The following is a 144,179-nucleotide window of genomic DNA, read 5'->3' as shown; positions in this document are numbered from 1 at the left end:
TGATGCAACGCCCTTAGAAACAGGTGATAGCAATGATTCAGCCACCCTCTTCGAGCTCTTCGCTATGAAATGTAGAAAGCGCCCCGTTGGTCATGGTCTCAAGCTGCAAGCCTGCAAAAATTAGCTAATGTTACAGCATTTTGTACTTGCTTCTGGACTAATTTGAAATACCAGCCCATTTTGCTTTTGTCGATGCGTTTTGTGTCATGCCGCTCTACTCTTGAAAGGTGTCAATGTGTTTGTAAACTGTCATGTCCTACTGTCACTGTTTTGTAACCTTTTATTGGTGCCCAATGTCTAACTTTGCTTTTGCGAAAAGACTGTGTTCTTCTACTCATATAGTTTAGTGGTACTACAACAGGGGACCATTGGTGGCTAGATGAACAACCACCGGATACATCAATGCCGATAGATGTAATGGCAAGCAATAGGTGCCTTGTTGTTTTGGATGTCAATGGAGTGCTACTGAAGGATTATGTTGAAGCACCCAAGGATTTGTGGCAGCTCCCGTTCCCAGATGGAATTAGGCCCCGAGGTGTGCAAGTGTCTCAATACAAATATTGTGTCATCAGACTGATGCGGAGGACTTCATCATCAACTTGAGGAAGCGATGCGATGTGATGCTCTGGTCATGTAGCCAAAGGAAGAACTTGATGGCCATAATGAATGCTTGCTTCCCTCAGTTGATGAAGATGAAAGACCTCTTTTTAGGTATTTATCCCTTAACTTTCACAACTGGTTTTATTGATTTTGATACTGTTTGGCTAGCTTTGCTACTGTTCTGTACACAATCTGATACTATTTGGTAGTTTGGTACTTTTGGCACTGCTAACACAATTTGGTACTTTTTGGAACTTTGGTACTCTGGTGCTATGTTGCTTTGGACTATGTTTGTTCATGTGTACACAATTTGGCACTGTTTTGTACATAATTTGGTACTCTTTGGTTATCTTTGGTACTTTGGTACTCTGATGCTATGGTAGTTTGAAACTGTGTTTTTTACTTTGTATACAATTTGGTACTGTTTGGTGCTTTGATACTATGGTACTTGGTTCTGTGCTTGGTAACATTTGTGTACACAATTTTATAATGTTTGGTACTTTGGTTATTTGGTACTTTGGTAGTGTGTTGTACCAAGTTTGGTACCTTTTCACTGTTATGTACTGTTTGTTAGCTTTGGTACTCTTATTTGTGCTACTATTCTAATTGCTTGGTTTACCTGTTAGATATTTTTGACCAGTCTCATTGTGAGAGGTGGGCTACCAAACTCAGAGATGTGCCAGTCCTTGCGAAGGAGTTCGGTGTAACAAGCCTATTTTTCTGAAGCTCCTAAGAAAAGTGTGGCGCAAGTATCCGCAATTCAATGAAACGAACACCCTCCTTGTGGGACGACACGAGATACAAGTCCTTGAAGAATGATTACGACTCGTGCTGCTGCATCCGGTCATATGAGCCTAAGTATTATGACCCCGACAAGCCGAAGTATCTTATGGATGTCATTTTCCCGTGGATCTCCGGGTGGCTACCTAATAAGTTCCCCACTGCTTACAGCCATCGAAATCCCTTGTTTGATGTTGAGGTTTCCTCATTCGTTGCCAACTACTTTGTATCTATGGAGGGGTATTCGTACCGCTTTGACCCCCCTGATGTGTAAAAGATTCTGTATGCTTGTACATTGCCTTTGGCATTTAATGATAATTATCTTTTTGTACATGTACTTTTTTGGCTACTGCTTTTGTACTTTTCTGTTACTACTTGGTGACAAGCGTGACTTTGGAGTTAGTGACAAGTGGGAGTTGCCAGGTGAGTAGTCCCTGTTCATGGCTGGATGAGAGGAAGGCAGAGGATGACAGGAAGCAAGGGAGAGAGATGATGAGAGCAAGGGAGGGGAGGATAAGTGAGAGAAAGTGGATAGTTATTGCATAGTACCAGAAAGGCTACTTATTACCACCGTATTGTTGGGCTTTATAACTCCGGCTGCAAAAAAACTGTACACAACTAAAACTATTAGCACGGTACTTACCATATTTTGGTTCTACAAATTTGCTGGCATATTACCACCAAAGACTGGTACTGTATAAGACAACAGTAACTGAATGATTGTACATGTAGCAGATAGCACCAAATTTTGGTACTGCAGTACTATAGAGTATCAAATTTGGTGCCACAACAATCAGGTGAAAACAAAGGAACAGTACCAAAATTTGGTACTGCAAAAACATAGCAGAGCTAAAAACAATAAAGCACAGTACCAAATTGATAACACAGCAATAGCATTAGACAGTACTGTCACAAGTAAGATTCTAATCAAGAGAATTAGACAGTACTGATCACAAGCAAGATTCTATTCAAGAGAATTACAACTGTTGCCAGTGGTTAGAATTGTAGTTGGGGTAAACACTGTATGGCTCCCGTCCTGGTCACTTCCGTCTTCATATGGCATACTGTTGTAGATATTTTCATATATCTCTGAGGATAGTTTAAAGTGATGATGGAGGCCAGGGATAGCCTCCATGGGGAACCGTATGGCTCTAACAAGATGCGAGTGATCATCACCGGTGGTGTCTGATCTAATAGGGTATAGGTATCAACTTTGCCCTCAACCTGGGCATAGTACAAGCCCTCAACTAGCAACCCACCTCTTACGATCTTGTTATGCCAAAGGTCCTTCAATACTCTTGGTGCTACATAAACGGTTTTTGTGCACTTAAGAAGGTAGAAGTCCTCCTTCTCCTCGGCTGCGTTCACTGCAAAGTTATCCCCAATGGACAATAATTGGCTCAACACCTCAGGGTCTCCTTCATACATAGGCATGCTTAAATCCTCACTCACATGGGAGGAAAACAAATCATTGTAGTTCTCCTCATCATCGTCGTCCTCATCACTATTTGTAGGTTGTACTGACTCTGTCAATGGCTCGATGGAGACATATTTCCATTCTTCAATGTGCTGTTTATTATTGCATCTCCTCCACTGCCCATTCACACATGGATCACAGAAGCATGACAGCGTACGAAAACGCACATCACATGGATTGTGCATTGAGTAGCCGTCAACACAATGGAATGAGCGAGAGCCTGCAATTGGTTTACAGTCCCACAACGGAAAACACAGCACATCATTCGGTGAAACCAACCAGAACACCCTCCTTGTGCTGGCACTTCCACCTTCCGTTGTCGGCTGAAACCTCGCGTTCAAAAAATTGACCACATCAGCCGCACACTTCATGGGCCAGCCATCGGGTTTTAGTCTCTTCGTGCGTCAGGGTTCTCTTGATAATAGCACTTGCACCATCATGCTCTCCTTTTCCATGCCCTGAAGCAAAGAAGTTGTGCATCATAAGCAATCCTGTCAACTGATAATACCTGGCTATGAAATAGTGTGGTCTTCGTGCCTTGAACTGTGAAGCGGCACCATCTGACCATACCCAATGATAACGCAAACGGTGTCCTTGCTGTTTCATCCAGTTGTCATGCAGCATAAAACAATGCTGAACAAAGAGAGTGTCATGGAGCTTATCATCTAATATGTAAAAATGCACAGTCTTCTCAATAGCTCCTATTGAATTTCTAATATAAGAGATGTGTACCAGTATTGTTACCTGTGTTGACCACCAATGCATGGACTGGATCTCATTTTGCACTTTAAAGCTGTAATTCTCTGCAAAATCAACAACAGATACCACAACATCTCTGGGAAACTTAAGCAAGCAGTCTTTAATTTGTTGGGTCTGCCACCTAAACATAAAGTTGTGCTTAACGAAGCTTTTCAGATGATCTCAAAAGAGATGAATGAAAGTTGCACTTTTCATCCTTTCCACGACCAAGTCCTTTCGCTTCTTCTCTTTTCCATCACCATTAACCTGTCCAGTGCCCACATCCTGGAATATCTTAACAGTCACCTCCTTGCTATCTGTTGCAATCTCGGCTGGGCAGAATGACAACTTTCGTACACCGCATTTGGGGCACTCTCCAGGCAAGCATCTCTTTGCATGATATTCACGATCCTTAGGGCGAGGGCACAATATAAAATCCAGCAAGTTACTTATGTGTTGAAAAATAGCCTGGTTTGCAGAACATTGGCCTGCCTCACTATGTGTACCACAAATGGAGCATGTACATGGATGTTCTTTGCCGTGATGCCCAAACTTGTTCTGGCGCATTTGATTGAAAGCATCCTTGAAGTATACCATCTGGATATGGTAAATATCGCAGCAAGTATAGCGCTCTTTCAATCTTCGAACAAAAAATGGCTTGAGTGTCTCAAAGGACCTAAGTGACAACTTCACCGCATGATACATGCTCTTGAATCTTTTGTAGAGCTCCACCTTTAAACGAAAAATGATCCACGTTAGAGCTCAGAATACTATCAAACAAGAGTAAAGCACCAAAGCTGTTTACAGTACAAAATTTGGTACTGTAAACCACCAACTCATTCTAAAGTACCAAATTTGGCACTGTAGTGCCAGATATCAGACTATAGTGCCAAATTTGATGCAGAAAAGCACCATATTAGGCTCTATTTATTACCAGGCGGACCATAGTACCCAATTGGATACTTTTCTACATTAAGCATGGTACCAAATTGGATCATAGTAACAAATTGGGTGCTTTTGTGAATACAAAAAAGCACCAAATTTGGTTCTATGTACCAAGCTGGAACCATAGTACCCAATTTGGTACTGTTTTACATACTGCATATTACCAAAATGGATCCATAGTGGCAAATTGGGTACTTTTTTGGATACAGAAAAGCGTCAAAATTGGTACTATGCATCCAGTTTGGTACTTTTCTGTATTCACTAAAAGCACCCAATCTGTTTCCAAAACCCAATTTGGTATAATGCTACCAAGTGTGAGTGGTGCCCAAAAACACCAAATTGGATTTGTGGAACCCCTTAGGTACTATGCAGGCACACTTTTTAAAGCACCCTGCATAGTACCAAACTTGATCCATAGTACCAAATTGGCTATTTCTCTGTATACTTCACAGTACCATAATTGGAAGCTTAGTACAAAATTGGATACTTTTTTGGATACAAAGAGTGCCATAATTGGTTCTATGCATCTAGTTTGGTACTTTTCAGTATCCTCTAAAAGCACCAAATCTGTTTCCAAAACCCATTTTGGTATTATGCTACCAAGTGTAAGTGGTGCCCAAAAAAACCAAATTGGAGCTGTGGAACACCTTAGGTACTAACCAGGCACACTTAAAGCACCCTGCATAGTACCGAACTTGATCCATAGTACCAAATTGGCTATTTCTCTGTATACTTTACAGTACCATAATTGGATGCTTAGTACAAAATTGGATACTTTTCTGGATATAAAACGCTCCAAAATTGGTACTATGCATCCATTTGGTACTTTGCAAGATACATTGAAAGCACCAAATCTGTCTCCAAAACCTAATTTGGTATTACACTACCAAGTGTGAGTGCTTCTCAAAAGTGCCAAATTGAGACTGTGCTTCCTTACTCTTGGACATTGCAACCAAAAGTTGTACCGTGAATCCTGTTGGGTACAATGCAAAATTCAGAGAAGTGCCAAATTTGGTCCTATGGAGGTGGAATTGGTACCTACAATGATACTATTATGGAGCTGGGAATTCAAACAATGGTAAGTACTTGGATCTGGGAATTGGTACCTACAATGATTGCAGTACCAAATTGGTACTTATGGCCTAGAGTGATTGCTGGTAAAAAACTACCAGTTTGGTACTGAACAGCCAAGCTTTCAGTGCTGCCCAAAGACTACAAATTTTGAACTATTCCAACAGAAATCAAGGCCACCATGGATTGCATTGTAGCAAAAACATATTACCTGAGAGTCATCTAGAAGATGAATTGGATGTTTGATGACACATTTTGCCTCGATCCTCTGCTTATCCTTTTTGTTTGGTGAAACTCTCGTCTCAGATTTCCAAAAAGCGGTCACCAAATCTCTAGTTTCACTTGTGATACTTGTATACAAAGGCAATTGTCTGTGACAAGCACTAAGTGGCAACACTTCATTCTCATCTTTCGTTTCCAGTCGACTGCTTGCTGTCGCTATATTCCGTCGATGAACACCCAAGACAGCAGCAATTTTGGACTGGTTCACTAACATTGTTCTCTGATCACCATTGTTCAGTATCATCATCAAAGAGGCTCTCTTTACAAACAGCTCACTTGCAGAGTGAGGTACTTTCAATTGAGTCAATGTGTTGCGAATGTTGGAAAGAAGACTCGATTGCACATCCGAACTCCTCAACTTGGAAAACGGCTGATGATGCATGAGCTGCTCTAGAATTTCCTGTTGTTCTACTGTTGTTAGTCCTTGGGTCTGTCGACGCCAACATCTAGCCATGGCTTTGCATATATTGTTCCTTGACACCTGGTTCTTGAAAGGCTACCTTCCCTAGCAGGGTTGTGCTCCTTGCATCATTGCTCACGCTTCTTTTGCGCCCAATAGCCCCGGAGAAATTCTTGGTTGCCGACAGGTTCGTGAGCAGCTTGGGTTTCATTGATAGTATCCTCTGTAAATGCAGGTATCCCTGACTCAAGGTTAGTGAAGGGATCACACTCAACCTCCAGCATCGTCTCTGTAAATATGGTGACGGCCTGAGCTGCCATGTTTATACAGAGAGAGAGAGGGCTATGGTGTTCCGCAGGGAATAGAGGATGTGCAGGAGAGAGGTCTGACAGAGAGAGAGAGAGAGAGAGAGAGAGAGAGAGAGAGAGAGAGAGAGAGAGAGAGGGGAGGTCTGAGAGAGAGAGAGAGGGAGAGAGAGAAATCTGCTTCCTTGCATTCCACCCGCGTCTGCACCCACGTCTCCACCCACGTCTATCTGTTATGGGACGTTTCAAAAAAAGACTAAAGTATAACACCTCAGGGAATTTTCACAGCTTAATATTTCTCCTTTATTTCCTTTTTGCCCTCTTTTTCTTTACTCTTGTTCTACCAAGCCTAGGTGGTGTCAAGGACAACCAATTTTGTACCACCATCCCTTGCTTTCACCCATAGGCGGAAGCGCTGAAAGAGAGGACACTGAGATGAACAAGGGTGCTTCATAAATGAACAAGAATGTTGAAGTTATAGCTGATGGAAATATTACAAGTGAAGAAACAATCAAGGGTGCTAAAGTTACGACTAAATGTACAGTTATTTACAGGTGTGGAAGCACTAATGATACGGAGATGAAAGTTACAAGTGGAAGCATTGATGACACTGAGATAATAGTTTACAAGTGCTAATGTTACAGTTACAGTCCAGATGACAGTTACAAGTGCTGAAGTTATAACTGAAGGTACAGTTATATGTGGATGCACTAATGATGTCGAGATGATAGTTACAGGTGTGCTGAAGTTACAACTAAAAGGTACAGTTATAGGTGGATGCACTAACAATGCCGAGATGACAATTACGTGTTGAAGTTACAACTAAAAGTATAGTTATAGGTGAGATGGCACAGTGTACTGAAGAGAAGAACAAGGGTGGTGAAGACACTATAGTGGGCTGAGGAAAAGGAGGCAACAGAGGAAAAGGGAACCTATCATATAGTGGCTGGAGAGGAGGCTAAGATGGCACAGGATGTTGAAGAGAAGAACAAAGCTAAAGAGTGGTGAAGACACTGTAGTGGGCTGAGGAAAAGGAGGCAACAGAGGAAAAGGGAACCTATCATATAGTGGCCAGAGAGGAGGCAACAGAGGAAAAGGGAACCTATCATATAGTGGCTAGAGAGGAGGCAAGTTGGCATAGGATGTTGAAGCGAAGAACAAGGGTGGCTAGGGAAAAGGAGGCAATAGACGAAAAGGGAACTTGTCATATAGTGGCCTGGAGAGGAGGCTGAGATAGCACAAGATGTTGAAGAGAAGAACAAGGTTAAAGAGAAGAACAAGGCTGAAGAGAAGAACAAGGGTGGTGAAGACACTATGGTGGTGGCTGAGGAAAAGGAGGCAACAATAGAGGAAAAGGGAACTTGTCATACAGTGGGTCTAGAGAGGAGGCAACAATAGAGGAAAAGGATGCAACAATAGAGGAAAAGGGAACTTGTCATACAGTGGGTCTAGAGAGGAGGCTGAGATGAAACAGGATGCTGAAGAGAAGAAGAAGGGTGCTAAAGACACTAGAGAGGAGGAAATAGCAAGTGAGAGCAGTCTGTAAAATGATGGCAGTTATAACGAAGAGAGAGATGGAGATAACAATGACAACCTACCCAAAGTAGTTTTTCTCCCTTCTAAGAAAAGAAAATTTATCACCCCAATAGTTTCTCGTCTCGCAGACTTTGTAATCCTAGTAAAATCCTCACCCCTACTCATCTCATAGGACAAGATTTACCACAAATAAGATAGGAATCCTTTATATCGATTCATATGTAACTTTTAATGTCCGAGGCTGGCATCTATTATGAACTAAAATTTTTATGTGTACACATGTCTATGATTTAATTTTCATTTTTCTAGTGCATTTTTTTAAGTCTACAAGTGTCAGCAGGTCTTCGTTGGCCAAACGGAGAGTGTTCAGAAAAAGGTGAGGACACTGCCAACACACTTCGAGTTAGTGCATCGAGTAGCATCACCAAGAGGAATCTCTAGCCTCTGGTCCAATTGATTGAGAACCAACTTGCTTGGGATGGTGGACCACCTGTGACATTTAAATTTTATTTTTCTCGATCAGAGTGCACAATGAGGTATGAGTACCGCCACCCACAAGGAAGATCATCTGTTTTTGAAGCCATTTGATTCGTTGGCCAAGAGAGGGATCGACTTCGCTCCATGAAACAAATTGCTTATTGACGACACGCCATTGAAGGTAGCATTGAATCCAAAGTATAATTATATATCACCTTCCAGCTGTAATGGTGATATAAGTGACAATGAGTTGGAAGATGTATTGTTGCCTTACCTCATGGCATCCCCAGTTCGTATCATCACACACCTATGAGGGCACATTTTCAAACTCTATGCTCGAGAGGCTAGTGTGCCTCCAATTGAATTTTTTAGATCTCTTATCACAAGCTTACCAGATTGCCAGGCTGAGGATCTGAAACATACTTTTCAAGAATTCTTTGTAGATCCAATGCCAGCTAGCTAGATGGAGTTGAGTTAAATAATATAAGCACTCCCAAAAGAAACCAAGGATCGTATCATCTCCTATCATTTCATCTCCTCCTCCAACCCTCTCACACAACCCCATTCCCAATGGCATAGGCTTTGAAAACAGCAATTCAATCAGCTTCGTTATATGATGTAATAATTCAAGTTACAATACTTTAGTGTTTAAAGCCACGAAAATTGTCTCCATGTAGTCTCTATTACATGGTACATGATAGCTTGATAATGAATAAAGTCCAGTTACTTTTTTGACTCATTGATGATCCTGTCTCTCTCTCCGTCTTTAATGTTATGCATGCTCCTAAATATGATGTCAATTCAAGCTGGTCTAACAAGTTGATTTATTAATGTGATGGTGCTAGTAACACACTTATTGGTAGAGAGTCTTGTTATCTTACTAGTTACTCACTTGTTGATTTATTAATAGGATAATTATTGATTTATTGTCTTACTAGTAATTTAATGAGACAAGTTAATTTATTAATATTGTCCTACTAGTGATCACTTGCTTTCAAAGTCTTGTTGTCTTAATGACAACTTATTAGTAATCACTGTTGATTTATTAACTAAATAATTGTTAGGATTTTCTTAGTAATCACTTGTTATTATTAACTAAATAATTGTTAGAATTTTCTTGGTAATCACGTATTATTTCTAGAGTCTCGGTCTAGGGAAAGTAAGAGATAAAAATACACATTTTTTATTGATAAAAAAGGTAACAAATACTACTCTCATTCCATCATCAATGTGTTTACAATAAACGGGGAAATTCCATCATCAATGTGTTTACAATAAACGGGGAAATTCCATCATCAATGTGTTTACAATAAACGGGGAAATTCCATCATCAATGTGTTTACATAAATGCGGCAATTAACCTTGAACCACAATACTTTAGAAGGAAATGTTATCTAGGATCCTGTTGTGCACCTCCGAGGGGACACAATACACAGTTTTGTGGCCCTTCACCTTGTGCTTTTCTTGGATCATTGGAGAATTTACGACCACCACCACCAGTGTATCAGCATGCACTATAACAGTTGGTGCATCCTTTAGAAGGACATAACTGCTTCTGCCATATGGGAGTTTTGCATAATAGATATCATAGAGCACTTCATCACCAATGTTGAAAACAGTACCCCAACCATCCTTCACTTGCTCTGAGAGGACTGTTTTGGGTTGCTTACACAATACCACATATAATAGTCCTCATTGTTTATATTTGTAGGTGCACTAATAGCTGTAAAATGGTCACCCATCTCTACCATGTCAGCCAATTTCTCATTCTTATCTGACTATAGCATATCATCTCGCTCAAGGGTGTTATCATTTTTCCTGTTGATGGGTTCCAACTTCTTCAAAGTCCATAAACCTGCATGAGAAAATGTGGTGTACTTGTCCCATTGTTGCACTTAGTAGCAGCCACCTTCCTCGTTAGAAAGAAGTACCGGTCCAGAGAGATTAGCCGAGGCTTTTGCAGGAAGATGAGTGAGTGCTAGTCCAAAGCGACTAGACGAGTCTCTTGGGTTATGTACTGAGATGGAGAGCTTGGGGTTGGACCCTTCACAATCATTTAATACTAGTTCACTTGGGGGTGATAAACTTTGTCGGAGGAAAGTATAGACACTATTCCAAAGTAAAACCCCCCTAATCCACCTAAAGGCGGTGAGCTTCATCAAGGGAAAAAGTATAGACCCCCCCCATATGCTTGTAAAGTTTTGTTACCATTGGGGATAATATTCACAAACGGTCAAGTAGCGTCCCAGTGTACATTTTTTAAGTCTCTTAGTGCTCTTTCAGGAGGCCATGGAAAATCTCGCTCTTCCCCATGCCAACGTACCCAAACATCATCCGATGGTGACCAAACTTTACGAGCACGCCGAGGGTCCCCGTCCATATGTTCGCGAAGTTTCCTCACCATCGAATGATGTTTGCAAAGTCAAGTAGCACCCAGTGTGCATTTTTTATTGGAATCAAGGTATTGCCTATGTTCATGTATGTGTGTCCCAACTCACAAGGTGTTGGAATATGTGCAATTGTGTGTTTGTGTATCCATGTATGTGTGAGTGTGAATACATCCCTAAAAAGAGTGTGAACACTTTATGTGTATAGTGGTGTGTGAACCCACTCTTAGGTGGAGTGGATAAGTGTGCATTCAATGTTAGTCTATGCGGTAGATGGACCTCTAGTCCTATATATTGTACCCATAACATCAATATAAAAAAATATTGAGTGGTGCAAAATATCTCTCTCTTTACTCTCAAGCAAAATATCATATGATTTTGAGTCTTGTTCTTTCACTCTCTCTCTAGCTCTCAATCTCTTCTCTACCTATCTCAGTGTCACTCTCTCCAATGCAATAACCATGGCTTTCATCTTTGAGCCTCCATAGTTGGTGTAAACCCTAACCCTAATTAGGCTTGAACCAAAAATGGTATCAGAGCTTGAGCGCAAGCAGCAAAAGCATCGATTCCTCTGGCTCTGAGGTCCCCTTTTTGATTTTGATTTTCACCACTTGCTGCTTGACGATTTTACAAAGTCATCTGCTACTGCCGAAGCGCTACCGCCATATGTCAGAGTAAACATCGCCTGCTGCTGCTGCCGAAGCGCTACCGCCATATGTCGGAGTAAACGTTGCCTGTGCTGCCAATGTTGCCTTCTAGCTCCAGCCGAATCTCCAACAAAGGAGCGGCAATTACACCAGATCAGAGGAGATGCAGCCTGGACGGTGAACTGCTTGGAGACGCAACACCTGCTGCTTCTCCCACAAGCTGTCGACCATAGAGATCTGTTGGTTGCTCGTCAACCATCTCCTACTGCACGACGCCTACCTCGACGACCTGCCAATGCACACCTCTATAGTCCTCGACTGCTCTCCAGTTGCCCAATAAAGTCGACTGCGCACCATGCTTTCCATAGCGTTTTGCCTCACGACTCAGCATTCACACAATCATTGTAGTCGTTGTCCATCTACATCATTGCAGAGCTACGTCCATCCTCAGCAGGCTCGTTCAACAGATCTCCAGGGTAGTTTATTAATCTCACTTGACCGCCTCTTAACCACGCTGAGCGGCTGTGCTGAGCAGGTCGAAGCTGCGGTGAGCCACGACCTTCACGTTACCAGGCACCACCTTGTGGCGAAGGTTATTTGGAAGTCTTCTTAAGTGTTGTTCACATGGGGAACAAAAGGAATGTTGTTTTGGGCTTCGTGAACTTTTATTGTGCTTCCACAACATCAGCACAAGCCTCTACAATAATTATTTCATCATTGTCATTATATAAGCACGAGTCCCAAGACATTGTACCATGGAAACGTTGCCGGCTACATCTTCATCGACATTGGCATAATTTCTATCACTTTGATTTTGTGGGATCATTTATAATCAAGGAGGAGAAACTCTCCCAAGATTTATATGTGTTTGTTTGTTATATTTTATGTACCGCCTTGATTTATAGAAGGCAATGTCGGGTTTTTTTTGTGTGTGTTGTTCTTATTATTGTTGTGATGTGGTTGTGACCTAATTCTCATGTTGTGACTCTACCCAAGTAGCACCTCTGCAGGCATGAGAAACTGGGACATGAGCCCATGATTTATCCTTGCAATAGCAAGAGAGATAACCCTTGAGGGGGGTTTGTTGGGAACAAGGTCTTGTCTATGTGTGCTGTGTTATGATTGTGTACCCTATTCCTTGTTTGTTCCTACCCTTGGGAACCACCTACTAGCATGAGAAACTAGGCTATAGGCCTAAGATTAATCCTTGACTAGAGTGTGGCGATACCTTGAGGGGAATCTTGGAATCAAGGTATTGCCTATGTTCATGTATGTGTGCCCCAACTCAGAATTGAGGGGGGGTGTTGGAATATGTGCAATTGTGTGTTTGTGTATCCATATGTGTGTATGTTTGTGTGAAAACATCCCTAAAAAGGGTGTGAACACTTTATGTGTGTAGTGGTGTGTGAACCCACTCTTAGGTGGAGTGGACAAGTGTGCATTCAATGTTGGTCTATGAGGTAGATGGACCTCTAGTCCTATATATTGTACCCATAACATCAATAAAAAATTATTGAGTGGCGCAAGCTATCTCTCTCTCGACTCTTAAGCAAAATATCATATGATTTTGAGTCTTGTTCTTTCACTCTATCTCTAGCTCTCACTCTCTTCTCTCCCTAACTCACTATCACTCTCTCCAATGCAATAACCGTGGCTTTCATCTTTGAGCCTCCATAGTCTTGTCTATGTGTGTTGTGTTATGAGTGTGTACCCTATTCCTTGTTTGTTTCTACCCTTGGGAACCACCTACTAGCATGAGAAACTAGGCTATGGGCCTAAGATTAATCCTTGACTAGAGTGTGGAAATCCATTGAGGGGGAGTGTTGGAATAAAGGTATTTCCTATGTTCATGTATGTGTGCCCCAACTCACAATTGAGGGGGGGGGGGGTGTTGGAATATGTGCAATTGTGTGTTTGTGTATCCATGTATGTGTGCGTGTGAATACATCCCTAAAAAGGAGGTGAACACTTTATGTGTGTAGCAGTGTGTGAACCCAATCTTTAGGTGGAGTGGATAAGTGTGTATTCAATGTTGGTCTATGAGGTAGATGGACCTCTAGTCCTATAGATTGTACTCATAACATCAATAAAAAATTATTGAGTGGTGCAAATTATCTCTCTCATGACTCTCAAGCAAAATATCATATGATTTTGAGTCTTGTTCTTCCACTCTCTCTCTAGCTCTCAATCTCTTCTCTACCTATCTCACTGTCACTCTCTCTAATGCAATAACCATGGCTTTCATCTTTGAGCCTCCATAGTTGTTGTTAACCCTAACCCTAATTAGGCATGAACCAACATTTTTTAAGTCTCTTAGTTCTTGCTCCCCTCGACATTCTCACAAAGTTTGGTCACCATCAGATGATGTTTGCAAAGTTAATTAGCAACTAGTGTGCATTTTTCAAGTCTCTTAGTGCTCGAGGAGCCATGGAAAATCCTGCTTTTTTCCATGTCATCATGCCCAAACATTGTACAATGGTGAACAAACTTTGTGAGCATGTGGGGGGGACCCAAACGGAGCTACGTACTCTTTTTGTGGCTACATTCTGCCACATTAGGATTGGGAAATGATCATTTGAGGCATATGATGTTCAATATATCAAGTAGCACCTTGTGTGCATTTTTCATGTCTCTTAGTGCTCGAGAGGCCATGGGAAATCGCACTCTTCCCTAGACCATCGTTACCCAAATATTTTCCAATACATGCTCACAAAGTTTTGTCACATCGGACGATGTTTGAAAAGTCAAGTAGCGTCCCAAATGTGATTTTTTCAAGTCTCTTTTAGTGGTCAAGAGGTCATTGGGAAATCTTGCTCTTCCCCATGCCATCGTACCCAAACATCATTCGATGGTGACCAAACTTTGTGAGTATGTGGGGGGGGCACCCACATCCCTCCCACATGCTTGCAAATTTTGGTCACCATTGGATGATGTTCACAAAGTCAAGTAACACCCAGTGTGCATTTTTCAAATTTCTTAGTGCTCAAAAGGCCATGGAAAATCCTGCTCTTCTCCATGCCATCGTACCCAAACATTGAACAATGGTGACCAAACTTTGCACGCATGTGGGGGGGGGACTCCCCCACATGCTCACAAAGTTTGGTCACCATCGGCCGATGTTCTCAAAGTCAAGTAGCACCCAATGTGCATTTTTCAATTTAAATAAAATCTTAAAACAAAGTTAGTATACAAAAAAAAGAGACACTTATTTGGAGCCATGATCAATAGAACATAATTAATCATCAAGATCAACTGCAATGATAAAGTACAAAGATAGTCAACTGCATTGATAAAGTACAAAGATAGAATTAAGATCAACTGCATTGATAAAGTACAAAGACATTGTCGAAGTAGAAGAAATGTGAATATGAGAAAATATGAAATGCCTCTAAAAGTACAACCATGAAATGAACAAAAGTACTATGATGAAAGTAGAATCCCTATTAAGATAGGTATTCTACTATCAAGATATGATGAAAGTAGAATCCCTATCAAGCTCTCATGGTCATCCACTCAAAGTCGAAAATGCGGGTGAGATCCGTGTTTATGACTTTGTACTCGATCAAGAGTGAGCCTGACAGCAAGCGCACTAGATGAGAGTACTGCTGAAACTCAACACTCCCCTGATGATGTCCAATCTACTAGTAGAATCAGCTTGCCCATAATCATGCTATGGGCATCAAAAGAAAACCCATGATCATGCTATGGGCATCAAAAGAAAACCCATGATCATCCATCGTATCTTGGTCGAGGATGCACTTCGGCCTAGTCCAACTCATAAGCTAGTAGTCTACTCCCTCGCTATTTCCCTTGTTGACAATAACATCAAATATGTCACCCTCCTATAGCAAATCTGTCAACTCATCATAGTTGGCCATGAACACAAGACCAATGTGCTCATCGGACAACACTCGATATGTAAAGGATGCTTAGGAGAGAGAAATGTCTCTGTATCCATTCCTCTCTCGAGGTTCAATATGACCAATCACCATCCATACATGCTCCATGAAAGCATGCGAACCGTCGTGTGTGAATCATGAGGGCCACCATGCACATGCTCCTGATGGAATGTAAACCTAAGGCCTCTATAGCCAATAAGGGCACCATCCACACACCCAAAAAATCTCCTTACAATCTAAGCATCACGTGAGGGATAGGATGATGCTATGCTCCCACACAAATGCTAGGAACACCACTTGACCACATGCGCATAGTATCTTGTCCTAATTGATGATGTCATTTCACATAGGTGCTTGCACCATCATGCTCACCCTTCTCGTGTGACCCATCTCAAAGAAGCTCTAAATCACTGGGATACTAGATTACACATGCCACCTATAAACCCATAAAAACAAGTCTTAGTTATTGTTTTCTTTAAGATGTACTAGTGAATTTAGTTTATTTATAGATCCTTGAGAACTATAACTACTACCTATAGAGCCAATAGACCTGTCATGCTGACTTGAATTGTGCACCACAACCATCCGACCAAACCCATCACTGATGCCATGTGACCCCATAATCTTGTAAAAAATCATCATGGAGACGGAAACAATGTTGCACAAAATGTGCATCATGTGAGCGATCATTCACACTGATGTAAAAATGATACTCTCGAACAATGGCATGGGTCTTGATGATACTTACGCTATCCCATCTGCATGTTGATAGCTAATGTGGATCATAATAGCAACTTGGTGAGATTTGGGGGGAGAGATGATTAGGTCACAAAAATAATTTAAATAATTTAGCTCAAATATGAAATAAATAATATGAAATATGAAATAAATAATATGAAATATAACCATTACCTACTCTGAGAAGTAATACTCAGATTATATCTCTTGAAAAGGTGTGAAGGTGTAGTTCTTTGTAAAATTGACCACAGAGAGACAATCACACCAATAGGGAACTCAGCCAGGCATACTCGTCGGAATTGATGATCCTACCGCTTGGCACAATGAGTGTGCCGTATATAGGGGTAGAATTGCTCCCTAAATGTCATTGTGAAGTGATAACATCGTGTATGTTTGTCCACAAGTTGTAAATTCTTGGACTACTCACACAACTCTTTGCCATGTCACTCTCTTGGTCACTTGCATCAAGATCTACCATCTGTAGCTGTGTAAGTGAACCACATGATGTGTAACTGCTCTCCACACAAGGCATCATATGGTAATGGGCATCCTCTGTGGGTGCACCTAAAAGAGAGTGGATGAAATCACGAGGACTGCGAGGCAACTCTCTATGCCCACTAAGAGAATGGAACACATCATAAAAAAGTCGAAACTCAACATGGTAGTGCAACAACACGTGTTACGTTGTAAGAGTACCTCATAAACCAAGGCTTATACCCGTCATGAGTACCTCATAAACCAAGGCTTACCTTTGCCCAATTTTAATGTCTAGAAATGATGCCATAAACTAAGAATACAACTTGCTTTGGGTCATTTCAAGAAAGCAAGCACCGTGCTCCTCTTGTGACTCTCTTGTTTTTTCTATATAAGATTTTTGTATATTCTTGATGTTTAGCACAAATAAGAAAAGACCCAAAGCATCTAGTCTTCCAATGATGGTGGCTTGAAGCTGCTTTCCTATATTGCTGCTGCAAGCACCTCAAAAAAAAAATTCTAGCTTTTCTACCACTCAGATCAAATTACTTGGAGTTATTGACACTGGTCTACTTACAAACAAAGAGCGAAACTTGACTTTTTGGAAATGAACTCAAGGTAGGGTGATAAATGTTTCTTCCATTATTTGAGTGAAAGATAAGCTATTTATTTGTATATTTCTCTTTCAGTTAAAAAATATAGTTCATCTTCTTATTTTTCTTAAAATTTCTCTATCATGGGGAAAAAACCACAACTTCCATCTATTCAAGAGAAAATTAACACTTTGCATTATTTAATAGCTTCTGCTAATAAGAGGGAGTTGAGAGGAAGCTAGAACATAGATTATTCTAAAGAAAGAGGAGTAAAAGCATAGATTTCTCAGATTTTAAAGACTCTAGAATTCATAAAATTGATTAGGCCACATTACATGGCCAGGATTTTAGGAAATAGTAGTAAGATTAGCCATAAAGCTTTTGCTTTTCAAAATCATGATGACAAGAAAAATGCACGTGTTGTCTTTTCTTAGCTTAGCCATCTCGATGATTCCTATTCAGGAGAGAGAGAAATTATTTAAACATGATAAAATCAAGCGTGTTACTAACCATCTAGTGGAGAGTGTTTCTTTAGGTTGGAATGTCACCAAGAATAGTCATCACAAACCCCAAACTTGGAAATCTTTTAAGAAATTGATCAAAAAGAGTTTCCTTCCGCACCACAATAATATAAGGCTAGGGGTCATCTTACACCAACTTGTCAATATATATATATGTGCACACACACACACACACACACAAGCTTCATACTATCCAAGCCTCTTTGTGTCCAATTTCTACACCCTCTTTTTTATGTTCACATCCTCTTTGTGTGGACTTCTTTCTTGAATACTTTTCACTCATGAATGATTGTGTATGCCCAAAGGACATATGGATTATGCAATCTTGGAATGCTACCTACATTGAAAATAGTGTTAAGCATGTTGCAAATTTAGAATTCAAACTTCAATCCAAATAATATTAAGCTGGGATAAACAAAACTTTAATCAAAAAATGTAAGTTGGGACAAACAAAACTCAAGTTTAGGCATCATTATTTGATCAGTTGGTATACAAATTGATCCGGTGGTGGTTGTTCAAAGTTTTTCAACCCCATCCTTGCTCTTGAAATAATTGCAAACATATATAAGTTTAATACTATTTTCAACTCTTAGATTTGTCTTTGAATTGGCTACAAGGTGGAATCATTTAGAGTGCTATGGTTTTGTTGTTTTTAGGAGTAGTAGCATTAAAAAATGGGCATGCAGTAAATTGTTTGCAAAACAAATCATAAGTTGTCAAAGATTATACAACAAGATTCTCTTCGTCAAGAGCTTTCCAATGATATATAGCATGATAGGAAATTTTACATTGTGGGTCATTTTTGGACCTGAAATTCATCCTAAAAATCTTGTTAATTAGCATTGTCCTAGACACAAAAAAGCGTAGCACATTTATATGCTTCCACCCTACAATAATGTTTCATTTAAGATAACTATTACATAAGAATACAAAGTTTGTGTCAGCTTTAGTGTGCCAATCTGCTTTTGATCAATTGAGGACAATGGTAGCAAAATCTATAATTTTATTATATCCTAATTTTTTAACAGCCATTCCTCTTGAGAAAAAATACCTCCAATTCTAGTCTAGGAGCTGTGTTGTAAGCACAGAGGGAATTATCTAATGCTTGGTGGTCAATTAGTTACATTAATTGGAGTCACACCAAAGCTGAACTCAACTATTCCATAAAAGAAAAGGAATTAATGATAATAATATGGCCAGTGGTCATTCACAAAATTATAGCACTACTTTACAGGGCATTAATGTTATCGTAGAAATTGATCACTAATCTTTGCTAGCATTATTACATATACCTCATCCTTCAAGTCGGCTTTTAAGGTGGTCTTAGCCTTACAAGAATAAACTTTTGAGCTAAACTATTGTAAGGGTGTTAACCCATTTCTAGGATTAACAAGAGCTACTGCCATTATCTTATATAAAGAAGTCAAGGTAGACACACACCAAAAGGTCATACATTCACTTGATATGAGGTAATGGTGTGCAAATCCATAACTTGGATGGGCACCCGTAATGGTCCAATGGAATATTTATGGCGATTTATGTTTCAAGAGCGTGTGGTAGGAAGCTAGGATGAAGTCCCAAGTGATCTACTTCATGGATATATCATGAGAATAGTCATTGTCATAGCATTAGGCCTCTTATGAGCCTAAAGTGCCCGGCCGACCACAGTTAAAGTGAACACTTATGGCCATATGTATACGAGAATATCTCTCATAATACAAAGAACTCTCCCATTGTGCAATAGAGTCTTTCTCTTGCTAATCTTCTTGATAATCTCTCTCTAATCCATTCTAGTGAGTGTGTGTGAGTGAACTCTCCCATTGTGCAATAGAGTCTTTCTCTTGCTAATCTTCTTGATAATCTCTCTCTAATCCATTCTAGTGAGTGTGTGTGAGTGAAGAGAGGAGGGACGAGTACACATAGTGCAATGCGGTGGTGTGACAACTCTCGTGGGAGCCATTGTAGAATTACTTCTCAAGGAGTTGTGGAGCTTGGAGACCTCAAGGGTTACGAGCTTGACCAATGGAGAGATCCTCACAACAACGGTTCACCAGGTAGTCTTCTTGTTGGATGTGTTTTAAAGAGGGTTTGGGTGAGCCATAACATTTTTGGTGCCGCTGCCAAGGAGCCATCCCTTGGCTTTTTTCACTATTTGCTCTCTAATCTATGCATATCCATTGCCCATTGTCTTGATTAGTGGTTTACCATGAAAAAGATGTGTTTTGATGGAGATTTTTGTGTGATTTGTTGAGAAATAGCTCTCTTTTTTCTTTTTTGAAAGAATGATTTTTTTTAGCTTAAATGTGTTGTTTTATTAGTTTTAATCTCATTTTTAGTGTTTGTTAAGTGTGCACATAGAGTTTGTTAGGGTCAGTTTACATCCATTGCATCAAATAGAAGGAATGCGGGAGCAACTGAGCCATCTACTTTCAGCCCAAATGTAGTAAAATGGCCAACTTCTACCTCTTCAACACCACATGTACCTCGTGCAAGTTTCACTCCAACTTCTACTCCCATACAACGATACCCTAGTGTGTATGGACAGCTAAGGAATGTGAAATGGAAAGGTTCTATTGCTAAACCGCCTCTCAAGAGTGATGCCAAATGTTCTTCCCTTCAAGGCAAGGTGATTAAGCAATTGTCACAAGTGGACATGGAGGAGAAGAGAAAGAAAGGGGTTTGCTTCCTTTGCAATGAGAAATGGAATCCCAAGCATAAAAGTTTTGAAACGCAAAGGAGGTGAGAGCCAACATGATTCTCAAGGTGGTGGAAGATGAAGAGGTACCATTGGATTATGTGGATGAGACTGAATTTCAAGATTGTGGGTAGAAGTTGAAACAAAAAAAAAAGACAGCCATGCTTTGTACCATTTCACAAGATGCTAAAGTGGGATGCAAAGGTTCCAATACTTTGAGGCTTTTGGGAAAGATTGGGGGCATATCCGTTCATATGCTTGTTGATTCGGGGAGCACACATAGTTTTGTGAACTCCAAATCAATAAATTCTTTGAAGCTATGCCCAATAGAGATGATGAAGGATCTTAAAGTGGAGGTTGCAAATGGATAGCATGAGCTGAGCAATAGTAAGGATTTCTTTGTCTTCCGAATATACCTTTGATGCCCATTTGATTGTGATTGATATGGGCCCCATTGATGTGGTACTTGGGTGTGATTGGTTGCACACTTTGGGCAGATTCTCAATGGATTTGAAGCACATGAAAATGTGGTTTACGCCACATGAGGGCAAAGAGCTATGCTTGGATGGAATTTGCAGCCATGCTTTAACCTTGATGTCCATGAAGCAAATGAAGAGGGAGTTGAAGAGTTTGTGCCTTGTTTACATGCTACAACTCACTCGTCTCAAGAAGAGGACAATGGGATGCAAATACATGATAATTGCAAGAGTACAAAGATGTGTTTGAAGCACCCAAATGCTTGCCACCTATTAGAGAAGTTGATCATGCCATAGAGCTTGAGAAGGATGCAAAACCAGTCAATAAGCCTCCTTATAGGCTTTTGTTGAAGGTTGAGCAAGACGAGGTGGCAAAGCAAGTGGAGGAGCTTTTGGAAATGGGATTCACACAACCAAGCCAACCACCTTTTGCCTCACTGGTTTTGTTGGTGAAGAAGAAGGATGGATCTTATAAAATGTGCATTGATTATAGGGATCTCAACAAGATCACTATAAAGAATCGATATCCCATTCCAAGGATTGATGATTTGCTTAATGAATGAACAGAGCAAAATACTTCTCCACGATAGATCTCAAGTCCAAGTATCATCAAATAAGGATGAAAGATGGTGATGAGTTTAAGACGGCATTTTGGACTAAACGGGGTCTATTTCAATTCATGGTTTAACCTTTTGGATTATCAAATGCCCCGGCCACATTTCAAGCTCTCATGAACAAAGTCTTGAAGCCATACAAATCAATTTTGGTCTTCTTTGATGACATACATGTGTATAGCAAGTCAAGGGAAGAGCACTTGATGTATGTGGAGCAAGTGTTGAAGGTATTGAGGGAGCACAAGTTGTTTGCCAAGCAAAGCAAGTGCACTTTTATGTCACAAGAAGTGGAATATTTGGGTCACAGATGGTATTAAGATGGATCCCAAGAAGGTGCAATGTGTGAAAGAGTGGCCTACACCATCCAACACTACTTAATTGAGGGGATCAATGGGAACATCCCCAATCCCTCGTGAGCCCGAAGGAAATCGTGTCTTCTCAGTCTGGCGCGAGTGATCATTGATTGACGATGGTCATGTTCAGCCCAGTACAAGCTGAACACGAAGGCTAACATATGAGAAAACCCCCCTAATCCACCTAACGGCGGTGAACTGCCCCTGCTGGCCATGTTGGGATCGGATTTTTCAAGTCTTGCTCTTTTTATTTATTTTATAGATAAATAACAAAATGTGATATATAAAATAAATAAATAAATGATAGGGCGAGAATTAGAACTAGCTACCCAAGTCCCATAGAGTGTGCCGACCGCCGCTGGAGATGTAGTCTCCTCGATGTCAGTGTCGATGTGCTGATATTCCATGCACTACAACGTCGGTGGAAAACTCCTACACACTACAGCGACGCTACTTGAAGGGACAACCACAGTGCACTACGGTGTGGTCATTGCGATGTTGAGGGGGGGGAGAGAGAGAGAGAGAGAGAGAGAGAGAGAGAGAGAGAAATATGGCCTTTCTCCCCTACTATGCGCTAAAAATGAGGGTCAGCTCTCGTAGGCGTGTGTGACTATGCCTGACCCGACTTGTTGTGTCAGCAATGCACTATCGAATGTGGTGGCCAAGCCAGCTATGTGAATATGCCATATGTTGTTAAACTTCATGTTGCTGCATTTTTTGCCATGGGAGCTTCTCCTCTCTCCTTGTAGTCGACTTTGTTGCTGCCCAAGAATGGGAGAGAGAAAGAGAAACCTCAAGCTTCTATGCACCAATTTTGTCCTCCCCCACGCAATCGAATGGCAGCTCCTTCCTCCTCTACCCACACACTCTCGTGCACCATGCAAGCCAAAAAAAAGAAAGATGAAGAGCATTTGTCTTAGGTGCACCTTCTATACACTCTGCCTCTCGCGTCCTCATGTTGTTGGCTGACCAATATCTTAATAGACTATTGGTGGGCGACCCCGGCTGGCTGCACTTATGGGCTGCTACAATAGCTAGCGGCCCTCGATGATGGCCTCGGCCACCTTTGCTGGTGGTTGGGGCTGCCCCTTGAACCAAGGAAGAGAGAGAAGAAACCTTTGCTCTGCTACGCCCCCCCTTGGTGGTCTCCTTTTGCTGTTGACGTGTGTGATTGCACCCACAGAGAGAGAGAGAGAGAGAGAGAGAGAGAGAGAGAGAGAGAGAGAGAGAGAGAGAGAGAGAGAGAGAGAGAGAGAGAGAGGTAGCTCTCACATTCTTCTCCCCCCACACACCCACACACATACCCTCTCTCCTAGTGGCTATGACGCTTTTTCTCCACACAATTGAGTAGGTCTATAGATAAGATTAGATAGGATTTTTTAAATTTTGAATGGTTGGGAAAAACCTTTGAGTGGGCCTAGCCCCTGGTCATGCATGGTTGGGAAAAACCTTTGAGTGGGCCTAGCCCCATTCATGGATCTCGAGACGAACGAACTATTGGCAATTTTACCAATGTGACGGACAGAGGAGAACTCTCACCACCCAACCATAGAGAGAATGAGGATAGACATAGTCTCACCATCGGACATATATAGTGGCCTAACTGTGCCCACATGTCCAGCTGCCCGCGGGATTATGCCCGGGTGCCTGAGCACCCTCTCCCCTCAATCGTGGCTTACTCTTCACTGGCCATGCTCCATCTAGTCTCACGGGCTAGTCAAGCTCCCCGTAGCTGCTACGAGCTACGTAACATTTGGTCACCAATTGGATGATGTTTGGGTACAATCGTATAGAGAAAAGTAGGATTTTCCATGGCCTCGCAAGCACTAAGAGACTTGAAAAATGCACATGCAGTGCTACTTGATATATCAAACATCGTCCGATAGTGACCAAACTTTGTGAGCATGTGGGAGGGAGGGGTCAATGGTGACGAAACTTTGCACGCATGTGGAGGGTGTCCCCCCCACAAGCCCGCAAAGTTTGGTCACCATTGGACGATGTTTGGGTAAAATGGCATGGGGAAGAGCGAGATTTTCCATGGCCTTTCGAGCACTAAGAGACTTGAAAAATGCACATTGGGCACTAATTGACTTTGCGAACATTATCCAATGGTGACGAAACTTTGTGAGCATGTGGGGAGGTGACCAAACTTTGCGAACATGTGGGGGAGGGGAACCCTCCCACATGCTTGTGCAAAGTTTCCTCACCATCAGACGATGTTTGCAAAGTCAAGTAGCGCCCTCTATGCATTTTTCAAGTCTCTTAGTACTCAAGAGGCCCTGGGAAGTCTCTTAGTACTCAAGAGGCCCTGGGAAGTCCCACTCTTCCCCATGCCATGGTACCCAAACATCATCCGATGGTGACGAAACTTCGCGAGCATGTGGGGGGTCCCTCCCACATGCTGGTAAAGTTTCGTCACCTTCATACAATGATGGCATGGGAAAGAGAGGGATTTTTCAATGCAAAAAACTGGGCACTACTTGACTTTGCGAACATCATCAAATGGAGATGAAACTTTGTGAGCATGTGGGTAGGTCCCCCCCACATGCTTGTGCAAAGTTTTGCCACCACATCGGACAATGTTTGGGTACAATGGCATGGGAAAGAGCGAGATTTTCCATGGCCTCTTGAGCACTAAGAGACTCAAAAAATGTACACAGTGCACTGCTTGATATATCAAACATCATAATGGTCACCAAACTTTGCGAGCATGTGGGAAAAAATCCCATTCTTCCCTATGCCATCATACTCAAACATTGTCCAAACGTGACGAAACTTTGCGAGCATGTGGGGGAGGACCCCCATGCCATCATACTCAAACATCGTCCACCAATGGTGACCAAATTTTGGGAGCATGTGGGGGAGGACTCCCCCACATTCTCACAAAGTTTGGTCACCACATTGGACGATGTTTGAGTCCGATGACATGGGGAGGAATGGGATTTTCCATGGCCTCTTGAGCATTAAGAGACTTGAAAAATGCACACTAGGTGCTACTTGACTTTATGAACATTGTCCGGTGGTTACAAAAATTTACAGGCATGTGGAGGAGTCCCACCCACATGCTCTCAAGTTTCGTTACCATATCAAGACAATGATTGGGTATGATGGCATGGGGAAGAGCAAGATTTTCCATGGCCTCTCGAGCACCAAGAGACTTGAAAAATGCACACTGGTTGGGTGCTATGGAATTTGCAAACATCGTTTGATGGTGACCAAACTTTACAAGCATGCTCACCAAGCACCATCGAACAATGTTTGGTTATGATGGCATGGGGAAGAGCGAGATTTTCCATGGCCCCTCGAGCACTAAAAGACTTAAAAAATGCACACTGGGTACTACTGACTTTGTGAAAATTGTCCGATGATGGTAACCAAACTTTGCGAGCATATTAGGAGGACCCCTCCACCTGCTCGTGCAAAGTTTTTTTACCATCGGATGATGTTTGGGTACGATGGCATGAGGAAAAGCGAGTTTTTCCATGGCCTCTCAAACACTAAGAGACTTGAAAAATGCACATTGGGCGCTACTTAACTTGGCAAACATTCTCCAATGGTGACAAAACTTTGCAAGGTTGTGGGGGGGACCCCCCCACATGCTTACAAAGTTTTGTCACCACCATCGGACGATGTTTGGGTATATGATGGCATGGGGAAGAGCAGGATTTTCCATGGTCTCTCGAGCACTAATAAGAGACTTGAAAAATGCACACTGGGCACTACTTGACTTTGTGAGCATCCTCCGATGGAGACAAAACTTTGTAAGCATATGGGGGGTCCCACACCACATGTTTGTAAAGTTTGTTCACCATCGAACAATGTTTGGCTATATGATGGCATGGAAACAGCAAGATTTTTCATGAACTCTCGAGCACTAAGAGACTTGAAAAATGTGCACGACATGCTACTTGATATATCAAACATCGTCCGATGGGGTGAAGAAACTTTGCAAGCATGTGAGCCCCCCCCCCCCAACATGCTCACAAAGTTTTGCCACCATTGGACCCCACAAATGCTTGCAAAGCTTCTTTACCACATCAGACGATGTTTAGGTACGATGGCATGGGGAAGAGTGGGATTTTACATGACCTCTCAAGTACTAAGAGACTTGAAAAATGCACATTGGTCTCACTACTTTACTTTGCAAACATCATTCAATGTGGTAACAAAACTTTGAGAACATGTGGGGGGGTCTCCCACCAGCTGCTTACAAAGTTTAGTAACATTGGGTATGATGGCATGGGGAAGAGCGGGATTTTCCATGGCCTTTGGAGCACTAAATAGACTTGAAAAATGCACACTGTGCGCTACTTGACTTTGCAAAATGGTGACCAAAATTTGCGAGCATGTGGGGGGGAGACTCCCCCACATGCTCGCAAAGTTTGGTCGCCATCGAACATTGTTTGGGTACAATGGCATGGGAAAGACCGAGATTTTCCATGGCCTTTCTAGCACTAAGAGACTTGAAAAATACACACTAGATGCTACTTGACTTTGTAAACATCGTCTGATGGTAATCAAACTTTGCAAGCATGCCACCATCGAATGATGTTTGTGTACGATGGCACAGGCTCAGCATGGGAAAGAGCGGGATTTTTCAATGGATAATACGATAGCCAAAGTACCAAAAAATTCCATAAACCATGAACATCAACTAAAATGTAATGGTGCTCAATAAATACATAACTCATAAGTAACTAAGTACATCAAAATATAAGCTAACCCAGCTACTTTAGGTTTAGCCACTATCTGTTAACCTAAACATACTACCTTGCACAAGCGATGGAGAGAAGAAGAGAATGAATCCATGCAAGGGTCAATTCGGAGAATAGCATTTAACCAACCCTAATGAGGGTTAACTCCCCTATGTGAGGCAGTTAGGGGCTCACTCCACCACCACTTGTGAGGAGAAGAGAAGTTGGATTAACACCATCCCCTCCATGCATACACAACAATCAAGCAAGCAAGCATTCGTAACACAAGCATGCAACCATAAGCTCAAGAGAGTGTGTGAGAGAGAGAAAGAGAGAGAGAGAGAGAGAGAGAGAGAGAGAGAGAGAGAGAGAGAGAGCAAGACTCAATTGAGACAAATGGGATTGTCCCCTTTCATATTCCATTAAATGACTTATATACATGAGCTCACTTTTTACAATTGTTGGCTGCCCATTTACAATTGGGGGCCCAAAATTGGCTTTCTAGTTCTATGTACATCTAGCTCATTCCTACGACCGGCATTACACAAGCTGTAAGCTCGATCATCCCATATATCTTTTATCAATAAGCGCTTTGCACGGTTATAAAATGATAGGTTAAAAGAAACATAACCACACTTGAAAAATGATGTTAACTGGAGTGGTTAACATACCCACGTCCCTAATTCAAGTCCGTCCCTAGAGCTAGCAAAGGATCTAATGGTAGTAGTAGATCGAGTGTACGCCTAGACAAAGTCGCCTCACGAGGTAGGATGTGGGGGGCTTGATGGAAGATGTGGTAACTTGTCTAGAAGGTTGTCTCCATCATATCCTCGAAGGTTTGGATGTGCAAGGCAGGCATCCACTGGATGCGCTCGTAGTAGCAGCCAAATAAATTCTTAGTGTTGGGCCTTTGTTGATGTCGAAGGTCAAAAAGCCTTGATTGCCAATAGTGTGATGATCAGATTGAAGAATCTGATTGTGGCAACCACAATGGGATTTGGCACTTGCTTGTATCGGCTAATGAAGTCATGTAGGTCCTTGAGCATGTTGGCTTCGATACACGGGTTCGATACACGGGTTCTATGGCATCGAGGAGGGGAACATGGGAAATTGTAATGGAGTTTTGGGTTCTTGGCCTGCTCCGCATGGAAGAGATTCCATGACCATCGACGAGTAGATCGGTAGATACTTGAGGTTGATCCTTAGTTGGCACGGAGCCTTACATGTTGGCTTCGATACACGGGTTCTATGGCATCGAGGAGGGGAACATGGGAAATTGTAATGGAGTTTTGGGTTCTTGGCCTGCTCCGCATGGAAGAGATTCCATGACCATCGACGGGTAGATCGGTAGATACTTGAGGTTGATCCTTAGTTGGCACGGAGCCTTACAGTATTGGTCCCAGATATAAGGTTTGAGAAGGAATGGACGTCGCCAGGCCGGGTGTTGCTCGCCCATGAGATCAAACGTAATGGGACAGGTAGCAACCAACGGGTGGCCTGTGGGACAGGTAGCCTCCACGTTGTCGAGGTGGGTGCTCGCACTTCCAGCCACGATGCTTGGCGTCGAGGTAGGGTTGTAAGACATGGAGGTCCATGTGATCAGTGACTCTGGTGATGGGCACTATCTGGAGTTATCGGAACGAGCACAATTCATATGGCTTGCTTGAACTCCATACGATCAAGTGGATCACACCAATCAAGGGGTTGAGCGGAGGGTCAATTTCCTCCTTCTCTCGTGGTGGTGGCGGTGGGATTTCTCCTTCTTCCAAGGGTGGGGGGAGGGTATTTCGGGTGGCAATTGTGACGAGGGTGGAGGGGTGGCTAATGTTGAGGCGATGGTAGTGAGGCTTGCAGTAAGTAATGGTTTCCACATGGAATTGACACAGAAGTCATCCATAAAGACCTCAAGGAATTTCCAAAGATACTCCTTGTAGGTCGTGCACATCAGACACTGGAAGGTGCAGGAGGAATTAGTCAACCCAAAAGGCATGACGTGGTATGCATAAGTTCCTCATTCATTAGCAAAGGTAGTTTTATGTTGATCCTTGGGGTCGATCAATACTTGATCGTAGCCAGAGAATCCATCCAAGAAGCTGTAGGCTTCATTTCCAGTGACTCATTTGAGCACGTGCTCTATCAAGGGTAAGGGATAGTAATCCTGTATAGTGGCGGCATTGACCTTTTTGAGGTCCACGCACACTCGTACCTTCCCATTCTTTTTGGGCACTATCACTATGGGTGATACCCATTCTGTGTGCTCAATTTTGTAGATGAATCTGGCATCAACCAATGAGTCGATTGATTTCTTCCTGGACCATCTTGGAGTACTTTGGATTCATAGGATAAGCTCTTTTCTTGACTAGTCTCACTCCATCGACCATAGGAATGGTGTGTTTGACTACTTTGGGAGAAACACCCTTCATATCCGTGTACTTCTAGGTGAAACAATCCTAAAATTCAGTGAGTAGAGTGATGAGTTTAGTCTCTTCCTCAGCCGAGAGGTCATCCCCAATGTATATTGGCCTTGGGTCTTCGCCCGAGCCTACGAGGTTAATTTCCTTCACCTTGGCTGGACCGTCATATGAGGTCCCTGGCTCTCCATTGTGGGACCTTTGGGGGTCGAGTCATATTGTTCAAATCTATCAACCATTTGGAAGGTTTTAAAGTGTTTGGGCACTTGTTTAGTCTCTTCTACCCTAGCACGTTCCTCTTCTATCCTGTTTTGGGCTTCTTTTTCCACGAGCACTAACTTCTTGTTACATGCTTTGGGCGCAGAGAGGCAAAGCTTTTGGGGTTCGGGTTGGGGGTGAATGGGTACCATTAGCTTGGGGGTGGTCATGTGGACCGAGAGGGAGTTATTGGTGAAGTCCTTTTGCCATATTTGGTTAAAGTGTTCATGTGCTTCAACCGCCCCTACGTATTAAGCTAATGGGTGTCTGAATCAGTATGGAAAACATAGCATTCTTGTCCAGGGAATCCATCGGGTCTGCGAGTTCTATGTGAGCGTGTTCCTTGTGATGGTTTTGCTTATCGGCCTTTTTAGGTTCATGAGGGGCGACATCAGGCAAGTATGCAATGCTAAGCATGTAGAGAGATGTAATCTCCTACCCATCGGCTGTCGCAAACCTAGTTCTTGTGTGTATGTCCAAGGTAGCAAGGATATGCATCCTATTCTCAGAGTCTTCTGGCTCCGAAAGAGGTGCACATTCCTCACTATCCTTTTCCTCATCTATTGTTTTATGGCATGTTTGACACAGGTGGACTGCAATGGATCGGGTAGTTGTTACTGAGTCCTCTATAAAGGGTCGGCCACTCATGGGATGAACCTTCCACATGCATAGATTGATCTTAACTATTTGATCTTTCCTCCGAATGTACATGTGGTCGGTATCCTAGTCATGGATCATTTTTGTTTCCCTCATGAAGGGTCATCCAAGAAGGATGCAATCATATGTAACCGACTTCATCACCACAAAGGTGTGGCGGAAGGTGGTTCCAAGGATCTTTATTTTTAAATCTTTCAAAAGACCAATGGGTCTAGCGGTGGCTCCATCAGCAAGTTTTTCCAATAATGTCGTGTCATCCATGGTTGGTACCCCCCATTTTTCCTAGCATTGTTTAGTGACAATGCTCACCTCCTGCCCCCTATCTAGAATTGTAGTGACCTGGAGGCCGTCGAAGGTTATTGGCAATGCAGCATTGAGTTCATCGCCTTCAAAATATTGTCCAAGTTTATTGACTCGAATCGTGGGGGTGCTAGTGATCTCATGGGGTTCAATGAGATCATCTTCCTCAGTATCATTAGAGCTATCTATCTCCACGGATTCCTGCATGCCTGCCCTGAGACATCCCTCCATCTAATCTTTTAAATCCTTCCATAAGCTTGGGTTACCTTGAAGCAAGGTTCTAATGGGGATCTGGATTTGAGAAGAGAGGAAGGAAGAGAGACCTGCTATGTCTCTAGGAGTAGAGGTTGTCCCTTGAGGAAGGTTCAATGTGGCTTGTCCTCAATCTCTTATCCGTATAGGGTATTTGGATTGGGACCTCTGTGTCTGTTCTTTTGAGATGGTCATCCCCCCCCAGGTTTTTGAGATATTCAGCTACCCAGTTTCCCTGATGGGGGGTAACTATCGCAATGGTGGGTGCTGCTGCTTGTGTTGGCCTATTAGGGGGTGACTACTCTAGGTGCTCTCTATTATATACCTTAGCCTCTTCAGTAGATCGCATGTTAGAGACCGAGGGGCATGGCTCTAGGTAAGCTGTTGGAGGCTCATCTTCTATCTGAGCTTAGCAGTCCCTAATCAAGTCTTGGGCTGCCAAGAGCCTTTTCTTTTCCTCGATGGGATTAGGGTATTCGGCTAGGATTTTAGGGAGATGGTTAGGGTCAATTGGCTCCTTGGCATGGGTGGCTAAAGGTAGCAGATGTTCCTCTTTTGATGAAGAGGTTGATGCATGGGTGGTTGTGCCATCTTCTAAACCACTTTTAATAACTACTCGGCTATTCCCTTTGTTGATTTTTGGGGCTTTCTTTTGCAAGCATCTAGTTGCACGTGCTTGTCCGGGACATTCTATGAAGATAAAACCTTTGCATATCCCTAGTTTTGCGAGGTCGATGCCTCTGCTGCTGCAGTATGGATGAAGTCGTCTCTTACACTCAGTAAATTAATGTTGGTGCTGGGATTAGCTTCACGAGCTTTTTCTATTGTCCCTGCTCAAAGCAGACAATCCTTATATATGTGGTCTATCCCACACCCAACGCATAAAGCGGTTAATGCAGAAGAGCTTACGGAGGTACTTGCCATCCCTTTTTTAATTGGACACTAAGCTACTTTGGTGAGGTCTTGCGCAATGGTAACATTGCATGGGTGGTCATTTAGCAATAGTATTCATGTCCCGGCCCCGTGGAATTTAGAAGGCTAAGTATACAGGGAACATTTGGTTTCCCTCCATCACGTAGTGGCTTAAAATCTGGGAGGGTGGAATGTTTGGCTCCAGAGGCTCATAAGTGGGACCTTCAGCAACTTCCCCCTCGTCCCCTTCTTCAAAAATTTTTGTCAGGGCTAATTGACAAACAAGTGTGACTCGTGGCAATAGGGGTTAAGGTGGGAGTACTGGGGGTGGTAAGGGCATCTCTGGTACCCTAAGGATTCCTCTTTAGGCCACTTTTCCTGGTTGAGGTGCGTTGTGTAGCGCAGGTGCTGGCAAGGCTAGTGGTTGCCTTGGGTTTACTAGAAGGGCTTGAGGCAAGGCGCGGGTTTGAGTGGCCCTTTGCTGATAGTAGTTTGTGATCTCATAATTGCCCCATCTTTGGCAGTATGTGCAAAAAAGGGTGGGATAGGGTCATAGATGTAGATATTCCGTGCTAGTATGGTTAGCTTGACAAATCAGGCACCATACTAGCTCCCTCTTAGGGTAGACATGGGGTTGACTAACCCAATCATGGCCTTGGCTGGTTCTCCAATGTTGGGTCATTTTCTGCATTACTATGCAGCGGCGGCCAACCAAGGTGGACTCCTTGCTTTTTCCCTCAAATTTGGTGCTGGTGGTTTTGAATGAGGCTTCGGTCATGGCGTTCTTGGGAACGCGTTCCCTTGAAGTTATCCAGTCCATGGCACTCCTACAGCATTGCTCGAAGGAGGTATGGTCCAAGGCATACAAAGAATTGTGTAGGGGCACGTCATCTAAGCCTTCTAGAAATCTCCCAATTAGCCTTTCATCAGAGAACTTGTCTCTGGCACTACAACAAGGGTGGAGATATTTTACCCTGTTGATGTAATCCCGGATGGTTTCACCATCTTTTTGTTTGATATTGTGTAACTGCTTTTAATAGGACTCCATCTAGTTCCTTGATGGGAATATCCAACCTTGAAGGCCTCTTTCAAGGCTTCGAAGGTGGCCTTATCTTCTATCTTCAAAGACCTAAACCATTGGCCGGATTTGCCATCTAGGGTGAGGACAAGGCACTCACCTCCTTAACTTGGTCATCCACATGGCCGAAGGCTTCGCTCGCAGATCTGATTAAACATCTCTAAGTGCATTATGGGGTCTCTAGTCCCATCAAACTTGGTGATTAGTTTAGAGATGTTAGCAGATTTGTTTAGATCTTGTCTGGTCCCTTATATAGGTTGAGTTTGTGCAGGGGCCGTGATGCTGGTTACTACCCCCCTCCCTATTTCCATGGCTATCCTTAACATTTCAAGGGTTAGCTCTGCCATGGCTAAAGCGGGTGCTAATTAGGGAACAATTGGTGGAGGAGCTGAGCCAGGTGGATAGTAGACGATCGGGGGTCCTTGTCTCATGGGAGGATTGGGCTGTGCCTCATATGGCCCCATATGGTACCCTGGATATTCTCCTCGAGATGGGTATTGTTGGTATATTGGTGCCCCAGGCTGATATGACGAGGCCGGCTAGGCCCTTTCTCTCTCACAGGATGTCTCAGGCCCTTGGAGAGCTGGTTCTTGTCCTGGGTTTAGTATTGATCTCTGGGCTTGGTATGAATCGACTGATAGAATGTGCAGCGAAAGAAGGGAAAGTGGAAACATAGGAGAGAGAGAGAGAGAGAGAGAGAGAGAGAGAGAGAGAGAGAGAGAGAGAGAGAGAGAGAGAGAGAGAGAGAGAGAGAGAGAGAGATGGAGAGGAAACATAGGTGAGAACCTACTCTCAATATCATCATCCAAGGAATAGATGTCCAGAGCAAGAGGGGAGAAAACCTCGTATCTAAGGGACTGCAACACACAATGCAAGCAAGCAGAGAACAATGAGGGAGGCAAGCTAGCTATATATATGCCCAAAAGTAGGTAGCCGACTAGGGAAAAAGGGGTGACCAGTCCCTCTAGCTAGCATGGTTAGCCCTAGAGGCTAAAATAGGACACCAAACAGGAAGCCAGCAACAAGGGGATGATGTAGAGTCAATCTGCTCCAACTCTGTACCAAGAGTAGCCAAATGTTGTACAAAAGCATCCTCTGAAAAGGTCGGCATCACAAGATGTAAAGACTCTGTATAAAAGATGGGGTCTATCTGCTCAAACTCTCTACCATGAGTTGCCCAATGCTGTACATAAGCACACTCCACTGAGGTGGGCATCACAAGATAAAAGGACTCCACATCCCCCTCTTAAAAAAAATGTCGTCGAACTGGTACAAGCCCAACCTGATTCTGATCCAAATCCAAAAAACTCTGGAAGTACACTATGCCCCAGGCACACGGTTAGCAACCATAGATACAAACATCCCACTGGGTCCAAAAATCCATCCTCCTGCACACTACTGTAGCAAACCAAATGCAGAATTGGCAGATGAAGGGGCATCCTCAAAATCATCACAAAGAGAGGCAGAGGAGACTCCTCATAATGAGGAAGGGAAGCAAGAATATAAACTGTAGTGGTAACAAAGTCCTCACGAGCATCACTAAGAGCAGAAGACTGTTCCATAAGTAGAAAGTAGAATCACATCCCAAGAATTAGCACAACAAATAAGTGATCCATGTGAAAGGATCACACCTCACAAGCAAAACACCCTCCTTATTCTGCAAACACTGCAAAGAACACAAGCTCAGACAAAATAAACTCTGCTCAGGATCTCTGAAAGATCACTGCTCTCCTCCAAAATCTATAAACTCCTATCACAGAAGAAAGTCTCCACAGAAATAAAACAACAGCTCCCCAAAATGATCCTCAAGTGAAGTAGCTGGAGATGGGTCCCCTCTGAGTATAGAAAACTCCTTTAAGAAGCAAAACACAGCCAAAACACCGCTGTCCAACAAAAAACAGCACTCCACCGCCAACAGAAGGCAAGGAACATGAAGAAAGCGGGAAACCGTGTAGACCAGGAACAAAACACAGGTATAGATGCTCCAAAATTAGCAAAACGCTAACTGAAATCAGAAATTCAGTATCCTCCTCAAGTACCAAACTACCTCCAAAGCTACAATCCAAACAAGAAACCGCCTCTACTACAAGTGATCTGTGTCCCCACTGGAGAAGAAAACGCAGCCAAACAAGAGGCTACAAACCTGAAAATTCAGGCCAACTAGTGTCCACACCTCCTATGAGGAAAAATGCTGAAGAGAAGATACCTTCGGGTCCGACAGGAGGAGCCCAAGTGAAGGTAGAGCTATGAGCAAGATCAGTTCAGAAAAACGTAGCAAACATGGCTGTAAATCTGAAAATGTGGAGGTATTCGAGGGTAGTAGAAAGGGAAAACTTTGGAAACATAGAAGAAATAGGTACACCCAAGCCTCAGATCAACAAATTGGCATTAGAAAACTTGTAAGAGAAAAAACGCAGCATGTAGGCTACCGCTATCCTGCACATAATAGTGCTGGGGGGGGTAGATGTTGCTAAATACTGAAGACTTGCTGCAAAACTATTGTAGATAACCACCTGTAAACATAACACTCTAGGTGCTGCTGCCCTGAAAACAAAGCAATCGATAGGTGAAGAAGGGTCTCAGAGGTCAAACCTATAAAGGATGACCTCAGGCTGCAATAGAGACCAGCAGCAAACCTGAGAAGAAAAAATGCAGATCTGTCCATCTGCAAAAAAAAACGCAGAAACACAGGAGGTAAAGGAGGGAGCATCCAACACTGAAGATCACCAACGCTCTGAAACGATGATAGAATGTGCAGCGGAAGAAGGGAAAGTGGAAACACAAGAGAGAGAGTGAGAGAGAGATGGAGAGGAAACACAGGTGAGAACCTGCTCTCAATATCATCATCCAAAGGAATACATGTCCTGAGTAAGAGGGGAGAAAACCTCGTATGTGAGGGACCGCAGCAAGCAATGAAGATTGAGGGAGGCAAGCCAGCTATATATATGCCCAAAAGTAGGCAGCCGACTAGGGAAAAAGGGGTGACCAGCCCCTTTAGCTAACATGGTCAGCCCTAGAGGCTAAAATAGGACACCAAACAGGAAGCTAGCAATAAGGGGATGCTGTGAGGTGGCATGGCCCTCCAGACAACCGGTGGATTGCACGGTTACAAAATGATAGGTTACAAGAAGTATGACCACGATTGAAAAATGATGTTAATCGGAGTGGTTAACACTATCTCATTATATCAGAGTACAATGTAAATGAGATACCCCAGCTAGTTTGAGGTTAGACATTGCCAATAAATTTAAGTATAACATAAGTGAGCTAACCTAGCTAGTCTAAGTTTAGTCACTATCAACGGGCACCCAATTAATATCCTCATCTCTGACTGGTGGTCATCGATGTGCACATCAAGGAGGCTATGCTGGGTGTTGCGGGGGGGTCATCTTATCTCTGTGGAGAAATCTACCTCAAAGGTAGGATCGTAAGCTGTTGCTAGTGTACTCAAGAGCTCATGAGAAAGAAGCAATGAATATAACTATGTAAATAGATAACTATGTAAGTAGATATAAAGATGTAAGTAGAAAACTATGAAAAGCCTAAAGAAGCAATGAATATATATAAATACCTCAATATCTTTCGGCATTGATCGTAAAAAAAGACGCACCACATGACGGATGCTATCAATGGTACTACACACGTCCATCCCTAAATGAGTGCCTAGTGCCTCAATAGTAAACAAAGGTACAAATGGTGGATCTACAGCAACAATTGCACGTAGGGATGGTCGAGGCCGCCTCCCCAGATGACCTCCACACCAGCACCGTCATTCAGGGCGATGGTGGATGGTGTAGTCAACCTGCTCCCCCAAGACAAACTCTGCATATAATTGCTTCCCAAAGTAGATAGGGATCTAAAGGTTGTTCGACATCCTCCCATATGCGGCAACATATCAACTATAGATAAGTGCTGCCATGCAAGGATGCGAACACTGTGAAATAATAAGGGGCTTCCTTGATCCAAGCCACATCCATGGCTATCAAGAAAAATGTCTAAGTATGCTCCATCTCTAATAGGTCCAAGCTCACACACCTAACGATATGTCAATCCATGTGATATTGGAGCAATATGGTGATGTGCTATAACTCATCTACATAAACAACATCGTGAAGGTTACAAAGGGATGAAAGCATCGCCTCCAAGTCCAACACGATATGTTAGGTAGATGTTGTGTCTATAGCACTCCTACAGTAGATAGCCGCTAACTCACATCCTATCTCTGTGATGAGGTCCACAATAGAAGAGCAAGCCTCCTCGTGTGACTTCATGCTAGACCCTAAGCCTTACACATATGGGCAGGTCAATGTGAAAGGCTAATGTGAAAGTACTAGTGCTAAGAAAATACTAATCTAGCACTAATGAAGCTCTAAAACACCACTAATGTTGGATTCAAAGCCCCCCTAATTGCGCTTCAATCTAAGAAAGAAACACAAAGGAAGAGCTTGTGAGAAACAATAAAAACGATGTGAGAGAATGTCATTTGAGAGGGAGGGGGGAACTTAGGGCTTTTATAATCTCGTTTGAGGTCACGTGGCTTAAATTTTAGGGTTTGCAAAATGAACAGCCCTGATGTATGCATGGTTTAGGGTTTGTAAAATGAACGGACCCAATGTATGCATGGTTTTAGGGTTGGTATCTCAATCGAGATACATGGATGGCTTCGATTCTAACTACGTATCTTGATCAAGATACATTTACAATTGGGATCGCATCTTAGTATTGAGGTAAATGGATGGCTCAGATTATTAACATGTATCTTGATTGAGATACATTTACAGCTAAGATTGCATCTTAGTATCCTGATCAAGATATATGAACGGGTGAGATCGCATCTCACTATCTCAATCAAGATATGTCAACGGTCAAGGTCACATTTTCATATCTCATTCGAGATACACGGGCAGTTGAGATGGCATCACTATGCATGTTGAATGTACATCCAAGTGGGCATGTCGATCAAGATCCCTTGTGGCATTGATCAAGATATATGAATGGGTGAGATCGCATCTCTTTATCTCGATCAAGATATGTCAACGGTCGAGATCACATTTTCATATCTCGTTCGAGATACGCGGGCAGTTGAGATGGCATCACTATGCATGTTGAATGTACATCGTTCGAGATACGCGTGCAGTTGAGATGGCATCACTATGCATGTTGAATGTACATCCACCAAGTGGGCATGTCGATCAAGATCCCTTGTGGCATTGACGTGGATCCCAATGGCCTATGTATCTCAATTGAGATATCAAGGTGGTGGTGACGTGTCCATGTCATTACAAAGCCATATCCCAGGATCAACATTATCCTACAAGTCACCATTGCTCACATCCTAAATTTTTCATTCTTATGGATAACCCAACCTCATTCATACGCGCCTTATAGACTATCCTCGCTACACATCAACACTCGATTCCCTATCTCAAACCATGATCAAAGAAAGCATAAAATAAGTGTCTCAGAAAGCGGTGTGTATGGGCCCACCTTTCTCCCAATGACCATGCATGTCACCTGCAATATACACATGAGCTTGCATCTAGTAAACATATCAACAAGCATTGATATTTCAAACACATACATCTAGCATCATCATCTCGACAACTATCCATGTATGTTTCAGGATGGGGGAACCATGGCAAGTGCATGGTCCAAGTAAGTTTCTAGATGGGGGGACCATGGCAAACGCATGGTCTGGGTACATTTCTAGATGGGGGGACCATCTACAATATACACACGGGATTTGCATCTAGTAGACACATCAATAGGAATTGATATTTCAAGCACCTACATTAAGTGTCATCATCGACAACTATCCACGTACATTTATGGATGGGGGGACCATGGCAAGTGCAAGCCTCGCCCTGGTATGGATCAAATGATGACACAATGCCCAACACCTTACTCAATGCCCCTAAAAATCACATTCAAAAACCCAATACAGCACCCAAAGCAAAGGACAAGACTAAGAACTTGTGAGGAAATCTCGTAGATGGGCTTCTTGGTTTCATGGACAAGCTCAGAGATTGATGCTTTAACATCATGTGTAGCCTTTTCCTCCCTTAGGGCTAATTCTGCTTCATGCTTCTTTCCCCTGTCCTCGGTTTTAGCTTTTCTTCCCTAGTTTTCATTCTTTTTGTTTCCTTGGGTTTAGGAGCTCACGAGTCATTTTTTGGGTTTTGTTTCTAGAAATTCTCTTCCATCCATTGTGAAGAGTCATCTTTTACATGCGTTTTGGCTTTTTGCATCACAACAGCCATCCAAGTACATCTTTGGATAGAGAGGCTAAAGCCTAGTCTATGGTATAACCCATTACCTAAATCCTCTTTGATATTAGAGGAACCTCAAAAATCTTCAAAAATATTGCTCCTTGTTTCCCTCTCCATTATCCTCTCCTTTAATGATCTCACCACCACAACAACCTCACCTTGAAAATGCAACAAGCAATAAAGAATCCCAATCTCTAGTACCACTAAGAGAATTGGAAACCATATATTGTGTTACGAAAGAATTTTGGACCACCAACCAATAGTCAATCAAATGTAAGTAGTCTGGCATAAGAACCCACAGAGCAGTTACAACCCTTAAGATGAGGCCCAACAGTATCCTACATGCAGCCTAGACTACCTAATGGGCTAAGCACTCACAACCTAGGAGATGAGGCCTTGCATCACTACTTTTATGCCCACATGTAGTCTTGACCTCAAGGGCCACCAACCCAGATTATCTCAATAAGTCATGAAGCATGTGGATTGGTCTCTTGCCTACCACTAACTTTGTGATAGCTTTAATAAATACCTCTTAGACTATTAACACCTATCCAAAATGGGCAGTATCTTTATCACTAAAGTCTGGTGATGTAATCAACCATTAAGAAGGGTGATATGTTAACCATAGTCTACTACCATGACCTTTAGTGCGGGTCTGCCATCATAAGGAACACCTTCCTGACCTTTCTTAGAGTGTTGTGCTTTGAAAGTGAACAATTGTTCGATCTTCACTATATATAATTTGTAGTGTTCAAGGACTAGTCTGAACGCGAACAACTATTCTGTATATAATTTTTAGTGTTCAGGGGACTAGACTGAAGGCGACGATCTCCTTTGAATGTGACGGTCTCCTTTAAAAACAATTTGTAGTGTTCATGGACCGGTATGAATTTGATGGTCTCCATTGTGTATATAATTTGTAGGGTTATGGGACTAGTCTCAAGGTGACAGTATGAATTTGATGGTCTCCATTGTGTATATAATTTGTAGGGTTATTGGACTAGTCTCAAGGTGACAGTATCTCCACTATATATACAATTTCTAGTGTTAATGGAATGGTCTTAGGTCTGATCCATCATCTTCTTCTACCTCTATTTTTTGGGCCATGATCCCCTTGGCTCTCATTCATCTTCTTCTGCCAAGACTTTATTTCTCCTACGCCTTTCCAATCTAGGAAGTTACAACTCGATCTTCTCCTAAGTCTTACCATGGGTAATGACTTTCTCTAATTCCTCACTCCAATTGTTAGAGAACTCTTCATGCACTTTAGTAGCTTCAATGTATCTTAGCCATTGGGCATTTGTTGTTTTACTTCATAACATGTTGTTGTGTATGGCATGATAGCGCTTCCACCTTACCCATCTTCAAAGGTGTTTTCCTTTCGGTAATACCTCATCCTCTAAACATGTTGTGCTTTTGACAAATTTGATTCTAAATTCTTAGTAATAGTCCCAACCCTCATCACATAAAGGCATAGGTTGAAGGACTTTGCTCTGTTAAGTCCAACTCAATATATCTTGTACCATGACGTATACATCATGTCCTCTTCTTCCCTAGCATTTAGAATGATCTCTAATTCACACACTTGTTCCAAAGTGGTTTGATCAGTCATCCTTACTCACAAATTCATTCCTAAAGAGGTTACCCCCTCTATTGGATGATTCTTCCATGTTTGTAATTCTACCTTTAGAACTTGGGTCTTTTTTGTAAATAGACTTGGTTTAGGGCCTAATCACGCACCAACCTAACCTCCCTCATGAAAGGTCTGCCAAGTATGACATCATACGAATATGGTTGGTGCAAAAAGTTCATCCTATGAACCTGTGATAATATAAAAAGATTCTGTCATTTTGCAAGACTCCCATAGATCTTGCTGATGTTCCATTGTCCATCTTCATGATAAGATCAATTTGTTCTAAGGCAGGTTTTCTCAAATTTTCCCAGCACTTTTTTGTGATGATGCTCTTTCCTAATTCCCAGCACTTTTTTGTGATGATGCTCTTTCCTAATTCCCCATCCAAGATCGCAGTTGCCTATGTTACAGTGGATAGGAATGGCAGCATTTGTATCATCATTTTTGTAGTAATGTCCCAATTGATTTACTAGAATTTGTATGAATCTAGGAGCAATACTATCTTCTCTTGGTGGTGGACATCAACCTCTGGTTGCTTTACCTTGTTTCTCGAGTTAGCACGTGGTGCTGAAGTCCCTTCTACCCATTCTTTTACTTCCTTCCAAAGGGTAGGGTTGTTGCAAAAAGCAAGGACCCTATTGGCATTTTCACTTTTGATGACAAAAACAACATTAAAATGGCCACATATTAAGGTCTTCTTGTGGTGTTCATGTAGTCTCATTTTCCTCAACCAATTGTTTTATATAGTTTTGTGATCTGGGAGTATAAACCTCATCCCTTATTTCAAATATTGTGTTTATGACATCATCCCCTACTAACTCATAAGTAGAGCCAAGCTTCTCCTCCTCTTTTTCTTGAATTGGCTGTGGAATGTCTAATTTTTTGTCTCATATAACCTCCTCCTATGGATGCACAGTTTTAGTGGCCTTACTGCTTCTCAATCTTGGCTCAAATTTTCCCTCAGGTGCTCTAACTAAGGCCTTTGCAATTTCCAATTTTTTGATTTCCTTTTGATACTCTCCAACTCCCTTTGGGGTTAAGCCTTTCCAAGGCTTTTGGTAATGGGATTTATGTATCAAAGGGTTGTCCTTGTTAGACCCAGTTGACCTTGTCTCTATAGTTCCTTCATCCAAGTCATCTTGGATAAAGACCAGTGATTCACACTTGCCTACCCTCTTTGTCTAGGTGGTATTGGACATAGGTTGCCTTTATGACATTAGGCATACAAGGTTAGGAATCTAGGTGTGGTTACATTGAGATTTAAAACAATTTCTCAGTGGAGTTAGAGGCTGATACAAAGTTAGCCTCTGACTCTTTGTTAGGACATTTAGAAGTGATATGTCCCGTTTGTTTACACTTGTTACATTTCATTTTGTTGGATCACTTGATGTGACAAGGCTTATTCGATATTCGATGAAGTTGTTGCATTTGAAGATTCAGCTCCTCCCTTTGGCCTCTTTTCTTCATCAAGACAAGATTGAATGACTCCTTCAAGGGTGGGATTAGGTATGTTCTTCAGGGTGGTGACTAAGGTGGGGTACACCTTCTTGACTGCTTTTAGCAAAACAGCCACTGCATCATCTTCATCCATTCTCGCATTCACTGATGCAAGTTGAGCCATAAGGCCCTTCAAGAGAGATGAAGGCTCCAATGCCGTCTCCCTCTTTGAGTTCCAAGCTGAAAAATTCAATTTTAAGTGAGATCTTGGAATTCTTACCACGAGCTCCATAGAGCTTATCAAGCTCATCCCATTTCTCCTTTTTGCAGAGTCGGAAGCTGGTCCACATGGTGAATGAGAGCCTCATCAAGATGAAGCATGATGATGGCTTATGCCCTCTCATCATCTTCAATATCTTTAGCCTTAGTTCGATCAATAACCTTAGTGCCGGAGATGAATGGCCAAAAACCTTTGGACATCATCTTGTACTTGACAAGGACTTGCGAAGTGTGGAAGCCCTCTCCTGAGAACTTCTTAATTTGGGTGTTGTCCTTTGACATTGGCTATTGAAGGAGATTACTAGAGAGTAATAGGCTGATGTATGAAGAAGAAAAAAAACCAAAAATTGGTGATGTTTTGGCTTAAGTAGAAAGAGAAAGGCTTATGAGAGTGCAACAACCCTTAATCAAGCCAAGGATGTTGCATAAAAAAGGAGATTAAGATGGTGAAGCTTATGGTTTAGCACTTAGGGTTTGTGCCCAACCACTAATTCTGATAGGGAGAGCTTCATTAGTGTTAAAGAACACTTTGTTTGGTGATTAAGATCACCATTAGTGTTTAGAAATATGATTAGTGCTTAAGAGCACATTTCTAACATCTAATGACACTTGCATTGGTGATTAGATTTACCATTAGTGTTTAGGAACATTCTTAGTGTTTAGAAACACTTTGGAATGGCTCCCCTCTACTAGATTAGTAGCCTCATTAATGTTAATCAACACTATTAGTGTTTATGAACACTATTAACAAGCTTGAGCAAGCTTTCATGGGGAGAAGAGAAATAGTAGGCGCCTGGTTTTTTCACTCCCACAGTTGATTTAGCCAGCCATTAGGGCTAAGATTTGAGCTGTAGGATCTTGAGACCATGGGCTTCAAAAGCCCTATGCTCTCTAGGTCTGCAATCGCCTACACACGGCGAATGGTCGTATGGCATCAGCTGCGCAGAAAAACGATGCCAGCTTACTCATAGGTCAATGTCACGGCGTCCTGAGAGTGAACCTCGCAATTGATTGTACGAGGCTGAGCGCCCAGGAGTCTCCTTCATCTTCCTAGCACATTGAGATCTTGCCTCCACGTGTTGCTAGAGCTCCTCCACACTGGCAGGAGGTTTAGCTCCACAACTACTATGGGTGGGATTTTCTTTGCAATATATGGCTTCTTTTCATCACCTATGATTAACTCCTTGTATCATTTTCTCATAAGGAAATTGGTCACCTGGAACATCCATGCTTTGACGTTATTCTTGTCTAGCTTCTTGCTTACAATCTAAGATAGACTGTCAGACATGATTATATGTAGCAACTTACCAAATAGTTGCTTTGATGGGGGAATGTTGAGAAAAAACAAGCTCAAGATAGGCAAGTCCAACGGATCAAACAACATCAAAATCAAAGCACTCAAGCATGTTCCACGTGCATATGTATGAATAGTCTTTGTTTGGTACGTATGTGAAAGTGGGTTTTTTAGGCTATAAGCTTTTTCTCACTAAGGTTTTAGCAAAGTGCTTTTAGTTGTTTTTAGAGTTCCCGCTTTTTATAACTTGTATATAAAGGGTTGAACCCTCTCATAATAAACATCAAGCTATTTGGAGTCTCACCACATCTCTTTTTTTAAAACAATTAAGCCTTAATCACTTTAGTAATCCAATTTGTTAATCTTCTATCTATTCACTCAAATCTTCTCAAACCAAGTGATTAGATGGCTTCTATTAAAGTTATGGTCAACTTGTAAGCCCATAAGAGCAAGGAGATCATCTATATCAACTCACATCAAGCATTCATAGAGCGGATCAAAGATTTCTATGTTGATTGGAAATGAGCTCATGAATTGGTACAAATCAATGATTTCTATGTTGACTGGAAATGAGCTCAAGAACTAGTACAAATCATGTTTTGGATGCAATTGAAGTGATAATAATCTTTAGCTATCCATTTTCCATGCTCTCATAAAGTCTTCTAGCCTAATTTGCTCTCTAACCCACTCAAATCATCATCTACTCTTTGTTTTCATTTACTCTCTATTTTCATGAAGCAAAAATTTACCTACAAATAGAGAGTAATTAATTCTTAATTAAAGTGTTAATCTCGACCATGAAGGGTTTAAATCTTGAATTTGGGTGTTTCTATTCCTTCATTTTGCATCATATTAGCACTCCATCATTGTGAAGCAACTTAAATCACTATTCTAAAACATGATATTTTTGCTTAAATGGTATTAGTGCATAATTAGTGGAACTTGGGCTTGTGTTGGCCATATTTATAGTCATAATGATTATACAAGGGTAGACAATGTCCTTGACATCATTCACTACTAAGACCCCCTTCATTTACATAATCATGGGCACTGGATTAATAGAAGAGAAGTTCATGAGAGTGACGACTTCCACACATGGCAAGTAAAAATTAAGTATCTTATGAGAGAGTTTACGGGGCATTGTAAATGGGAGGAATGAGTGTTTGCAATCTAGAGGTGAGTTGAATCAATAGAATAGTTGAGATGAAAAAGATATATCGAACATTGTATTGGGACTAAGTGATGCATTCACACACTACATAACATCAGATGAGAACTCCGAAGGAGCATGGGATGAACTAGAGAAGTTCATGACTTCCACACATGGCAAGTAAACATTAATTATCTTATGAGAGAGAGTTTATGAGGCATGGTAAATGGGAGAAATGAGTGTTCAAAGCTCATAGGTGAGTTGAATCAATAGAATAGTTAAGATAAAAAAGATCGATCAAACATTGCATTAGGACTAAGTAATGCATTCACACACTAGAGGAGAACTCCAAAGGAGCATGGGATGAATTAGAAAACTTATTTGGGGAAAATGGGAAGAACTTTAAAAAAAATCAACCTTAAAATTTATTTTTTTGGTTTGGACATGAAAGTAAATGATTCTTTTCCTACACACATCGCTAAAATAAAGAGCATCATGTAATAATTACCTTTAGTATTAGCTCCCCAATGGTGAGGAAGATGCCATTACTATCCTCCTATTGAAGAGCATGCAAGTGAAGAGTTTGGGCCATTGGAGGACACCTTGAAGAATCTTTCTGACCCAAAGCTTGAAGGTATGGAAGCTATACTCATGGGGAAAGATCAACAAATCAAACTAGCATTGCACCTACAAAGGGAGAACAAGTATTCTTCCATGCAAAGGACCAAGGTGAGAGGCAAAACCAAGATGAAGATTTGCCATTGTGGTAAGATAGGACTTATAGGACTGTTGGCATTGAATCCATGCCAAAGAAAACTTGATTAGACTAAAGAGAAGGAGAAGGAGAAAACTTCCCAAGAACAAAGTCAAGACTCAAATATTCTCTTTTTAAAAGAATGTATGACTCCCAGCTTTGCTTGTAACTCTATTTCCACCTATAGTGTAAAGTCTCAAGTAAAAGTCAACATTGTATCCAAGAGGTAAACTGAGTTGGATCACTCTAGAAAATAAACTAAGAGTGTCGACACAATACATATATGATGATGATAGGGATTCATCACTTAAGGAGAGTGTTACAAAATAAGTGATGAAGAGTACTTGGAAATAAGCCGAGTATACAACTTAAACATAGAAGTGTTGCTAAGGTTATGAGAAATAACAATGGTAAACATTAGGAAGGTGTCTGATTTTTTTGTGAGCTTTCTCTCATGAGCTTTTTTGAGCAACCCCATATTTTGTGATCTTTTTCAAGAAATCCCCTATTATGCTTAGAATCTTGGACCCACCACAATGTCACCATATACATCATTCTACACCCTCCATATGTATCACTATCGATATCCTCCACTACACAACATTATAAATATATGCAAGAAAATTAAAGAATATCAATATAGCTATATACCTATCACTATATCTATGCAAGAAAATCAAAGAATATCACTATATCTATATACCTATCATCGTATATTGTAGGGCTAAGGATTGTTTGTATAAGATCCACCATATATATCATTATTTCAAACCAAATAAAAACCGTTCATATAACCAACTGAGAACCATATGGACCACTATACATATCGTGATCTCAAACATTATTGTATTACCAAAGCAATACACCTTACATATCAAGAAATAAAAACCATATATCTATCAATACATATCATTATCTCAAACCAAATAAAGAACAACTTATATAACCAACTCACAATCGTATGGACCACTATACATATCGTGATCTCAAACAATATATTCAAATGAAGCAAGGCACAACACCTTACATATCAAGAAATAAAAACCTATCATCAAATCAAAACCATAAATTTGAGATGAAAGTCAAATATAGTCCGAGGCATAGTAGTGGCAAAATGGACACCATAAAGTAGCCACAAGACTACTCCACTTTGCCTCACATGACAAATCTAAGAGGACTTTCTGTACCAACCCCGCATTATTCTCTATGCAAAGGTAATTGTGAAATATGTCCCTACATTGGTGCCCCAAATCACCATAACTAGCAAATAGATCAACAATCACATGATCACCAAGCTTTGTGAATGTGCTAAGTAGCCATATGTGCACCATAAAGATGCTACATATTAACAATCTTCCAAATGCCATTATAATTAACTATAAAAATCAATTGTAGACTTACTAATACAGATGATTCAATCGGTTTGTAGACCCCCACGTAAATCTGTTTGCAACAACAAACCTTATAGAATCTTTCACAGCCGGTGAGGGATGATATGTGATGTGTGGATTGGTAGACCATTTCTCACTTGTACATCTCCATGCGAAGAAATCCGTCTTCATTATATACACGGTTCTTATTGAGCATGGTTACGTGCATAAAGATGGTGAAGAGATAAGCAATAAAACCCAAAACAACTCGCTCTTATATGTCAGTCTTACAAATGCATTCTTAGTAAATATTGGTTTTATGTCTCCATCTTTGTAGGTGCACACCTTGTTGATATAGGTGGTGCTTTTGGTGCAAGGCCATGGGTGAGAGTATAAAGATTGATAGGGAGCAAGGAGAGAGGGTATCAAAACAACTTTTTTTTCCCAAGTGAAGCTAGTTATTGGATTCAGGCTAGCACATCCCTTTCGAGCACACAATCTACCCCCTATGTGGCCAAATCATAGGCCATTAGCTTTTTGTGCCTCTTGTATGTAGAAAGACAAGCAAGACAGGTTAATTTTAATGCCCATAATCATCAAACCATTTATACATCACATCGACACAAGTGGATCTTTACCTCGGGATCCATCAAGCTTCTTACCATATGTAATCCCATCCTTTATGCAAAGAAGAAATCTATAGACAAGTATACGTACTCATGTATTAATTTGTAAACAATAAAGGTACATGCTCATGCTTACTACCATATTTCAAATTGGTATCAAAGCCCTCTAGGGCTGGTTCATAGCACACATGTTTATAAATCTTATTTTGAAAGGCTAGGGAGTAAACATCATTAGGGATTATTTGGGTAGATTAGGGTTCCATTTCTTTGTAATATCTTCTTGCTTTTCATTTAGGATTGGGGGTCTCATTGGGGAAAATAGAGAGACTTAAGTGCTCAGCACTTAAGTTGCCCGCTAATCTCCATCAAAATTAAAGTTTTGGATATCATCCTGAATGCAAAATTTTTCCACTCTTTGAACTTAGGGAGCTTAGAAGCATGGGATTTTTCACGTGAAGAAGTTCTACATTAGATTAGTAGTAGAATATAAAAAAAGAGAAGAGATTCAAAGCCAAAGCAACTAAGGAAGTCATACTTTTAAGTGGCACTGAAGGTAAGTATAATATCTTCAATAGTAATTGGTCAGCTTATTTCTTGCACAAAATGATAATCGTATGACCAATTTTGTTCTTCATAACTATGCAAACATATGATTTATCCTCAATCATTGGCATTGTTATAGCAGGCTTTACAGCTCCATGAGGCATATTTAGAGTAGTATTTGGGAGCAACAGCATGACCTCAACAAACAAAGGTGATGGTTCCATGTAGGTGCATGTTACTTGTTGGTGCATACATCTTTTATGAGCAAGGCGACATCTCTTTAAGCAAAATCTCCTAAAGCTCCCTTACATTTTCAATAATAACAACAACCAACATAGCTCACAATAAAGAGAACATGGGAGGTTAAGCCCACATCTACCTTTAAAAGGTAATAATCGACAAGCTAAAGAAGTAGAAGTGGCCCTCAGAGAAACACCGTGCATGAGAAAAAAGTAGATAGGGTTTGGGCAAACAGAAAAAAATTTGGAAACAAATTTAGATAAATAAAAAGATCCTAAGTCTCTACCTTGTGTAAAGTTCCCTTAATAATAGGTTGTTCACATATCGGCTTCATCCAAGATCTTAAATCGTGGATTGGGATGAACTAAAAGTGTGGATTGTGGGCATCTACAATCACGTGATCCAACTTCTTATATTGTCGATTAAGCTTTACATAATTCACACAATCTAAGATCACACAATGAACTAAATCATACGATCCAAGATCTTGAATCACATGATCCAAGATCTTGAATCACACAATCCAAGTTCTTGAATTGTGGATTGGGATGAACTAATTTGCATGATCCAACTTCTTATATCATCGATCAAGATTTACATAAATCAAACAATCCAAGATCATACAATGAACTAAAATCACATGATCCAAGATCCAAGATCTTGAATCATGGATTGGGATGAGCTAAAATCGTGGTTAGTGGGCATCTACAATCATGTGATCCAACTTCTTAAATTGCCATCAAGCTTTACATAAAACACACATTGAACTAAAACCACACGATCCAAGATCTTAAATCACATGATCCAAGATCTTGAATCACTCATAATGAGATAGCCGATCCCATTCCTCCCAATTCCCATTAGTTTGTGCTGGTGTATAGTAACGTGGATTGGGCTACCTTTGGCCCTCGACGGCGGCTGGCCCGGCCCATGTAGCGACCGCCCCTAGCAGTAATGGCGCAAATATCCCTGAGTGCCATGTGACACTCCCGTTGAGAATTACTGTGACTAGTTACAGAAGATGAGTTCGTATGTAGCTTTCGAGACCACTCTCATAGTTCCTAGCATGACCATGTCTTGGCGGGATGATGGTCAGGGGTCAGAGTTCACTCTCTGCCTCGTTTGTTTGTGGATACTTCACCCTAAGGGACTTAGTAGAACAACTTCTTAAATTTTCAATGATGGAGCTTTACATTCCCCCTCTCTCTCATGCACTCTCTACTAGCTGCCATCTCTCACATGCCCCCTTTGGCCGCATAGTAAAAGAAGGAGCTCTTGTGAACCCCTTCTAGTGCAAATCATAGAAGGGGCTCATAAGAGTCCCTCAAAAATCACATGATCCAAGATCTTGAATTATACGATCTAAACTCTTAAATCACGTGATCTAACTTCTTAAATCACCCATTGAGATTTGCATGCCCCATCTCTCTCATGCCCTCTCTAGACACCACCATCTCTCTCATGCACTCTTTGGCCCACCATCTCTCACATGCCCCCTCTAGCCATGTAGCAAAAAAGGAGCTCTTTTTGTTGATTTTCCCCATCTCCCATGCCCATACTCAAATAAAAAAAGAGGCTCCAGTAAGCCCCTTTTTTGGATTGGGATGAACTAAAGTGGTGGATTGTGGGCATTTACAATCCAAAAAAGGGGGCTCCTTTGAGTCCCTTCTTTTTGGATTGGGATGAACTAAAATGGTACATTGTGGGCATCTACAAAATTGTGTGATCCAACTTCTTAAATCATCGCGATTGAGCACAATCCAAGATCTTGAATTGTATATTGGGATGAATTAAAACCATGGATTGTGGGCATCTACAATTACGCGATCCAATTTTTTTAAATCTCTAATTGAGCTTTACATAAATCACACGATCTAAGAACACATAATAAACTAAAATCACATGACCCAAGATGTTGAATCACACAATCCAAGATCTTGAATCACATGATCCAACTTCTTAAATTGTTAATGTAGCTTTGCATGCCCCATCTCTCTCATGCCCTCTCTAGCCACCATCTGTTTCATGCACTCTCTGGCCCCGCCATCTCTCGCATGCCCCCTCTAGCTGTGCAACAAAAAAAGGGGCTCTTGTGAGCCTCTTCTATGATTTGTGCTCACAAGAGTCCCATTTTTTTGTTGATTTGTCCCATCTTCTACCACCCCCACACTCAAACAAAAAAGGGGCTCCTGTGGTAGTGATGATCTGCACTAGTGTAAATCATCACAGGGGCTCATAGGAGCCCCTTTTTGGATTGGGATGAAATAAAATCATGGATTGTGGGCATCTATGATTTCACAATCCAAAAAGGGGCTCATAGGAGCCCCTTTTTGGATTGGGATGAAATAAAATCATGGATTGTGGGCATCTATGATTTCACAATCCAATGTCTTAAATTGTGTGACAATCAAGCTGTACATAAATCACACGATCCAAGATCACACGATGAACTAAAATCACATGATCTAAGACCTTAAATCACATATCTAACTTCTTGAATCACACGATCCAAGACCTTGAATCACATGATCTAAGATCTTCAATCGTGGATTGGGGATGAGCTAAAATCATGCATCTATAATTGCAGGATCCAATGTCTTAAATTATCGATCGAGCTTTACATAAATCACACGATCCAAGATCACACGATAAACTAAAAGCACACAATCTAAGATCTTGAATCACACGATCCAAGAAATTGAATCATGGATTGGGATGAACTAAAATTGTAGATTGTGAGCATCTACTATCACGTGATCTAACTTCTTAAATCTCTGATCGAGCTTTACATAAATCACACGATCCAAGATCAAGCTTGAGTCACACGATCTAAGATCTTGAATCATGGATTAGGATGAACTAAAATTATGATCGAGCTTTACATAATTCACATGATCCAAGATCACACGAACTAAAATCGCACGATCCAAGATCATACGATGAAACTAAAATCACATGATCCAAGATCATGCGAACTAAAATCACATGATCTAAGATCATACGATGAAACTAAAATCGCACGATCCAAGATCTTGAATCGCACGATTTAACTTCTTAAATTACCAATCGAGCTTTACATGCCCTATCTCTCTCATGCCCTCTTTACCATCTCACATGCCCCCTATGGCCGTGCAGCAAAAAAAGGGGGCTCTTGTGAGCCCCTTTTTTTTGTTGATTCCCATGCCCATACTCAAATAAAAAGGGGCTTACAAGAGCCTCTTTTTTTTTCAAAAATGTAGCTCTACACATGGAACACAAAAAAGACATTCACTATAGTGAGAAGTCACCTGCAAATGACACTAAAAAGTCTTCTCTTATGGACATTGTTGATTCAAAAGATGAGAATGCTAAAGGGAAGAGTATCATTCCTTGGATCCTGGAGATAGTAATTCCAATGTTTTGAAACCCAAGATTACAAGCATAAAGAATATTATCCAAGTCAAAGAAGTGCCTAGAGTGTACAATGACAATCTTGTAGTGGAGTTCCCTCCTACTTTTGGCAAAGCTAATGGTATGGATGGGATGGGGAAAAAAATTTATAGCCACATTTGGACTAGGCTCACAACTACCAATATGTCCATCCAATGCACTGTAAGGATGAGTTATTGTATCGGCTCATTGGAATGTTGTAGGATATCTTGTCCAATGTATATCAATCACAAGAAGTTCAATAGGACTTGTTTCGATAGATACCAATGATATCAATCACAAGAAGTGCAAAGGAAAGTAGCACTAGGTCTCTTTGGTAGAGAAAACAACTCATAAAATTGTATGTCATTTTTTCCAAAAGCTTGCTATTTCATTAATACATGCAATTATGTGGTGTACTATGTAATGCCCCATGATGGGACCATATGACAAGGCTTGTGGTTCATATTAGGGAACATCAGCATCATGTTCAGGATTATCCAAGGCTATGATTGAGAAAACAAAAAGATTAGTCGTAAATGTTCTTAACATGGATAAAAATGTAGGGCCTCAAAAGTTGCAAATGAGTGTGGTGGAGATTATGTCATCTATGTAGAGAGAAGATGCTCAAGGAGTAGTTGTTGGGGATGGAAAGTTGACCAACTTCCTTGAAGAGTTACTCCCTCTTGTAGAAAATCATAGGTACGAGTAATGTTCTGTATGTCATTAATACACTGATTAGTCATGTTTATTGTTAAATTAATATGATTAGTTGGATTTATTATCATGGATATGGTATGTTAATTGATCATATGCGTCGCTAGGCATATTATAGGTTTAAAAGGATTGTCGCTCAAGAGAAAAGAACAAAGATGCCTATTTGGTGAAGGATTTGATAGCATTTTGTTATTGAAAAGAAGGTCAACTTATTGTGTCTTCCAATGGAAATCGCTTTCTTGGGTAAGGGGCTACCAAAAGAACAATTCTTTGTCTTTAAAATGTCAACCAAGGGCCTAGGATTAAGTTTCAACTTAGTAAATCAAATGAGACAGGAAGGGAGTGGTGGTTTGTGCAAACCATGGGTGTAATGTGATCACACCCATCGAGTTGTCAATTGGAATACCACCATGACATGCCATGGTAGATGTCTATTGAACATTGGTAAGAGTGGACTTTTTTATCATACTTTAGTCAAAAATTTGTGTTGTGCTAGTGTGCAAGAGATCATAACAATCACGACATGTGAGATGAAAGAGGAAGACACCAAAAATCAGATTCCCTTATGGAAAATGTTAAATGAAATCATGCAACAATGTGGTTATCCACCCATCGACTTCCATAGTTTCATGTTAGATGAAGCTAGGGCTAATTGGAAGGCCATGTGAACAGTATTCAATGGAGGTCTAAAGAATGTAATGGAGGAGCGAGAACGTATCTAGCTATTTCATTAGGGACAAAGCTTATACCAACACACCAAAAATTTCATGAGGACGATGCAAGGAATGAGAGAACCTTGCAATGTATGAAAGGTGGAGGTGTGTAAGACCAGGGAAGTTAACCAAGGTAAGAAAATAAGAAAATGGTGGTATGAAGACAATACACGAGACAATAACATCTCATTGGACATTTGGTTGAGTTGGCAAGGGGTAAGGGTTACACATTGAGGTAACCTCATGTTACGGTATGAACCATGATTGTGCCATTTGTGAGTTTTTTTGCATTAATAGTAAGTACATCTTAACTTATTTGTCTTGAAGCTTTAGTGATAAAGAGGGTTACCATCAATCTCATTAGGATCTTGATTTTTCTTTCACCATAGGTGTCAAAGTCCATTGGAAGATGCATGTATTCCAAGAATATACTTGACAAAGAGCATGCATGGAAGCTGGCTAGTTGGCAAAGGATACAAATTGATGCATGCATGATATGGCAAATGCCTTATTTTACAAACTGCTACACAACATGCCTACATGGTGGGTTGGCATATTAGAGATGTCGTAAGTTTGGAATGAGATTCATAGGGTAGCGACAAGGAGCACACCTACTCCACCACAAGTTGTACGTACAGCACATTAAGTTCGATAAACCAAGATCTTTACATGGGGACAGAGAAATAGTTCAAAGGAAGAAAATGCAGGTGGACGCGGACAACTTCTCACATCGTCCAAGCTATGTTATGGAGAATCGGGAAAGAAAGAAAATGGGACTGAACGAGGAAGATCAGTTTCTGGACAAAAACCATCGGTGCCACTGCTACCTACGACTACAAGTCATGGGGCTGTTGTTTTAGAGGAAACAATCCATAGAACGTATTGGCAATCCAAAGAACTCCACTCAACTCAAAGGTCAAGCGCTTCAGCTTTATAGATGGAAAGCTAAAGTGTTTACAAATGCATTCAGAACTGTTCAAAAGGAGTGCCAACTCCTAGTTTCTTCTCTAAGTGGAAGCACCCAGGGCCAAGAAGACATAAACCACAAATGATGTGATTTTGTAATGATGATGTTACACATACCTGTAGCATGTAGATCATAATATCAAATAGGAACCTTCACATGTATCTTTATGGAAGGTGGAAGTGGGCACTAACCTTACAACAATGAAAATAAATTCCTTAGCTACTCTGGGAGGATTTAGATTGCAAATAAAAAACCGTTCTCCGTTCCAGCACCTCTTTGAGGACACCTATCCATGTGGATCAAGAACCCACATAGACAAAAAATAATGCACATTAAGGAACCCTAACTGAGGCACATGGTGGATTAGCATCGACCCCAAAGGTCCATGGCTCTGATCCCAAAACAACCTGACGTCCTCATGGTGGAGACCTTTAATCCCCAAAGAGTATAAGAAGAGGATAAAGATAGCTGAAGATATGCAATCGAAAAATCAATCATATTACCACTTTCCTTAAGGAAGGTAATCTGTTTCAATTGCCAGTAGAGATGCATTCGAAACACTTCGTAAGGATCAACTGAAGAGGATAAAGATAGCTGAAGATATGCAATCGAAAAATCAATCATATTACCACTTTCCTTAAAGAAGGTAATCTGTTTCAGTTAGTATGAGGCCAGTAAAGATGCATTCGAAGCATTCGTAAGGATCAACTGTGGACTAGCCTTAAAATGAGTTTCTATTAAGTGGTAAGGCAAAGACAAGTGCGTTCCACTGTAACTTATCGCACAACAATGTCTAATATATAAAAAGTTGATTGCACAAGTTCAACATACAGTACTTTTAAGGGGAAGAGGCAAGCGAGTATATCTCAAGAAATGCAATATATAAAGACCAGTAAGACATGTTATTGTTGAGTGTCTTCATACCATGCATATGCATACCATTTATTCAATATATACTTGATTTTGAGAGAGAGAGAGAGAGAGAGAGAGAGAGACTGATATTACATACAAAATCCGTTTAGTGACCTATTTTATTCAGAACATGGCAAAAGTATGTGTGCCTCTTGCTAGAGCATCTTCATTCAAGAGACGCACTTGCACATGGAAAAAGCATGTGTATCGCACACCAGCATCTCAATTCATTGTACCAGACATCCAGACCTTGCATGCTGCTCTTCAGTGGAGCTTAGTTTTCATACCTAGGCATGTAGCTCCCTCGACATCACGATGATTACTTATCATACTAAACAAAAGTCACTTAAAAGACTCTTGATAAATACATGTCCTATTACGACCACCAAGAGATGAATGTATATACATAGTGTGTTAATATCGAAGTAATGCAAATGGCCATACCACCTTCGACAACTTCACATCCTGTATTTGTTTCTATGTGCATTTTAAACCGTACCCTGATTGTAGAAGTCATTGCTTAGGCAGGCATCGAATCATAGGTGGGTGAGAATTACACATGGAGTTCCATTCCATGAATCAAAGATGGGCATGAAATAGAACTGCAGAAATCTGCATGTCATTACATGAGGCAAGAAGTTTGAACCAATCTAGCCTGATGCTCACGATCTAATGCCGAAAGCAGTGATGGTCACAACCCAAATTATAAGAGTTGCCTTTTGTAATGTTCTATAATATGCAGACATCAATGCCGCAACAAATAAAATCAGCATAAGCAAACAAGCAATCTTTCTCGTTGCAAAGTTGCTCCCTTGGAGTTGGATTTAAAAAAAGGGCATTTACCTCCCCTTTTTATTAACCCTATCAACTCTACTAAACTACCTATCCCAATGATGCTGAAATAGTGTAGCTAGCTACAAAATAAAGAATTAGCTCTAAAACAAAGCTTTGAAATTATTAGCTCTTGGAGGAAGGAGACAAGCCTATTGTACAAAAGCCCAAAGGCTCAACCTCTGTACATACTAATCTCAAGGTCAAATGATATGTACACCTTGGAAAGGTTGGTAGATTTTCCAATTCCCTTTCAATGATCCTAAAAGAATTTAATGAATAAAACCCCGTGAAAAAAAGGCTGCACAAAAGGTTAGTTAAAGCTGATTAGCTAGTCGACTCACTTCCATTTTCTGAGGAGGACAGAACAGCTGCAGCAGCAGCAGCTTTGGTCCACCGCTTTGCCAGGCTCCAAAGCATTATGCTTGCCATAAGAGTTAAGATCATCTTATGGCGTACCTGTTTCACATAGAAAAACAACTAATTAGATCCACTTTAGGACAAACAAGAATTGGAATACAAATAAATGTGCATTGTGCTGTCTGCTGAGCACCAGCTAGCTCACGTATATAAGACTCCTGTTATAAGCAGTAGCCATGGCTGAACAGCCCAGACACCAACAACACCCCCACATGTACATGGGATGGTGGTACTAGCCTATGGAGGCAAGATGGTTTGTAGACAGCATACAAAGTTTGGCACGCTAGGAAATAGACTACATTCTTACATGGACAATTATTTCCATACCAAGGTCCAAGCAATATATAGGATCGGTGGACTTTACCCCAAAACACCCTCCTCTGGTTGCGGGACCTAAATGGGTGCACAGATGGGCTCCGCAGCTACACTGAGACCAAGGGTCTTGTGTAACTTCCATTATTGACCAGTGAATGCGGTACAGTCATATTGGCCCAGTCGACATCTATTGCACTGCATTGACACTCCGTCGTCCCTCCGTGCAGTGCCATACACCTTCTCAACTATTACGCGCCGACCATTGCACCACGATCGTCCCTCACATTACCCTACACCCCCACCCCCACATCCCAAACAACAAAACACACACGGGCACCGAGACAAACACAAGCAATGAGTACTTACTTCAACAATGTCATCCCATAAAAGAAAGATCGAGCATCCAAGTTTCCTGGCTACACTGATTATATAGTTGGCATTCTGCTTTTTCTCTTCATCTGCTCATTAAAAAACATAGGGTAAACATCTTATAGGTCAAAAAGCTCAACTTACATTTTATCTTGCTTGGCAAAGAGAGGTCCTCACCTGTTTCCCCTTTTGTAATCAGATGCCAGTTTACCACTCGTGGCTCAATGGCTGAAAGCAGATCCAGGAAAAAGACACCACTTGACAAGCTTTTGTCCTGCAATGAGACACGCTTCAAATAAATCGCAAAAGGCAACTACAAGATATCATTGGACTGATTATTTCATCTACATGTGGGCATAGAACACTTTTTATACTAGTAGATAGAAGAATAAAAGAAGGTAGAAGTAAATAAGGTCTGAATAAAACTAAGGGCTATAGGCTATGCGTTACGTATTGTTGCGTTATCCACTCACTTTTTATATATGTAGATAGAAAAATAAAAGAAGTAGAAGAAACTACATTATCCACTCACTTTTTATAAAATGTAGATAAAAAATGTAAGTAGAAGTAGAAGAAACTAAGGTATGAGTAAACTAAGTGCTAGAGGCTATACGTTACGTACTGTTACATTATCCATTCACTTTGTATATAAGTCATTTTGTCTACATTCTAATGGACTTTAAATGTTTGAGCTTCCTGGATTGCCTGAGTTGTAACACGTCATCCATGACCTTAACATTTGTGTTTCTCCATATCTAAAGGAATGCATGCATGTGTATATGTTATTATGTACTTAGACATCTTCCAGGACTAGTACAGTTCATGTACTGTTCGTAGCATACTTAATCCTCAACCACTATACTATGTACCACAACTGCATAATGGGGAATCACCTTGAAGCTTTCAATACGATTTTTCTTCCCTGACGCCTTGACCTTGCTATTAGCCCATTCGAGGATATCGACATCAGAAACCTCTTTCCCCTTGTACTTTATAGTTCTCAACAGATGAAGCATATTGTATCGCATCAATTGCCACAGAAAAGCTGCAAAACATGCCAGTATTTTTGAGAATTTTTTTAAATTCGTGTTAAATATCCACTAAGAATCTTAAATGTACTAAAACATGAAGGCTGGCAACACAACCAACCCTGCCCATCAGTAGGGGCCCATCCAGGGCCCCTGCCGTTAGAGATGGACAGGCAATCTCCATTCAAACACCCCCTTCCCCCCTCCTCAAACAAAAAAAAACGCATGGGCAGGAGAATCCAGTATCCAGTCTAAGACTCAAAAGAGAGACAACATATTCACAGTCTAGCTTTGATTGATTCTCAGTTATCAAAAAATTAACAAATATATCGACAAATACCTACCTAAAATGAGCTTTCTGTTCCCTTGGACTATATCATTTCCGGCAATATTGACAACAGAAAGCTTCAGCTTCTTTCCAATGGTGATGACTTGATTGCAGTTCTCAACTTTCCTAAATAAGAGCTTGATAGGTGGCCTGTTTGCAGTCTTCCAATCCACAATGCCAGGGACCACCTTGTCCAAAACTTCGAGTAGTACCCATCTGCAAAAAGAAACACCAGTGTCAAAAATTCCCAAAAGTGCAAGTCATTGCACTGGCACGTGTCACATTGGTCATATCAGACTGCATTTCCACTGCTCATATGAACAGAAACTGAGACTAGAGAGCATTATGCCTCCTCTTTTACAAAATAATGATTACTTAATCCAGAAAGGTTGTTACTCTCTATCACAGCACATTTAGAATCTCAAATGCATATGCATGGACAATGGGCAGCTAAGTCCTCTAGATAAACAGGCTCCCAGCAAGATTGATGATTCTAAGGGAGACAACAAATAATGGAGTGTGTCACAATCCGGAAATGTGTGCACAAAAAATCTTAATCCATACATAACATCGTGGCAAAATACACAGGCATCTAACAACACATGAACATGCTTTAAAACCACTGTAAAGAAAGATGAAAGCTTGCACAAGACACAGCACTAGGGGCTGAAGTTGGGCCACCCCTCCCCTGAGGTATCTTTATTACCAACAGAGTGTTCATGTACAAGAACATGGGTGCCAGAGAGTAAGCATTCTACCAGCTGGCACCAGATACATCCAGAATATGATGAAAACAAGTAAAACAAATGCCTGAGGAGACTTCGATCTCAGTCTTCCAGGAGTCCTTCGGGCACAACAATACTCTAGTACGTGATCACACCCTCTAGCAGTAGAACTGTCCCAAATAACCAGCCATGAAAACCTTAGCTCTGGCCACCCGAAGGTTCCACCCTTAGAGCCACAGGCCTCAGGCAAGTATAAACACTGTTTGCCTTTGATTTCATTGCGAAGATCCCTGCTGAATTGGATTGTACAGCCCTGTTTTCAGCCCAAAATCTTGCTGGACAGGTCACCCCTAGTGTAGAGAAGGGTGACTTGTTGATTGCCTTGAGTTCATGGCCTTTGGAGCAACAGAAACCAGCCCCCATTACTGCTGTCCAGCAGTCGACCAGCCCCAGAGATGAGCCAGAAGCAATCGCCTACATCAAAAGAGAGAGAGAAAGAAGGCGCATGTGCCTGTAGCACCTGTAGGAGCAAGCGATCGTCCTTCATGCAACCCTGGAAGCAATCGACCAGCTCGAGTAGTGCTGGCCAGCATGCAAATTGACACCTGTCAAAACCCTACTGTGTCCTATACACCAGAAACTACCAAAACTAGGCGCCTGGCTGATCTTGGCTTCTCCCCCCCTAGAGTAGCAACTCTTGGAGCTAATATTGCATGTAGAGTGTCCATCCTTGAGTAATGGCCAAGTTTCATTAAAAAATTGGTCCAACTGATGTGAACACTCTATAAACTGTCCGTCCAGATTTAAGTGTATGTGAACACTTTATAAACTGTCCGCCCAAATTTAAGTGTATGTGAACACCTGCACTGATAAAACATTAGCTGTAAATTGAGTTTGGGGTCACTTACCACCTGCAAAACACATAAGACAACTGCCTCAATCCCAAATAGGCGTGCACACACGCGTCCACAAGGTTTCCAAGCGTCCCCGGGGCCCATGGACAATCACATTGAAATACCAAGCATTGTCCAGGCAACTACAACAAGTTATTTATGCATGTCAAATCAAACAAATACTTTGTGCACAATATTCTGGATTCCATCTCCCAACTCATCTTGTACAGAACTATACAAGTATCAAAAAATGCTCACCACGGTGTCCACCCTTCCATGAGACTTCATCACCATGCCAAGAACTCTCACCAAGGTATCTACCCTTCCATGAATCCCTTCCACATGTACTAAGCCATGCCAGGAACTCACACCAGGATTTCAATCCTACTAAACCATGCTTGGAACATACACTAGGGTCTATACCTACCCTTCCATGGTGTTCCTCCACATGTGTATAGTCAAGAATATGACATTCTCCCCGGCTTCTAATCAGTTGTCTGCAACTAAAAAGCGACCAAATAAACCTGTAGAAGATCCGGATAATCCTTGAAGTAGTCTTCATCTACCCACTTCCAATCAAGAGCAGGGTAGTTCTTAAACTTCACAAGAAACCTGCGGATAAGCCTGCCACCAATAGCTCTCCATTCCTTATGAAACACAATCTAATCTAGTTGAAGCATTTCTTCAAGCTCATCAATTTCAGGTTGATCCTTGATAACCGGCTCAAGCGGCTCAGGACCCAGATATTTCTTGAGGAGGCTAATGTGAAAAGCATTATGTATGCACAAGTGCTCAGGCAAAGCAAGCCTGAAAGCCACCTCATTAATCCATTCCAATACTTGGAATGGCCCAAAGTACCTGGGAGACAACTTTGGGCGCTTGCCTTCCTTGCCGGGTTGCTTCCAAAGGTGTGCCTTCTCAAACTTGAAAAGCACCCAATCACCTTCTTTGAAATCCACATGTTTGGGATATTTATCTGCAGCTTTCTTATGTTTTTCTTGAGTTCTTTGTTGGCTGTCGGTACCTATGAAAAAGTTGTATCCAAGTCTCTAATATACTCATTGCCAGCAAAGATTTCATCCTTCATGCGAAGGGTAGGTGGAAGCACCACCCTGCCATAAACAATCTCAAAAGATGCTTTCCCTGTGGAGGTGTGCACCGTATCGTTATAAGCAAACTCCACAAGAGGCAAGTGCTATAGTCTTCGGTATCCCAAAATCTAGGCTAAGAATATTCTTGCCATGTGCTCAGGCTTAATATTCTTTCGCACAGAAATGAAATGAGCCTGCTTGCTAAACCTATCGATGATGGTCCATATGGCATCATTCCCTACTGCGTTTTAGGCAAATCCATGATAAAATCCATGGCTATGGACTGAGGACTCCCATGGGCTGATCCGGAATAGGCAACGGTTGAAGCAAACTAGGTGCCTTATGCCTGAAAAAACTTCGCTTTCTAGCAAACCATACATTCGCGCACATAAACATCTATGTCTTTACGCATGTTTGGCCAAAAGAAGTACCTCTCCAAAGTCTGCATAGTGGCAAGAATTCCCCAATGTCCTGCATACGACGATGCATGGCATTCATCCATCACCTTAACCCGTAAATCCTTATCATGGTTGTTTCCATACGACATATGACGGCATATTGTACGGAATACCGTACGGCACATTACCGTACGTACTTGTATATATATATGTATATTATATACATACATATATATATATATCTATATACATATATATACATAGATATATATATATGTATATAGATATATATGTATGTATGTGTGTGTGTATATATGTGTGTGTGTGTGTGTGTGCATATATATGTGTATATATGTATATATATCTATATACATATATATGTATATATACATATATATATATATATGTATATATACATATATATATATATATGTATATATACATATATATATATATATGTATATATACATATATGTATATACACACACACACACATATATATATATATGTGTGTGTGTGTGTGTGTGTGTGTGTATATATATATATATATATATATATATGTGTGTGTGTGTGTGTGTGTGTGTGTGTGTGTGTGTATATAGATATATATATATCTATACACACACTTTTTTTTTTTTTAGTAAAACCAGTAATTGTTATATTTTCATAAAGTCAATATACAAGACATTAGACTCCAAAGGAGAGCCTAATGGAAGCACACAAGAAAGTTTACATAATCATATTCTCCAGAGTGGAGAATATCCAAAGATCAAAAGCACTCGAAGAAAAGCTGAATACAAGATGCATCCATGTCACCCTCAAGGCAAGCAGCATATACAGACTGTCGCAATGAGGCTCGGAAAGATTCATATGATTGGAGATTGTGCCTTCCCAAATATGCAAAATTGTGTTCACTCCAGATGGTCCATAGGGCCCAATATCTCACCCAAAATAGAAAAAGTGAGTATTGGGACAAAGTTCTGAGATGTCTGCCAAAGAGCCAGAAATGTTTCCCAAATCTATGAGTTGGGAAGCGAAGGCAAAGATAATCAGAAATACGCCTGAGGAGGATCCTAGAACAAGGACAATGCCAAAGCAAATGAGGAATTGTCTCTGAAAGAGCCATACATCTTAGACAGGTGGATGATGCAATATGGCGTCTTGCAAGTGTAACCCCCACTGACAATGTACCTGTCAAACATCTCCAGAGGAAAAGTCTTTGTTTCAAAGGCATTTTACTTTTCCATATCATTTGAATATTCTTCCTCCACCATGAAAGGGGTTTCCTTATATGCCATAAAGAATTGCCATATTGCTGGATCCATGGAGCAGGCTGAAGTAAATGATAGGCTTTAATGGAGGTTAGAGCGGGGAGAGGAACAGGATGAGTGCCTGTAGTGGAGGAAAGCAACTGCCAATCCATAAGCCGATCCATAGGAGCCATAGGAGGAACTGGTAGAAAAGGAAATAATAAATCAGCAATTTTCTTCCATATGGTCCTGTGATGCATTCCCAAAGGATAGGAAGCCATAGCCTGGGGAAAAGATAAAACATATCCCTGATCATCCACCACATCTTGTATATACCGAATTCCCAATTTAGAGAGGTTGTATGCTCGGATTGGTTCCTGTAAGGCAAGTGGAGTGTCAAAGATGGCACTCCAATGAATACTTTCCTGTCTCATGGAATTTGTCCCCGAGCAATTATCAGGAGCCCATTTAACTTTTGAAAGTAGCTGTTTCCAGTCCATAATCAAAGCAGTAGAGAAAGGGCAGCCTGGTATCTTTCCTGCAAATCTCCCAATGACAACCTCCCAGGGATCAGTAGTCCATTGGCCATAAGCAGAAGTCCTCATATTAACACACATAGATGCAAGCATACATGTCCATGGCTGTTGTTGGCGGAAAAAAGTATGCAGCATAGTGATTTTCCTTGCAAGGACATGATACCGCACATTTAGAATATTTAGACCACCATGCATCCTTGGGGAGCACAACAATTCCATCTTCATCAGTCTTAATGCTTTCACTGCCGCTTTTGTTCTCCAGAGTATTTCCATGGCTTGTGACATAAAGGCTGAAATATCCCGAGAGGACCAATGTAACAATGGCAAATAAAATTGCACATATGACATTACAATAGACTGCACTATTCTGAGCCTGACATGAAGCGGCCAGGTAGATATCTTCCAGAAATCCAATTTATGTTGCAGTCTTTGTAGGACCCATTTGAGCTGCTGCTTCCTAGTAATATGCCATCCTATTGGATATCCCAAATGCCTGACTGCATCTTTTGAATTCACCACTTGCCCAGGCCAAAGGAGAGAATGCCAATCACATTGTTTGAGAGGAAGTAATTTAGATTTGTCAAAATTAATATTCAGACCAGCTGCCAAGCCAAACAATGAAAGCGTGGTCATTAGCATATGTACTTCCTGGGGTGAATTCTGTGGCATGAAAAAGGAATCATCAGCATATGCTTGAGCCAAAAAGGATGATGTCCCAGGGATTGTGAGCCCTTTCATCTGCCCTGTATGTGTCAGATGATCAAGATACTTTAGAAGGGGATGGGTGACAATGGCATATAGCAAAGCACTAAGGGGGCAGCCCTGTCGTACTGATCTACCCAAAGTCCATGAGCGGGAGAGATGGTTTCCCAAAATACACTGAGAGGTAGATCCAGAGTAGAGCCAAAATACTGCATTTGCCATCTTGGGACCAAAACCAAGTTTGAACATGATTTGAGAGATGAAGTCCCAGTGAACAGTATCAAATGCCTTAGCAATATCCACTTGCAAAATAAGTACATCTTGATGGGAGTACTTAGCATATTCAATTGCTGTCAAGGCATTGGAAATGTTATCATGGATTTGTCTACGCGGGATAAATCCATATTGATAAGGATGAAGACCCACATCCAATATCGTATGCAGCCGGTGCACCATCATCTTTGCAATAAGCTTATAAACTACTGGCATCAAAGTAATGGGCCTCCAATCCGACAGATGATCACAGAGATGTTTTTTAGGCACTAGTTTTACTATGCCATGTTTCCATGAGTGTGGCATCTGGTTTGCCTGCCAGGCTGCATTGATCATCTGTAACAGGACTTCATTCAAGTCATCCCAAAAGACAATATAGAATTCCACCGTAAGGCCATCCCAACCAGGAGACTTATGTCTGCTAAGGTGAAACAATGCATTCTCAAGCTCTGTGGCAGTGAAAGATCCCTCCATGGTAAGAGCAGCATCCTTATCCACTATTTCAGAGACATGTCGAAGGAATTCATTCCTAGCATCAATCATTTGATTTGATGGGGAGCCAGGAGGGGAGAACATGTTCTGAAAATAATTATGGCATTCATCTTGGAGATCAGAGAAAGAGTGCGTCCATGATCCATCCAGCTTTCTAACTCGTAGGCATGAATTTTTCTTACGAGTAGCATGCAGGCCCTGAAAGAAAGCTTTGGATGAAAGGCCCTTATCCATGAGGGGCTTCGTTCTCGCCCTGATCTGCCATTTATGCAATTTTCTCTGATCATTGGCATGCAATTGAAAATGAGCATGTGAAAGAGCTTCCTGTTCATCCTCAGAGAGAGGTCTTGACTGAGAAAATTCAGTCAGTTGTTGTGCTGTCCTTTTTGCTTCTTTGATCTTATTTCTCCAATCAGACATATACCACTTGCCATAGCTGCAAATGATATTCTGCAGTCTGGTAACCAGGCTGTCCCATGCATAATTGATATCCTCCTGGGCATGCTGAAACAAAGGCTGTATTGCAAGTTTAATCATTTGCTGGAAATGTTGGTGCCTTAAATAGGCCTGATTTACATGCAGTAGCCTGCTAGAATGGGAAGGCAAATCATCCAAAGGCAGGCCAATGTGTAAATCCATCCAAAGCGGAGCATGATCTGATAATCCCAGGGAAAAGTCAATGGAGAGATGAGGACTGAAATCTGTAAATTGATGAGGATAAAAGAGGTACCATCTGTCTAACCTTGCCCAGTATGTGGTGAATGCATTGTGATGAAAAGTGTATCCGGGCAAGGTTTCCTGGAGGAGCAGCTATAATTCTTCAGCCTGCACCGCAAGAAGCATACTCTCCCATTGCTGCCTTTCCAAAGATAACATGTGAGATTTAGAAGTAGTGTTATCTCTTGGCAGAGGGGAATTGTTAAAATCTCCACAGATGAATGCATTGGACCTCCATGGATATCTGGATAAGGAGTCCCATAAAGAAGCCCTCATGGCAGAGGTCTGCGAAGCATATACAGAGGCAAACTCAAGTATATCCCCATTGACATTGCATTGTATAACCAACCATCTGCCACTACTGTCATTAAAAGCTAACTGAGGCTGCAACTCATGTCTAGCCAGAATACATACCCCTGAATAAGTGGAGGTGCCAGCATAAAATATGTCATAGCCACTAAAATATCCATGCTGACCTGCCATAACATGAGAGATACGCGGAATACCTACACCAACAGAAAATTGCAGCCCATGTTGCAAGTGTTGTGCATACACATTTTCAGCCGGCAATGGCATTTGACATACATTTTGACCATTGCCATAAACATTGTATCCTTCACGGGCTACATAAGGTATTCCTGCATGGTGTGAAGTCACTCATTGTTCCTCTCCCATAGCATGGAGATTCATCCTCATTCGTAGGTCTTTGTCAGGCCTATAGTACCCATGTCCATCAGTTTTCCAACCTTGCAGCACCTCTTACCGACTTGCTCAAGGGAGTGAAGACTCGCAAGCAAAAAGTCTCAGTTACAGGCAAGGTGCTTGATGCATTCCGTGCACTCCAGAAAGCTGCCTCAGAAGCACCTGTATTAAAGTTAGCATCATGGGATGAACCTTTTGAGGTCATCACCGATGCCAGCAATGTAGCCATAGGTGCAGTCCTCCAGCAGGACAATAGACCCGTGGCATATTACAGTAGAAAGTTGGATGTCGCCGAAAAGAATTATTCGGTATATGACAAAGAGCTTTTAGGTGTGATCACAACACTCAAGCATTGGAAGCCTTTTCTTTATGGACAGGCTTTCACAGTGAAAACAGACCACCAAGCACTTAAGTGGCTTCAGACTATGCCAAGTGCTCAGTGGAGTGATCAACAGGCCAGGTGGAGTCAAATCTTCCAACAGTTTGGAGGTATGATTGAATACATCCCTGGTAAGCATAACCCATTAGTAGCAGATGCTCTTAGTCGAAAGTCTAGCATCCAGGCAATCCAAGAATCTACCATTCTTGAAATCACGGGGAAGGACTTATTTAGTATGAAAGGCCAATATGTCGACTTCCCTGAGTTTGGTACTCAATACAGTTTGGTCCTCAATTCTGAGCCTGGCCACTATTCAGTACATAACGGTTGGTTGTTCTATAAGAACCGTCTCTGTGTTACTCGAGAAAAGCGTTCCGCTCTTCTCCACGATGCCCATGACTCCTTAGTTGGAGGACATAGGGATATCAACAGTACCCTCGAGAAATTAGAACAGTCCTTTTATTGGCCAAAGATGAGGCATGATGTCTACGCACATGTACAAGCCTGTAAGATTTGTCAAAAAGTCAAGGTTCCCCATACAAAGAAGGCAGGTTTACTTCAACCTTTGCCTATCCCCGACGGACCTTTCATCGACATATCTATGGACTTTGTAGGGCCTCTACCTTTATCTACCGGATCCCGTAACACTCAATGTTTTACCATTGTGGATCGCTTTAGTAAATTCTACAAGCTCATCCCATGCAAGCATATGGCCACAGCCAAGGACGCAGCCCGTCTATTTCTCAAGCATTGGTATCCAGTTTGTGGTTTGCCTAGCACCATAACATCAGATAGAGATTCCAAGTTTACCTCGCATTTCTGGAAGACATTATTCGAAAACTTCGGAACTAAGTTGCAATTGTCTAGTACATTCCATCCGCAGACAGATGGCCAAACAGAAATTTATAACCAGTTGGCCTTTGATGTTCTCAAGTCATACTGTCATGACCAGCGGTCCAAATGGGAACATTATCTTCCATTGGTCCAAGCTAATCTTGAACGACACTCATTCATCCAGTGTCGGACGGACTCCATATGAAGCAGCCTTTGGTCGCCGTTTTTCTTCTCTTTTGACGAGAATGGTGTCTCCATCTTTAGAGGCTAATAAAACCACGGAAGCATTTTCCGAGATCATTGAGTCAGTTCAGGACTGCTTGACCAAAGCTCAGGAAGCATATAGCAGACAGGCAAATAAGTCTAGAAGAGATGTCCACTTCAAGGAAGGGGATTGGGTCTATTTGCGTATCATGAAACAGAGATTGAAACAAGTGGCCAAACGTTGTCCCAAGCTTTTATTCCGTAGTTTTGGCCCTTTTCCAATAGTTAAGAAGTTAAGTGATGTCTCCATGAAGTTAAAGTTGCCTACCAGTTGGACAATGCATGATGTTTTCCATGTTTCTTGGCTAAAACCATATGTTGGTCCAGAAGTGTTAGATGTTTCAAATGAACAGTAGCCAGACGTGGTAGACGAAGCACAAGTTATTGAGCCCAAGCAGATCCTTCTTCATCGTTGGAAGCATGGTTCCGATCGACGGATACGTCAGTTCTATACGAAATTCCGAGATCAAGATACCCACGAAGCCGTATGGCTCGACGAGGAGTTCTTCCAGAAGTACCCCCAGTTGTTGGCGGACTACTTGGAAGCCATGAACCTGCCGCCAAGCTAAGCAGGAGAAGGAATCTCACATGCACTCTGCACTCAGTGCATGGTGACAAAATGGCTCATCATCAGCAGTGCAACATTTGTACATTATTAGAACCCAGTAGGATGATAATTGTCGTACGTCGTGACCCCATTGTACATTCTCAGTCCAAGATAAGTGAGGCACGAGCTACGTAGGTCATTCCTCAACCTTAGCAAGTCAGTCAGTCAGTCAGTCAAGTCCCTTAACCCACTTGGAGAGAATCATTCATGCATGTAGAGTCAATAGAAGCCTTAGGGTTTGCATCAGAAAGCACTCTGCATCCTGCATAATATGCATTCATATACCTGTGCATCATTTAGAACATCCCAGAAGCCTTAGGGAATTTACTAGGATTTATCTGGTATTTTTTCCATACTTTATGGTATTTATTTGCCATTTATTGTTATTTATAAACATAAAGTTTATTAAATTATGACCAGCCCTTTTGACCAACCCCTATCTAGTATAAATACGCTTGCATAGGGCTTAGTTTCTCATTCAGTCTTCAGTGTGCTAAGAGCTTCCTCCTCAGCCCTAGGAGTACCCTTGCCTTCAGCACTAGACTAGTCTCATCCAACCTTAGAGTACTTGAGTTTTGCTTCTCAAGCCCTCTTAGCATCTGCGTTTTGCCTTCAGCCATCCACAGTCTTCAGTGCAGCAGTACAGCAGCCCACAGTTTTTCAACACAGCAGTACAGCAGCCCACAGTTCTTCAACGCAGCCATACAGTCATACACAGGCCATAACCAACAAGTACACCTACATTTTTTGCATATCCAGCAAGTAAACCTCCGTTTTCTGCATACCCAGCAGCCGGCCTGTGCACAGTACCCCTACAGATCTGCGTTTCAGTCTACAGCAGTTCTCAGCCTTCTAATCATCATCCACATCTGCCCCAGCCATCTGGTGAAGGTAACACAGCATTCTAACATAGCTTAGAACAGTCCACCGCCTTCTTTTCTCAACCTCAGGTGTGCAGCCCTTCCTCATGCCCTTGGGAAGAGTGTATAGGCTTGAGATCAGTTCACTGAAGTGTTTCTACAGCCGTGTACACTTCAACCAGACTTTCGATCCTCCGAGATCTTGCGTTTGGCTTATCTACAGTCCACAGTCATTCTCTCTAAAGTAATAAAGCAAATACTATCTCGTTATCAGGATAGGGGACCCTTCAGTGGGTAATTTGGGACCCAATCTGGTGTACAGTTCTCATATATCTCTCTCTCATCTCTTTAAAGTTTGAAGTATTAAAGTGGATTACTAAACTCACGAAACTCAGGATACAGAAGATGGTGTGAGCATTTGTGTGACAGGATCTTCCAATACAAAGACTTCCGCTGCATATCACAACAAAGGCCAACCACTCTCAAAGAAGCCATGCTTTTGGCGAAGATCTATGAAGAGAAGTATTCAAATGCATGGTTAAATCGAGGGAATTTTCGTAATGATTCAGCTCCTAACATTTACGGGAAGTCTTTGAGGGATGCCACACCCGCTTCTTTTGTGCCCAAGTTTCCAATGGTGTATTGAAGTGAAGGAAAATCAAATTACAGATTTGGCAATACTTCTCATGCTCCTCAAAAGGTCTACAAGTGTTGATGGGAAGCCTCTTAATGGTGCTACCAAGTGCAAGTTCATAAGGGAGGATCGAATGAATGAGTTGAGTAAAAACTTATGCTTTAAATGTGGAGAGAAATGGAATAAGGACTATAATACATATGCAATCTCAAATTATAGCCTAAGTGTTTGACAAATTTGCATAAAGTACAAGTGGCAAATGGGGCTGAAATGGATTTCAAAATGGTATGCCATGATGTGGCCTTAGTGCTCTCACATGATTACACTTGCAAAGTGGATTTATTGATGCTTGACATGGGTCCCATTGATATAATCTTGAGATGTGATTGGTTATTTACTCTTGGATGCATAACCATGAACTTGCAACGTGGCTACATGGAGTTTATGCATAATGGAAGAGATGTCACTTTGTGGGACAACCATACATCAAAGCCGAACCTTATCAATTGCCCTCAATTCAAAAGGGAGCTTAAGAAGGTTAGCATAGTATATATATTGCAGCTTTGCAAGGAGGATGATATTGGCAATGAAAGCAAGGTCACACATAAAGGAATGGCAAAGTTGTTGGAAGAATACAAAGATATGTTTCAAATGCCAAAATGCTTGCCATCTATGCAGGAGATTGATCATGGAATAGAGCTTGAGCCTAACTCTAGGCCTATCAACAAGCCACCATATAGATTGTCAAAAGTAGAGAAAGACGAGGTGGCCAAGTAAGTCCAAGAATTAATGAATATGGGATGGGTGGAACCAAGTCAATCGCCATATGCATCACCGGTGGTGTTGGTGAAGAAAAAAGATGGTACCTTTCAAATGTGCATTGATTATAGGGATTTGAATACGATCACAATCAAAAATAGGTATCCTATCCCATAAATTGATGATCTATTGGATTAGTTGAAGTGTGCCAAGTTCTTTACAAAGATTGACTTGATGTCCGGCTATCATCAAATAAAGATGAAAAGTGGTGATGAGATTAAGACGGCATTTAGAACCGAAAGAGGATTATATCATTATATAGTGATACCGTTTGGATTATGCAATTATATGGTGATGCCATTTACGTTATGTAATGCGCCTGCCACTTTTTAAGCCTTAATGAACAAAATACTACAACCATACCTCTTCAAGTTTGTTTTGATCTTCTTCGATGATACCTTGGTGTATAGCAAAAGTGAAGAGGAGCATTTGGTTCATGTTCACAAGTTTTTGGTGCACTTTGAGCCAACCAATCATATGCAAAGGAGAGTAAATGTACTTTCATGGCAAGTAAAGTTGAGTATCTTGGTCACATTGTGGGTAAAAATGGCATTAGAGTGGACCCAAAGAAGGTGTATTGCATGAAGAATTGACCTATACCTAAGAACATCACTCAACTAAGGGGATTCTTAGGGCTTTCTTCATTCTACCAAAGGTTCATTGAGAAGTATGCTCACATAGCAGCTCCATTGACCGATAAGTTGAAGAAGGAGGCATTCTTTTGGGATGCAACAGCGTATAAAAGTTTTGAAGAGTTGAAGAGAATGCTTACTTCTGCCCCAATTTTGGTATACCCGGGTTTCACCAAGCCTTTCACTGTTAGAGCGGATGCATGCGGAAGAGGTATTGGTGCCGTGTTGTATCAAGATCATGGGGTGTTGCACAAACTTGATGATAAACAAAAGGAGATGCATGTTTATGATCAAAAGATGAGTGCTATATTGCATGCAATCAAGAAATGGCATCACTATCTCTATGGAAGTAAGTTTTATGTGAAAAGAGACCATAGGATTCTCAAGTACTTTCTTTCTCAACCAAATCTCTCACTCACGCAAAGGCGGTGGTTAGCAACTCTTCAAAATTATGATTTTGAAATTACTTATACTACAAAGGGAAAGGATAATGTAGTGGTTGATTCACTCTCAAGAATGTGGATGTGTACATTGCTTGCCATCACGGAAGTGCATAAAGATTGGATTGAAGAAATCCAAGAGAAGTACATGCTGCATGAGGAGACTTCACAAATGATGCAGAAATTACAACTTGGTACTTGTGAAGAGTTACCTCATTTCCGATTGCAAAATGGACTCCTTTACTTCAAGGAGAAGGTGTATCTTGTACCTCATTCAGCTTTCAAGAAGAGGGTGTTGGATGAGATGCATGCTTCTCCCATGGCAGGACACTTGGGATTGTTTAAAACATATGATGCCATTAAATAGAGCTTTCATTGGAAAGGCCTTTGGAATGATGTAAAGGAGTATGTTGCCAAATGTATGCCTTGTCAACTTAATAAGGATCCCACACAAAAGCCCAGTGGTTTGCTTCAGCCTTTATCCATTCCGGAGAGTAAATGGACTCATATAGCAATGGATTTTATCACAAGTCTTCCTACCACCAAGAATGGGTGAGACATCATTAGCATTTATGTTGGGGTTGATCGCTGCAAGAAGAAGACCCACTCATCACATGGAGTAGACAACAAGGGTGTAGGTCACCATCTTAGAATCTCATGTGGGAGAAGCTCACCATGGAAGCTTGCTCAAGGCAAGAAGATAACCATATGGTCATGTATCAAAGATATCAAAAAGGTATACAAACTATCCCATAAGTGACTTATATAGTCACTTACTCCTAGCACCTTTCACACATGGCCTGCCCATAAACCCAAGTCTATGCCCCATATCATGTGCCTAGGCCCTCATCCCACATGTGCACATAACTTCCTACATTACAAACCTCCTACAATGATTTCGTCCTCGAAATTGAAGGGTGGTCGTGCGAAACAAACCAAAACTGACCCACAACATGTGGAGAGTCCATAGTAAGTGCCAATAGTACATGATCCTATATAAAAAGCTGAGTCGCCGCCAATATCAAATGGAAACCCTCAAATGTCAATGCACAAACAACATCAACATCAAAGGTCCTCGTAGCCTCCTGGATCAAATGAAAAACTCCATGGGCCAACTCCCAAGCTATAGAACATGATGTCGCCCAGGTCGAAAAGATGATGTAGCCATGCATCCTCAATCACACAGTCTCCTGGATCAAATGGAAGTCCAAAGAACCAGTGGTCCATATGCACACATGCATAACCACATGCACTGAAGGAAGCTCCATCCAATAATCTACCAAAATGATGATCCACATGACCGTCGAGATCAAATGAAAAATGTGAAGGGCCATCATCTATGATGAAGATAGTCATGTGCTCTCCATCAAAATTATACTCTAAATGGCACAAAGCACATCCAAAAAAAAATACCCCCACTGCATAAACCATCATCTCATGTTTGTCGGCATCCACAAAGTCCAAAGATACACACCTCATAGCTAACATCCGTATGGGCATAGGTGTGATCATCCGAATACGCATGCTCACTGTACATATGGAAATCTCCACCATCAAGCATAAAGCATGCATCATCATAATCATCCTCATCCTCATGATAGATGGTAGTACAATGATAATCTGGCAATCCCTCCATAGGTATGAGTCTCTCTATGTCATCCTCTATGCAATGAGCATAGCACATGTCAATGTCCCATGTACAAGGAGAGTCGCCATACACATCACGGAAACAGGAAGCATCTCCAGTAGGTGTGTGTAAGGCATCATTGTAATGCACAACACTCTGATAAATACATGTCAAATCATGATGTGCATAACCATCACATCATGTGTAATCTGCCCACGTGTCCAAGGTACAATCCTCAAAACCATCATAAGCATGATCCTCATCAACACTAGACTCCAATAAGGCATCCACACATGAAGCGGTCTCATAGAACTCACAATCATAAACTTTCCACTTCGAGCTCGGAAAGCATCATAAATTGGGTTCACAAATGTAGTCGACGGGCCATCCTTCAAAGCATCCATAAGTGAATCCCTAGTATGGCTGTCCACACCAATCAATGCATGTGTAACACCTACCATAGGTGGATCAAAAACAAAGCTGTCCACACTATGAGTATCACATATGTCCACATCATGAGCATCACACAAAGTAGATACACAACTATCCAATCTCTTGTGAACATAGGCAAAGAGGCTCATTCACACAATCATCAAGAAGCTATCAATTTTCAACCATCACAACGCTCATCATTGGCTCAATGGGCCGCTACATCAACACATATTCCAACATAGGAAAAATATCTATGTATGCCGGAACACAATCGGTACATGAGATAATGTCCAAAACTTCTTGTACTTGAGTGTATGGTTTTACAATCACTAACTTTTAAGAATTTTCAACAAGTGTGTTGATCCCAAGGATACCCTCAATGGACTCACAAAGACCCACATAATCATAATCCATGCAATGACCAAAAGGTTGAGTGAGTGGGTAACCTCTTTTATCCCTTTTGATATTCAAATCTTTCAACATGAGTTAAAGCATTCCATCCCCATTCAAGCATGAACTGTAGCCAAAATGGGTATCACCGACTCATTCATTTCTATCTTGCTTAGCTCAACAAACTTGCCCTTGTTTGATCCTTCGGGTATGCATGTAGACAAGTCCCATCAACACCATGATCTCATCAAGACCAATGTCCTCATCAATTTGCATAATACTTTGAGATACTTGCATGAAATCTGTCTGATCTTTGCACAAAACCCTCTATACTTTCCTTCTCTTTGATGTTGGGAACAACGAAGGAAAGGTACCAATCTCTCTCCATATAGCTAGATAGAGAGTCCTCATGTGAGAATACCATGCATCGATCTCTAAAGCACTTTTCCTCTTGGGTGGTCACAAAGTATTGCACATCATCATATACCAAATTCTGCCAATCCCAATTATAGTTGTGCATTTCCTTCAACCACCAAGATCTAGCTCTTCCTTTGAAATGAGAGGTCACTTTCTTCACTTTGGCAAGCATGAAAATAGGCATCTCAATTACAATCCAATCCTTGAGTCCCATGCAAGTGACTCCTTCACCATCGAATGCAAACAATCTTTGTGCAAATGGCTCTCCTCTTTTGAACCATAAACTACTCACTTAAGTAGATACCATATACTCAAGAAAAGCTTACACTTTCATTGATTTCAACAACCTTGTATGCAAAAGTCCATACATCATGGAAAATCTAAGCCTTACTTTTGCATCATAATGTTCCATAATCCTTATGTCTTCAAAAGTATATTGTCCTTTGTCTTGACTCTCATTGTTTTGAAAATGGAAAGTCTCCGGTTGGCCTTGCTTGAGAGAAACCTTGTCCTTGTACACCATATATGCTCGAAGAAGGTTGCTTGGTAAAATAATTGCTTCTTGCTCGTATGTCATCAAATTCCTCTTGCCAACGATCATGCAAACTATCTTGCAAAAGTGTCCTGTCATGATTACGCATCTGGCATCTTGATGAGGTGGTTGAACAACACCATTCCTTGATTCACTTCATCTCACTTTTGAAAGTGTTGAGAAGTTGATTTTGCGAGGTGAGCAATCGGTCTTGAAATTTGGATTGCTTGTCATTTAAAACTCTCCAATATTTTCCTCAGCATGCACATCATGTGATACATGTCGTTGGAGACAGGTGGTACTTCTTTAGCTTTAGAAGATTCTGCCCTTGCATAAGTGACATCATCATATACTCCTTTGCCCTTCGATGCCACTATGTCATTTAAAACTCTCCAATATTTTCCTCAGCATGCACATCATGTGATACATGTCGTTGGAGACAGGTGGTACTTCTTTAGCTTTAGAAGATTCTGCCCTTGCATAAGTGACATCATCATATACTCCTTTGCCCTTCGATGCCACTATGTCACAAGCATTCTTGCCTTTGCCCTCTCTATGCATTTTGTCATACATCAATCTATGTATCGGCATTGGCTCAACACATCTATGGATAGCTAATGATGCGTACTAACACAATATGCAAAAACAGAAAGTTTTTGGATAAGGCAGATACTCTATGTTTTAGGGTTTATGAAGTATTGCTGAAAATGGAAAGTTGACTATAAGATTGTTAGCATATTCATCCCCATATTCTGCCCATGTATTGTGCCCATATTTGATCCCTTTTATGGCCCTTGGTTGCGGGCTAGCCACCCTTATTTTCTCCTTATTTTTTCCTATTTCCTGGTATTTTTTCCAGGTCGGGTGATGCACCTTCAGTCGGCCAGCTCATTTTGTCCAGTCAGCCAGCCCCTCATGACCTATATATATGTGGGCTAGCCTCTTCACTTTTCAGTATTTTGGTCATCTTTTGTATCCCTCACTTATGAGAACTTTATGTCTCTTGCTTGGGATTGCTTTCATTGTAGTATATTCAGCTTATTAGCTTCATATATCTCTCTCTCTCTCTTGCACATCTCAGATCAGCACACACTGCGTTTTTTTCTCTCGAGGAGAGACGGAGTTACGGTGAGGATTGTCCTAGTTGCTGCCTTTCCCTCTTGCACCTTCTTACAGCATATTCCTAGGCCCTGTGTGGCTGTTTTTCTCTCTATATCAAATCAATGTTTTGCTTTCCCTCTTCTGGTGGCCTCAAGGTTGCAGGTACAGTAGAATGAAGCTTTTGCGCTTTTTTTGCTACATGAGGATTTTCGAGTGCTATCCAGCCTGTTAGGGCTACGTTTTCGTGGGAGGAAGGGACCTACATCAGCCTTTTCTAATTTGGACAGTTTTGAGCTTATGAGGTTTGGTCCTAATGATTGGATCACCAATGGCAGTTGCAGATTTTGCTCCCATAGCACCTTCTTGTTATTTTTTGGATGACACAGACAAGTTGGATGGCGATCACTTTCAATCATGGAAGTTGCCTCCATGGAGGATGTGTGTCGTTGGAGAAAGCCTGACAGACAGATCTATGGCTTTCTCCTCCTGAATTGTCAGGATTCGGTTCTTCGAGACTTCATCTATGCTCCTGATGACGCTTCTACTTTCTATGTGTGACAGTTGCTTTGTGACCTGTGCAGTGATGCCAGTGATCATCGGCAGATGGTTTCTGCTTCAAGGTGCTCTGCAGCCAGTGATATTGTGGACACTTCTTTTGGAGATGTTCCTACAGTGGAGGACAGTGGGCTAGCTTTGTCCACAGCTTCTGAGGGGGATTTGTCTCCTATTACTTCGCCTCCAACTCTTTCTTCGACAACCAGTGACCAAGATGAGTTGCTAGTCCCTTTGCCTTCTATGGAGGAGTCTACTTCTACGCTGTGTGATGCTATTGAGGAGGCTACAACTACGAATGCACATGTTTCCTTTTCTCTACGTGAGGAGTGATTCTATTGATGAGACCACTTGGCTCCATAGATCTACTTCTTCGATGTTGCAGGGTACTGGATCGGTTTGGAGATCGTGCTTACAGACTTGGTGGGGTTTTGGATTCAGTCATGTGTGTCCATGACCGTGCCTAGGGCACACTGGTGCTTCCAGGGCTTGAGGGATTGAGATTTGGATTTGGTTGGGCTTGTGGAGTCCCGACATCAGTTTTCAGAGGGGGCGGTTCAGTTCTTACATCTGGCGATGCCGACCTTTGAGGAGGGTGCTATTGTACAGTATTGGGCTACTCTTGGTACTGAGTTGAAGCAAATAGACTCTATTTCTTCTAAGGGTATTTTCTTCTTGGAGCTGCAAGCTTCTAGGGATTTCTTTGACAGTGTTCACATTTGGGTTTGGCACCATTATTTGGAGCAGCACGACGCAACCTACATGGTTGCTTTCTTCTAAAGGAGCGGTGTACCTGGCAGATGGTTCTTTTGCTTTTGTAGCTGAGTTGCTCAGGAGATTGCTTGTGGAGCATTCTTGGTACCTGTTGCTGCATTCTTGTCTTTGACAGAGGACGACTTCTTCGGCTTCTCAGAGTTTGTTCAGCATCTAGTGCTGAGAGGGGGGTGTTAGCATATTCATCCCCATATTCTGCCCATGTATTGTGCCCATATTTGATCCCTTTTATGGCCCTTAGTTGTGGGTTGGCCACCCTTATTTTCTCCTTATTTTTTCCTATTTTCCTAGTATTTTTCCCAAGTCGCATGATGCATCTTCAGTCGGCCAGCTCCTTTTGTCCAATCGACCAGCTCTTTTGTTCCAATCGGTCAGCCCCTCATGACCTATATATATAGGTGGGCTAGCCTCTTCGCTTTTCAGTAGTTTGGTCATCTTTTGTATCCCTCACTTATGAGGCCTTTATGTCTCTTGCTCAGGATTCCTTTCATTGCAGTATATTCAGCTTATTAGCTTCATCTCTCTCTCTCTCTCTCTCTCTCTCTCTCTCTCTCTCTCTCTCTCTCTCCCCGCCAGATCATGGAGTCCGCAGACCAGCACAGATTTGGCCAGTTCTTGCTAGAGACGACAGCTCCAGCTCACTGATTTCTTCCAGAGATCTATCCCAGTGCCTATTCTGACACAGGAGGGGGTTACACTTCAGCGCGCTACGGACCTCCGAGCCAGACGGAGACCAAGAGCACCAGGCTACCAGACTCCCAAACTACATCAAAGGAAGATCACAGAGATACAGAGGAGTAGGAGCGGCTAGCTCACTTACACTCACACCCGGAGATCATGCTTTGAGGTATTTTTGCCTCGCCATCGCCTATGTATCACATATTACACCCCCATTATGGTACTAGTTGGAGCTAGACAGATCTGCATTGCATTCTTGTATACCCTGCGCATATAGGTTGCATACTGAGCCTCTAGCAATAGTGCTCCATCCATCACACCCCCCCACTAGCTCAGTACTTTCATAGTTTATTTCATGTTCATTTTATCCTCTCTTTTTTTTGGACATCCAGAAGACATTGACAGTTGTACATTGATTTGTCTCCTAGGTCGAGTTTGGCCTCTAGTAGACGTTAATACAGCTAGCTTTCTCTCTCTCTCTCTCTTGCAGCACACTCTAGTGCTTATCTTGCTTCCGCTCTGTACACTCTTTCAAAGATGACCAAAACTTGACCGATTTTGATGATCTATCTTAGCATGTACTATCATTCCCCAAAGAGTTTGACCAAAGTCAAAGTGGAAGTCAACATTGTTTTGACTTTCATCAAAAAGTTAACTATGTCACTTTGACCTAGCAAATGAAATCGAAATCAGAGAGTTAAGGTCTTGATTGGTAGGTCTAATGAAGTACTAACAAGATATGTAAAGACACATACAACACAATCTAAGATTTATGACTGAATTAGGATTTGGTGATTTCTAGAAAACCCCTAATTTCACTCCCCAAACGATATCGGAATCAAGATCTTTAAAGCTTCATGCAAAGTACTTATGGAGTATTATAAGAGGGTGCAAAGCCCTAGGCAAGAACTAAAAACCCCTATGATTGAATTTAGGGTTTATGTTAACAAGTATGCAAGAAAATTTTTGAAAATTTTGGCATGACCTTTAAGCAATTTCGACCAAAACTCAATCCAAAATGTGGTCACAAATGATGCCCAAACATAGGCAATATACAAATACCAACAATTGCAATCTTTTTCTCCCTTTGTTCCTGCCATTGCCTTGCTCCAATTGCAATTACCAACAAAATCATTATCAATGCCACTTTGCTTGTGTCACTGCTTCTTCCAAATGCAATTACCCACAAGATGATTGTCGATGTAGCGCGTTAATGCTTGCCAAGCTCCTCCAACCCCTTTACCCAAGTTTAAAATCCAAGGGCAAAGGTTTAGACCAAGTCTTCATCGCCAAAAATACCTAATCCCTCACTGTACCACTTTACCAAGGCACTCATGGCACGGTGAGTTCAAGACACACTCTCCTTGGCCTCTTCTCCTTATTGCCAAGGTACCCTCACCACATATCTAGCTTTCTACTTATGCAAGAATCAAACAAAAGCTTAGAAACGGATGAGAGTGTAGATCACTTACAATTGAATACATGAACTCATGCTATACAAAACCATGGCATATATCATATGATTTCTCTTTTGGTCCATAACATGATCCATGTAATGTAGCTCTCCAATAGCCTCCTCAACATCAACCATATGCCCTTACCATGGTATCCATATAAGTAAAGACAATCCAATGAATAACCATCATGGCATAAGCATCAAGTATGTGTGTCCATTGACATCCCAACCATGTTAGAAGCTTTGAATATAATGAAGTTCAATCCCAACGGCATTTTGGTATCCAAGAATAGCATCAAAAAGCCAACAAATAGCATAAACCTCTTGCCAAATGTTCATGTAGGTCACATTTGACAATCCACATGGCCATGGATGCTTTCAAAATAGCATATGAGATTGCCCAAGCTTCATATAACCATGCATCTAAAGCATGAATTCACTCCAATGCCATGCTAATAGATCAATGTTTGGCAAAATGGTTCAAATGAAGGCATGGATGAGCATTAAGCCTTCAATAGCAAATCCCATAGATCATATGCAAGCTTAATGGCAATAGAAATTGATTAATGATGCAAGAAATTAGGGTTGGCAATTCACGGCCAAAATCGCCTCCAATACTCTCCATTGCAAGGCTTGTAATAAGCCATAACCTTACTTAAGCTTTACCCAAGCTTAATCTAGCTTGAATATAAGCCATAATGCTCCAAAACACCACGAGAAACGTGTGCAGTTAACTCTCCTTGGCTTCACAGCAAAAAATCGCCCAAAAAACTCCCATTACAAAGCTGATCAAGAGGCTTATGCTTGCTTAAGTCATTCGAAAGCTTAAGCAAGCTCCAATGTGAGCCACAAGTCCACCAAAGGAAGGAAAAATGCAGCCTCACAGGCAGAAAACTCCACGAAAATCACCATTGCTAGGTTCATTGTGAAGCTTTGATTCTTCTCATTCAAAACCCTAAACTATGGCCAACTCTTAGCCAAAGATTGAAGCCCAAAGCACTTCAAAAATCAAACAAGAACAGGAAAAGAGAAAAAACGTTTTGGATTAGTAAAAGTAATCATGATTAATAAAATTAATGACTTTCTTCCCCCAAATTTAGTCCTGCAATTTGAATTTTGGTGCGGCTCCCTCAAAATTAGGTCCACAGTAGTCCCATGGTCCCAAAAGCTTTAGAAATTAGATCAAGAAATGGAAATTAACCAATCAAGGTCACCATATCCATCTTCTTGATCAAGAAAATCAAGAAAATCAAGAAAGTTAAGAACATCAAGAAAATGCAAAAAATTCAAGAAAAATGGATCAAAACGAGAGCTCTGATACCACTGCAAGACCCACTCACAACAAGGGTATGGTCACCATCCTAGAATTTTATGTGTAAGAAGCTCACCATGGAAGCTTGCTCAAGGCAAGGGGATAACCATATGATCATGTATCAAAGATATCAAAAAGGTATACAAACTATCCCATAAGTGACTTATATAGTCACTTACTCCTAGGACCTTTTACACATAAACCGAAGTCTATGCCCCATATCATGTGCCTAGGCCCTCATCCCATATGTGCACATAATTTCCTACATTACAAATCGGTTGACTAAAGCTGTCCATTTTGTGCCTACAAAAGTGAGATACTCAGCATCTATAGTTGCACATCAATTCATGGAATGTGTGTTTCGGATGCATGGCATGCCGCAACAAATAGTAAGTGACCGGAATGTTAAATTCATGGACACATTTTGGCGTACATTGTTTGAGAGTATGGGTAGCTAATTTTCTTACTTTGTTTACAAATTTTAATGAAAAATCTATGGTTTTCTTGATTGAATTAAATTCAAATGCTATGCCTTTGATGAAAAGGCCACCCCCTTCTCTTCTTTACATTCCAACCCTTCTTTACATTCCAACCCTTCTTAATCCTAGAAAGATTACTAAACTTTGGACGTCATCCACTTTCTTATGACTGCATCCTTGGTAGACCATTCATGAGAGAATAAAAAATGATTCACGACTCGTTCACGATAGAAGTTCTGATGTGACTGAAGCTTTTTAAGGGTTCTTTTGAATGCAATGTGTGATCTCCAATGTCAACCATATCCTCAATTGTGACATGCATGTATGCTGGTAGAAACCTGTTGGGTGTTGGACTCACACACACAAACCTGCACATTAGGGTTAGGTGCAACGTAGAGAAGCTCACACACTCACACACACAAACCTGCACATTAGGGTTAGGTGCAACGTAGAGAAGCTCACACACAGAAATGAGAGAGAGAGAGAGAGAGAGAGAGCCAAAAGTGTGGTATCCACAAAATGCAAGTCAACTCTTGCATGTGTGCCACATCCATATAATATAGAAGTACAAAATATTATATGTTAGAGTGTCCTTTCACACTTGATGTCCAAGGGGAAAAACCACATGGGAAAAAGTACCCTTGGTTAAGCCCTGTTCACACATAGCACTACCATAAGTGAGCATATGCCTACAAATCCCCCCTGTAGTGGAAGTGTGAACCTGTACAAGGTAGTAGATCACTCTCTGTATGAGAGTAAGCCCAAAGCTTTGCGGAAAGCTTCAAACTTTTCTCGAGGTAAAGCCTTTGTGAAAAGATCTGCAACATTATCCTGTGTAGGGCAATAAGATAAACTGATCTCCCCTGCATGTAGCCTTTCTCTGACATAGTGATAATGAATCTCTATGTGCTTGGTACGTGCATGAAATACTGGATTTCGTGCCACGGCCATAGCACTTTGGCTATCAGTGAGAATGGTGGTGGATGTCTGCTGACACTCACGAAGATCAGCCAATAGTCTCCTCAACCATACACAATCTACTGTAGCTGTAAAGACTGCCCTGTACTCAACCTCACAAGTAGATGTAGCAACAGTGGGTTGCTTTTTACTCAACCAGGATATGCATGAACTCCCAAGAAAAAAACAATTCCCATTGGTGGATTGCCTGGTATCATAATCACCAGCCCAATCTGAATCACTGTATGCATAAAGCTGCAAGCTGCCCCCCTGGGATAGAACAAACCAAGATCCAGGGCACCCTTAAGATATCGAAAAATGCGTTTGATTGCTTGCCAATGCTTTGTGCCTGGGCTGTGCATGAATTTGCTCAACAAAGACACCCCAAAAGATATGTCTGGCCTCGTGTTACACAAGTAAATGAGGCATCCCACTGCCTGGCTGTAAATGCCGGCCTCAAAAGGCTCTCCAATATCATGCATAGTAAGCCGTACACCAGGTTCTACCGGAGTAGAAATGGGCTTACATTCATCCATGTGAAACCTTTTTAGCAAACTTTTTATGTACTTAGTTTGCTGCATAACAATGCCATCATCTGTATGCATAAACTGTATGCCGAGATAGTAGTGTAAAGGCCCCAAATCTAACATATCAAATTCAGCTTTCAAATCAGATTTGAAATCTGAAATTTGTGCTTTGCTAGTACCTGTAATGAGCATGTCATCTACATACAAGATGACTATGAGAATATCGGCATCGGTTTTCTTCACATACAATGTGCTTTCAGCTGGACTATTCTCATAACCTTGGCTGGTTAGATGAGCATGTATCTTATCATACCAAGCTCGTGGAGCTTGCTTTAACCCATACAATGCTTTGTGCAACCTGCATACTTTATGTTCCTCACCAGGAACTACAAAACCAATGGGCTGATTTACATATACTTCCTCCTGTAAATCCCCATTTAAGAATGCAGTTTTGATATCCAATTGATGCACTTTCCATCCTTTATGGGCAGCCAATGCAATCACTGATCTTATTGTGGTCATTCTCGAAGTAGGAGCAAAAGTCTCTTCATAATCTATTCCCTTTTTCTGGGAGTAGCCTTTAGCCACAAGTCTTGCTTTGTACCTGTCAATAGTACCATCAGACTTTCTTTTGACTTTGTACACCCACTTTGTTCCAATTACATGCTTGCCTTTAGGCAATTCCACAAGATCCCATGTATTGTTCTTCATGATAGAAGAAATTTCAGCTTGCATAGCTTGCAACCAATGCTCATTCTCATGTGCTGCTTCATAAGAAGAAGGCTCTTCTGAATCAAAGAGACCACCCATTGCGAATGCAGACTCCCCACGATGTACATTCAAAGCATGGCTGGAACTAGCCCTTGTTCTACCTGTGAGTGGAGCTGCAAGTTTGCTTTCTTGCAAAGTTTTCAGCAACCATCTTGGCACTGACTTGGCTGTGTCTATGGCTGTTTTCTCTTCCCTGACAAGATCTTCCACTTCTTCCATAGAAGGGGGCTGAATACCTGGCTGGTCCACATGTTCTACATGTGGATTTTCTTGTGTAGGGGCTGGCTGATCTGAATCCCCCCTAATTGCAATGGGTAAAAGTCCATCAAACATGCCCTGTATGCCTGTATCATTGCTTTTATACAACCTGGCCATGGGCTGTTCTGAATTTTCAGCAAATACCACATCTCTACTAACAAAAATCCTTCGTGTAGTTGGATTATAAAGACGGTATCCTTTGCTCTCATTGCTGTAGCCCACAAAAATGCATTTAATTGCTTTGTCGTCAAGCTTTGTTCGGAGTTGTTCTGGCACATGTGCATATACCAAACACCCAAATGTACGCATATAATCCACTGTTGGCTTTCGGCTATACCAAGCCTCAAATGGTGTTATGGTTTTCAAAGCTTTTGTTGGACACCTGTTTAACACATGAGCTGCACACATTATAGCTTCCATCCAAAATTTGTGAGGCAACTTTTGTGCTTTCACCATGCATCTTGCCATCTCCATGAGAGATCTATTTTTCCTTTCAGCTACACCATTCTGCTGCGGTGTATAAGGCACAGTACATCGGTGTTTGATGACCTTTTGAAGCATATAATCCTTGAATGCATTTGACATGTATTCTCCACCTCTATCTGAGCGGAGTGTTTGGACTTTACATGCACACATATTTTCAGCCATTGCTACAAAGTGTCGAAAGCATGTAAACACATCTGCTCTCGCTTTCAAAGGGTAAGCAGTAGTCATCAATGAATGTGACAAAGTAAAGATGCCCCCCTATGGATGGTGTCCGCATTGGACCACATACATCACTATGTATGAGCTGTAATTTACTTTCAGCTCTAACAGCTCCATCTTTGGGGAATGGTTTCCGTTGCATCTTTCCCAAAATACACCCCTCACATACATGTCTTGGCGGAGACTCAAGAGGCGGCATATTATCAACCATATGATGCTTCTGCAAAGCATCAAACTCTGAAAATTTACATGCCCAAAACGAGCATGCCATAGCTCTGCATCATGCATAGCAGGAGTGTGGGCAGCAACTGTATTTACATCATAAGTGCGCTTGTCATAGCTGTCCAGCTTATACAAGCCTTTGTATCGTGTTCCAGAAGCTCTTTGCTTTACCCTTATCCTTGGCTGTAAATGCCTTTTCTCCACCACGGTTGCTCGATAAGTTTGCTCTTGTTTGCTCTTCCTGCAAGAGTAAACCCACGAGCTCTTCAAAAGTGACGAGATCACCACCTCCTCTCATTGAGAGGTTGAGAGAGGTGTGAAAGCCCAAGTAGGAAGGCGGTAAAGAATGAAGAGTGTTGGTGACCATCTGTCTGTCTGGGATAACCTCATCAATGTTTAGCAATTGTTCCTGCAAATCTTTCACTTTGGTGATATGATCTGCCATGGAGTCACCCTCATCCATAGAAAGAAGATCCAATTGCCTCTTCAAGTAGGCAACTCTTGCCTCGTTGCGTACCTGATACATTGCTTCCAATGTGTCCCATGCAAGCTTCGATGTCTTGCATGAACGAATGTGCGGAACAATAGTCCTTTTCACTGAAAGGGCTATCAATGACATGGCCTGTGCATCTCTAGAGTCCCATCTCTTCTGCTCTTGTGTGGGAGCAGGATCTACATCAGGAGCTCTTTGAGCACCTCCCCTTTGAGGCGTGGCTGGCTGTATGGTAAGTGGGCGTGTGTCATCACCACACACGATGCCCCAAAGCCCTTTGGCTACCAGCAAATTACGGATCATGAAACTCCAGAGGGAGTAATTAGATCCATCCAGCTTGTCCTCCTGGGTGAGCACACCAAATACATCTGTAGCATTTTGTGCCATGTCAACAAAATATATCTGCAAGCAAACCAAGCACCAATGTGCACTGCCAGGCAACCAAATGTCCTGTGCAAATGTATGCCTGCAAACCAAAGCAAGTGTAAACCTGCACCAAATTGTCCAATTACACACAATGTGTATACATACGCGACAAATCGCAGCTGTAATGCCCAATTACATGCTCCAATCAGAAAATCCCCAATTTGTATGCACTCCAATCGCTTCAATGTGCATCTAATTGGCCAATTTTCACAAAAGCCCCAAATTTCTACAAATGTAAGAGGTTCAATTTGCCAATGTTGACCTCAATTTTGAAAACCCCCAAATTTTTGCAAATGAGAGAGGTTCAATTTGCTGATTTTGACCTCAATTTCAAAAACCCCCAAATTGCAGGCAAAGCAACATGCCCAATTTTTTTTCAATTTGTCTTGAAATTGAGAAATCCCCCAAATTGCACCTGTAATTTTCCTGTGAATTTGACTTGCACAGAAGTGTCTGCTAAATCTGCATATGACCTGCACTGGAATGGTTGCAGAATATTGTATTTGTATTTGACCCAAAATGTGCACAGAGAAATACCTTCCTGCAAGGGCAGCAGGGTTGGAGCAGACAGTCGAATAGAGGGAGCCAGCAGGCTGGCCAAGTCGTTGCAGAACAAATGTTGGAGGGAGTCGTTGCAGTGTTGGGTGTAGTAGGGAGTCGTTGCAGAGGACGGATGCGTGCTCTAGGCGGTGGCGGACCAGCAGAAACGGGCGCTGGACGCTGGTGTCGGGGGAGCAGATGGCTTGGGCAGCCGACGGGCCAGTCGTAGGCGAGAGAATAGCAGACGGGCGCTGGCTAGGTGAGCAGGCGTGCTGGAGCCGGCTAGGCGAGCTGGAGTCGCTAGCGATGAGGTAGGCGAAGGCGGCGAACAAAGGCCATGAGGCAATCGTGGGCTAGCGCTGGGAGCGAACAGAGGGCGCCTGGAGTCGCCGGCGTAGGACGACCGGAGCAGGAACGGCAACGGGTGCCGGTGGGGACAGAGCAGACGGAACAGCAGAACAGACGAGGCCAGGCCAGAGCGGGAGGTATGGACTGTCGACATGGCAGAGACGGCCTCGACGGAACGGTGGGCCGGCGGCTGCTGTCACGGAGCGGAGGCGAACCTGGGCGTTGACGGAACTGGACACCGGTCGGAAGTGGAGGATCCGCCCGCGAGCTGGGCGGCGGCGGCGGGCTCCCCACTAGTGCCGCCCGATTCTGGTGGCTGGACGGAGAAGCACCGACAGAACCAGACAATCCGGCGACGGAAAAACACAGCGTCGACGGAAAAACGCAGGCGATGGACGGAACGCCTGTTTTCGACGGAAATTCGCAGGGTTTTTTTCAGCTGCAGTTTTCCAAGGCCAGCTCCCAGCTCTGATACCAAATGTTGGGTGTTGGACTCACACACTCACACACACAAACCTGCACATTAGGGTTAGGTGCAACGTAGAGAAGCTCACACACAGAAATGAGAGAGAGAGAGAGAGAGAGAGCCAAAAGTGTGGTATCCACAAAATGCAAGTCAACTCTTGCATGTGTGCCACATCCATATAATATAGAAGTACAAAATATTATATGTTAGAGTGTCCTTTCACACTTGATGTCCAAGGGGAAAAACCACATGGGAAAAAGTGCCCTTGGTTAAGCCCTGTTCACACATAGCACTACCATAAGTGAGCATATGCCTACAAAACCTTAGGCGATGATAATATAACATCATGCCTCTGTCACTTGGTCCTTGATTCATGTTGAATTGCAGCTGATCAGCACCATATCCATCATATTTTTCTTTGGGTTGATCTATGAGGACCACAAGCAGTTTCAGGAATCGAACACTGGCTACAATTGCCAGGTCTGAAATACGGCGCCATGCATGTATCCAATTGAGCATTTTCTTTCTTGTATCTTTAAATGTTACTGGCATGAATACGGGGAAGTTGTAGTAGACATGTGAATCTCTTTGCTTTACCTCTTGAAACTCTAGTGGTGTCCACCTTCTCTTCAATGGCATGTACAAAGGATCTACTCTCTGTGTTGGTGGTGCACACATATATTGATGGCTATATTCTAGAATTGTAAGGTACTCTTTCCTCCAATACGGTTGTATACCAAAATCCTCCAATTTGGGGTTAGCATCATCTGTGACAATTGTTGTATAACCCCTTCTTGTGTTGACTGGATTAGCCTTCCTCCACTTGCAGAAGCAGTGAACTAATCATAAATGTAACAAATCTGATTTCTAGTAGATCTACTAAGTGAGGGTTTGCCAGCTTTGTATGTTGTGCTCCATTGGACCATAACGTGCCCTCTTCAGCCAAAGGCAGTAGCTCTTCCAATTCTGGTCTTGGTACTCGGAGAGGGTATGGTACATACGATTGCTTTGTTGGTGTGACATCTGAGTAAGCTTCGGGTAGAATCCGTCGAGCAGGTTCAACGGGTGTTATTTGCATTAACACCTTGAACATGAGCTTTGGCTTGAGTAGAGGATTCCCGGCTCTTATTAAACCTACGTACTCTTAGCAGACAAGGACTCAAGAATAGAATCATCAGTAAATGGCCCAATTGTATCTTGTGGTAGAGTGTGACTGACCTCTTGAGTTGGTCGTGGTAGAGACAAGTCAGGTGCCGGCAACTCCTCGGGGGTGAGAGTGCTAGTGGAAAATTCTAAGGATTGAGAAGGAAGAGTAGAAAATATACGGTCAGCTTGAGATTTGTTAGTAGGCGGAGCACTTGGAGCTTGAGACTTACTTGAAGCATTATTGCTATGAGACGCAAAATGCTTGGGATGATGGGTTGCATTTGGCTGAGTTTACCTACAATAGCACTTACCATGCGAGCATTGGAATGTCGCCTTTTGAGGCTATGTATGGGTATAAGGTACATGTGCCAATTGTAGCATTCAAGAATGACAATGTGAATCCCAACGCAAGGAATGAAGTGAAAAGAATGCAAGCTATTTTGCAAACATGCAAAGTAAACATCAAGAAGTCTCAAGAGAAGATGAAGCATTATGAAGATGCACATCGAAGACCATTGGAATTCAAGGAGGGAGATTATGTATTCTTGAGGATTCCCAAATCACATTATGGTTCTCTCAAGGGCAACACTAATACAAAGCTTGCACACCGTTTCTATGGTCCATACAAGGTGGTGACAAGGGTTGGTGAAGTAGCCTATCAATTGCTACTTCCATCTACTACAAGAATTCATAATGTGTTTCATACGTTTCATTTGAAGACATATGTTGGGCCAGAAGTGCAAGTCTTGGATGAGCTACCTCCTATGTTTGCGGATGGTATGGTGGAGTATATTCCCGACAGAGTGTTGGGCATGAGGAAAAGGGTACTTCGAAATCGTTCTTTGCACGAATACCTTGTTAAATGGAAGGGATTACCTCAAGATGAAGCTACATGGCAACCCGCCCACATATTGGATAGATATGAGCACTTGTTGAATGTCTCCGATGGGGAGAATTGAGCCGTGTAACACATAGTTACCGCGGAACGGGAACGTTCCGGGAACGTCGGATGCTAGAACGGGAGCGGATCGGGAATGTCACGGAACGCCACGTCATATGACATGTCAGCATATGACACAAAAAAATGTAACTTTTTGTATACGGATAGCCAAATATGCTTCATAATATTTGCTCCCCCAAGACATGAACATACATTTCTGCAAGCCCCCAAAAAAAAAAAAAAAAATTCGGAACGTTTCGGGACGTTCCGGGAACGTGCCTTCGCCCGGAACGGCGTTCCGGCGTTCCAGGAAGGCGGAACGACGTTCCGTGGTAACTATGGTGTAACAGTGTATGCTTGCTGTAATTTTCTAAGATTCACTGTTTGGAGGCTAATATGATGCTCAATTGGAATGCTATTGATATATGCACTTCATGAAGAGTGTGTATCGCATGTTTTTTTTTGTTTTTCAAGCTGGGGTCTCTGAGACTCTAGCAGAGAAACGCTTTTGTCATAAGCTTCGTCGTCTCGGTCGTTGTGTATCGCATGATGCTATGTTTTCGTAGTTGTTCGCAAAGCATTACATGGGATTATGAAGCTCTTAAGCATGGCTATGCTCTAATGGACAGTTTTGATACATGGTACATCTTTATGTATATAGTGGACATCCTCAGACCAAGTCGAAGAATGTTTCGAGGACGAAACATATTTAGGTGGGAATGGATTGTAACGTGGTGATGGCCATAGGTTCATGGGCATGTTCATATGTAGGGCTTGGGGCCTAGGCTTATGGGCATGGATATAATAATTTAGGTGTGAAAGGCCAAGGTATATAAGACAATGGTTCATAGTTATAAGATACCTTTTTTTGATCTCCTTTATGAATATACATTACCTTGATGCCTATGGCACAAGAATCCATCGTGAGCTTCTCCCATATGAGATCTAGGATGGTGACCAACACTCATGTTATCTCCTGCATTTAATGAGTGGGCCTCCTTCTTGCATCAAACTTCATTAGATGCCTTGACCGGAGATGCTTGGGGATCATCCCCACGATAGTGTGTGATGTCTCATCCAAGTCCACTCACAGCCTCTGAACCAGAACAGAATGTCTAACGACAACACACACAGACACATGCTATTGATACAGAGCCAGCGTCGGCTGACGACCAACTATCAAAAGGACGTCTAGGATTGAGGGAATATTGTCTGAAGTAGATCTGCTAGTTGGCCTTTCCCACTCTGCGGGGCAGAAGCTATGTGTGGACAAAAGCAGTTACATTATGGGGTGGATTTAAAATGGCTTACTGACTAGAAGATGGGCAGCCACTTTGTTGTCAAAGACCAGCAGGTGGACAACTACACAACTGGAATATCAAAAAAAAAAGTCCCACAACTCACCCGTCTCTTAAATCTTCAAAGAGATTGTTCACATAAATTGATATACCAAGACTGTTGATCCACATCCGAAAGGCCCTTTCCTCCCTTGACGTTTGTTCATCGTCATGGATCATCTCAGCAAAAGATATAGTTGAATTGTCTAAGGTCAACCCATTCCTGGACACAACAAAGACAGTTTCTTTACAAAAAAAGCGTATGCAGAATAAATTGCACCCAAAATTCCTAGAATATAATCCACATACCTTTCATGAAATAGATTGGCAACAAAAGCTAGGTTCAAGTTAGTAGAACCATCCACTATGTCTTTGGGTGACACATACTTGCGGCAACCAATCTGGTCTGCCTGGACAAGGATTGCCTTTGCCCTCTCTAAAGGGTCCGTTAACTCCAAAGGAGAAAGTGCACAGCTTTGAGGAGCTACCGTATGAAGTAGAACAGTGTATGCCTCTCCATCCTGTAGCAAATTTCATGCATGTGAGACGACAACCTTGTCATGCGATACAGACACAAATTGTGAAAGCCTATGAAAATTAAACCCATAAGTAAATACCCCAAGAAAAGAAAACTTAAATCATGCCACTAAAGGTTGCCACAAGTGCACGTGTCCACATGCATGCAAACGCACCTTTATATCAGATGAAAAGTTAGAAACAACTTTTGTAAAGCCTGCTTTTTTCAGGTGGTAGTTCATCCATCTGAGTAAAACCTTGTCAGCAGGAAGATTTAGTAGCTCTTCGATCTCCTGCCATTATAACACGAGCATGCAAGGTGAGCACGTCCCCATCGAGATCTTGCACCGTGCCATGAAATTCTCGGAAAAATGCCACATACCTCAGTATCATTCACCATTTCTACAAGCTCTGGTGTCTCTTTGAGGTTAACATTTGCTAACAATTGTATCTGCAGTTTCGAACATGAATCATGTACTACTCTTAATATGTACACATTAAGCAGCTGTGAGAGAGGCCGCCTTTTTTTGTGGATGGGGTTTAGGGTGGGGGGGTTAGTTTACCTTAACAATCTGAGATATTAATCCAAGGACGAGATGAGGCTGCAAACCAAAAGATAAATGAGTATTAAAACCGTGCTCTCTTATGCCACAAGCCAGGGATGAACCTCAAGCTTTGAAAAGCTTACCCTTCCCTCCATCAGGTCCTGTGTTCCAATGTTGACCACTGAACACCCTATCGCTTTTGCCGAATTCAGACAAAGATTATGGTTTTCTACTCTCTCCCAAAGATTTAAGTTCTCCTTGATGTTGAGGGCCCGCTCATCGATTGTCCCCGGAGCTGCCACATTGATCAGCTTACTGTAAATATACCAAAAGAAAGGTTACGAGAAGGAGAAGGGGGGGGCGTTGGGGGTTGTAGAGCAAAACTTATTAGGAACACAACAGAAATGCTAAGAGGTTACTTTTGCACTGCATCAAACATGCACACACGTGACACAAACACCATTATACTGCAGATTTCAAAAGGCGGATCAGGAGAGCTTTTGAATGGAGATAACTTGCACTTCTATCAGAATGCACAGTGGAAAATGAGAACTGCTGTGAGAAAGAAAACGCAGGAGTGTAGAGAGAGAGAAACTGTATAAACTCTGCTATATACACAAGATCCGGTACAATATGGAAGTGGGGGGCAAGGGTGGTATTTATACCACCCTATGGTGCTGGTCGGCCAGCCCAAAAACAGCCGACAGGCTGCCTACATGTCCACGACGGGGTAAAAGACCAGTCGGCCAGCACATCTACAGTCGGCCAGGACAGAAGCAGTCGGCCTACAGCAACAATCCCCATGACCAAGAAAAATAGAGAAAACAACACGGAAAAAATGAGGAAAAATGGAGAGAACTCCTGGGCAGGCACACCCACAAGGTAGACCCTCACTGAGTGATATGGTACAGACACGAGATGACTGTTAACACCCCCTCTCAGCTCCTGGATGTAGAACCAACCCCAGTGAGCTGCTGGAGTGCTGCCGGAGCATCGACTGAGGTAGAGACTTCGTGAAGGAGTCCGCCACATTGTCCTCCGTTGAACAATAAACAAGCAAGATGTCACCAGCAAAAATCTTCTCACGAACAAAGTGATATTGTATCTCTATGTGCTTGGTCCAGGCATGGAAGACCGGGTTCCGAGCAATAGCTATACAACTCTGGTTATCGCAATGGATGACCATGGGTTCCTTCTGTGGAAACCCAATCTCGCCAAGTAACCTCCGCAGCCACACAACCTCGCAAGCAGCACCACAAGTAGCCCGGTACTCTGCCTTCGTAGAAGACAAGGCAGTAGTGGGCTACCTCTTGCTGCTCCAAGAAATAGCTCCTGAGCCAAGGGTAAATCCGTAGCCTCATGTAGATCTCCTTGTGTCTCGATCTCCTCCCCAATCTAAGTCACTCCAACCTTGAAGTCTGACTCGTTCTGTCGTTCCCCCTCTAGTGTCATAGAAGAGTCCAAGATCCTTCGTACCCTACAGATACCGCAAGATCCGTAATCCTACGTCCCAATGAGTCTTCAAAGGTGTCTGCATGAATGAGCTCAACAGCCCCACTGGAAAGCTCAAGTCCAAACTAGTGTTCAGCAACCAAATCAATGAACCAACAAGCTTCCGATACAAGGAGGCATCAACCTACTCACAAGAATCATTAACTGTAAGTTTGGTGTTCGCGTCCATTAGGCTTGCAGTTCTCCATCCCAAAGGTCTCAAGCAACTCATGAACATACCGTTGCTGAGAAACAAAGAACCCCCTCTGGGTCTGCCAAATCTCCAATCCCAAAACAAAATGGAGTAAGCCTAAGTCGGTTATCTCAAACTCCTTTGACAAGGCAGCCTTCATCACAGCTATGTGCTCCACATGACCGCCAGTGAGAATGAGATCATCCACATAAAGGATAATCAACATGACCATACCGCGTTCCCGAAAGAGATACAAGTTAGGATCTGCAATTGATCCCTGAAAACCTGTCCTAGAAAGAAGGAATCAATCTTCTGATTCCAAGCCCTGGGAACCTACTTAAGACCATACAAGGCCTTTCATAATTTGTAAACCATCCCCTTTGATCCCGGAACCTCAAAGCCTAAAGGTTGCTCAACATACAACTCCTCCTGCAAGTCACCATTAAGGAACGCAGATTTTACATCCATCTGATATACCAGCCACCATTGAGAAGAGGCAAGGGCAAGAACTGTCCAAATCGTGGTCATCCTCGCTGTCAGTGCAAAGGTATCCTCATAGTCAATCCTAGGCCGCTGAGCATAGCACTTAGCCACAAGTCTAGCCTTGTGCTTGTCCACCAACCCATCAGACGTATACTTAGATCCACTTCACACCAATGACAGACCGTTTTGACGGCCTCAGAACCAACTCTCAAGTGTTATTCTTCTCAATGGCTTCCAGTTCCACTTGCATGGCTTTCCTTTGAGTCGCCTCGGAAAGAGCTTCCTTCACGGAAGTGGGCTCTTTGTCCCGAATGATACGAGACATCAAAGCATAGTTCACCTGTAACAACTCTTCTGATTGACTTCTATCCACGAACTCTGTGCAATCTTTGAGATCCATCCTGTGGTCCACTCGGAGGGATAATCCGTAACACCGAACTCTCGAATGGTGTCCTACTAAAACTTGGTTGAACACAATGCTAATCAATACACTTAAATACACTAAGATTTTATGGACACTTGCTCAAATACAAGAAGTAAATTGCTGAATTGACAAGAGACACACAATGAGCCGAAACAGCCGACCCCTCCCTCAAATAAAGTATATTGATCTTGGGAGAATCAAGTACATAGTGTCATGGGTATTTCTGACCAGATTTCCATACCAATGCATATGAATACAGTATTGCAAACAAGTGGTTGTCGATGTAGACTTGCAATCCACACTACCCTCTCAAGTGCCCATGTTCCCTACCATCTGCTCTCTATTGTTCCACCAACACATGGTAGCAACAATCTGCAAGAGAGCACGTAGGACAAGAGAACGCTACATAGGGTATGTGATCTTGTAATCTGGTTCCTCCCTCTTGCTACTTGCTTCCATATTTAAGCATTAAAGCTTACCAATTGCAAGTAGAGTCGGACAGCGGAAGTCTTCGCGATGGAAGTCCTTGGAGTGTTGAGATCTTTACTTTGTCGCCTTTCTTCGCGACAAAAGTCTTCAAGAGGATGAAGGGAACCTTGGGAAAGCTTCCCCTATGGTTCAACTTGAGAAAGGAGGGCTGAAATTAGGGTTTTCAGCAAAAAGACCAAAAATTACAGCAATAAAGAGAGCTGTTTTGATGAATTTCAGACATTGGGAGTGTGTAGGAGAGTGATTAGCATTCGGAAACTCTCTTGGAAGCTTGAGAAACACCTTAGCAAGCTTGGAAATGGAGTTGGGAAGGAGAATGTGCAGAAAATGCAGCCCAACAGCCCTCATGAAGGAGGCGCCAAACTCTAGAGAGAGGAGTAGTAGTGAGGTGGTGAGTTGTCCAATGTAGGTGGAAGGCAGGTGCTTTGTGGAGCAAGCTAGAGTGGACTCATGGCTGGTTACTCCCTTTGTACAAAGGGGATAAGGTCTGGGCGGTGGACATTGGGTTATGTCCACCTCGAGACATCAATGTGTGTGAACACCGGACTGGTCATAATTTATAAGTGAGTTTTGGCCGCCCAAAACTTAATGAAGTGTGTACACACTCACTTATAAATTAGTGCTAGCTCCTAAGGCCAAGTTTATGACCAATACTTACCACCGCCTGTCACATGCCACATAACCATGTCAGCAAACAGTTTCACACGCACGGTTCGTGGGCGGGCGTCCCCTTACCTGGAACTACACATTGGTCAAGCAAGCATGAAAACAGCATGCAATTTCAATTGCAAGCAAGCACATAAAGATGCTATGCAATGCAGCATTGGTATGGACAATCCCTATTCATGAGACTATACCAAAATAGACGTACTCCAGGCAAGTACACGGGGTACCAGACCCAATGGAACACCAATCCACCAAGCATTTCTGAGCATGTACACGGAGGCACAAGTCCCAACGGAAAGCCAAGTCCACAGTATCACATGAGTAGCATCAATCCCTGGCATAAACAACTGCCATGGACACCAGTCCAATGTACATACATGATAAAGCACGGGTGGACCAATTGGGTGGCCAAATGGTGACATTCTCCCTGGCTTCTAAACAGTTGTCCGCAACTGAAAAGCATCCAAATATGTCTGAAGCACATGCGGGCAATCTCTGAAGAACTCTTCATCTACCCATTTAGAATCAATGCGAAGATAGTTCTTAAACTTCACAAGGTAACGCCTCACAACTTTGCCTGCAACAAGCTTGCGTTCCTTGTGATACACAATCTCCTCTGGCTGCAAGATCTCCTCAAGCTCATCCACTTTTGGTGGATCCTCAATGACGGTTTCACTGGGCTCCGGCCCTACATACTTGCGAAGGAGACTCACATGAAAAGTATTGTGTATGTGCCAATGACTAGGTAATGCCAATCTGAAAGCCACTTCATTGATCTTCTCGATCACTCGAAAAGGCCCACAGTACCTGGTTGCAAGCTTAGGATATGCACCCTCTTTGCCAAGTCTTGCTTTCTCAAATTTCAGCAATAACCAATCATTCTCTTTAACATCCAATTGCCTTCTATGCTTGTTGGCAGAGCCTTTTTATGCTTGTCTTGTGACCTTGCAATGGCTGTCCGCACCTGAGTAAAAGCAATATCCAAGTCTCTTACATACTCATCAGCTGCAAATATCTCATCCTTTGTGCGAAGGATGGGTGGCAAAACCACCTTACCATAAACAATCTCAAACGGGTCCTTTCCCGTAGATGCATGCACCGTGTTGTTGTATGCAAATTCCACAAGCGAAAGTACTTCTCCCAAGAAGACTTCTGATCCGCCACATAACATTTCAAGAGATCCAACACGGCTGAATTTACAGCCTCACTTTGCCCATCCGTTTGAGAGTGATAAGCTAATGAGAAGTCCAATTTGGTGCCCATATTATCAAATAAGGTCCGCCAAAAGAGACTTGTAGTCTTGGGATCTCTATTCCCCACAATGGACTTCGGCATTCCATAATGCTTGAACACTTGTGCAAGATATATTTTAACCATATGCTCAGCTTTGATAATCTTTTTGACCGGCAAGAAATAAGCTTGCTTGCTTAACATGTCCACAATTGTCCAAATTGCATCATTACCCTGTTGGGTCCGTGGCAAGTCCATAATGAAATCCATTGTAATACTTTCCCACGACTGCATGGGAATAGACAATGGTTGAAGCAAACCTGGTGCCTTTTGCCTATCAAATTTCACCTTTTGACAAGTGATACATGCACGTACATGTGCCTCTATGTCCTTCCGCATACCTGGCCAAAAGAAATACCGCTCAATCATGTGCGTAGTCCTCTATGATCAACATATGGTGAAGCATGGCACTCATCCAAAACCTTTTGCCTCATGTCAGACACCACACATAGACAATTATATTTCATGAGATAACCCTCTTTGATCGCATATGAGGGATGTGCATGACCAGCCATCAAATCAGCCCAAATAGTGGCAAAATTAGCATCCGTATGATACAAATCACGCATGGCAAACAAGTCCCCATGAGAGGCAACGGAGATAGCTGCTACATACGGCTTTCATGACAATGCATCGGCCACTACATTCTTCTTTCCTGGGGTGTGCAAGATCTGAAAATGAAATATAGAGAGAAAATTGGCCATTATGCTTCTCTAACAACTGAGTTTGGGTTAGAAAATACCTCAAACTCTGGTGATCTGTCTTCACAGTGAAATCAACCCCAAGAAGGTAATGTTTCAATATATGAAGTGCATGAATTACAGCCAAGTGCTCTTTCTCATAAATGCCAAGAGATAGCTCTGCATCATGCAATCTACGACTCTCATAAGCCACGGCATGTCCCTATTGATTAAGGACAGCTCCTATGTAATTTCCAGAGGCCTTCTTCTTTGTCAAATCATGCAAAGGAGAAGCAATCCATGCAAAGTGCCGAATGAACCTGCAGTAGTAAGAGCATATTACAAGAAAACTACGGATCTCATGCACTGAACTCAATTCGGGCCGATTCCGAATTGCATCAATTTTTGCAGGATCCATCCGCACTCCATCTTTGAACACAATATGCCCAAGATAATGTATCTCTGACAAGAAGAACTCACTCTTCTTTGCATTTATGAAGAGTTTATGCTTACGGAGTTCTTCAAAAACAATGGCCAAATGAGCTCTATGCTCTTCTTCGGTCTTCGAGAAGACTAGAATGTCATCAAAGAAGACACCTGTAAATTTTCTGTACCCACGGAATATACGATCCATCATTCTATTGAATGTTGCCGGGGCATTTGTAAGACCAAAAGGCATAACAAGATACTCATAAAGCCCAAATGCTGTCCTGAAAGCAGTTTTGTGTGCATCCTCAGGCACTACACGCACTTGATGATAGCCACTCTTGAGATCAATTTGGCTAAAGCATGCCGATCAATCCAACTTGTCAAGGATGTCATCTATGCGTGGAATCGAAAACCGATTCTTGATGGTAAGCTTATTCAAAGCTCTATAATCCACACACATATGAAAGGATCCATCCTTCTTTTGAACCAAGAGGACGGGTAAACAATACAAGAAAGAGCTTGGCTGAACCAAACCCTTCTCAAGAAACTCATTCACCTGCTTCATGATCTCCTCTTTTTGGGATGCACTTACACATAGGCTGGCCTATTAGGTGGTAAGCTACCCGGCACAAGATCAATGCGATGATCTTCCGGTCGTACGGGTGGTAACTCATTTGGTAACTCATCAGTAAAACAATCATTGTGCTCTTGCAAAAATTTCAGCCTATCATTACTAAGAGTGTTTACATGTACATTATTTTCCTCAACATGATCTCGTACAAAAATCAAGTACGCAAAAATACTCCTTTTCATTACTTTCTTAATTTGTACATGAGATACAAGGGGAATGGTATCACCCTCTTCACCAGCATCAATTACACGGATGAAGGTAATCCTGTTGGTCTTGTAAGCCTTGCACGGATCAATACGTGTATGCCAAGGCTTTCCAAGCAATACATCACAGCCATTCAAAGGCGCCACAAGAAAATCCTCATGATCCACATAGCCTTGAATGTGTATGCGCAACTTGCCAAAAATAGGCATGACCTGCACTTCTCTACCAACAAAGGCAATCCCTACTTCAATTTGAGGACCCATGTCCTCCACTTCAATACCCAAAGCAGCTGCCATCTGTGTGGATATGAAATTTTCAGATGCACAATCATCAAACATGAACAAAGCGAGCTGATCCTTGAGCTGTCCCCAAGGTTTACATACAACCCTATCTTTGCTATCATGTGAAGTGTTGCCCTGCACATCCAGAACCATATGCACATTAGGCTTTGATGCATTTACATTATCACGCTTCTTCTTGTTTGGGCATGCCTGTGCAATATGCTCGGTACTATCACAAGTAAAGCATTTCCCCTCACTCATATATTGTTTTTTTTGCTCCGGGGTGAGACCATAGTCTCTCAGTTTGAAGAGACGCTTCTTGGTAGTGTTATTTTCAACCTTTGGACCATTTTTATCTTGGTTTTGGTCCTTTTTAGGTGGCTGTCCATTATTTTGCAGGTTTTGGACAGCCCTCTCTTTGCCTTGAATGAGGGTTTAGCCTTATTGGATCGACTCAATTTGAGTTCCAATTGCTCGGTGGCGATGGCGGTGGCAGTGGCGGTGGCGGTGGCGGTGGCGGTGGCGGTGGCGGTGGCGGTGGCGGTGGCGGTGGCGGTGGCGGTGGCGACTGCGATTAGTTGATGTAAGGTATGACCAGGATACATTTGTAGTCCGGCTTTGTACACGGAATGCAATCCCGATTAAAACCTTCTCTTCCTTTCCGCCTCGGTGACATGCATAAATGGAGACACCTCCAAAAGCACTTTCCAAAACTTTTATACATATGCATTTACCGATTCCCCCTCATTTTGCTTCACCCAATCCCACTTCATTGTTATCTCATTCAATGCATTGGGAGGCAACAATTGAGCATATAACCTCTCCTTGAACTCTTCCCGTGATCTAACAGGATTCGGTTAGAGCTTCTCCGTGAGCCACCAATGGGCAGCAGTGCCTTTCATGAACATGCTTACATGCCGGATCATCGATTTCTGAGTGAAATCCTCATCACTGAAAGCAATATCAAACTGGGCAATAAAAGCAAGTGCCTTTGATGCATCATATTCCCCATGATATGTATCAAATTTCACAGATTTGTCTCCGGCTTTAAAGTCACAAGACTTTGATGCATGTGCGTGCATCTCAACATGTTTTCCCCCATGTTTGTCCATTGGGACAGCCCCTGTGAGACTGGCATCATTTTAGGACCAAAAGGTGACACATAAGGCATAGATACATGTGCCCTGTAAAGCATGAGGCATGGCTGGCCCCTCAACATGCATTGATACATTTTCAGCCATAGCTTCTCCCTCACGACGAGCACACTCGAAGGCATGAGTGACATGAGAGATACGCGGAGTACCTGCACCAACAGAAAATTGCAGCCCGTGTTGCATGTGTTGTGCATGCACATTTTCAGCCGGCGGCAATGGCACTTGACATAGATTTTGACCACTACCATAAACATTGTATCCTTCACGGGCTACATAAGGTATTCCTACATGGCATGAAGTCACTAATTGTTCCTCTCCCATAGCATGGAGATTCATCCTCTTAGACATAAGTTCTTGTAGGCATATGCTCACTTATGGTAGTGCTATGTGTGAACAGGGCTTAACCAAGGGCACTTTTTCCCATGTGGTTTTTCCCCTTGGACATCAAGTGTGAAAGGACACTCTAACATATAATATTTTGTACTTCTATATTATATGGATGTGGCACACATGCAAGAGTTGACTTGCATTTTGTGGATACCACACTTTTGGCTCTCTCTCTCTCTCTCTCTCATTTTTGTGTGTGAGCTTCTCTACCCTGCACCTGACCCTAATGTGCAGGTTTGTGTGTGTGAGTGTGTGAGTCCAACACCCAACATTTGGCATCAGAGCAGGGAACTGGGAGCTGGCCCTGGAAATCTGCAGCTGGAAGAAATCCTGGGAAATTCCGTCGAAATCTGACGTTCCGTCCGTCGCCTGCATTTTTCCGTCGACGCTATGCTTTTCCGTCGCCGTTCGTCCATGGCTTCCGTCACTGCTCCACCATCCGGCCGCCAAAAACGGGCGGCACTAGTGGGGAGCCCACCGCCGCCGCCCAGCTCGCAGGCGGCTCTTCCGTCTCTAGCTGGCGCCCGGTTCTGCTGCCGCCTAGCCCCGCCTTGCGCTCCGTCACAGCAACCGCCGGCCGACGACTCCCGTCCCTCCCGCCATTCCGGCGTCTCCGTTCAGGCCGTCTCGACCCGCCTGCGCTCCGTCACAGCAGCCGCCGGTCGACGACTCCCGTCGCTCCTGCCGTTCCGGCGTCTCCGTTCAGGCCGTCTCGACCCGCCGTCGCCGTCGCCCAACGCCGACTCGCTCGCTCGCCGTTTCGACCGACCAGCGACTCGCTCGCCCGCCGTTCCTGCTCCGTCTCGACCGGCACCCGCGCTGGTCCAAGGCCCGCCGGCCGTCTGTGCTCCGTCTCCACCTCCACCGTCGACGCCAGGCACCGGCGCTGGTCCAAGGCCGCCGGCGCACCCTGCCCGACTCCAGCGCCAAGGCCCTGCTCCGTCCCAGCGAGTCCTGCCTGGCACCAGCGCCTACCGCCTGAATGGTCCACCTGCAGCTACGCGCACCCGGTTCCACCTGGCTGCCAGCTACCCAGTTCCACCAACCTGCAGCTCCTCAACACTCTCACGCCTCCATCTTGCTACCCGGTACCCGCACCCGCCTTTGCAGACTCCCCAACGTCTCCACCTGCAACGACTCCCTCTATTCGATTGTCTGCTCCATGCCTGCTGCCCTTGCTTGAAGGCATTTCTCTGTACAAATTTTTGGTCAAACACAAATACAAGATTTTGCAGCCATTCCAGTGCAGGTCATATGCAGATCTAGCAGACACTTCTGTGCAAGTCAAATTCACAGGAAAATTCCAGGTACAATTTGGGGGATTTCTCAATTTCAGGACAAATTGATAAAATTGGCCATTTTGCTTTGACTGCAATTTGGGGTTTTTGAAATTGAGGTCAAAATCAGCAAATTGAACCTCTCTCATTTGCAAAAATTTGGGGGTTTTCAAAATTGAGGTCAAAATTGGCAAATTGAACCTCTTACATTTGCAGAAATTTGGGGCTTTTGTGAAAATTGGCCAATTAGATGCACATTGAAGCGATTGGAGTGCATAAAAATTGGGGATTTTTAGATTGGAGTATGTAATTGGGCATTACAGCTGCGATTTGTCGCGTATGTATACACATTGTTACAGCCAAGGATAAGGGTAAAGCAAAGAGCTTTAGGCATGGGGGACAACAGTCTAGCAAGGCTGGTCATGGACAGCTCTCTTCTAGTGGTGAAAAGTCTGACAAAGGGGATGCAAACAAGCCCAAAAAGAAGGGCAAATGTCACTACTGCCATAAGCCTGGACACTACATCAGTGAATGTAGGAAGCGGATTGCAAAAGAGAAAAGGAAAGAAGCAGGCAATGCAGTAGCAGACTCTTCTGATGATGACAAAGCACAACAATCAGCTAATGTAATCCAGGAAGAGTACACTTTTTTGGTCACATGCACTAGTGACACACCAAGTGCTTCAGACACTGATATGTCTTGCATTGCATCTAACAGACATAATGCATCATGGTATTTTGATAGTGGTGCTTCGAGCCACATCACTTCATGCAAAGATGTATTTCAGCACTTGGTTTATGCTTCAAAAGGCCGCACTGTATCATGTGCAGATCATACCACATATCCAGTAAAGGGAATTGGTAATGTCATACTTATTGCAGCCAATGGTGCCAATATATGTATGAAAAATGTATTGTATGTTCCAGGGATAAAGAAAAATCTGCTCTCCGTCTCAACCATAAACGACCAAGGTTTAAAGGTTGAATTTGAAGACGGGAAGTGTTTGGTAAAAGACCCATCAAAGGGTTATGAAATAGTCACTTCTGAAACACGATACAAAGGCTTGTATAGGCTGGACAGCTATGACAAGCGCACTTATGATGCAAATACAGTGGCTGCCCACACTCCTGCTATGCATGATGCAGAGCTATGGCATGCTCGTTTTGGGCATGTAAATTTTGAGAGTTTGATGCTTTTGCAGAAGCATCATATGATTGATAATATGCCGCCTCTTGAGTCTCCACCAAGACATGTATGTGAGGGGTGTATTTTGGGAAAGATGCAACGAAAACCATTCCCCAAAGATGGAGCTGTTAGAGCTGAAAGTAAATTACAGCTCATACATAGTGATGTATGTGGTCCAATGCAGACACCATCCATAGGGGGGCATCTTTACTTTGTCACATTCATTGATGACTACTCCAGGTTTGCTTGGGCTTACCCTTTGAAAGCGAAAGTAGATGTGTTTACATGCTTTCGACACTTTGTAGCAATGGCTGAAAATATGTGTGCATGTAAAGTCCAAACACTCCGCTCCGATAGAGGTGGAGAATACATGTCAAATGCATTCAAAGATTATATGCTTCAAAAGGGCATCAAACACCAATGTACTGTGCCTTATACACCGCAGCAGAATGGTGTAGCTGAAAGGAAAAATAGATCTCTCATGGAGATGGCAAGATGCATGGTGAAAGCACAAAAGTTGCCTCACAAATTTTGGATGGAAGCTATAATGTGTGCAACTCGTGTGTTGAATAGGTGTCCAACAAAAGCTTTGAAAACCATAACACCATTTGAGGCTTGGTATAGCCGAAAGCCAACAGTGGATTATATGCGTACATTTGGGTGTTTGGCATATGCACATGTGCCAGAACAACTCCGAACAAAGCTAGATGACAAAGCAATTAAATGCATTTTTGTGGGTTACAGCAATGAGAGCAAAGGATACCGTCTTTATAATCCAACTACACGAAGGATTTTTGTCAGTAGAGATGTGGTATTTGCTGAAAATTCAGAACAGCCCATGTACAACTTGTATAAAAGCAATGATACAGGCTTACAGGACATGTTTGATGGACTTTTACCCATTGCAATTAGGGGGGATTCAGATCAGCCAGCCCCAACACAAGAAAATCCACATGTGGACCAGCCAGCCATTCAGCCCCCTTCTATGGAAGAAGTGGAAGATCTTGTCAGGGAAGAGCAAACAGCCATAGACACAGCCAAGTTGGTGCCAAGATGGTTGCTGAAAACTTTGCAAGAAAGCAAACTTGCAACTCCACTCACAGGTAGAACAAGGGCTAGGATCTGGCATGATAGTCAGTGCTCTGACCAGGATGCAGCAGGCCAGTGTGCCCAGGGACTCATCGAGCTTAGGTCTTTTCTGCACGCTGCAGCTTTGACACGGCTGGGAGAGACTCGCGAGCGGGAGCATCGGCTGAGATGCAGCCTTGCTTCGCTTCAGCGCCTTCAGGAGCAGCAGCCTGCATGTGAGTGGGTGGCGTCCCAGCTGAGCCACGCACGCCAGGAGGTTAGAGAGGCAGAGGAGCAGAGACATGAGTTTTACTATCGTCGCCAGGCCTCTCAGTGGACGCAGCTTGGTGATAGAGTGACTGGGGAGTTTTTTGAGATTACTGGACCCCGCCATGCTCGAACAGGAGTCCGTCAGCTTGGGAGGCCGGACGGATCGGTAGCTACTGAGCCCGGGGAGATCAGAGCCATTGCCACAGGGTTCTATAGAGACCTGCTTTCAGCGGAGCCAGTCACTGAGGCTCGGGATGCTTGCAGACAGACTGTGTGGGCCCATGTGCAGAGGAGGGTCACAAATCGTATGCGTACAGTTCTGGGTGAGCTTCTTTCAGAGGTTGAGCTTGCTGAGGCCTTGAGGGTCCTGCCGCGCCATAGTTGCCCAGGGGAGGACGGATAGTTGCCCAGGGGAGGACGGATTGACGCCTGCCTTTTTTATGCGCTATTGGGACCTTTTGGAGCCAGGCCTCCGCAGGGGCTTTCAGTATGTTTTGGACACTGGGGTGATGCCACAGAGCTTTTCAGAGGGCTTGATCTTTCTTATCCCCAAGGGGAAGGGAGTATCAGATGATATTCGGCATTGGAGACCTATTACAATCCTCAATACTGTCTACAAGGTCTTAGCAAAGGCCTTGAGTTTGAGGATCCAGCCCTTCCTGGGGGAGTTGATTCATGATACACAAACAGGATTCGTCAAGGAGCGTAGTATCCTTGACAACATTTTCACCTTCTGGGAGGCGACGGCCCGAGCTAGATTTCTTGGTGAGGACTTGGTCGTGATGCTTCTCGATTTTGAGAAGGCATACGATAGAGTCGATTGGGGTTTCTTAGAGGGCACTATGCTTCGCTTGGGCTTTGAGCCAAGTTGGATTAGAGGGGTGGTGGCTCTGTATTCCACAGCTTGTAGCCAGGTGTTGATTGCAGGAGGACGGGGGCCGAGTTTTGAGCTGACCAGATCAGTCTGTCAGGGGTGTCCTCTCACCCCGTTTCTTTTTCTCTCCTTTGCTGAGGCTATGAGCATGTATTTGACGGCAGAGGAGGTTGGTTTGAGAGGACTCCAGCTCCCAGTCCGGGGGGAGGACCTGCTCGATGCTGAGTTTGCTGACGACACGGGTTTATTTTTGCATGGCCAGGAGGCCAATCTTCTTCAGGCAGAGCAGTCACTCCAGGTTTTTGGTGCAGCTTCGGGAGCATTGATCAATTGGCGCAAGACAGTGGCCTTTTGGATCAGTAGCGCTCCCACTCCGGCATGGAGCCCAGACCCCGGTTTTAGATGCATCCCTCCTGGCACAGCAGTGCGATATTTGGGATGCTAGATTGGACTTGATTTGTCACCTGAGCAGCAGATTGCCCCGCTTCTTCTGAGCATTCGGAAGAAGCTTTTGTATTGGAGTACAGCTCGGCTATCCTTGGCTGGGAGGGTGGTGGTGGCAAATCAGGTGCTTTTAGCGACCATGTGGTACATTACGTCTTGCTGGATCTTCTCGAGCTCTTGCATCAGCCAGGTGCAGAGGCTGATCAGGAACTTTCTTTGGTCTGGGCGGGACGGTCAGCCAGCCCGGGCAAAGGTTGCTTGGGCAATTATTACACTTCCGCTGGCCCAGGGAGGCTTGGGCATTATAGATCCAGTCGATCAGAGTAGAGCCTTATTGGGGAAGCTTATTGTTCGGGGGCTGCTTCCAGGCGCTGAGCCTTGGAAAGAGCTTCTTTTGCAGCGGCTGCAAGCTTGCGCTCCCCCAACAGGGGAAACTTGGGCACCAGAGATTCGATGGATCTTCATAGAGATGAGGAGGACAGGCCTCAGTAGAGGATGGGAGGACAGATTTGCCTTGAGCATCCTGAGAGCTTGGGAGCTGCTGAGACCGAGGCTCTCTCAGAGACCACCTTCTTGTGTTGAGGAGCGAGCCAGACAGCCGCTCATCTGGAGCCCAGCGGTTCGCACAGAGCAGGGTCATATGCTGGGGTCTCGGCCTCGTCTAGCCTGGGGACCTTTGGCGGCAGGCCCAGCACGTAGCTTTGGAGACTGGCAGGCCTTCTGCAGTCTCCCAGAGGAGATCCAGGTGGAGAGGCTGAGTCACTTCAGAGGGGGGTTGATTATGAGGGATGACATTCAGGAGGCACTCACAGAGGAGTGGTTCACGCCTCTCGAGCTAGTGGCCCCACGGTGGATGGGAGCCTTTACACAGTTAGAGATCCTGATTGCTGTCAGAGCTTGCACTGAGGATGGCAGATGCCTCTACTATGAGATTCAGGATGAGGGCAGACTTCAGAGAGTGGAGGTGGAGTCGCCTTTGGTTGCAGAGTGCACCTTTCAGAGGATACGGGTAGTGGCCGCCACTTCTCGGAAGTGGCATATTCACCCAGACCCTGCAGAGGTGCTCCCGGATTGGCGCATATGGGTATATGCAGCGCGCCCCTTGGCCCGGCTCCAGTGGGACCCTGGTGAGTACGAGTGGCATGATCCTTATGCATCCCTTGAGGCCACAGAGATCACCTTTTTCCAGTATACTGTTCGGTTGGGGCGGCATATTTTGACGGCGAGGAGGATGGTCTCTCCAGCTGCAATGGGGCACTGGCGGCTACAGGGACTCTCACAGGAGTTCCTGGAGGATTTTTGGGCCCGGCTCTGGGCTAGTCGACAGGCCCGCAAGATCTCGACTTTCCAGTGGCTGGTCGCCCACAGGGGCTCAGCAGTTGGCACCTGGCTTGTCTACAACGGTCTTCTGGCGGCCTACGTCCGATGCGGCCACCCTATGGAGACACAGAGACATTGCCTATGGGACTACCCTCAGGCGCAACAGATTTGGCTGCGGATGCTACGTATTCTGGCCCCCCTCGCTCCAAAGGGTATGTATACGTGGGGTGCCGCTGCTTGGTCGACTTCGTCAGGGCCTGCTATGGGCTATGAGACGGAGCAGGACAGCCAGGCCATCAGATTCATTAGGGGCCAGCCTTGCCTTGTTCCTTCACCGGATTTCTCGTCCGCCAACTGGACACAGGAGAGGGATCTACGATGGGAGCTCCTCAGCAGCCTCACCATCTGGTTCACCTGGAGGGCCCGGTGTTTCAGGGCCTTTGAGGGGAGACTGGAGCCACCAGTAGAGACTGTTCGGGGGATTTGGCAGTAGTTGATCCACACCCTGCGAGGACAGTATGACCGCATCCGGGGCGACTCGGCGGATGAGGCGATCTTGCGGCACCAGGCCTTTCACACCACCAAGCGCAGCGGCCCCTTCTATACCCTACACGCGGGATCTCCCCGTTGGCACTACAGGCCACCTGTTTGGCTTTTCCCCCCTCCTATTGTATGATACAGCCCCTCAGTTCTTTGTACTGATACTTGTACTTTTCAGCACCTAGGGAGAGTCTCCCTGGCTGCCTTGCTTTGTTCTCTGCTCTGTTTTTCTTGAGAGCAGGAGAGGATCTTTTGTAGCCCTACGGGCGTTTTTATATAACTAATGAAAGGATCTTTTCTCGGAAAAAAAAAAAATGGAATGTGACCTGTTTGTCTACGAAGATCCTGTAATTAACTGTCACGATTGTGACGTATGTATGTATCAGATTCTCTCTTCATTGCTGATTCCTGTTGCAGATGCAAAGAGTAACCAGCCAAGGGAACCCCTGCCCTCGACTGGTTGTGACTCTTCGCCAAAGGATGTACCTCTTCATCGAATAGCCACATCCCTTCGACGAATGGTTGTATCCCTTGATGAATGGTTGTGCCTCTACATCGAATAGACACATCCCTTAGCCTAAAGTTGTATCCTTTCGTCTATGGTCATGTCCTTTCGTTAAAGGACATGCCTCTTCAAATGTGTCTCTTCATCTCCTATATAAGAGACCTATTGTACTCAATTTAAGCAATTCAATTCAATCTTCTCTCAAGTGTTCTCCTGAAGTCTCTTGTTAAGTACTTAAGTAGTAATTAGTACACAATATGAGGGATTAACAATATAATCCTCACAGTGGTATCAGAGCAAAAACTTTTCCTACCCGTGAGTTGTGAAGCCCTCACTCTGTCCGCAGGCACTCCCCCTTCCACCCCTCTTCTCAGTGTTGTATGGAAGCAGCGGAGCGATGGTGCACTTGGCGTAAAGCTTTGCCCATGGTGATGTAAAATATTTTTTTCCACACCCACACACACGCACCCTTTCGTGTCTCGGAGAGGGAGCCCTTTCTGCATACCTGGATGACCCCCTCCCTGCTGCCGGTGGTGGTATCCGTTAGCTGCGGTTCATGAGCCCCCCCTCTCCGCTGAGTATCGAGCGCCCCCCTCCTCGCTTCGTGAGCCCCCTCCTCGTTTCGTGCAGCTGCAGGCTATGAGCCCCCTCCTCGCTTCATGTAGCTGACGGCCATGAGCCCCCCTGAGCCCCCCCCCTCTCTGCTGAGTATCGACCACCCCCTCCTGGCTTCGTGCAGATGCACATTGCGACGCCTTTTCGAAGAGGCACACCCCCTCTTCCGGCCGTGTACGTGACGCTTCCAGGCAGCCGTCACCCATAAACCAAAAACAAAAAAAAAACCAAAAAAAATTAGGCAAGCTACGTGGCATTTGGGCCCCTCATCCCAAAAAAAAAAAAAAACGTGCTCTTACATGCGCGAGTGTGAAGCGCTCCCCCCTTCTGTTGGCGATTCGACGCTTAACCTCCCGGCTGTCAGGATGCCGCCAACTGCACGTTCGCTGTCATCCTCGCTGTCATCCTCTCTCCCGGCTCTACCCACGTCACGCTGTGTGCACGCTCTTGCCATTCATGTGCATGCTTCATGGACAATTTTCCGGAGAAGCCCGACATGCACATCCCCTACCTGAGTTACATCGACGAGATCCCCAAGGCTCTCCTTCCCGAACACAGCCCTCTGTGTGCCCCCACTCCAGAACCGGTGCCACTTTCCGCCGATGCTGGGTGGATTCCAAGTCTCCTGGACTCTCCTATTCGAGTAGCCTCGGCCTCAGAGGTGTACCGCATACATGTCAGCAGGCCGCATGCAACCGAACCCCACACTTGGGTGATCTGGACTATTTTCCTCACCTGCTGCGAGCCCCTGCACCTTGTTCATTTCGAGTACTTCTTGTCACGGTACCCTCAGTTGGCACACTTTCTTCCAGAGTGCAGTGTGGATGGCCTCCGCAATATCCTCTCCACGCGCCCTCCTGTGACATTCTACGAGATCTTCGTTCCCGATTATACTCCATTATCTCCGGTGCCCAGCCCTTTGGCGGAACCAAACGAGGAAGTGGAAGCAGACGAAGTAGCCTCCGAGGACGATCTCGAGGAAGTGGAGGACCAAGACTTCGAGTACGAGGATCCCGTTACTGCCTCTCCAGCAGCTGTTCCTCCCATCCTACATCCCGGGTGGACCTTTCCTGCTTCACCTCATTACTCTCTCTGAGTTCTCCAGATGTCGACTTCGCACAACGTGTCACCCGCCGATCCGGATCCTTAGATGGAGGCCTTGCAGATGACCACTCTTCAACAGCAGATGGAGGACTTGCAAAGGGCCCTTTTCGAAGATATGGCATCAATGCGATCACAAATGGAAGACATGCAACAACGGAACCAACACCAGCGCGAGGGATCCAGGAAGTCACAGCGAGCGCGTCGATCGCGTTCACCAACATCGTCATCATCCTCGATGGACCAGCAGGACGATCCCTCAACTCCTCCCAATCCGACTGCCAAGGTAGACAATGTTGAACTCAAACTTTTGTATAAATTAATGACCACAGCACAGACAAGAAACATCGATATCAAGTTGCCTGAGCCCTACAATGGCCGCCACGATACGCGGTTAATCGATCACTCGCTCTACAAGATGGAGGTTTATTTCTCAAATACTGAGTTGCCCGAGAATAAAAAGGTGGCATTGGCCAGCACCCTCTTGAAAGATACCGCCTTCCTTTGGTGGGGCGACGCAGGATTTCAGATGGCAAGTCTACTACGACGTGGCATAAATTCCGGTGTGCTACGCAAGATTTCAGATGGCAAGTCTACTCCGACGTGGCATAAATTCTGGTGTGCTCTTCGCAAGGCTTTTGAGCCTGCAAATGCGAACTTTCATGCCAGGTCTTCTCTCCGCCACCTGAGTCAAACTGGCTCCATGGCCGCGTACATCTCAGAGTTTCAAAAACTGGCTCTATCTCCACCTAGATGAAGCAATCTCGAATGTCGAGCGCATTGGTGATTACAAGCGTCCTCCCAGGAACTTTTCCTCCGGCGCCCGTTCTTACCAGCGGAATCGACCCGATAGGACTAGCCAACCCCAGCGTCCCAATGCTAGACAGCCAAACTCTAGGCGACCATATTCTGGACAACAATCCTTCCGGTCACGCTTCTCCGGGCAAGCTCCCGCGTCAAACGCAGGATCCTCTCAGGCCGAATCCTCTGGCAGCAGAAACCGAGATCGGTCCCGACACAACCGTCGCAACAATGATCGGCGCAACTTCAAGCGAGAAACCTCTTCACGACAGCAAACCTCTTCATCAACTGCCACTTCATCCCAACCTAGTCGTCCATGCCTCTGTACAATTTGTTCTGGCGATCACCGGTGGTATGAATGTCCTCAGTGCCCTAAACCCTCCAACACTCGGCGCAATTCTCAGGTGGACAGTTGCCACCATGTTGATCATGACCCGCCTCCTCTGAAAGACAAAGACAAACAAACAGCTTGCTCTATTCGAGTTTCTGAAGTTGTCAGTACCCTGATGCTTAATGGCCAAAGTACCAACCCTGTTCCGGTGAATCTTTCCAAGCAGGTCCTTAGTCTTTTGGGTTTCATTGGCGACCATCCCATCAATGTGCTGGTGGACAGTGGTTGTTCCACTAATTTTGTGGGCACTTCTTTGGTTCGCAAGCTTCGCCTGCAAACCCGACATTTTGTGGATGCTTTTCAAGTAGAGCTTGCTGATGGTTCCTTCCTTAATTGCAACAAAAAGGTGCAAAAGCTTCAGTTCCAGATTCAACATTAGCAAGATCACCTTAATTTTTCAGTGATGCCGTTGTCACATTATGACATGATATTGCGACAATCTTGGCTGTATCGATATGATCCAGTGATCAGCTTTCGTTCTCATTCGATCCAGTTATACCATGATGGTCGAGAGCTGGAACTTCGTGGCCTTTTCAATGCCAAACCCATCACTGTTGTTTCTGCTCTCTGCAAGTCAAGCGGCTCGTCCACAAACGTGACTGTACAACAGCCTTGGTCATGTTACGGGAGATTGAAGCAGAAACTAGTGAGCAATCTCAAGCCTCGTCATCAGCAACTGCTTACTTGGAGCAACCCTTCTTCAGGCCTTTTCAGGATCTGTTTCCGAATGATCTTCCGACGACATTGCCTCCTCGTCGCCCTTTGGATCACCCGATTGATCTTGTCCCAGGTCCTCCTCCAACCTGAGCTCCATACCGTGTTTCTTACTCTGAATCTCAAGAGATAAAAAAAACTCTTCTTTAAAAGATAACCAAGCTAACCTGGCCACCATTTCCTTGAGGAGCTTGTAACGGGAGGGTTAGGGCCGCATTGGGAGCATCTTCTCTAATCTCGGTGTTGCGCGCTCTTCCCAAGGTAATATTCTGACGTTTACGGGATGGGGCCATCTTGGACGTCGTCTTGTAGGGCTGGCTGTCACGGTCAAAATGCTCCAGTCAGATCTCAATTCTCAGATCGTTTGCTCACCGTATGAGCAAAAGATCACAGCGCATGAACCCTCTCTAAGGCTAAAACCAACGCATGAACCCTCTCTAAGGCTAAAACCTCTTGATAAAAAAAACTCTTCTTTAAAAGATAACCAAGCGAACCTGGCCACCATTTCCTTGAGGAGCTTGTAACGGGAGGGTTGGGGTCGCATTGGGAGCATCTTCTCTAATCTCGTTGTTGCGCGCTCTTCCCGAGGCAATATTCTGAAAGTTTACGGGATGGGGCCATCTTGGACGTCGTCTTGTAGGGCTCGCTGTCACGGTCGAAATGCTCCAGTCAGATCTCAATTCTCAGATCGTTTGCTCACCGTATGAGCAAAAGACCACAGCGCATGAACCCTCTCTAAGGCTAAAACCTCTTGATAAAGTCCACACAAATGGGGGGGGAGGGAGAGAGAATTGTGAGATGTCCTTAACACAAAAACGTTTTGCTGAAGGGGAGAAGGGCTGCTGTAAGTCTCTTCACACAGGGGAGGGGGGGTGGGGGGAGGACACTGCCTTCTAGCAAGAGAGGGATAGAGGAAAATTGCCTTATCTCAAAAGTGGCAAATGAGGGAGTGTGGAGAGGGGTGGTTGTACTACAGCAAGTACACTGCATAGGAATAGACGGCAGCACGGACGGCGGCACAGCAGAGCATAGGCTACGCAGAAATGCGTACTGCCCATGGAGCACCCCGAGGGTTTATATAACTGTTGGGTACAGGTATGGGCGCTGCGCAAAGCAAGGACGAAAGGACGGTGTACCAGCAAAGGCTGTAGATCAGTGGCATGCATGGCTCAGAGGGAAAGGTACGGTGTCGGTTAACAGGGGAAAGGGGTGATACGCATGTACCTTATCTGGTCAGAGGCAGCATGGGTGTCCACGTAGCGGTGCGTGTGGACCACACAGTGGGCAGCCGTCCTTTGGTTCTTGTGCGGCAATCGTACGGGCACCCTGGTAAGTGTGTACGATCCAAATTTTGGGGCGGGGAACCCAAATTTGGGATGCCGGCCTCGATTTGTGTGCCGGACCGTCCCAGGGGGCGAAATTTTTTTTTGTCCGCAATGTTCTCCCGGTCGTTGGGGTGCAGACCGTTCGTCAATCAGACGCCCGGTCGTGCATTTATTAAGGTTTAAAGGTCGTCGCTTTTTAATTAAAAATAACCAAAATTTACGTATAAGCTTGATCCGGTGTTCGTTTTGGATGCTGTAAAATCCTATATTAGGGTAAAATTGCACGCAGATTCCAAATTTGGGCTAAAAATTTGAAGATTCTAAGTAGAAATAGCTCATTTAATAAAATCATTGATTTTTATACCATAAAAACTCATAAATTCATCTATTACATGGACATTTCTTTATTAGTGAGGATGGGTATGTTACATCCTTCCCCCCCTTAAAGAAATCGAGATGTCCTCATCTCATCATGAATTGGGGATAATCCTTTAAGAGTGTAGCTTCATCTTCCCAAGTTGCATTTTCCTTCAGGGTAATCTTTCCACTGTACTAGATGTTCTACAAGAGTTCTATTTCGGAGTTGCCTTTCCCTAGAATCTATGATCCTACTGGGCTGTAATTCAAGGACTCCTTGAGTAGGGATTACAACTTGTTCATCATCAAGAATATGATTGAGACTGGGTACATAAGGTTTTAACAAACTTACATGAAATACGTTGTGGACTTTGATATGGACTAGGAGTTGGAGTTTATAGGCTTTTTTACCTAGACACTTGATAACTGTATAGGGACCACAATACCTAAAGCTGAGCTTCTTATATTTCCCAAGTGATAGAGAACTTTGTTTGGGTCGCACTCGTAGAAGAACTTTGTCTCCTTCCTTGAAGATCCTTTCAGACCTCTTGGTGTCAGCATAATGCTTTTGTCGATCTTGGGCAGCTTTAATATCCTTTTGGATTACCTTGGTTTGTTCCTCCATCTCTTTGAGCATTTTCCTGGATGCCTCAACTCTTATGGTCGGATTAGAGAAATTTAGAGGAGACAAGCATTCTTGCCCATAGAGTGCTTTGAATGGTGACATTCCTATGCTCTGATGATAAGATGTATTGTAGGCAAATTCTACCAGAGGAAGGTATTGAATCCACCTTCTGAGAATGTCTTCAATTACTTAATTGACTCTCTCAGTCTAGCCATCGGTCTCTAGATGATAAGATGTGCTAAAGCAAAGTTAAGTTCCCGGGGCTTGAAATAAGGGCTGCCAGAACTTTGAAGTGAAGTCAGAATCCCGATCACTTACTATCCTTTTTGGGAGACCATGAAGTTTGAGGACTTCCTTGATGAATATTCGAGCTTGCTGGAAAAAGGTCACATCCGTCCCAGCAAAAGTCCCTTCGGAGCCCCGGTTTTGCTTGTCAAAAAGAAGGATGGATCAATGCGGCTTTGCATTGATTACCGTGCTCTCAACAAGCTGACAATCAAGACCAAATTTCCTTTGCCTCGCATCGATGAGTTGTTCGACCAGCTACTTGGTGCAAAGGTGTTTTCCAAGATTGATTTGAAGTCTGGCTATCATCAAATTCGTATCCGTAATGGTGATGAATACAAGACAGCCTTTCGGACAAAATATGGCCATTATGAATTATTGGTCATACCTTTTGGGTTAACCAATGCCCCGGCCACTTTCATGACCCTGATGAATGAAATTTTTGGGCCGTACCTGGACAAGTTTGTGATCGTTTATCTCAATGATATTCTGGTTTTTAGCCGATCTTTGGTCGATCACAAAGAGCATTTACAGATTGTCTTTGAAGTACTACGCACCAATGTGTTGTACATCAACAAGAAGAAGAGCGAATTTTTCAAGAACCATGTGGAATATCTTGGTCACATCATTTCTGCTAATGGGATTGCAGTAGATCCTAAGAAGATTCAAGCGATTGTGGATTGGCCTTTGCCTCTCACCATTTCAGATGTTGGATCTTTCTTGGGACTTGCTAACTTTTATCACAACAAGGTGCATAGGTTTACAGAGATTGCTGTCCCTTTGACAGAATTGACAAAGTTGGACAAACTTAAGTGGTCTTCTGAAGCTGAGCAATCCTTCAATGATCTCAAGCATGCCTTGACGAGCCCCGGTCTTGGCCATTGCAGATCCCACCCAGTCCTTTGATGTAATGACAGATGCCTCAGATCGTGCTTCTGGTGGAGTTTTGATGCAGAATGATCGTGTCATTGCTTTTGACAGCATGAAGTTTTCAGCCATTCAAAGCAGGTATCCTGTGTATGATAAGGAGTTGCATGCTTATCGGACTTGGAGACATTATCTTCTTGGAGCAGATTTAGTTGTACGTACTGATCATCAATCTCTGACGTACATTTTCACTCAACCTGTAATGAACTCTCAACCTGTAATGAACTCTTGACAAGGCCGATGGGTTGAATTCTTGGCTAATTTCCACATGACTATCCAGTATGTTCCTGAATTCAGAATGTGGTTACAGATGCTTTGAGCCGCATGCCTCGAGCCACTAATTTTGCCATCACAGATGTGCAAATGGAAATCCCTGCTTGTTTCAAGAATGAGTATTTGACTGATAGAGATTTTGGAGATGCGTTCCGTGCTCTCAAATCTTCTAATCCCAGTCCTGCAGAAATGAACATGTTTGCAGCCTACGCCATCGTAGATGAATTGCTGTTCTTTTCTGATCGCATTTGTGTGCCTCACAATACTTCATTGCGGAAGATTCTCATTCAAGAGCATCATGAAGTTCCTTATGCTGCTCATCCGGGTATCAACAAGACATATCGGCTTTTGTCTGTTACATACTTCTGGCCTCAGATGCAGCAAGATGTTATCAAATTTGTCAAAGCTTGTCATTCGTGTCAGATAATGAAAGCCTCTCGACAACTTCCTCAAGGTTTACTTCCACCTTTGCCAGTTCCCAATGAGAGATGGGAAAGTATCAGTATGGATTTTAACACCACTTTGCCTCGTTCATCCAAAGGCAATGCTCAGATTCTTGTAGTGGTTGATCGATTTTCCAAAATGGCGCATTTCATTCCTTGCAAGAAAGCTGCTTCAGCCCCAGATGTGGTGTCATTGTTCGTGCAACATGTCTTCAAATTGCATGGCTTGCCGAAGACCATCATCTCTAACAGGGATCCCAAGTTCACTGGACATTTTTGGACGTCTTTGTTCAAATCTCTTGGCACGAATTTGTTGTTCAATTCAACCTATCATCCTCAAATAGATGGACAGACTGAAAGAGTCAATCAGATTTTGAAAGAAATGATTCGACATTACATTCAAGCCCGTTTGGCATTGTGGGAAGATTATTTGCCACTCGTGGAATTTGCTTATAATAATTCCCATCATTCAGCAATTGGATTGACTCCATTTCAAGCAGCATATGGGCATACTCCTCTTGTGCCTACAAACTTTGTTTTACAACACAAAGTGGCGTTGGCAGATCAGTTGGTTCAGGAGATGCAAGATGTGCTTGTGCAAGATTGAGATAAATTGGTCCATGTGCAACAAAAATATCAAAAACAGGCCAACAAGCATCGTCGACATGCAGATTTTCAAGAAGGAGATTTGGTCTTGTTGTATGTGGCACCTCACCGCTACAAAACAGTGAAGTCAGTTTTTCCAAAGTTGCGACCTCGCTTCTATGGGCCTTTCAAGATTCTTCAGAAAAATTCAGTTGTCAATTACAAGTTGGAACTTCCACCTTCATGGGGGAAGGTTCATCCGACTTTTCGCATTTCTTGGCTCAAACAGTATGTTCAAGGAGATTCGCCTGTTCAAGACAATTCTTCATATGTACGAGAAATTGAAAATGACCATATTATCCTTGTTCCAGAAGTAATTCTTGACGTACGACAAAAGGAAACAAGAAGAAAGTTGATTACAGAATTTCTTGTGAAGTGGATGGATTTGGATGAGTCTGATTCCACTTGGCTGTGAGGATTATGTTGTTAATCCTGCATATTGTGAACTAATTACTACTTTTGTTGTTATTAAACTGAGTACAATAGGTCTCTTATATAGGAGATGAAGAGACACATTTGAAGAGGCATGTCCTTTGATGAAAGGACATGACCTTAGACGAAAGGGTACAACTTTAGGCTAAGGGATGTGTCTATTCGATGTAGAGGCACAACCATTCATCAAGGGATACAACCATTCGTCGAAGGGATGTGGCTATTCCATGAAGAGGTACATCCTTTGGCGAAGAGTCGCAACCAGTCGAGGGTAGGGGTTCCCTTTGGCTGGTTACTCTTTGCATCTGCAAACAACAGGAATCAGCAATGAAGAGAGAATCTGATACATAAATACGTCACAATCGTGGCATTCCCTCCCATTTAAAATAAAACCCAGGGATAGTTGTTGAGATTCTAGAAGAAGGGAAATGATTGTATTGCTTCTGCATCCAAAGCTCTAGCTGCTAGATCCCATGTCATGGCATTATTGTTGACCATAACAATCTTGCACATACCAAACTAAATATTAACTGCATCTGCAACTTGTCTCATTTTTACCAAAAGTATGAGAATCATATCTGGAACTCTTTTGTTAACATCATTGGTAACTTCGAGCTTTGTCCAAGAAAAGACTGAATCTTCATCTGCCTTTAGAGAAACCATGAGCAAACTGTCTTGAATCTCCAATATCAAGGATTGTGTCACCAAACTTTGCATTTGATTAGTGACCATCATTTGGAAATCTGAAAGGGATTCCACTGATTTTTCTGGAACACAAAAGTCTTCAAGTGTTGTCGTAGGTTGAGAAGAAATATCTTCCATATGCTTTTCTTTGCTCAGAAAGTTGTTCTCAGGACAGGTTATGTTCAAAGATTCATTTGCAGCGACTGAAGTCATGCTGCAAGAGTCTGCGTCTGATTTATCCTTTGCACCACTGAAGGTAAGGACTGGAGTCTTCATTTTTGAAGAAGAATCATCATTCACCATTGCAACTGCATCGGTTATTGTGTAAGAGACAAAGACTTCATTCTGAAAGGGCGGTGACGAGGCTTTTGTTTTTGCCTGGACCACAGCCAAAGAAGTTGTGTGCATTTGGGATGCCACACATGAACTAGAACCTCTTGAATCTTCAGCTTTATCAGCGGGTATTAAGGCTTCCAGAGTAGGAGGAGCATGGCATGGCTCGCAAGGGGGAACTTGTCCAGCGTTGCGGCATTCACGACCGAGTACTCGACTAGGGTCGGAAATATGTGCCACTATGTGAGCCCACTTCGAAGAGATTGATGACTCTTCAAGGGGAGATCTTCTGAAAGCTTCATATTGTTGCTTTGGCTTCTGCTGATAGTGATTCAAAGATGGATCTTTCTCATAACTGTTGTAATGCTGAGAATGTTTGCGACGAGCATGCAGAGGCTCGAACGAAGGGAGTTCATGTCTAGTGGTCTCTACAGAACCGTGCTGAGGACAAGAAACCTGTTGTGGGTGTTGTACGCTGAGAAGTTGCTTGCCGCGAATTGTTAACTGATAAGAAGATTGTAGGGTTTGTGATATTTGGTGAGGCTCTTGAGATGAAGCACCACCTTGAGGAGGCTTTGGCTCACCATGGATCAAGTGTGACGAAAAGGTAGCCAGAGAAGGCTTCAAGAGTAGTTGAAATGCCTTCATTTTGATTGCGCTAGTAAGAACCATTCAATGGAACATGTGCTACCACGAGCATACGCGCCAAAGAAACCTTGGATATAGACAAGGTAGCCGGAGAAGTGTGAAAGGTAGTCAACATGCATGCCAAGAAAGCCCTTGCCGGAGACAAGAGGGCGGCATCCTGACAGCCGGGGGGGGGGGGGGGGGGGGGGGGGGTGGTGGTTTCCGAATCGCCCAGGGCGGCAGTTCACACCAGTGAATTCCCAACGGACACCCAGCGCAAGCTCGGTGGGTTACGCACGCCTGTTGGGTTTGCTCGGTCGGTTACGCACGCCTGTTGGGTTTTTTTGGTTTGTTTTTTTTGAGATACCCACGTGGCAATAGTACGTGTAAAAAATATTTTTTTGTTTGTTGTTTTCTTTGATGTAAAGGTGACGGCCTGGAACACGTCACCGAATGAAAAAGGATGCGCCGCTTCAAGGCCTGGACGCGTCGCGTGCTGACTGAATGGATGCGCCGCTTCGAAGGGGTGCTGCCAGCAAAGCGAAGAGGCGGGCAGCAGGCGCTAGTCGGCGGTGAGGAATTCAGGGTCGACAGCTGCAAGGATTAACGAGGCTCACAGCCTGCAGCACACGAAGCGAGGGAGTGTTCCATATTTGGCAGCGAGACGCCATGCTGCGAACGCCTAACTGTCATGTGCATCAGCAATGCCATGGACTTTCTCAAGACTAAATCCAGAAGGGGCAAGCAGATAAAGACTATGAACCAGTAGAAGATGGACATGGAGCAGGACTTGGAGCAAAGCATGGATCAGAAGGGCTGTCGGCTGCATGGAGGATGACATCAGCAGTACCAAAGGGGCTGTCGGCTGCAGGACAGAAGGTGCTGGCAGCAAGCGCATCCAGAAGACCCAGTCGGCTGCATTTTATTGATTTTATGAATTAGTAACTGGCCGACCAGCAGTCGGCCAGTTTCCCACATGCTCCAAGGCCTATATAAAGGCACACTTGCTCTTTGTTTGAGTCATTCAACCCACTAGGGGTTTGGATCAGTAGGGTCCTAGTCTAGGGCAGATTTTGGGTGTGTTATTACCTTTTCAAGAGGGCAGCCAAGGGCTGCAAAGATATGTACCTTTTTGTACCATAGTATATACTGAATTTCCAGCACTTCTCACTCTCTCTCTCTACTCTCTCTCTACCTGCGTTTTTGCATCAGATGGTGCGTTTTTGCATCAGAAGGTTTTCCAAGAGTGTTTAGGGCTGAAAGAAGACTACCCAGAGCTTCCGCGCGTTACATTGGTATCAGAGCATCAGGCTCAGCCAAGCTAAACACTGAATCAGTCCCAGATGATGGTGTACAGGTCCAAGGTACAGGAAAGTACACGGATTCGAAGCCCAAGGCGAGAACACAGAAGCAGGAAGAACTCCCAGGAGGTTTGTTGGTGGTGTTCCACAGTGCCAGATGGGGATGGCAGTTCCGTGAGCCAGATAGGTTCTAAGGGAACGGTCCCAAGGGAGGTTGATCCTCCGAGGGTGATGTGAGAGTGCCAGACTCAGTTCCAGGAACGAAGACCAAGACGGTGTTCAGAGTCAGGGCAGGAATGGATTGTGGACTAGAGGAAGACCAAATGCATAGATCTTCATCAGAGACAGAGTGGTTTGGAGAAACAGACCGGATTTTCAGAGAAAAAGGTTTGCCAGGGATGGAAGATGACAGAGGGACTTCGGGACAGGATTGGGATGATGACAGTCATCCAAGAGCAGGTTGGATTCCCGTCATCAAGTTTAGCAGAGGGGGATGTCATGTGCATCAGCAATGCCATGGACTTTCTCAAGACTAAATCCAGAAGGGGCAAGCAGATAAAGACTATGAACCAGTAGAAGATGGACATGGAGCAGGACTTGGAGCAAAGCATGGATCAGAAGGGCTGTCGGCTGCATGGAGGATGACATCAGCAGTACCAAAGGGGCTGTCGGCTGCAGGACAGAAGGTGCTGGCAGCAAGCGCATCCAGAAGACCCAGTCGGCTGCATTTTATTGATTTTATGAATTAGTAACGGGCCGACCAGCAGTCGGCCAGTTTCCCACATGCTCCAAGGCCTATATAAAGGCACACTTGCTCTTTGTTTGAGTCATTCAACCCACTAGGGGTTTGGATCAGTAGGGTCCTAGTCTAGGGCAGATTTTGGGTGTGTTATCACCTTTTCAAGAGGGCAGCCAAGGGCTGCAAAGATATGTACCTTTTTGTACCATAGTATATACTGAATTTCCAGCACTTCACTCTCTCTCTCTCTACTCTCTCTCTACCTGCGTTTTTGCATCAGATGGTGCGTTTTTGCATCAGAAGGTTTTCCAAGAGTGTTTAGGGCTGAAAGAAGACTACCCAGAGCTTCCGCGCGTTACACTAACTCACTGGTCAGCAAGGAGGGAGGTAGTCCAGGTATGCAGCAAGGGTTCCCTCTCTACAATACACACCATGCGTGTGTATTGGTGTGAAACCTTTTGTTCTTGTTTACATTACTTTAAGCAAGGATTCACGCCAAGTCCACCATCGCTCTGCTTCTTCCATACAACACCGAGAGGAGAGGTGGATGAGGGAGTACCGTGGAGAGGGTGAGGGCTTCACAACCCACGGGTAGGAAAAAAAATTTGCTCTGATACCACTGTGAGGATTATGTTGTTAATCCTGCATATTGTGTACTAATTACTACTTAAGTAATTAACTTAGAACAAGAACCTTCAGGAGAACACTTGAGATAAGATTGAATTGACTTGTTGTTATTAAATTGAGTACAATAGGTCTCTTATATAGGAGATGAAGAGACACATTTGAAGAGGCATGTCCTTTGATGAAAGGACATGACCTTAGACGAAAGGGTACAACTTTAGGCTAAGGGATGTGTCTATTCAATGTAGAGGCACAACCATTCATCAAGGGATACAACCATTCGTCGAAGGGATGTGGCTATTCGATGAAGAGGTACATCCTTTGGCGAAGAGTCGCAACCAGTCGAGGGTAGGGGTTCCCTTTGGCTGGTTACTCTTTGCATCTGCAACAGGAATCAGCAATGAAGAGAGAATCTGATACATAAATACGTCACAATCGTGACATTGGCAAATAGATGAAGACATGCAACAGTAACCTAATCTTCTTCAGGAGTTCTTTGACAAACGGATGTCTTATCATTTGACACATGGGTTTTATTTTAAATGGGAGGGAATGTCACGATTGTGACGTATGTATGTATCAGATTCTCTCTTCATTGCTGATGCCTGTTTTGCAGATGCAAAGAGTAACCAACCAAGGGAACCCCTGCCCTCGACTGGTTGCGACTCTTCGCCAAAGGATGTACCTCTTCATCGAATAGCCACATCCCTTCGACGAATGGTTGTATCCCTTGATGAATGGTTGTGTCTCTACATCGAATATACACATCCCTTAGCCTAAAGATGTATCCTTTCGTCTATGGTCATGTCCTTTCGTTAAAGGACATGCCTCTTCAAATGTGTCTCTTCATCTCCTATATAAGAGACCTATTGTACTCAGTTTAATCAATTCAATTCAATCTTCTCTCAAGTGTTCTCCTGAAGTCTCTTGTTAAGTACTTAAGTAGTAATTAGTACACAATATGAGGGATTAACAATATAATCCTCGCAATAACTCTCGGGAAGGAGTCATGTGCCTAGAAGCACTACTGTCTAGAATCCACTCCCGAGTATCCCTAGCGGTGAGTCCAACCGCCTCCCTGCTCTCGAAGAAGATGAAACTCCGGTGTCCATAATCTCCAAATGCACAAATGATGGAGTCTTCACCGTTACAACTAAGGAATCTGCACCCTTCTCGGAACTCCGCTAAGGACATTTCCTCCAATAGTGACCTTTCTCACCACAATGGTTACACGTCCGCTCTGCCTACAAGGCGTCACAATCCGCGTCAGGCTCCTGCTCAGAAGACTTCACCTGTGAAGACTTCCCTTTGCCCTTGTTGCAGCCTTTCGACCGCTGGCCAGTCAAAGCCTCAGAACCTCCGCCCTATGGAGGGTTCGTAAACCGCTCTTCCAGGTCCAAAACCATAGGCACAAGCTCCTCCCATGTGATGGTGTTGAGCCTCCCACTAGTGATCAAAGAAGAATAGAAAGGTGAATACTGCGAGGTCAGATGAGACAATGAGACAGTAAAGTGATGGCCATATCCTCTGAAGATATCTCCTTCACAGCTTGAAGAACCTCCTACTAAAGAGCTTGGAGTTTGTTGATGTGCTCCTGCATCGTCGAAGACTTTGCAAGATTCATCACTCGCATCTGCACTTCCAAGGAAATCCGCTTCATGGGTGATACCCTGTCATACAAAGAAGCCAAGTGCTATCAAATCCCTTGGGCCAGCATCATGTGTTTGATATGATTAATAACCTGGGGTGTGCAATTAAGGAAGATGAAAGAACGCACACGGGCATTGACACGATCCCATAACTGTGCCTGAGCCTCCCGTTCTTTCCTAGTAGAGGGTAAAAGCTCCCCATCCTCCAACTCTGGCTGTGGAACACCAACCACAATGAAATCAGCCAAGTCATAAGACTCCAAGACAGACTCCATCATTACCTTCCAGATGCCATAGTTGGTCCCGTCCAACTGTCGATTCACCAGGAATGTGGGAAGAGTGGAGATCTTCACGTGCTTCTCAACCATCTCAAGCAAATCTGCCATCTCAAGGGTTCACAAGGTCTTGTGAAGGGAGGGTCAGTGGGAAAAAAAATGAAGAGGCTGCAAACACTATGCAAGGTGGCTGTCCAACAATGATGGCCGCCTTCTACCCATTCTCCAAGTCCCAAACAGCCCAAGAAATCTCCAATCAGCACCAAAAAACAGCAAACCCTCAAACTCTCACTGTCTCCAAGCTTCAAGCCACCTGGGGCTCTGATACCATGTCAGAATGCACAGTGGAAAATGACAACTGCTGTGAGAAAGAAAACGCAGAAGTGTAGAGAGAGAGAGAGAGAGAGAGAGAGAGAGAGAGAGAGAGAGAGAGAGAAGCTGTATAAACTCTGCTATATACACAAGATCCGGTACAATATGGAAGTGGGGGGCAAGGGTGGTATTTATACCACCCTATGGAGCTGGTCGGCCAGCCCAAAAACAGCCGACAGGCTGCCTACACGTCCATGACTAGGTAAAAGACCAGTCAGCCAGCACATCTACAATCGGCCAGGACAGAAGCAGTCGGTCTACAGCAACAGTCCCTACGACCAAGAAAAATAGGGAAAACAACACGGAAAAAATAAGGAAAAATGGAGAGAACTCCTGGGTGGACACACCCACAACAAAGGCCCTCACTGAGTGATATGGTATAGACAGGAGATGACTGCTAACAACTTCCTCACATGCATGATCGAATTGGCATAACTCTGGGCACGTCAGATGCATCATAAATAGATCAGGATGTCATACAACTACTGAGAACCGTTAGCACTAGGGTTTAGCAGAGGGTGGGATGAAGGCCTGGATACAGTGCAGTTTAGGAATGCTCATGGTTGATTAGGTGCACGCGTGTAATGGCCAAGGCATTGGACTATGAGAATGACAGGCTGGGTAAAGGAACAGCAGGAAAGGCTGACAAGCCAACCTGCCTGAGAACCTGTGGGGAGAGAGGGGAACAGAGGAGGGGAGATGGCAGGGATCCTTGTCTGGGCTTGCATTCCCCTTTTCAGCATTGAGCTCGTCTTGAGCAGAATTCAGCAGCTGGAAAATTTACTTGGATACCAAGACGACAGTCACCCGGATTTGGGATGCCAGTGAAACCAACATCACAACAATTTGCACCTCCTATAAAGGACATGATCTGGCCCCCTGAAATGGCTCAGACATGTATAGATAGTCTAACCCAATCCAGCTGGTTTTCCTTCTATATCAGTGCATCAAATCGACAAATTTTTCAAGTGGGTCCAAGGTTGATGGGGAAGGGAATGGATGCAGGATACCCTGCCTGTACAGCAAGCGGAAGCCAGGTGGAAACTGGCACCCATTCGCCGATGTCATGGAGCAGTAGCATGTTCTAAAAGCACATGAAGCAACCTGATCTTAGGATGCATGCATCGTTTGCATGAATGGGCATGCGTGTCCTTTCTGTTACTTGCATGACACAAAAGCATCATGAAAATGTGCAAGGAAGCCAGTCGAAACATACCAGAGAAGAACCCCATTCTTGACAATGTCGAAGATAGCATCAGATGAGGAATCGATTGGCAGAACTTTGCTCAAGGCTTCATCATCCTCAAGGTACGCGTTGATGTGATCAACATATGCCTTCTTCTCAGACTCACTGATGTGATGCAGTAAGGTGGTGGTTGCTAACTTTAAAAAAGCTGAAGACTTCTTCTCAGGGCTTATCTTTGGGTTCCCACATCTCTGCAGATCAAGATACAACTGCAAAGAAACACCAATACCATGGAAGTCATAACATAATGCAAATTGGTAAAAAAGCATGCTTAATGTGGGACAAATGCATGGTATACCTGCAAGAACGATTCAAAATTGAGATCATTTTGCAAGTGTGAGCCTTGCTGTTTCATGATCCCCACGATCTCTTCTTTTGTGAGTGGCTGCTGGAACAAATTTAGCTTGTTGAACCCCGATTCTAGCTCCCCTGCAGTGATAAGCCCGTCTTTGCTTTTCAAGAGATCAAACTGCCAAAAAAACTGAAATTTAGATTATTCTACACTCTGCTATTCGGATTTGCCATGCAATACAGAATGTGTTAGGGTTTGCATGGCTGTATTAAGGTTTTCTATTCAACGCAGAACTTAATAGGGTATTCTATTCAATGCAGGCTTAATGTATTTATATTCAACACAGGCTGTATTAAGGTTTGCATCAGACACAGTGTACTAGGGTTTTCCATTCAATACAGGCTGTATTAAGGTTGGCATTCAACACAGAATGTATTAGGGTTTGGCATTTCACACAGGATTATCAGAATTTACCATTTAGCACAGGCAGTAGTAGGGTTTTCAAGTTACTATTCAATACGGATACAGATCACAAAACTGTTATCAAGATCCACAAAGGAATCCCTTTTGGGTTACACCATGTGTTGCGGAAAAGTATCCAATAAACAGAGGAGATTATGCAGAAGATTACCTGCGATTTGAGAGAGCGAAGCTCTGCCTGCGTGAATTTACTGGCAAGCACGGGGTCGGCCACAACCACACCGCCGAAGGAAGCCATGAATTTCCTTTCCCTGAGAAACCCTAATTTTGCAGAAATCCTAATCCTGAAGAAACCCTAACCCTAATCCTTTAAAACCTAAACTTTTCTGGCTCGATCGAATGCCTCTTCCTCTGCTTTTTGATCCGAATCAGAGGGGAGGGAGGAAGAAGTGAATATATTAATCAATCACATTAAAGCAGGGGAAAAACAGAGGGGCAGGTGATTAAGAATGAGCTAATTTCTGCTTATGGTGCTCTGCCCGTATTGTGAAGGGTCAAAGAGTAGAACAAGTCGCAGGCAGCAAGATCAGGCCGCCAGAGCCACTTAATATATATTGTCCAGTCGGGGAAAAACAGTCAATTAAACATGCAATTCAAATATATATTCAAATTATAATGGGAAAAACGAACTAAATATTAACTATTTTCCCCACCATAATTAAATGAGTGAATGCAAAATATAATTCTTTACAAGAGAACCTTTTTAATCAAAAATCGTGCCACGTGCCCCTTAAGTCTAGCCTGGCCAACCACATACTGCCACGTGGGATTCTGAGTTTGCCACGTGTCAATTCTATTCAACCATTCCCCTTCCTATCATCTTTAAAAAATGTTGTTTTTTTTGTGTTCATTTAGATACACCCATTTCATTGCATGCTTGGCATTATCTCTAGTCAACCTTTGGGTGGGGCAGATAATACTCACCTCACCTAGGCTACTTCCACCATATATGTTTGATCCAAATTCATGTAGGAGGTCCCCACTTCTATTAACCTCCATCATGCCCTTCTCTTCGAGCTCTAGCATCACCACCCACCATGCAACGTCCACATCCCACGTACATACAATGGCCTCATCTATCGAATGCCCTCTTTGTATACACTGCAAATCCCATATAGAAAGTCCTTGCCTCTATAACCTCCACCATGCCTCTCATACTTTCTCACACCATCATCATGGACCCCCTCTTTGTATATAGTGCAAATCTAATATAGAGAGTCCTTGCCTCTATAACCTCCACCATGCCTCTCATGCTCTCACACCAACATCCCCCTTTTGTGCAACATTGACCACTCCTCTCCTCCTTTCCAAAACAATGCTCGGACATATGTCCAAGCATCCCCGTGACCACCCCCACTTTTCCTCAAAAAACTCCTCATGCCTTTCAGTGTCTCCTCAAAAGATGGCTCTCTTCCACCTACCATATCTCACAAATTCTGTCATGCAACTAATAATGAATGAGGAGTACACTACCATTAACTCTAGGTCAAGACTCTTGTTATGTAACATAGTGCAAGCTCATGTAACTTATAATCTCACACCCAATTGAATGAGGAATAGGACAAGTCTCTTTTTGAATAATACAATCATAACTTCCAACTTGTGAATTCCGCTTTGACAATAAAGTTCTGTACTTTTGTACATGATTAGGATGTGCAAAAGTTGTGACTTTCACTAAAGGAACTTTATACAGATGATTCCTCACATTCATTAAGCATTTCAAAATGATGAACCATAAAGGTGCCTTTTATGGCAATATCGTTTCCATTATGAACACCAAAACAATAATCTAACATCAACACTTGCGAGCTAAAAAGTAATCAAAGATTTATGTGTATTTTTTAGAAGAAAGGCTCTTTAAATGCTCATGGTTATTTTAAAGCATGGACCACAAGTACATTAGTTGAAAACCTTTAGTATAAGAGAAAATTGCACTCAAAGATGTACTATGCATAGAAAAATGTGTTACTAAATAGTGAATATGTTAAATCTATAATTTCTATGATAGTTTCACCGTGATGATGACATCTAAGCTACATTTTCTTCATGAAGTCCTTTAAAAATTAAAGAAAATGTAGCATTATGAAATGTGGTAAATTCTTTTTAAGAGTTTTGAAAGCGTCCAAATTTTAGTTTTGCGCATAGTTGTGAGTGTGCAACGGTCTTAGCTTATGCATGTATTTCAGACCATGCTTTTTAGTTTTGCGCATAGTTGTGAGTGTGCAACGGTCTTAGCTTATGCATGTATTTCAGACCATGCTTTTTGCATGTGGATTGCACAACTAAAGGATGTTCTTGAAATAGCATCATAAAATTTGAAAAAAGGTCAAGTCCATTATTATTTAAGGCTTAGCAAAGCATGTTAACCCAATCACATATGCATTTTCTAAGGTTTGTGGTAACTTGTCACATGGGGGGTGTACACTTTTATGGTGGACTATGCTGACCCACTTAAACTACCCATTCCTCCCTCTGCTAACTATCACCTAGAAGAGCTAGTACTAGACTAAAGGGGGTGGTGTGAAGATCATGATTGTAACTACTCCTACTTTCGTGTATTTCTCCTCTTGTCCACCTAATCCATATACCTTGATTTTTTCGTGTATTTCTCCTCTTATCCACCTAATCCATATACCTTGATTTTTCCAAGTTGAGTGATCATTACTATTAGGCGAAAGACTATAGTTGTTCCTTACCTAGCAACTTAAGTGAACGAACAAGGTGTAGTTGAGGTGGTAATGAAGTGAGCATTGTGAAGGGGTATGTTTTGGGATGTGAAGTGTTCACCCAAGCCCTTCTCTAGCTACATAAGGGAGATCTCAATGGGAGATTTCTCTACCATTGGGATAAATACAAGCTTTCTTCCAATCCCACTCTTCTCCATAACACATCCTCATGCTCCTTCTCCTCTTTTGTAAACTCATCTTCCTCTCCTCTTCTTGACTTTACTTACTTCCCATTATCTAAGCCATGCTTCATTCTAATGGGAGATTTCAATAAGAAAAATGTTCATCTACCCAATATAAGTCTCTAGAAGTTTCGCACACCCTCAAAACATCACCTTCTCCTTGTAAAACTAGCATGTGAGAACTTAAATGAGAGCCAAAATGCTTAAAGAACAATTCAAGGAAGCATTTTACAAAAGAACACAAAACTTGAAGCACCTACAAGAGGGAAAGTAAAGAGAAGAAGGTCTCAGAAACCAATGTTAAGCATGTAAAGTCCTTTAAAGTGTAGAAATGTTAACTACATTAGTTAATATATAACTTTCAATGCACAATCGCAGCCATTTTATAATCCTTTCTATAAAATGAGTGTAACTGTGTGTCAAAAGTTATACATTAACAAATCTAAATTACATTGGTTAATATATAACTTTCAATGTATAGTCATGCCCATTTTATAATCCTTTCTATAAGATGGGCATGACTATGTATGGGAAGTTATATATTAACTAACGTTGACTACATTGGTTAATATATAACTTCTGATGCGTCCTTTTATAACCGCACTAAGCACTTAACTATTTGTGATTATGGAATCTTGCCAATCCTATAACTTATGTATCGTCAATTATGATGGTTTTTGTATATACATAGAGCCTAGGATAGCTCACTAGCTTTTTGGGCCCCCAACAAAGCATTCCACAAAGCAGTCTAGTATTATAAATATGAGGCCAATCCAAACCCCATTTGATTCAAGCTTTTTCTTCCAATTTATGTGATTTTTGAGCTTTTAGGCATTTAGGACCTTAATTGCACCATTTATCTTAACTTTAGCATCAAAATCATGCACTATTATGTTAATTAGTAGGTTGGATGAAGGGCATTAGCCCTCTAAAATCTTAAATCAAAAAAATTGAAGCAATTAGCTTAATCATGTGTGATTAATGAAAAAATTAATAAGTTACGCTCTTTGTTTCTTTGCATACATGCTCAGTTGGCTAGGTACGCATGTTCCTACCCCTCCATGCATGTACTTATCTAGAGTAGCATATCCACCCAAATGTGGACCATAAAGATTCTTCGTTAGGAATATTTAAGTACACCAAATGTACTAAAACTAACACATCATGCAACCAATACCATGCCCTTGCATTCTCTCAAAAAGAGGTGTTATAGTATGCATACGTACATACATAGATGACTTGTAGGAGCCCTACATACATACGTACTGTTACAGGACCATGGTACATGGAGATTAGAATATCTCACAAATTAAATAATAGAAGAAATAAACCATCACCATAGCATAAAACAAAAGCATGAAAATCAAAGAGCACAAGATTGGGTGCAATCTCCCCCCCCCCCCCCCCCCCGCGATGTGTGTGGCTCCACTCCCACACGCGGTATTTAAATCATATTCATAAATTTAGCCCTTGGAGCCACAAATAGCATAGCTTTTCCAAAATTGGGCTTTTACAAAATTGAACCTTAGTGCAATGCTTTTAAAGCATCTCATCAAAAATAAACATTGCCCAACATATGTACAATAGGCTAAATCATACAAAATTAAATATTTAACACACATGTGCTCGGCTAGATAATCTCGTCCAATGTCCACCTTGGTTGTTCCGAACTCATGATCTATACTACTCAACATAGTCCACAATGTTAGATCACAATTACTTTGGAATTACTCACAAACATAATTCTAACAAATGGAAATCATTCACTACCATGCTTCACACATGGACCATGCATCACACTCACATAATTAATTGGATTCACTCCCATGATAAAATATTATGAAAAATCTCCTCCTATGATAGTCCTCCCGTTTGAGAAGACGATCGTCCTTGGTTGTAACTATCAGCACACAACATGAGTGATCAAACACATTAATTGATCTCACATTAGATTCACTCATAATGTCAATATGCATTTAAGTGGATTCACTCCCACATGTCTTGACATGCATCGCACGTGCCTTATAGTTGATCAGATTCACTCACAATCAAACTCACATAACCTTTACACGCGTCACACATGTCTTGAGTTGATCAAATTCACCCACAATCAAACCCGTACATTGGATTCACTCACAATGTTTTCATACGCGTCACACGTATTCACAAAGTATACCACACATTTCACATATGTCACAACTGGTTGGATTCACTCATCACAACCAATTAGGGTTACCCTTATCAAGAATTAATTCAAAAGAGTTGATTGGATTCACTCACAATCAAACTCACGCATTTCTTACATGTGTCACACATGTCACAGCTGGTTGGATTCACTCACAACCAAATAATTCTTTAATCACAGCTGGTTGGATTCACTCACAACCAAATAATTCTTTAATCACACTTGGGTCACCCAAGATATTCTTTTCACTTATTAGATCACCCAATAATAAATTTATTACCATAACATTCCCTCTTGTTTGGGTTGTGACTGATCTTAGTTGCATATTTAATTAGCAAGTGAAGAGAGTCAAAATATAATATCCGTCACAGATAGAATCCCTCTCAACACTAGATTGTGATAATTTATCTGTCTCACAAATAAATATCACTTGGATTATCTATCTCGGACATCAAAAGAGTATCCTTCACATACACCAATACGAGTATCTTTCACAGACACTAACATGAGTATCTTTCACAGACATCAACACAAGTATCTCTCACAGACACCAACACAAGTATCTTTCACGGACACTTGGTTATTTGAAATAGAAAAGAGAATAAATTGAAGAAAGTATTTTAATTGAGGTCTTAAAGTTTAAAGATTGAATTTGAAATAACAATAAGTTACATATATTCTTCGGTGATCAGCGAAAAACATATGTGCATCATTGTTAGTTCACTTAAGTCCTGATAGTGAATGGTTTAATATGTATTTTCTTCCACGTATAGAAAGTACATATCAATCATTGAACTAACTTGACCAATATATTTGAATTTAACTATAGTTTTTTGAAAATTTTATATTGAACAATACATAAGTATGAGTTTTAGGCTTACCTCTCTAGTGGTAGAAATCATGATTGGGAGAGTACTCTCTTGTTTAGGTTGGTCGTCTTTATCTTCGTCGTCAACCACGTTCTTGATCGCAAATTGATTCTTTGTCTTCTCTGGACACTCGTATGCATAATGCCCTTCTTTGTCGCATTGGTAACATGTAATCACACGAGATTTTTGATCTCCATTATTGGTCTTCTTTGCAGTTTTAGTTTTCTTCCCATTCACTTGTGGACCATTGTGCTTCTCTGCTTTATCTTTGTGCTGAAACTTCTCAAAATGTTTAGATCGAGAAAACCGAGAAATATGAGAATTTTCCATCATAGTGTCTCTTGGAAATCCATTTTTCTTCTTGCAGTTTGTTGCTAGAGAGATGGCATTGCTAAGAGAACGAGAAATATGAGAATTTTTCATCATAGTGTCTCTTGGAAATCCATTTTTCTTCTCGCAGTTTGTTGCTAGAGAGATGGCATTGCTAAGAGAACGAGGATGAAACATGTTCACTTCTACTCTAATAACTGGCTTCAAACCTACTATGAACTTCCTCCTTTGCTCTTTTTCACGCACTTTCTCTATAGCTTGAAGTTGCAATAAAGTTTGCCAAAATCTGTCAATATACGATGATATGTTCTCTTTTTCAAGTTGTCTAAAAATATCCCATTGCTGTCTGGCTTTACTCTTATATAACGGAGGTAAGAAATCCTTCTTGATCAGCTTGTGGAATTCTTTCCATGACGTTGGTTTACATTTTCCTTGTCTAATAACATTCCACCAAAGAGTTTCACTGCTTACCAAATGATTAGTAGCACATTTAACCTTATCTTTCTCAGAAATTTTTTCTCCAGAAAAATAATCATTAAGCTAGCTCAACCATGCGAGTATGACGTGTGCATCCTTTTTGTCATCATAATCCTAAAAAGTAAAAGCCTTTCTGCTGATCTTGTGTCCCTTTCGAGACTCTTAATCTTTGAGAGTAGTTTGCACAGTCCTTTGGATAGGGTCCTCGTCAGAATCCAAAGAATCAGATTCAGAATATACGCGTCTTCGCTTCTTAGGAGTAAATTTCTGTTCAAAATCTTCTCTTTGCCTCTTCTCACTCAACAACTGAGCTTGAAGTGTGTTTACTTGATCTTGGATAGAAGGTGGTTGTGGATAGATTGCCATTGTAGAAAAAAAGCAAGTAAAATAATATGAAAACACACAAATAAAATAGAAAAGGGTAGCAAGCTTATCTGACTCCCGTGTATTTCGAAAGAAGGGTTGTTGAAGTGCTTGAAGTTGATGGAATCCCACGAAGAATAAAAATAATATTCCAATAATGCCCTGATGTCGATAATTAGGAAAGAAGTTCTGGAACACTTGCTTTTGTACCAAAATTTAAAAATTTGAGAGTTGAGGACGAAGAAAAGTTTTATGGTATGGAAAGTTCTTGTATCTCCATCTTGTAACAAAGAAAATTTTGAAATTTTGGACCTCTTTCATGCCTAAAATTTTTGGTTGAAGAAGCCTTCCAATTTTTTTTTGAAAAAGAGATTAAAAAAATAATTTTATGTAATTTTTTACAAATCTTCTTCAAAGCTCGAACATCTAATTTTCCTCGAGTTGTGGCCCTTTCTTCTTTGAGATCCTTGGAAACCTTAGGGATTAAGTTTATGTAAGCTTATCAATATTATAAGCTTATAACATTAAGCTTCTAATAAAGCTTTCGAGTTTTTTTTAAACTAATGATGATTCCCTTCAGTAAAGAAGCCGTGTAGCCCATCATCGAAAAGACAAGGAGCCTGCTACTATTGGCACTATCGCCGCTGTCGTGGAGGAGAAGAAATAAAAAAAATGATCCCAGTAAACTTACGCTGTCACTGCCGAATTGTGGAGGAAAAGGTGAAGAAATAATTTTAAAAAATAAAGTGAAATTTTGGCTTTTATCCTCCCAACCTGTGTTAATAGTAATTGAAAAAGAGAGAATACAAAATTAGGAGCCCTCCACACCATCCATTATACATTTATGACATGTTCACTGGTTTAGCAAACCTTCTATGGAGCTCAATCACCCTTCACTTGCTAACTCCATCCATACAGATGGATTCACAAGAGGCCCAAGAAATCAAAAAATTGCTTTTTTCATGAAGAGGTGGATTTGGAGAGTGGTTTTCCACCCTTCTTTGCCCTATGGTCAATAACCACTAGTAATTTTCTTGTCCCCCGGATAAAAGAAACACAACTTCTCATACCTTAGTGCCTCTTCTTCAATTTTTGAGCTTGACCTTGATGTAAGTACCTTTGCAGGCTTTTTGGTAGACTCTCCTCTTCCGTATAAATATTTTTGAATTGTTGAGAAGCCTTCAAATTTTCTCCAAGCCAATAACCTTTCTTGATTTTTCTTCAAGTCTCCATGACCCAAATTCAATACTTGAATTTGTCGTGCTCTGATACCACTGTTACAGGACCATGGTACATGGAGATTAGAATATTCCACAAATTAAATAATAGAAGAAACAAACCATCATCACCATAGCATAAAACAAAAGCATGAAAATAAAAGAACACAAGATTGGGTGCAATCTCCCTCCCAACGTGTGTGGCTCTACTCCCACACGCGGTATTTAAATCATATTCATAAATTTAGCCCTTGGAGCCATAAATAGCATAGCTTTTCCAAAATTGGGTTTTTACAAAATTGAACCTTAGTCCAATTCTTTTAAGGCTTCTCATAAAAAATAAACATTGCCCAACATATGTACAATGGGCCAAATCATACAAAATCAAATATTTAGCACACATGTGCTCGGCTAGATAATCTCGTCCAATGTCCACCTTGGTTGTTCCGAACTCATGATCTATACTCAATATAGTCCACAATATTAGAACACAATTACTTTGGAATCACTCACAAAAATATTTCTAACAAATGGAAATCATTCACTACCATGCTTCACACATGAACCATGCATCACACATAATTAATTGGATTCACTCCCATGATAAAATATTCTAAAAAATCTTACTCTCGTGATACGTACACAGGGTGTTCATGCATAGACCTACGTATGCAAGTACCTAGAACATATACACACATGTACTTAGAGAAGATATCCACATGTACTTAGAGAAGATATCCACATATGTGTTGACCTCTAGCCGTGTACTATTCCAGGACCAATATCCATATATGTTCCCATCCTTTAGCTATGAACATTCCTTATGTGCCCACGCACATCTCCATAGAATTGTACTTCTTGGGTCTTTGGATTAGTTTTGTTGAATTGGTGTCCTAGACAAGAGGAATTGGTCTAGTTTTGTTGAATTGGTGTCCTAGATAAGAGGAATTCGTGTAATCAAGATTGCTCCATATATGTTCCCATCCTTTAGCCAAGAACATTCCTTATGTGCCCACGCACATGTCCATAGAATTGTCCTCCTTGGGTCTCTGGTCTAGTTTTGTTGAATTGGTGTCCTAGATAAGAGGAATTCATGTAATCAAGATTGCTTGAGTATCTCCTTCAAAATATGTGCCTTAATCCGCACCTAAGAGGCTTTTACCCATTCTTAATTAGCTTCCATTCTCCTCTATGGGATTAGGATACTCTACCAACTTCCTTGGGCAGGTTGTTTCCTCACCACAACCATCTCCTCCTCAAAGGATGATGATGGTGGCCACTCACATGCATTGGGGTACCTCCTTGGGTGATGAGTAGTTGCTCTGTGATCGCTATCACAAGGGAAAAAAAGACGATGGCAAGTCTCTAATGAGCATACATTCAACTTGTCCCCCATGATTAGATGAGGATGCTCATCAGGGGTAGTCCTTATACATGTGTTCACAAAGCATACACATAAGGACTAGTTAAGCGGTGTACTCCTTTCTTATCTTTATACTCATTCACTTGGTGAGGTCCCTGGCTCTGAAAACATTGTAGCAATGTTCTCTTTCCCAACAAATTGATGTGTGTATACCTCTTGGCTACATTGTGGCTTGTTGTAATAGGGTATACATTTTTGCCATCCATGATGTAATGGGTTGGGGTATGAGCTAGTGTTAACACATTTTTGGCATTAACACATGTTATTACTAATATTCGGCACCAAAGAGCAAAGACGGACATACCAAAAGGATGTATGATCAAGTTATGAGCAAATCTATGAAGCAATGGTGTGCCCATATCTACATCTTAGCTGTAATGATTTGACTAAATACTTATGGCAATTCCTACGCTGAGAGCATGTGGTAGCAAGCTGGATAAATTTCCTAATAATGTATTTGAAATATGCATTATGAGATTAAGCATTATGTAAGAAATATTATGTAAGCAATAGGCCACTTATGAGCCTTTTATGTGGGCACAATTTAATTGTGTATTAACACATAAGGCCTTATATATAACTCAATGTTTCTCATAATGCAAGGACACTCTCCCATTATACAATTGAGTCTTGAGTCTTGCTCGTGCTTCTCTACTTCGTCCTTATGCTTATGTAGCTACCATAGGTGTGTGAGAGAGAAGTGTGTCCTACCCAAATTGAGTCTTTCTCATGCTTCTCTACCCTATATGTATGCTTATGTAGCTACCATAGGTGTGCGAGAGAGAGGTGTGTGCACTACCCATTGAGTGAGCCACTTTGAGGTGATAGTAGATTAAGTGTGGGAAACATGACATCGAGAGTTGCCACACACTATGATAGTCTTTAGAGATGGTTTCTTGGGTAAATGTTCCCCCCATGACATGAGGAGTGGAGGTAGAGCAGCTCCCTCATCTCTTACCCTTGACATCTTTGGTGCATGCTGCCTGGGGATGGTAGCCAATAGCCTCTTTGATTTTCTTTAGAGCTTTCCATAGTCTAGTGAGACTGTGGAGTAGTGGTGTGTCCACAAAATATATTCGGTGATACAATAAAGAAGGGGGGAAGAATATGTTTTTTCATTTTTTTTAAAATTTTTTCCTTGTTTTAATTTAATATGTTGTTTAGTTTTTTATGTTTTTAAAACTCTTAAAGCATGCTAGGGACTACCTGGGTTAGATGCATTTAGAGAAGCATGTTAGGGACTAGTTAGATGCATTTAGAGTGCATTTCGAAAGTATGTTAGAGATGCTAGATTGCATTTCTAAAGCATGTTAGGGACTAGTTAGATGTTAGATTGTATATGCGATCATTTCCAACAGTAGTATATGGCCACACCTCTAATAGTACTTTATACATCTCAAAGAATGGAGATCAGAAGGCCAAAAGAAGGCATCAAAAAGTGGGAAGACATCCTCCACATACATGGAAGGTGAGAAGAGGGAAAAAGTTGAGACTTGAGACACCCCCTGAAAGTGGACTTGGGGAGACGAGGAATTTATCTCAAAAGGCTTGGAGGAAAGCATATCTCAAACAAACACACCTCAAAGTCCCGCATAAAGTATTCGCAAGAAAATCTCCACGTTTTGGGGTACCCCATTCTAAAAAGTTAATTGTGCCTATTCAAGAACACAACTAAGATGGGTGACTCTTGAACTTTTTGGCCATACACTGTTTTTTGAGTTGTTGAGTAAGGAAATCTTGAATACTTAGACACACTTAGAACTATTTTAGGGACTTCATAGGGCACCTAGGCTCTCTCTTTAAGTGCATACATGCACGGTCATCACTATAGCCATTTATATGGTAGTGATGTGTGGACATAAGCTAATAATGGGTTGGGGTATTTTTCCCTCTTTAGGAGGTTTTTTACACCTGAGCGTATGTATGCAATCGTTATGAGTGTGTGTAAGTGACCTTATCATGTTACTTCACTTGTACTTCACTCATTCTCATCAATCTACTTTGAGTATTGTACTTCCATCTATCTCTTCTTGCTTGCTAGTATGATCTCCACTCAACAATTAGTATCAGAGTAGGTTCTCTTAACTCTGACCCCCTTCTCATCTTCTCCTAGAGTTACTCTTTTGATTGTCTCAGATTGACCTATCCTCTTAGTGGAGAAGATATACCCTATAGTGTTCTTTTCTACATTAACGATTATTATCATTATTTTTGTATTTCAGAGCATTTTAGGCACGTTTCAGGGCTCATTTGCATGTTGTAAGGTTTCCAGAGGCATCTAGGGAAATGTTAGTTCGAACTATTTTTGTTTGATTTTGGGTATTCTTCATAGCAGAAGCACCATTTGGTGTGTAGACAATGCTGTCCTCATCTTCAACATCGCATCTTTGAGCTCATCTACAATAGCTTTAACAACATTATCAATTTCTACATTCCTACTAAGTATCATTTCCACACTCTATACTTTAATTTTATATACACTTTACATGTATCCATCATCATCAATCATGTACTGGCCAGCCATTTTGTTACATTCAATAACCTATAAATAGTTAGGAAATTTGCATTTTGTGTCCAAGATTAGTTATTTATAGGCAGAATTGCAAAAGTAATGATATATTTAGTATGCTTTCCAATGAGGATAAGCTTTGACGAAACCAGGTACCCGTTGTGGTCCTATATGATGCACCATGTATTGGTTGCCACCAAAGGGCTTTGGAATATTGTTATTGGCATTGAGGCATGCCCTATCTCACTAGCGCAACAACATAGTATAGGTACTTTGGACAATGATACTAGTTCTAATTTAACTGTGGCATCCGCCTCTACACCTCCCACAGTGGAACAAGACAAGTGGGATGATAAGGATGTACATGCACATGCATTAGTGGCATTTTCAATGAAAAGGAGCATTATTTCTCATATAAGAATGCATGCTTGAGATGTGATTTTTATTGTGCTTGTTGTTGCAAACCATCAAGCATAGCAACAAGCATTTTTCTCATATTCGCTTATGTGAAACTGTGAAGCATGCTTGAGATACGCATTAGCAAGTGCGTGATGAGGCATGAATTTTCTTACTTCCATAAGCAGATAGAGTTTGAACATATGAATGAGAGAGATTTAATAGATGAGTTCCTCACAATGATTAAAGATCTCAAGGAGTAGCTAGCATGTATTGATGAGGCCTATCCGGACAGTTCGTTGGTGTTTATTGTTCTCAGAGCTCTACTGGATTCATACCAAGGTTTATTATCTACACTTTGTCTCCCGATGCCCTTAATTTTGATGAGTTGGTTGTAGTGCTCTTGCAAGAACATTTTCTCTGTCAATCAAAAAGGTAAAGGCAAAACTGGCTATAAGCCAAAGGTAGAATTAGCCCTTTCTTCTAGAAACACTCTTTTAGAAAGGATGCGGAGAAGGAAGTGATACGCCTAAGAAGAAAGACAAATTCAACTATTGTCTTAAGCCAATCCATTACATCAATGAATTCATAAAAAGGCTAGAGAAGGATAAGAAGAAAGAGTCAGGCGCATCATCAGCACTATGTACTAAAAAGAAGGAGTTAGCGAACTATGTACTAAAAAGAAGGAGTTAGCGAACTATGCACATGATGATTAGGCATTTATTGTGTACTATAGTTATGATCCTTATATCCATGATGTATATAGATCAACATGTCTGGTACTTTGATAGTGGTGCTAACAAGCACATTATTTCTCATAGTGATTTATTTTCCTTACTTTAGTTTGCTCATAAAGGAGAAACAGTCACATGTGCAAACAACTTCTCGTATCCAATAAAGGGAGTTGGTAAGGTTGTTCTCACTGCTAAAAATGGTGGGACAATCACTCAAAGAACTTTTTTTACTGGTCTCTACCCATTGCTAGGGCAGGCCTAGTGATCAAATTTGTTGATGTGTTAGGTGTATAGCTCATGGCCGAAGTGATGAGACAGGTGTACAGTTCATGATCGGAGTGATGGAGAAATTATTATGGTATTTGGTACTCTAAACCATGGGTTTTACAGGTATGAGAGATAGGCACATAATGGTTATTTAGTTACTACCACATGTGTTTTGAGTGATGCAGAGCTATGTCATACCTGCTTTGGTCACTTAAATTTTGGTAGTTTGTTGCACCTTAAAAGGTAAGAGATGGTGCCAGAGTTGCCAAAGCTTGAGGCCCCCATCAAACATGTATGTGAGGAGTGCATTTTAGGTGAGATACAATGGGCATCATTTCTAAAAGATGGATCAATTTAGAAATTACAGCTTATACATAGTGATGTATGTGTTCCCATGGGGCCAGCCCCCCATCAAACATGTATGTGAATGGAAGAACTTAAATATGGCTACACTAGTCTCCCTTGATGATGATGATACTATGTACTATACACGTCCCTAGACACATGTTAGGATCTCTACTCTAAGTAAACTCAAATTAGATACCAGCAAGGAGACATGCGATAAACAAGCATAGATTAACTCTCAAAACCATAGATAAGGTAGGAAATATTCATAAAAAACCAAGGCAAAAACATAGGGTGCAATCTCCCCCCCGACGAGTTTGCCTCCTCTTTCCACACGTGGTATTTAAATCATATTTATGAAATGTCCTTGGAGTCGTAAATAGCATCTTTTCCAAGTTTGGGATTTCTTTACAAAAATAACCTTTGTCTAGTGTTCTAATATATCAACAAAAATAACAACCTTTGCCCAACCATTATATACACATGAGCCTAGCAGCTATAATAAATCAGCTTGTGCACACATGCACATTACAATAATGCTAGGCTATGCAAATAGCATATCAATTAAATACTCCAATGTCATCGCATGTGTCACAAAATATTGTGTTTATTATTTAGATCTGAGTATTCACACCACTTCTCAATCTATCATCCATATGACACCTCAATTGGTACCCTCACATTGTGCGACACCTCTGTCTCGATACCCTCATACAACTCATAACCTAAAACTCACAAACATAACCCATGTTAGTTAAACAACCAATTGGTCACATCAATCAATCCCAATGAGATCATGAGAAATAGGCACAAGATAATAAAAATATGATACCAAATAACTAAAATGTTAGTATAAACACATGGGAGTACACCCACTCATGGAAATCCATCCACAACTGATCATTTAGCTTGTATCAAAAATAATGCACATGCCCATTGACATTGTTTACACGAGCATCCTCCTCAAGAACAAAAAATATAATCCTCCTAATAAACACATGGATGGACAATTCGTAACAACACATGGATGGATGGACAATTCATAACAACATATGAATGGTTTAATTGTGAACGATGGTGGCAGAATCCTCTCAATCTTGCTACATTATTAAAGAAGAAATCAACCGTCACTCGCTAGTATCTTACTAGCGAGCGCATAGAAGGATGCCATTCCCGTACATGAGATTGACCATTGGCAACTCCGATTGATATGGCTTTAGCTTAAAAAAACAGTTATAAATGCTAGGTAATGAGGTCCCTACCAAATCTAATAGCAGAGCAGTGCCATTGTCATATGTAAGATTCTTCCCCAGCCTCTCAAGATGTCCAGCATCTTCCCCTGTAATCAAATCCCTCTTCAGAAATATAAAAGATCTTGTTTCTACCAGTTTTTGCCTAGAGAGAGAAAATCTTCTAGAGAGTGATAATTCAGTTTTTAAATATTTTTGGATGGAAAATATCTCTTCTTATTAAAATAAGTTCCCCCGAAACAGAAGTTCAAAAAGATTTTCAGAAGGTGCATTAGAAATCAAGTATAATCTGTCCAAGAGGCCTTATCCTAAGGGTCCAGATTTCCGAAAAATTTTAAATTAAGGTTCCTATGGACCAATAAGATTCATCCAAATGTAGGGAGGAGATAAATGGAAGAATAAAAGGAAAATCCTCCAAAAATAAGTAAATACTCACATAAGATGAAGAGTTGACTAAGGACAAGGTTAATAGTTAAAAAAGAGAGATATTTAGAAGAAATGATGCATTTTTGACACCTCAGTATAGGGGAATTCCCCTCATGAAGGAGGTGCCTATTTCACATGTGTGGGAGAGTTTTAAACTCCCAAATAATGAGATATTTTTATCTCTCCTCTCTCCTGTTTCAACTAGATCCAAAAAGTGGACTAAACTGACCCAAAAATGGTCAAAAATTGACCAAACTGATCTGGAAAATTCTAGAATCAGTTGGCTTGGTTAGAAGCTCTCTTTTTCCTATAAATAGAAGCCTTCCCCTTTGTTGAAGCTTAATAGTGTTTTTGCACTGTTACCCTACTTCTCCCAAGAGCCAAAAACTGTGAATTTACTCATAATTCATTAGTTTTTGACCTTCCCTCTTCTGAAGATTGGTGGCCACTCTTGTTTCATACAAGAGTAGATCCCTCAAACCATAAAGCCAAAGGAAAGCTCTCAAATTCTCCATGTAAGTTGGAGATTCTTCTCTTTTCTATTCATTTTATGGTTTTTTATGATTTTTGTCTTCTCTAAAATGAATATGATGTTATGCCTCATTGAAAAAAGGCATTCCCCTCTCTTCTTTAGTTAATCCAACCATTATTTATCCTAGATGAATGATTAATGGATAAAATTAAGTTTTTCATAATGTTTCCCTTTGATAAGTAGACAATGTTTACATTAGAATGATTTAAATACTCTTGGTGAACTTCTAATTAATTTTAGAGAGATAAAAATTGAAAAATGGTCAGCCATACAAAGGAGGTTATGGTGAAATTTTCTAAAATTGTGAAAAATAAGTTTTACTTTTTTTAATTCAAAAAGAGTAATTCCCATCGTATATGTATTCTTAAAGTGTTATTTTTCATCCTAGGTATAGAAAAATGCTTACTAAAAATATTTTATTAAAAAAAGTGTTACTTTCTTTAGAATTAAATTCCTATGCATAGAAGGAAGCATATTGAAATTTTTATTTTGATCATAAAAGAGTGATTTTCATCATAAATGATTTGTACGCATAAAAGATTTTTTATATATATTAAAAGTGTGAAATGATTTTTATGTATAAATGGATGCATGAAAGAAATTCTTTTATGTTAAAGATGTGATTTTCATCATAAATGATTTTTATGCATAAATGGATGCATAAAAGAAATTCTTTTATATTAAAAGAGTGATTTTTATCATAAATGATTTGTATGAATAAATATATGCATAAAAGATTTATATATATATATATATATATATTACAAGTGTGATTTTCATCATGAATGATTTTTATGCATAAAAGAAATTCGTTTATATTAAAAGAGTGATTTTCATCATAAATGATTTGTATGCATAAATATATGCATAAAAGATTTTTTTATATTAAAAGTGTGATTTTCATCATAAATGATTTTTATGCATAAATGTATGCATAAAAGAAATTATTTTATATTAAAAGAGTGATTTTCATCATAAATGATTTGTATGCATAAATATATGCATAAAAGAATTTTTTATATATTAAAAGTGTGATTTTCATCATAAATGATTTTTATGCATAAATGTATGCGTACTTGAAATTCTTTTATATTAAAAGAGTGATTTTCGTCATAAATGATTTGTATGCATAAAAGATTTTTTTTATATTAAAAGTGTGATTTTTATCATAAATGATTTTTACGCATAAATGTATGCATAAAAGAAATTCGTTTATATTAAAAGAGTGATTTTCATCATAAATGATTTGTATGCATAAATATATGCATAAAAGATTTTCTATATATATTAAAAGTGTGATTTTCATCATAAATGATTTTTATGTATAAATGTATGCATAAAAGAAATTCTTTTATATTAAAAGAGTGATTTTTATCATAAATGATTTGTATGCATAAATATATGCATAAAAGATCTTTTATATATTAAAAGTGTGATTTTTATCATAAATGATTTTTATGCATAAATGTATGCATAAAAGAAATTCTTTTATATTAAAAGAGTGATTTTCATCATAGATGATTTGTATGCATAAATATATGCATAAAAGATTTTTTCATCATAAATGATTTGTATGCATAAATATATGCATAAAAGATTTTTTATATATATTAAAAATGTGATTTTCATCATAAATGATTTTTATGCATAAATGTATGCATAAAAGAAATTCTTTCATATTAAAAGAGTGATTTTCATCATAAATGATTTTTATCATGATAAAAGTGTGACTTTCATCAGAATTGGATTTTATGCATAAATAGATGCATATAGAATTTTTCTATTTAAATAAGGGTTCTCTTTCATCCTCTGTTTGATTTTCGTAAAAATTAGAAAAATGAATAAGTAGATAATCTGTGAGAGGAAATTCTACCGTTTCATATTCACTAAGATAGTAATGAGAAAATTCAAATAAACTATCGAAGTCGGAGATCGAGATAAATGATTATTTAATTCCTCATAGGAATTCATGTTTAGTTTAGAAATTTGTAAGCAAATATTCAATGAACGAAATTTTAGAAAAAGAGAAATTGAAACATTACCTTTCAAGAAAGATAGTTTAGGAAGAACCTTTCTAGACTCAAACTCTGATTCAGACTATTGACCAAGACCCAATTCTTTCGTTAGTTTCAATCAATGACGATGTACCTAGTTCACGAAAAATGCACTCAAATCACTCACCGAATCTGAAAATAAGTTAAGACTTTTGATTTTGATCTGAGGATCAAGTTAACAGAATTCGAGAAATTCTGTTTAGAATTCAGACCTGGATCTAGAAGTATTGGGATACGGATTTAAGATTTATTCATGGTTGTGGAGGGAGCATTTGGCATACGTGTTTATCTAAGGGAAGTTCGGTTGCAACAGCTGGCGGGGAGTGTTCAAGGGACAGCTCACGCGACAAAAACCTGCCCAGGTCTTGACCAGCCTGGGTATGGTGAAAAATGATGTGCTTCCGGTACGATGGGCAAGGGCCGATGAAGCGATCCCTGATGAGTGAAGTGCCAGGACACCTAAGGAGGATCCTGGAGGGTTCTGACCAGGCGATGCACGGGCTTGCGGTGCTTAGGACACCCATGCGTATGTCGTGGAAGATATATATATATGTATGTTGACGGAATGATTATTGTAATCTGTTTACTGGATCTCGTTGTTGACAACTGGTCCCAACGGAGAGTCCAGAGTGGTACTGTTTTTGTGAAACAAGGGAATAAATGAAAATTTCGAGTTATGAAATCT

General features: G+C 42.2%; 1 protein-coding gene across 4 annotated transcripts; it reads right to left on the bottom strand.

The window, feature by feature from the left end:
• Positions 1–55,811: 55,811 nt before the first annotated feature.
• On the bottom strand, positions 55,812–125,798 carry LOC147633708 (fimbrin-5-like). 4 transcript variants are annotated; one of them, XR_015266901.1, is made up of 14 exons: positions 125,361–125,798; positions 124,736–124,906; positions 124,408–124,646; positions 91,512–91,683; positions 91,387–91,425; positions 91,206–91,274; positions 91,000–91,116; positions 90,617–90,828; positions 90,375–90,530; positions 58,190–58,389; positions 57,711–57,862; positions 56,995–57,091; positions 56,498–56,906; positions 55,812–56,172 (listed from the first exon to the last, which is right to left on the bottom strand). XR_015266901.1 is itself a non-coding variant. In XM_086804721.1 (14 exons), exons 1-14 carry the CDS (start codon positions 125,445–125,447, stop codon positions 56,041–56,043), a joined length of 1,935 nt encoding a protein of 644 aa, XP_086660847.1. In that variant the 5' UTR covers positions 125,448–125,764; the 3' UTR covers positions 55,812–56,040. The 4 variants fall into 4 exon arrangements, 2 of the variants coding, with proteins under 2 accessions (XP_086660847.1, XP_086660846.1); XR_015266900.1 differs by having other exon boundaries at positions 124,736–124,918; positions 125,361–125,728; XM_086804721.1 differs by having other exon boundaries at positions 56,815–56,906; positions 125,361–125,764.
• Positions 125,799–144,179: the final 18,381 nt, after the last annotated feature.

This window comes from Cibotium barometz, chromosome 11 (genome assembly GCF_041138505.1).
Source record: "Cibotium barometz isolate CiBa-2024 chromosome 11, ASM4113850v1, whole genome shotgun sequence".
NCBI lineage: Eukaryota > Viridiplantae > Streptophyta > Polypodiopsida > Cyatheales > Cibotiaceae > Cibotium > Cibotium barometz.
This window is presented reverse-complemented; position numbering and strand designations above follow the sequence as displayed.

Bases quoted from the DNA above. Each gene is read 5' to 3' on its own strand.
- LOC147633708 (XM_086804720.1), bottom strand. From the start codon at position 125,447: ATGGCTTCCTTCGGCGGTGTGGTTGTGGCCGACCCCGTGCTTGCCAGT. The intron at 91,684-124,407 runs GTATGTTTCGAC...GTATATTTACAG, and splicing joins AAGAATGGGGTTCTTCTCTG to TAAGCTGATCAATGTGGCAG. The intron at 90,829-90,999 runs GTGCGTTTGCAT...AATTTGCTACAG, and splicing joins ACTTTTCATCTGATATAAAG to GATGGAGAGGCATACACTGT.